At 39.8% G+C, this 121,896-nt stretch overlaps 1 protein-coding gene across 1 annotated transcript; it reads left to right on the top strand.

Annotated features, from left to right (window-relative positions):
• Nucleotides 1–16,722: 16,722 nt before the first annotated feature.
• On the top strand, nucleotides 16,723–50,946 carry EMC2 (ER membrane protein complex subunit 2). The gene is made up of 11 exons (XM_005150924.4): nucleotides 16,723–16,840; nucleotides 20,590–20,703; nucleotides 23,334–23,398; nucleotides 27,681–27,766; nucleotides 30,297–30,354; nucleotides 39,727–39,812; nucleotides 39,970–40,029; nucleotides 41,758–41,839; nucleotides 42,948–43,058; nucleotides 44,473–44,577; nucleotides 50,542–50,946. The coding sequence occupies exons 1-11, from the start codon at nucleotides 16,801–16,803 to the stop codon at nucleotides 50,626–50,628; spliced, it is 894 nt and encodes a 297-aa protein (XP_005150981.1). The 5' UTR covers nucleotides 16,723–16,800; the 3' UTR covers nucleotides 50,629–50,946.
• Nucleotides 50,947–121,896: the final 70,950 nt, after the last annotated feature.

Here is a 121,896-nt window from a genome sequence, read left to right as displayed (position 1 = left end):
TAAAATGTGTCTGAAATCTCTGCTTTTCATGGGCCAAAACCTATTCTTTACAAAAAAGACTGGTATAGCTATTTAAGGTTCTCAAACCTAGGAATTTAAAGCAGTTATGTGACTGAATTGTACCTGCAACAGCAGCTTCTTGGGCTGGGACCTACTGGTTGTGTCATGGGGTAGTTAATTCTAGGAACTGCACAGAGTAACTGAGATACTGAACTTCTGTAGTAAATCAGTGGTCTGTAAAGTTCAAAATGAAACAAGAAGTTTCACAAAAAATTCCGTCAAACTGTTCCCTACAAGTGAAACATGATAAAAGTGCACTGTGAATATGAGTGACTACAACTGAAGGAACTGTTGGAACAAGTCCAGAGGAGGGCCGCGAGGATGATCAGGGGACTGGAGCACCTCCCATATGAAGACAGGCTGAGAAAGTTGTGGCTGTTCAGCCTGGAGAAGAGAAGGCTGCATGGAGACCTCATGGCAGCTTTCCAGTGTCTGAAGGGGGCCTATAAGGATGCTGGAGAGGGACTATTCATTAGGGACTGTAGTGATAGGACAAAGAGTGATGGGTTCAAACTTAAATAGGGGAGATTCAGTTTGAACATAAGGAGGAAGTTCTTTACTGTGAGGGTGCTGAGGCAGTGGAATGGGTTGCCCAAAGAAGCTGTGAATGCTTCATCCCTGGCAGTGTTCAAGGCCAGGTTGAATGGGGCCTTGAGCGACATGGTCCAGTGGAAGGTGTCCCCTCCTCATGGTAGGGGGGGGTGGACTAGAGATCTTAAGGTCCTTTCCAACCCAAACTGCTCAACGAATCTCTGATAACAAGGTATTACCAGTTCCCCCCTCTACTGCAGTTTGGATTTTGTGGTATGTGTTTGTTCCCCTGGGTTCTGCACACATTGCTTGCACAGAATACACAGGCAGAACAATGAGGCCAACGTGATACTGTAACCACACTGCTTCCTGTGCAAACTGACCTTTAAAATGTTCCCTGTGTAGTCCAGCATCTGACTAACTGCATTTAGCTCCTGCAGGATTTTCCACCCTCTCCCTCAGGATAAGGCAACAATTTGGGGAAGAAATTTGTTCTGAACATAGCAACGAGGCATTTGCAGTCTTTTTTACACAATTGCTTTTTCAGTCTCAGCTTTATCAAATTCAGCAGATAAATAATATATGCCTTTCCATTTCCTATGTGAGATCATGAGTGAGGAGGTGCTTCTTGACAGATGTCCAGAGAGTATTTTCAGAAGTGATTTTTCAGTCAGATGTCACCATTAGAGCTGTCTAGTCAATTTAGCAGTGGCATCTCAGTTTTCGAGTTTTAGCCAAGTTTTCTCATAGGTGTCACTGAAGAAGGTCAGTTAGAACTTCCCAACAGGACAAAAGAGCATCTTTTTCTCTGCTTAAAGTTACTTCTACGCAATTATTTCTCTTTCAGAAAAACAAAAGGTAATCTCTCTCCACCATGGAAGTTAAAAAATCAAGATGCTTTGATAGTTTGAAGATGGGAATGTAAAATGAATTTAAGTATGGCACATATTCAAAGGTCTTTGCTTGGAATTATTACAGACATTTACGTACAACTCCCTGTGGCATCCATGGGACATCAGCATGCTTTTGGTTCTTCAAGGGATTCAGGGCAGGTCTTCTACAGGAACAAGAGGCATTTGTGTTACTGAATAAAGATGGAATATGTGAACAGTAAAAAGGCACTCAGAGAAATCAATGCATACTGAGTGTGATCTGGATAATAACAGTTTCAGTTATGTTTGCTAAGAACTCAGATAATTAGGGCCATGAAGATGAGCAGGGGACTGGAGCACCTCCTGTATAAAGACAGGCTGAGAAAGTTCTGGCTGTTCAGCCTGGAGAAGGGAAGGTCGCATGGAGATCTCATAGCAGCCTTCCAGTATCTGAAGGGGAGCTGCAAGGATGCTGGGGATGGACTCTTCATTAGGACTCTTCAGTAGCAACAAGATAAGGGGTAAAGGGTTCAAACTTAAGCAGAGGAAGTTTAGATTGGATATAAGGAAGAAGTTCCTTACTGTAAGGGTGGTGAGGCACTGGAATGGGTTGCCCAGGGAAGTTGTGAATGCTCCGTCCCTGACAATGTTCAAGGCCAGGTTGGACAGAGCCTTGGGGTGACAAGGTTTAGTGTGAGGTGTCCCTGCCCACTTTAGGGGTGTTGGAACTAGATGATCTTAAGGTCCTTTCCAACCCTAACTATTCTATGATTCTATGATTCTATTATCAAATGTATGTAAAAATACAAGCAATAAATCCACACAAATTACAAACTAAGAGTTGCAAACAGCTTTCATTCCATTTCTGTCACTGGAAGCTGCGATTTCTACGGAATTTAGACATTCTTTGCTTTTTACAGTTCTGAATATGTTAATTTTCTTGTTTACTAGTAGGAAGTTTCAATGCAGTAAAACACATTCTATCTAAAAATTTCCTACTTTAATATGGGCTGGACAATTTCATGTGACCTCCCTGCAAATGCCTAAATATGCCATTCTATCATTTTATTAGTAGATAAACTGTGCTTGGTGCATCAGAACGACAGCAGAACACAGTGTGACCTGTAGAAACCTAGGAAAATATTTGTGCTGGTAATATACCATGTTCTTGCTTCATATAAAAAATATGAATTCAGAATGTCTGAGAGGTAAAAAGAGTGCCCTGTATAGCTCTAAATTACTTAATATTAACACTTTGGGCAGTGTTAATATTTGCCTCTTGCTTCTGATTTACTAGAAAAACATACTGGAGTATACTGCAAACTTTTGCCATTTATAGAAATAGAAATTAACTTTATTGAGTAGGATCAAGTCCAGTAAATATGGGACCAAATAAAGCCCACACGTTATGTGTGGATGTCTTCAATACACTGGTGAACATCAACTATTTCATGATAGGATACTTACTAGTTTGTCATCAGATTGTAACACATTTTAACTAAACTCTCAGTAAATGCAAGCCTAAATAAATACTGAGTAAAATGAAAGATGATACTGAAGCTAAAGATAAATTCCATTAATCAGTAGAGACTTTTCATTCTGGTTTTCAGGAGTAAAATATTTTTCAAGCAACAGCCTGAACTACTCAGCCAAGAAGTGATCCAGTGACAACACTCGATGTACGGTGAGGTTCACAGTAGCTGCTTTTTTGACAACATTTGCACATATTTAGCTCAGACATAGTTTGCGGTTCATATAGTGGAATAAGTTCTTGTTCCTTTCTACTTAATAACCCTGGGGTTTCTAGCAGTGATACCTTTGAGAAGAATGTTGTGGTTGAAACTTTCAATTGCTGTACTAATGCATCTCTGGTACTCATTGTAGAACTACTGTGCAATTGAAGAGAAGATAGTAACAGCTATTATTTTTAGCAGACCTCTATTTGCCAAGCAAAGTGCTGATGACTAAATAATATGTTACACATGTACTGGTCCAGATTCTGCTTGTCTTTTGCAATCAAAGCTCTCCTTGATGCGCCTAGGAGAACTGAGAGTGCAAACATAGCCAATTCATTTCCCTAAACACTGAAGGACATATTTTTCTACTTTTCTACCCATTGAGTATGAACATAACCTGGAAATAATATTTGTAAGACCAGTCACAGAGTAAAAAACATTTACTGAAAGTGAAAAATTTTCCCTTATATATAAAATAATAGTTCAGGAAGAAAAATAATTTAAAACTATGAATACTCAAAACCTCCACAAAAAACAGTGACAATCCATATTATCACCTAAAAGTAAGGATGTCACAAATCCACTGCCACTCACTGGTCAGTATCTGAGCTCAGTAACTGATTACCATATCTTCGATATCCACCGTATCTGTCAATTTACATGTGCCAGTGGTCTTATTCATTCTTCTAAATGGAATCCAAGGACTACATCTAGGTTAAATCAAACAGTATTCCCAGAAGAAAATCAACAGCCTCCACTATTTAAATTGACAGAATAGTTCCTGGGATGGCTGTGTCCAAGGCTAACTATCAATCTCCCAGGTAATTCCGGGGTGCAACCGAGGAAGAGGCATAGTCCAGAGACCACTGCAGTTTGGATTCAGCCACCATATTTTGGAGGACAAGAGAGTTTAACAGTAGAGATGCAGACTGTTTGATACCAGTTATACCAGTTGCTTCAGTTTAACAGTAGAGATGCATGCTGTTTGATACCAGATACCAGCTGCTTCAGTATCAAAGCATGGTCCTGTGCACAGGGATTTACTTGTATAGGCATAGTCAGTGAGGACCATGTCAGAGCACAGCCTCTGTGACCTCACCCATCGTAAATGCAGTTCTTTCACCAAGAATTTCAGGATACAGAATATGACAGTCCAAATAGCATCACCCACAAGCATGAGGTTCTTTATATTACCGGAGCAGTACAAGAAGTTCCAATAACCCTCCTAATTTTCACTACAAGGGGTCTTTCACCAGAAAACCCTTGCACCCTACCATCTGGGTTTGAGTTAGGGTTCTGTGATTCATTCACTAGAGGCAACTCCATCATAGGAGTATCATGGAGATTTTTCTCTAACATCCAGATGGTTGTTGTTATAGTCAGGGATGATCTAGCCGTCAGCTCTCACTTCTGCTTCTCTGATGCCAGTTCTTTGAGACACGTTATAAGTGTAAATTACAACAAGAATGGACTGTTAAAATGTATATATTCACCATATTTTCCTTTTGCTTGTGAAATTAAGCTAAAGACATATACACAGTTTCTTTGGGTTTCCACAGTAAGCAATTTCAGCACATAAGCCATGTTCCTTCCTGGTCAAACTTTCCATCTGTGGCTTAGTTTCAGAAGCTGGAAGACAAGCAGTTGTTTTGCAAGGAAGGGCTGTTGACGTCAAAGCTGTGTTTGAGGCAGGTCTGGAGTGCAGCTTGAGATTATAACTTCCCTTATACTTTGGTCCTGTTGAGAAAAGTTGTAGTTAGATAAAAGACAGTTGATTATTTGATGTGGTTATAGATATGTTTGTGTTCCCTGATAAGTATGATTCATAGCCACTCACAATCATCTGGAGATAGTAAGATTTAAGACCTGGAGATAAGTGAGGTGGAAATTTGAAAAATGACCACATGCAATTCATTTTGGTGTCCTTCAACAATGTTAAGTCTTACAGATCCTACACCTGCATTTGACTTACCCATCTCAAAGGACACATCATGCATTTTTACATTCACTGCTGCCTTTTCCAAAAATTGCAGCTCCATGGAACAGCAAATGAGTAATAAAAAAGAAATGTAGAGGAAATATTTAATTAAAAAGATCCAAAGCTGAGACTACTTAAGTGTGATGTGAACCATAAAAAGGGCAGATACACCTCTGATTTCTGGCTGTGCACACATGGTAAGCAATGCAGAAGCTAATCAAGTCACAGTCAGGAAGCATACAGGATCTCCTCTGTGGTGCATAGGGGATTAATCATTAACTCTTGTGAATGGAAAACTGCAACTTTTAGATTTGCAGCTCTTAGATCTGCAACTTTTAGATTGGCCATTGTCAAATGTTTTATTTTCAAAGTGAAACATTTATTCTGAATCAAGGAAACTTAAAACTTAATTTGCCAATACCTGAGTCCTTTAACTAAGACAACATCAGGCAGACAATAAAAGGAAGGAAAGGTTGAGGGGGTTCTGGTTTTTGTGGTTGTTGTGGTGGGTTCTTTACTGCTAAGACAGAGAAGATAAAAGCTGCTAGAGAAGTAGAAGAGATCTGGAAAACTGTGGAGATAATGAAGACTATCTGCACACAACAGTTGTGGGTTGAAAGATACCACCGGTCATTCAACAGGAGTTTGTGCCATATCAGGTCATCTGATATGCCCTAAAGAAGAGAAGATCCAGAAATGTGTCTGGAGTCCACATTGAAGCTGAGGCACATCATGGAGAAGAGAAAAAGAAATACAAGATTTGCTGATACATATTGATGAGAAGACCTGAAAAACTGATCTGTAAGTGGTAACAGTAATCTGACAGATGACCAGGATGAAAACACAGAAGAAAAATGAGAATTATTAGCACATTTCCTGCATTGTACAATAAAAGGAGAATCAAAAGATAGAAAAGAAAGGAGATTCTGTATGAAGAAGGAGATAAGAAATATAATGGAGCTAGTCAATGGTCATAGCTTAAGTAGAAATCATGATTATATTTAGATCATCAGGAAGAACAAAAGGTTGAGTGATACTCAGAAAGGTGGGAGAGTAGAAAACATGAAACTTAAATCCATGCTAAGAAAAGGCAGGTCTGCCTTACAGAGGTGCCCTTGTTAAAGATTTATGGATGTATAATGGGAGAGAGCAGAAGGGTAGAACTGAAAGGTGAATGCAGTGTTAGTTTTGAACCTCGGAAGAGTAGACCAGGAGGCAAAAAGATTCTTGTGGGACCAGGAAAAGTCTGCAAACCATTCTTCACTTTGGGAATACCCTAGTGAGGTTCCTGTTAAAATAGATGTGAATTGATTTTATCATTTTAAAGAAAAATATTCACAGAAGTGGTGTAAATCAAAGAGCAAAAACTAGTCCTCAAAGGGCAAAAAATGAGGAACCACCACTGATCCATCAGAAGAATTTTTTAGAATGTGGATGTGTGGAGGAGGCAGATAGTCAGAGAGAAGCTAAGTGACTTCAATGAATTTTCCAGGACATTCAAGTCCAGATGATCTGGAGCACAATGACAGAATGTGAGAGATCTGGAAAATCTGTGGCTTCAAATGATCTCCTACCCATTACTCTACTATCAAAACACACAAATTAGAGGCCTTATGCCAGGCAGAAGATCATGATCTGAAAACTGGTCAAGATTAGCATCTGTTCTTGAAAAACCTCTGCATGTAGTAGCACGTATTTTTGATGCTGTTTTAAAAGATGTTAGTAATAAATACCGGAGTCTGGCTTTCAGAGAACAGGGCTTACAAACTGTGGTAAGGCCATAGATGGTACAAATATACTTAGTATTTGCCCTTTCACCAAAGAAGCTAGTAACTAACTGAACCATAAGAGGTTCTTTAAGATCGCTGAGGACCATGGTGCAAGTTTATGAGCACCAGCCTGGGAGGCACTGGCAAGATACACAACATCTGCGTTAGGAGACAATAAGACACACAGACCCTTGGACAAGCTGAGATCTTTATTCTCTCCCACTAATAACATTCTCAATAGGGTGCAGGTGCCTCCTGTTATTCTGAAGAATTCCATCTAGCTTCTCCTGCCAGGACTTAAGAAGCCAAATATACACAAAGTGTATCCACCCAGTGCATGCTATTACAGCCTGTAATAGTTGCAGAATGGTGATGGATTATTCACGGGGAAGGCTGGAGGCACGAAGGCATGGTTTTCAGAGTCACTTGAATGCCAATATTATAAATACTGTACATATGATGATGACCTGCTTTACCTTTTTGCAACATATGGGAAACTGGAGGCAATTTTTTTAAATGTTGGAAAAATATCTGGATCCTGATGAACTCATTAGCTGATCTGAAAATCTGGAAAGGGCTCCCAAAGGCAATGCAGTCCTAGTTCAAGAGACCAGGGATATCAGGAAAGTCACACTGGTACTTTAGTGTATAATAATGACAAATTTTTCAGGATGACTTTATGGTCAATGGCATTTTTATAGCACCTTTTGTTATTGAAATTCTTCAAATTTTTTTCCTGCTTTCTTTTTCTGCTTTCACAGAAAAGCATGAGAAGGACAAAAAGCAACACCTGTTTTATTACATGAAATGTAACACATACACTTCTTCTCTGCATATATACACCAAGTAAATACAGCCCATATGGCATTCTGAGTATGTATGTGTTCACATTCATGCCACACATAGTTATCCTTTCAAGAAATCACCTGCTAACTCACATGCTGTTCTGCAGACTGGAAGTGCTTCTACTGTTACAATACTGCACTGAAGAAGATGCTGATCTGTAGGGCAGATGTTATTGCTGGTAAATTCTAAGTCTGGTAGTGTATAAAATATTGATTTTTATGCTAAGTTAAGTATTGATTTAATTGGAGCTTTTTCTGCCTGCAATTTTGAGATCATGGAACACTGTTTCTGAGGACTGTACATATTACTTGGTTTTTCGTAATATTTCAGTAGTGTCTTGAGGCTTTCTGTTTCATTGCAATTGCATTTACAGCAATAAATTGTTCAACAAACACTGAATTTTATTAAACTGGCAAAATACGTGATAAAGAAAGCTAAACAAGCCTACAGTCAGCTGTGCCAAAAGCAAACAAGTGTTTTTTTTTTTAAATGCTAAAATAATGTGCAAATGAGGCTTGGCAAAACTAAAATGCAGAATAATTCCAAAACTGAAGTGTGTATAAAATTAAAGTTCAAGAAAAGAATAGTCACACTATCCAGCTGCAGTTCCACTACAGAAGGGATTCATCATTCCATGGGTAAGTAAATTCTCAGCCATTTTTTCCTGTCTTTGGCCACAGTGTATGGCTCCTTCAATATGGTTAACTTAAGTGAGTGACAAGATCCCTGGCTCCGAGCTGGAGCAGATGATCCCCCTTTTTTAAGCTCTTTTGGCGTTAATTTTCACCTATGTATACTCACTGGTTGAGAACCAGAAAACTGTTGTACCAGCACAACTGAGGGCATACTGTGTTTTCAGGGATAAGACAACACTGTACACGAGCCTCACTACCTAATATTACAGATGGCATAAGTATGGTCTACCTAGAAGAGTGAACAAATGTGGAAGAAGAGGAGTCAGGCTTGGTTCCACAGTTGCTGAGCTTCTTTAGCACCCATGGAATGGCCATCAGGGTTCATCCTTTGGCCATCTGATGGAGAAGGAACCATATTCATGTTGGTTGGCCCACAGCTCCCCCACAAAACTCCATGTATTTTCAGTGTGAAATAAAAATAGTTAATTCAGTGTTCTGTTTTAAATTAAGTATGTGTAGTTTCTCTTCCTTTCTGTGTGTATCCTGTCTTGAGTATTATATAGCTACAGTTTGCATTTCATGCTCTTATTATGCCTACAAGCTAGGTAATTCAGAGGTGAGCATGGGAAGACAAAGCAATTGCAGTCATATCAGAAGGTAAGTTGTTTTCTTCTTTTTTTCTTCATACAAATAGTATAGGAAGGCATAGAAACATGAAATCCACCCCTAATGCAATTGCTCCTATTTTGTCTGGTTTTAATACCCTTCAGTGACAAACACTCTGCAATCTGCCCAAGCAGTCTTTTACAGCACTTAATTATCTTCACAATTTTTTTCCTTGGTGTCCTATCATGATGGATAGCAATTTTCCTGTAAGCAGGACATGGTTATGGCTGATAAAAAGATCTCTTTCACTGTCAGGGCTTCATTGCTGTCTTTCAAGCTGATCATCTTGTTAGGAACATAAACTTTTCACAGGTTCCTGGCTGGCAAAGCATGATGGCACTTCACACCAGTGAAGAACTTTCTTCAAATACACTGGTGACTGCAAAACATATACATGAACAAACTGAGCATGATTATCTCCTTAATTCACTAACTAGATGTATAAAAACTGGCAAATGTCACTTCCATTACAGTGTAAGAGAAAGAAAACGCATAACTGGGCAAAGAAAAAAAGACTCGGGAGCTCTTGTGTTGAGAACCTTAACGACCCATTCCCTAGGAGAGGGAGACGTGCGAAAAGCAGTTTCCCATTTTCAGTGGCTGTAGTATGGCTCAAGCAAGGACAGGATATACTCCTCTGGGGAAAGTTTATCTAACTAAACACAGACATTGTCAATGAAGGCATCTGCCGCTGAGCCAGTCCTCCTGATTCCCTTTACAGTTAATGGAAAGAAAGAGTTGGTTTTAGGTTGTGACTTAGGTGATGCCTTGCACACCTACTTTTGGGTGGGATGCACCCCAGAAATAGGTAATCCTATTCCTATTTCCTCCACTGACTACAAATTGAACTTGAGATAGATAGCTTGTATATAGACATTTAGATTGTATTCAATTAAAGTGAAGTGAGATGAATCCTTCTGCTGCTGACTTTTAACATGAACAGTTTCCATGGTAGGAGTCCTATTATTTGCAGGCAAAATCACAGCCTTGTTTTGATTAACGTTTTTTTTTTTTCCCTGAAGCTGCTGTCCATTAACATTCACTCATGCAGATTGTAATGGCGTATTGTATATTCTTTTTAAGTCTTATGTAAGAAATCCAATGTGTAACAATGTCACGGTAATTAGAATCACAGTTTAGACTATTCTGAGGCATTTTTTGCTTGGCTTGTGCTTTTAAAATGTTATTTCTTTTCATTTGGCAGCCACGCTGCCAAGGATACAGCTAGGTGGAGGAGATATGTAAATCATCAATTGAAGTTTCTATGCCAGTGACACCCCAGGAAAGTTAGAATCTTCTTTAACTCTGTTTTTATCAATCCATGAGAAAACTTCAAGATCAAGAAAAGAGGGCACAAATAGAGACTGCCTGGTAGCTCAGGGTGCAGCTGAGGTTACACTACCAAAAGCATCTGCAGAGAAACTCCCCAGGCCACCTCATGAAGCAGGTTGAGAGCATGCATCTCTGCTTGCTGAGGAATACCTGCTATTGCAGTGTCCAGGTTCTACCGCTGCTCTTCTAGTCTGCTTCTGCCTCCAAAAAGAAGCCCCAGGCTGAAGAACTGGATGAAGCAATCAGTAGATTAGTGTTAGAGAACCAGCAAGTACCTCATTCAGGTTTTTATAGCAGGGTATTTCCTCAAGGCATTCTTGGCCCTGTAATGAATTTCTTTTGATTCCCAGTTGAGCTGTTCATATCTTTGTTGTGCTCCTGGCTTTGGTAGAATAAAAACACAGCTGAGGAGGCTGCTGCCAATACCAATGTGAGTTACTACTGCAATGGTGGTGCTCAATGTAGCTCCTCCAGACATACCTTGTCCTTTGGATATGGACTCTACTTTTCTAACCAGCCACCTGGGGTGTGAGAGCAGTTGGTTTGACTACTAAAAATCCACCTAGCTGGCAGTGTGGAAACTCATAAATGTTGGCCAAGCAACTTGGAATGGTTTGCAAGGAAAATGGGTGATTAAATGAGTGTGAGGTGTCCCTGCCCATGGCAGGGGGGTTGGAACTAGATGATCTTAAGGTCCTTTCCAACCCTAACTATTCTACGATTCTATGATAACAAGATAGACATTGCCCCTAAGCTTCTAAGAAGCAGGAGAAGGACTGGAATACCTAGAAAAATTAATGTGGAAGTTTGACACCTCACAAATTTCAACAGGACCTGGCAGCATAAGTTGTGAGCAACACATAAAACAAATGTGTGTGAGTATTGAACAGCAATATGGTTAGATCCAGGAAGAAGAGCTTTCAAATTGGACAACTGGATTGTGCATGATTATAGGTAACTGCTTTGTTTTGCTTTAGCAGCTTAGCTAAGTTACATTAGCTCCCTGTATTTTGATTTTCTCATCTCTAACACTGAGATGAGAAACAGGTATACACATTTCTTATTCTCCTCAGTATGAGGAGAAGCCTTGGTCACAGAATCATATTGAAAGTAATTTCTGCCTCTGCTGAAGTGAGAATGGATTAGCTAGCACCGACCACCTGTCACCATTATTTTGCCTTGGCAGGTATGATAACCAGCCCCTGTTTCCAACAGAGTTTACCTTTTATTTTAAGGGTAAGAACACCTTAAAAACACTGTATTCATGAATAAAACATACTGCCCTGCAAAGAAACCATTTCCCCTCCAAGTCCAGTGATTGTCCTGACAAATTCATCTCAGAAACATCGCAAAAAAAAATGAGACATAGCTGAACACAAAGACAGAACTTGGGAAAAGAAAGAAGTTAATAAATAAGGATTGGGAGAAAGCACAGGAGAATTCTTCGTGAGACAGACACATCGTTCAGAAATGAGAAGATTTTTAAATGGTCAGGATGTCAGGAGGGCATTAAAAAAACATTCTGAGAGCAGACTTCAGCCCAGGGCAAGCACGGCAATTCCCTTAACTTCAGTACAATTTATTTCAAGTCAGTCAAAAAGACCCCAAATGTATATGACACACTACTGCAGCTATGAGATGAGTAACTGGGCTGGGAGCTGGAGAGGTGAGTGCAGGCCTACAGGCATACAGCTGCCTGCAGTGTCCCCCACCACCCTTGCAGGAAAAGTCCCTGGGACCTGCTCAGCTGCAGAACCCCGGCCCCAAGCCCTCCCTCTGGCTCTTCCCCATCCCCTTCTCCTGCAGCCGATGGCTCAGGAGGATTGGCACACCCGCTGCCCTGGGAGAGGGGCTTCTCTCTGGTGCGGCTGCTTCTCGTCCTTGTTTCTTGTGTAAGAGAGAAGCGCTCATCCCAGCAGGCACGTGGGCAAGACATTTATTTCTCCTGGTCTGCCCTTAGAAGGTTATTGCTGCTTGCTTCAGCCCAGCACAAGACTGCCAGACCCTGCTTAAGGAGAGTGGTGCATTCATGCTACCCGGGGAGCAAGAACTGAAATTGGATGAAAACTGTGGCATTAGGTCAGACTGTAATTCACACACATCGCTCCCTCCCACGCCTGGCAGTGCTGCCGAGGAGGACTGGGGCATCAGGGCCTGACTGTGCTCATCTCCCTGCAGGTCTGGCCCCATTCTCAGCATCTACCCATAGGAAAAGAGGCCAGTGGGCATGTGGCTTGGCCCAGCCGGATGCTCCTCCTCAGCTCCCCACCTGCCCTGGCAAAGACTATCCCTCACTGCACATTTGTTCACTTTAGCTAGAGCAAATAATAGCTTTCAGCACAAAATTTAAGCCTCTGTGGCAGATTACTATTAGTGTATTCTTACGTTTAATTAATGCCCACAGGATCTACTTAAGACTCTATGGAAATTCTTATTTAAGCATGCAGAAAGCTGTTTTGGGGCAGCAGTATCAAGCTGGCATATATTCAGCTAGGAGATCCTAAAATTTAAGCACATACTACTTTATCATGTGAACTCAAAAGCTTGGATCTGTGGCATTTGTTCACTCCACAGCCATTTTAAAATTAGTCTCAGGAGGCTCTGTTTCTCAGGATACAGTTCAGACTATCAAGCCATAGAGGAAGTGCCATAAGACTTGCTAAAGGATTGTTAGCACTGTCAATTCATCAAGTTGATTTATATTTCTTTTTTTCCCCAGCTTTCCAAAAGTGTCCTCTCTTTGCCGTTTTCCATGGCAGACTGAATGATGTCATTCTGGCATATTCTCAATTTTCAAGTGTCAATAGCCAGGAAAATGTATAGCTTAAGGATAAAAAATCCTCCTGCTATGGTCCACCCTTGTTCTTTGGCAGTCAGAAACTAGGAATTAATTTTAAATTGACTTAATACTAATGAATTAGAAATTCAAAACATTATGGCTTTGCTATTTACATTCCTATACAAAACAGTTTGTGCTAGTCAAAATGATAAGGAAAAAACCTCCAAACTTTTCAAGATGACTTTAAAAGATTTTTACTTGGTGTTTCTTATTTGTGGTGATGCTGTGATAAAAGCATGTTAAAATGTTCTTCTCTATACATTACCTGTCACAGTAATTCCCTTAAAGTAAAATTATTAATTTATTTTCATAGCAATTTTTCTTTCGTGCTGGGAAACTTTAAACTTGATGTAAGAAAATACCTGAGATAAGTTCCAATGTTAGTAGATGAATGCCGAGAAGGACCAGGCCCAAAGGCAAGCTGCATTAAAACACAGATTCCTTAAGTTGCAGAATTCAAATTTTTTTGAATTTCCTGTATTTTTCATCCACTAATATATCTTCTGGGACTCACCTTTATCATTGCTACACAAGCTAATGGTATCTGTATATGCTACATATATAAAATGAAGTTTGTCCATACTCTTGCAAAGTGAGAAAGAGCATCTTTACATGTGAATGAATCATTTAGTTCACACAGAAAACAAATTATCTCTTTATTCATTCACAGCATACACGGATCCTTTAGGTGTACATTCTTTCTTGTGCCATGACTGACCTGGATTTTTTTCCTCCTAACTCCTACTTACTTGATGGATGCCACCACAGTTACATACTAAACTAATCCCCCAACATTACTGAACTACATTAGGTTCTATAACCTATTAGGTGATGAGCTCGAATGTCTCTATTTCCACTGTAGCTCATGCGCGGAACTTCCATGCCGTGCTATATTGGTAAGCTCTAAATCAAATTACTGTGTTCTTCTTTCTTGGTAGATGTCATTTCTCTGAACAGTAATTCTGACTGAATTACTATTGAAATGACTGATGGGTTTCATAATAAAAGAGAACTTTTTTTCTTTAATAGGAAACTGGGCAAAAAAGGGTATTTGTTTGTTTGGTTGGTTGTTTTTTTCTTTTTCATTTGGTAGTATGTAGAACTAGCTGTGCTACCTACAAAAAGCTCACGGTGAATTTTCTGCACTTTCAAATATCCCCCTCAAAATACCTTGCATTTACCATTATTATGTGAGATTTGGACCACTGCCATTCTGGTTGGTTCCTGCAGAAGTGGCACAAGAGCAGAACATGACAGATCCAAAAAAAGATATTTCATATAGCTATTCCTTTTTTAGAGCAATTTAAACTTTATTAACAAAACACTTCAAACTTTGATTTAAGTGATTTGAGCTCCCTGGCATTAGAAAACAGCTTTGAAAACCACTGTTTTAGCTTCCAAGAAGAAAAACCTTAATACCAAAAGCATTTCTGTTTCCAACTAAAACAGTATCTGGCATAATGGGATGTTGTAACAGTAATTCCCGTCTCTTGGTGAATGTGGATGGTTTTCTCCTCCACAGTAACAGCAGAGGAATGCAGTGGAAGGGTCAATTTTGAGCTTGGCAGAACACGGTGTATGTGATTTTAGGCAAGTCGTTCAAGACAACGCCCAAAAAAGGCAGCAGGCAACACATTGCATAACTTCAGGATCCAGTCTCCTCTTACAGCGCAGGTGGAGGGCTGCATGTCTTAGGAAGCGATCCAGCATAACCAGGGAGCTGTCGAAACCTAGCTAGGAGAGATCAGAGTTATCGCTGAGCGCAGTAACTGGAGCGGGCGCCTGTGAGGTACCGTCTCCTGCCTCCTGCCGAGACAGAGAGCTGTGGGCAGGTGCAGAGGCACAGAGCTCGATGTCCAGGGAAGGGAAAGTCCAGACCTCTCCCAAACACTTCAAACACACATTTCTCAAGTTTCCGTTCCTTGAGCATTAGGTGACAGCTGACAGGGTTTTTAAACAGGTCAAAATTGGGGATTTATATGCTTAAAAGTTCTGTCTGCATCCCACATTAGGCATTACAGCTAGCTCAGCAATTCAGCAGCACTGAACCCTGAAAGCTAATTTCTCATTTTACCTCAGCTATTTCACTGTTACCCTGTAATGCGCAGAGCAGGTGTGTGCTAAATTCTTTATGGATCTGGCCCATAACCATTCTGCATTCATCCCTTTACTTTTAAAAGAGTAATAGTTCCCTACTCACAGTAACATTGTAAGAGTAAATATGCTTTTGGTAGTGTTCAGATAACACAGACACTGGCATTGTAAAACTAGTTTTAAGTACAGCTGTGCTATACAAGGTCTAAAAAATTCAGTGGCTTAGAAGATCAAAGAACACTTTCAAGAGAAGAAAAATTAGGCACACAATCTTTCCAGACCACCACTTTAATTCCAGTTGAGGCCTTTTAGCTGAAGAACTCGACATGCAATTACACTCAAGTGTATTAAGAACTAGTAGTTTATTCTAGTAGGAAGAAGCAACACAGAAAATACAGAAACAGTTTTCTTGATACTATGACACATTTGTTGGTCGAGCTAAGGAATCAATTTTGAGTATGAAGTCTGAGGCATTTCCAGAAGAGATCTTGTGGGAGTTGAGTGTCAGACAATGAAGTTTCTGGTGATATTTTCTAAAAACAAGTTCCTTTAGCATACATGAAGTTAAAAACCACCATCATCTTCCTAACATCTTAAGCAGAGATGCCTGTATTTCTTAATGACTAGGCAGTATTGAAATCAGGAGCCTGCTTTACTAAGAAACCCTTCATCTCCCTGACTGGCTGTCAACAGAAGCCATGGTGCTGGAAAACACGCTACAGAGACACAGGTGGGCACAGCAGGCAGCAGGCCCCTGACCCTGCTCTGGGCTCTAGGACCATCAGTGCTTCTCTGGCTCACATCTGATTTGTGGGATGTGGTGGCCGCATACAGTGGAATGTGAAAAAGCTGAGGAATGGATGGTTCATCCTTGATGGTTCATCCCAATCTCCAGGATCCCGAGGGCCTGACATGCACTGGCAGCTACCAAGCTGAACACAAGCCAAATCAGGCACCTCCTCACACGCATGTATTCACATTGTGCCACGCAAAGTGGACGTGGAAAGTGTGTACGGGTTATAATACAGGATCAATCTGTAGGCCTCAGTGCCATCTCTGGTTTAGGCTCTGTGCACTTCAGCCCAGTCAGTCCTCTCTGGCCACGGGCAGGACCAGCGCAGGGTACCAAGGAAAAGGTGATCACAGGTCTCCTGGTGTGTGATCTTCGCTCCCAAAGCGAACACCGATTACATAAACCCCAAAGCCAAGCCGAGGAAAAGGCGAGCGTTTTGATTCCCCGTCCCGGCCAGCTCCGGTTCCTGAGGACTCGCGTGGAGCTGCAGGCTCCCGCCTGGGGCGGACGCGTGGGGCACAGGACCAGGCACTGGGACCCCGCGGCGGCCCCGGCAGCAGAGCGCGGGGCGGGGCCGCTTCCCCGCCGGCCCCGCCACCAATGAGGGCCAGGTCCGTCACGGCGGCGCGTCACGCGGGCGGCCGCCAAGATGGCGAAGGTGTCGGAGATGTACGACGTGACTTGGGAAGGTAACGACGCGCCCGCCGGGGCCGGGCCCGGCCCGACCGACAGACAGAACCCTGGGCCCAGGGTGAGGGTGGCCGAGCCCCCTCAGCCCCCCTGCTCTGCGGGGACGGGCAGGCCGCCGCCTGTTCCCGGCAGCCGGAGCCGGGCGGTGGCGGGGCCCGGGCGGGGCCGGCTGCTCCGGCACAAGCGGAGCTGGCGGCCGTGCTCAGCTCCGCGGTGAGCGCGGCTCCGCCGGTGGTGACGCGCACAGAGCCCGCAGAGCAGAGCCGCCAGCGCTCGCCCCCATTGCTGGGGGTCCATTTCCCTGCGTGATGGGGGTGTTTCTCCACACACACCGGTGCGGCGGGGCCCATCAGCCGCCTCCCGTCCGTGCTGACGGAGCCCCGTTTCTCCAGAGCCCGGCGGCGGGTTCTCTCGGCCCGGCTTCCGACCGCACAATACTGATGTAGCGCGTACAAGAACATAGGGCTTCTTGTTTGCTTGAGCGGTTTGTGTCAGTTCACCCCCTGAAGCACCCGAAAATCACCTGATGTTTTCCAGAAATTCCATGGTGTGCGTTTGTGGAGGAGCTCACAGGAGCTCTGAACTGACATAAAAGCTCTTGAAAATCCTGCTCCCCGGCTTTTTGTAGCATTCACTTGTTTAATCCTAATTATAGCAGTACATTCTGAGGTTTACCTGACATTTCCAGTGGTTCTTCTCTCATAAGCAGTACATGTTCAAATACGAGTTCATTCAGTACTCAAACCTATTACTGTCTCATATCCAGAACAAATTCATGCTTCTCCATAGTTTTGGCTGTAAATGGGGAAACTTCAGCTAGGTGGTCCCACATGTTACAAACATACTTTAGAGAAGATAATGCAGAGAGAAGCTATATGATCTTTGTTTTATAGATATTGTTTATATTTTTTTTCTGCCAGTCTGTGAAGAAATAAATGAGAAAATAATTCCCAGATTACAGATTATTGGTTAGTTTAGGTTTGTAGTATGTGGATAAGAGGAGGAACATTGTGTGGGATGTAGTTTAGCAGATGCCAGTAACTTGCCCATGAGAAATAGTGGCTGTACTGGCTTTCTTCTATCTTTTTTTGCAGGACCCTGAAGCAAGACAAAATGGAATTTCAGATACTCAGTTTTCAGGTCAAATTGCATTAATCTCAGAAAATATGTTTCTCGTGTTGAAGAAAATAAGTGTTTCTTGTTAGTATGTTTTGTGGTCAGTTTATAGGTAGTTTTGATCTGAAATCTGGTTGCATCACCATGATGTCATTAGAATAACATAGCATTTTGGGAAAAGTTTGTTTGCATGTTCTTGTATATCTCTTGTGAGGAGGTACACAGCGGTGGTGAAGCTCAACTTGGGTAGAGTGCAGGCAGGCCACTGTTTGGGCAGGGAAGTTGTGTGGAGTGTTCCTGGTGTTATTGTTGGGCTTTCTCAGACGTTGCCATAAAACAGCTTGTGTAAAGAACTTTTCAGTTTTTATTTTGCTTGAACATACATTTTTATAAAACCCAGAGGTTTAGTTTTTTGTTTGGTTTTAACCTGTTGTTTTCAGGTGTCAGAGATCAGAAAGATGAGATTTTTTCATGGATTTAGTGCATGCATTGTGGGTATGTTTCTATGTGTTTAGCCCTAGATTGTTTTGGCTGAGAGTATTGCAGAGTTGGTATCTTTAATTTCTAGTGTAAAGGCCGGGTATAGAGTGCTCAAATTTGCTGGTTTGGGACTTGGCTAATTCATACTGGAGGTGAACATCCTACTCTTAGAAATAACCTAGATATTCTATTTCCAAGAGTCTTGATGGACATCTGTGGCATTGCGCTATGTGCATAGTTTCTGCATATTGAAAGAGAAGTTTCTGGGGACCAGATGGGGAGTTTTGTCATATCAACTTCTCAGTTGGTATATGCCATTTTATGTCCAAATGTAGGAGTTGGGGTGTAGGGGAAGATCAGTGTCAGTACAAGGGGCTGTGTCTGCTTTAGAAGGATGCATTTGAAAAATTTTGTATTTTTTTCCTCAATTTTAAGAGATGCAAAATAAAGTGAAAATGAGTGGAGTCCTGCAACAGACCATGCAGAGACTCTTCTCAGGAGGAAGGCTTAAATTTCTTAAGTTCTGTGGATCATTAAATTAGTATTGCATTTTTTTTCTACCTTTTACTTAAAATGAGGTATCTCTAAAACCAGCGAGCCTCTTAATAAAGCCACATTAATGAGAACATTTATTTTTACCTTGTTTTTCTATCATCAGCTGATACACTGTTCTCTGTTTTGCATTTTTTTTCCATCACTGTAAATTCTATACTTGGTTGATGAATGTTAGATGTGCATTCTGTTAATACATGATTCAGATACTTTTCCATTTGGAATCATGCTGGAATGGAGGCATTGATAATTTCCAAGTAAATGAGTGGGTAGAAATCAGACAGCTTATTTATTTTTATGTATTCAGCTTGTCAGCTTTCGTGAATGTTTGTGTTCTCTCACATTCTTGCTGTCTAAGTTTGGATTTCCAGGGACCATCATGTGTCTAGAACCATTTTACTTTACCCATGCATATGAAATGTAACCCTGTGGTGGTTTTGGTTGAATTTCAAAATACGAAATGTAGCACAATAACAGTCTTATGAGCGATCTGAGATCACTTCAGGTAGATGGAAGAAAGTTTAGTGCTTAATTTTTAGCTGTCAGTTATGTTAACTATGTGTTTTGAAGTGCAAGAAAAACTGACAGTGTTTAGATTTATGGTTGTGTTTGGTTTTCCGGCTGTTTTTTTTTTAAAGTTTGTTAAAAAATACTGGTAATAGTTATTGTGACCTTCATATTAGTAAAGCCACTATCTAGTAATGAAACCTATTTTCCTTAAGTTTCTTCAAAATTTATTCTTGCATATGGAACATCTACATGTCTATAAATGCATATGTGTATATAAAATCACATTCTTAGCAATTTCCTCATCCAGAGGATAAATAAAACCTGGGGTAGGTTGTGCACTCTAGCTGACTTCATGAGTATGAGCTGGCTGTCTTGGATATCTGATCATAGTAAAATGTAAACTAGAAACACAAATCCTAATGCTAAAATAAACTGTCTTTTTTATCTGACCTAGATAAACAGTGGTAACTTTTATACCTTTGGGCACTTCCCTAATGTAGACGGCCTTCACTTCCATGTCTGCCTTTCTTGAGGCTCTTTTCCGTAGGAATGTATAGATTGTTTTTTAAGAGTGGAATCTCACAGCATTTTGCTTACACTGATAAATATGAGCAGTGATTGAATTATCATGGTTTTAATAATACTTCAACTGAAAATTTCTTCAGTAAATTTTATCCACCTGGAGCAGAAAAGCAATTCTAGTACTGTTTGTAAATGTAAGTGTGAAACTACTTGGGAGAAATCTTTTGTAGCCTGTATTTCCTAGAGCAGGGGGAATGTCCATTAACTTTTAATTTTACCTAGGTATATGGGCTTTTTACTGCATATATTAATAACCTGAGAGGCCACAAATTTGGAATTTGAATCGATAATATTAGAGCATGAGCACAGTTTGTGGGACATGGTTTCAGAAGTCTGGTATAGCTATCTGTTCTCTAGTAGTTTTCTAATATCAGTAGAAGTCGCATTCTTAAATCTAGTGCTCTCTCTACCTATTCTCCATATGCTTATTTTCTGGAAAAATTAAAATTCCATTAGTGTCTGGAAGTCTCAGTATTTTCTTTTTATTTATTTCTCCCTTTTGCTCCAGATATGCGTGATAAAATGAGGAAATGGAGGGAAGAAAACTACCGGAACAGTGAACAGATAGTGGATGTTGGAGAAGAGTTAATTAATGAATATGCATCTAAACTTGGAGATGACAGTAAGTAAACAGTCTTTATTTTCAAAACTTCCATTTTCTGATTTTGTTTTCTCTTTTTAATCTCTGTTTTGTACTTATGTGTTGCCTTTCTGTATCTGCTTATGTTGATGGAATATATATTACTTTCCAAGTATAATAGGCTGCCAGAATTCCTCAATTTTATTTCTTTCCCACATATGGGCTGCAGTGAAAATAGATGGAAAAACTCTTTACTATAGGCATAAAATAAGTGTAATAAAGTGCTGTCAAGATTGAATAGGTTTGCATATGAATCTTACATGGTTTTTATTTTAATGCTCATTCTTCTTTCTTTTTTTTCCCTTTTTATATTTCAGGCAATTTAATATAGATATTCTTTAATACATTTCTCTTGTTGTGCTTTAATTTTATTAACTGCTGTTATATAGTCACAAGGGGTTTAGCAGTCACAGCAGTGCATTCTATTTACTAATAGCAGTTACAGTATTCCATATGATTAACTTTATTCAGTTAGTTAACTTGATCACTTTGATTTCAAATCCCTAACTCCGTGTTCATGGATTAAAATCCACATAGTTATTTCAAGAAGACTGCCTCCCTCAGGTGAGGAATCTTTCAGTATTGATTTTGGGGTTCTGAAGGTAGAATTTGCTTTATATCAATGCTTTGCTTTGGTTCTGTCTGTCGTGCTTTAATTCCAATCTGCACAGCTCATTCACTCACTCCCCCCCTTGCTCCCCCGACTCCCGGAGAGTTAGGAAGGAGAATCCAAAGAATGTAGCCCCCATGGGTTGAGATAAACACAGTTTAATAGCTAAGGTATAACACAAATCACTACTACTACTACTACTACAAGTAATAATGATAAAGCAAATAACAAGTGAAGAGAATACAGCACCTCACCAGCCACCGACCCATAACTCACCCCACCCTGCCCGACCGAGCACTGACTGATACCTCCTGCATCCCCCCAGAGCTCCAGCCCTTCCAGGTGTCTCCCAGTTACATCCTGGGTATGAGGTGCTATGGTATGGAATACCTCTTTGGCTAGCCTAGGTCAGGTGTCCTGTCTCCCCTCCTCCCTGGCAGAGCATGAGGCTCAGAAAGTCCTTGGACAAACCAAACATTTGAGCAGTAACTCAAAACATGTGTGCTTTCAGCAGTGGTTCTCAGCCCGAAAGTAAAAACACAGCACAGCAGCAGCTACCAAGAAGGAGAAAAATGACTGCTGCTGCTGAACCCAGAACACTGTCTTGTACCCTCTCAGCTGCAATTCTGTTCTGGACTTCTTTCCATTCTAAGGGGCTTAGCCACTGCAAATGTTGTACTTTTTTTGGATATAAATACATGGATTGTCTACCCAAAGTATCGTGTTGAAGACACCTCTGCATGTAGCAGTGAGTCATGAAGTGCACTTGGAGGTCCAGTGCTTGAAGGAGATACTGCGGGGTCTTGCATTGTAGCTGTGAGGAGCATGCTTGGTTTTAGACTGGGTAGGCTTAATACATCCACCTACAAGAGAGCTGTTGTAGGTTCCTACTGCTTTAGAAGAACTTTGAGAGCTAACCTTGATTTTACTTTCTTCTTACCATGTTGCTTAGTAATTTATGAGAGTTGTATTTTAGTAAGGAATTGATGAGGAGTTTGATATTCCTCTCAGATCTTGCTGATGCCTTTTTGAAACACTGTTCTCAGTAGTTGAGTTGTCCTTCTTTTCAAGTGTCATGGATATATGTTATCCATATTTTGTCTGTATCTGTGTATGTATTTTTACATTAATAGACAAAATGGATACATTGCATAATAAAGATAGAATATGTATTTTACAAATAGTTCCAATGAAGAGGGTTGACAGGCAAATTAATGCCTGTTTTTTTTCTTTTATATACCTATCAAGAAATAGTATTTTCTTTAAAAAGTAGTGAAAATTCCCATCATAGAAACTACATTTTGAAAGGAGAGGACTCTTGTTATTGCTATTTCTATATTGTATTGTATTTTTATTTTAGATTTTTGGTTTGGAGGACATTTGTTTCTGTTTCATTTCTGTAACATATCGAGTGTACCTCATTAGATTTACATGAGTTCAAAGCGCTTGGTACTTCTAATTGCGTGTTTCCTTCTACCATAACCTTTCTTTCTGCAGTTTGTAAAGCCATGCTGTTAAGTTCTTTACGTTCAAGAACTTGGTAGGCCTAGAACAGAAATAATGTAATCTGTCATTGATTTAGAGATGTTATTCAACTCCAGGAAGAAGGCAACATTTGTGGGACTTCAGCAGTGAAACAGTTAAGGGAAATTTGTTTTCTTTGTAGCCCAAATGGCTGTTCTCCAGATCTGATCAGAGAGCAAGTCCTAATGGGGATGTGTTTAGAAGACTGCAGCTGTAATCTTAGGAAAAGTAGAGAATTAGAGCCTTTTTGCCTTTCAAGATGTCAAAAGGTACTTTGTTACTAAAAGCAATAAAATTGTTTCAATACCTTTTTAATTAATTCCAGCAGTTTCTTAAAATGTCTCTGTTTCAGTAGTGATCCACAGGAGTAAGAGGAAAATACACAGACATAATTCATTAATCTTATTTATATCATAGGTGTTTCCCATTATCTTAAAAAAAATCACTTATCTGCATGTAATGTCTCTTTTGTGTCCAGTTTGGATAATATATGAACAGGTGATGATTGCTGCCCTGGACTGCAGTCGAGATGATTTGGCATTGGTAAGTTTTCAAGTTGACTTTCTCTCTTGAAACCTTAAAGTTTTCCTCCTGAGTGTCTCGTGCAGCTAGTTCCTTGGACAGTTACAGGATATTCTGAACTCCATAGCTTGGAATTCTAGCATATCTATTGAGAAGTACATTGCTGGGAAGAAACTACCACCACCTACCTCTTCTCATGTGTAAATTTTGTTTAGACAGATCATGTCTCTTCCAATAGCCATGAAAATATTTACAGCTACTCCAATATGGGCTAATTGTCAAAAATAATATTGAAGTTTCCATGTTGTACAGAGAATGTTTGTTTGTTGGAAACCTCTCAAATAATATTGGGGTTTTTGGGTGTTTTGAAGTAAAATGTCCTGTCATGCATGTCATATTATGTGTCGTATTGGCTATCATCAAAGAAAGTCCTTGACATACAGGAGCAGGTCTTCAAGATGAGTGAGGAGCTGGACTGCATAATGTATAAGGAAAGGCTTGAGGGATCTGGGTTTGTTAGGTCTTGAGAAGGCTAAGAAGGGATTTTATTGCTATATTTGGATATGTACTAATGAGAAGGTATAAAGAAGGTGGACACATTTTAGTAGATTTGCAGCAAAGGATAAGTGCGAGAGACATAAGCTGCAACAATGGAAATTACAGTTAGATACTAAGAAAAAGCTTTTAGCTAGCGAACATTTTGTGACAAATGCCCTGTCGTCTCCTTTGGAGACGCTGAGAAGTGGACTGGGAGATGGCCCTGTGCTCAGTTGGAAGCTGACTCTGTTTTGAGTGGGGATTTGGAGCAGGTAACCTCCAAAGGTGTGTTACAGTCCAAATTATTCAGTGATTCTTGATTAAAAAATATTGTTAATGGATAGTAGGGCTTAGTTAATTTGTATGGAAATTTATTTGAATCATGCAAATAACAATTTAAATTAAATGAGTTTATTTAGAATGCTTAACACCTGTTCAGTAGATTAAAAAAAAAAAATCCCACCCGAACAAACAAAAACCTCAGCTAGATTTAACAGCAACTTAAAAAGGCAAAAGTGTGTTTTTCAGGAAAAATTTAATAATCTTTTCATCCCTCCTTCACAGAATGCTGGGAAAAAAAAAACCCATGACCTTGTCTTGTGCCTTGAAATCCAGCAAGCTTGAGCTTATTCTGAGTGAAAAGAAAGGTATTTTCAAGAGTCCAGGTCTTTCATAGGGATTGTTCTTCCAGTGCATTGCTCTCTGTCAGATGGCAAAATACCCCATAAAGTCTTCGAGCTTCATGTGGTGTCATTTGGGTGAAACTTAATGGTCTGTGATATACAAGGGGTCAGCCTAGAGGATGCAGTTGGGAGAAGGGCAGTTTGAAAGTAGGTAGACAAGTTTATCTCACATCCCACATATATATGGTAAAATGGAGTGCGCTGGAAACTACAGCACAACACTCTGAACTTGTCATGAACCCACTGAACTTTCCTTTCCTTTGTTCCTCAAAAGAAAATACTGTTGTATAGCTGCCTGTTAAAACAAATAGACTTACTGTTTAAATAAATTCTGTGTTCTGATTTATATCTAAACCAATTTTGGTCTTTATTTTCAGGGTCTTTTTAGGAAGACTTTCACAAAATTTTTGAGGGAGCCAATGTTGAAAGATGAGTTGTGGTTTTTTTACTAATGCTGGCAGGGATTTTACATTTCAGTTTTTGTGCCCTCTAAGGATTATTGCTTAGATGAGAGAATACAACATTTTATATGCAGCTCAGAAAGGAGGTTAAAAGCTTAGAGGGAAATTTAGTGTTTTATTTTATTTTATTTTTATTTAATTTGATTGATTTATAACAAAGAAGTAGTTAATTCAGACAAGTCAACATCATATGTGGCTTTTTGCTACAGCTGTAGCCTCAAAGTAGACAAACAGCTTTGGAACTTCTGTTTTTTAGCAGTGAGCTTTTGACAGCTGTGATGCATTTTGCTTAGGGGGATGGGTCTCATCTGCTCCGAATGAGGAATCTGAGATGGTTTTCAGAGTAATTTATCTGAATTTTTTTCTTTTCCTTTTCTTTTTTTTCTTGCTGTTGTCCTTTCTGTCCTGTGCAGAATGACTGTGCATCATGCATGCTCCTACTGCAGTCAGCCCATTCCATATGCCTGTTCTAGTGCAGTCACCTACTGTTAGCAGACACTTGCACTGCCAGTGTTTCACATACTGAAGTCCAGGTTTATATTTATCTGCCCTTGTCAGACCTTTAAAATTATAACCTGATGTGATTAAAAAAAAATCAGAAAGCATATTAGCTGCAAATTAAAGTTTCATATACAAATGAGATTTGCCATGGTAACTGCTGAGTTTTTGAGAGAATCTCCAAAGTAGATTATTGATACAGTGCAGAATAAATCCTTAATAACATAAATGGTTATAGGGATTACAAGATAAATTTGAAAAGGGGGCATTCAGTGCTGCTGAGTCCAAAATATTTTGAAGATCTACCTAGTGTGGCTTATTCATGCACTTTTGTTTTCAGAGGTGTTACAGTGAGTTGGTTTTGACTGTCTCACAGCTTTTTATGTCACTTTTTTGTGACTGGTGTCTTAATCTACAGGAATTTATTTTGGCCTTGTGGCTACTGTGTTTGATTGAATAATGATTGTGTAATTTGATCTAGTGTGAACAGTTCTGGTCTTTTAGTATTCCTGGGCTTGATTGCTACTTCATCAGCTTTTTTATATTGTCAGTGGTTATCTTCTAGATGTGAAAGTCCATCTGCAGATTCTGGAGCTTAGTAGCATTGCAAATGTTACAGTTTCTGACATTTAAAAGCTTTACTGCAGGAAAGCAGTAAAAGTCCCTGGTTTTATACTGAAAAATCGTCACTCAGATTCCCAGATCACTGGGCTACAGGGTGGATTTATTGTCTGCAAAAGTTCATTTTTAAATCTAGGAGGTTGTTTGGATTGTAAAGCTTGATTGAAACTACTTTTCTGGAGTTTGAGATAAGATTTCCCATCTCTTAAGAATGTTCACAGATCAGTTCAGCTATCTGTAATGTGCTGCTAAGTACATATAGTTTTTATGACAGTTTGTTGTCCAGTGCAGCAGCAGTTCACCTAGATGTCACTCAAATTGCCAGTAAACTGTTCCTTTACTAAATCTGAGCCTTGCTATGTGCTGCTGCATTGCTATAATCTTGTTTCATTGCAGATTAAAGTGATCATGATGAAAATAGTCTGTGCTTACTTGAAGCTATGCATTATTTCCTTAATTGCTGTTTCCCTTCTCTCTTCCTTCTCTATTTTTCTGGGACTGGGAGAGATGTGACTGTTTCTCTTTGCTGTGCACTAGCAGTCTGCTTCTGTACAGAAACAGAGAGGGAACCTACTAATTTTTACTGATTTTTTTTCTGTATTTTTCGTTTGATCTGCGGATTTGATAAAATGGAACAGATTATGTAGATGAGCCTCTGCTGGAACTTTAGGTTTGAAGAACAACTTTATAAACTGAGTTGTATAGCTAAGTGTTGGGAACAGGAGGTTTCTGTGTGTGAAGCTTTTAATGTGATTCAAACCACTGGTCTTTTAGGGAGCCTGTGGGCTGTCCTTCCCATTGTAGTGAGTCAGCTACAGTCTCTGCAATGCTATCTAGCCACATTCACAATATGGTTAGAGTTGATTTGCTCTGGGGAAATTGTGACTCAATCCTTTTTTCACTAGTCCAGAGAAATCTGCCTGTGATGAATTCTTTTTATCCAGCCCAGGTGTCTCACTGATTTCAGGAATTAGAAGCTATGCTGCTTCTGCCAGCAGGCTCAGCCCAAGCCAGTGACAAACATTTTCTTTGGATTTCAAAGTTTTATTTTAAAAATAAACACATAGCATAGTATTAGCATAGTTTGTTCCATTGCGAGATACCCATTTATTAAAGAAGTATCACATAAGCTCTTGCTATCTTTGTTTTGTTTTTCTACTGTCTTCTATTATGAGGGAACTAAGTAGACTTCAAGTTTAATAGTATCAGAACTGGTTTAGTACGTAAGTTGAATTTTCTAGACAAATAACTACGTCCAAGAAAGCGTGATGATCTAACAACCTGTATGGAAGATATTTCTTAGATTTAGTCTTCTAACAGAATTTCAGTTTCTGAGCTTCTTTTTTCATCAATACATTTTAGTGATTATTTCAAAAATTGCCGTTTGCTTTTACTCATGCCATTTCAGGTTGTTAAATTATCAGCCAAGGACTTTTCTTTTTTCATCCAGCTTCTGTGTAGATAATTGCATTCACAATAGTATCTTGGGTTTTATTTGTACAGTTTTGTCTTCAGGAGCTAAGGCGGCAGTTTCCTGGGAGCCACAGAGTTAAGCGATTAACTGGAATGCGATTTGAAGCTATGGAAAGGTAAAACCTGAATTGAAAAAAATGTGCTTTCTGTCTGGAAAGATGCTTGCTATTTCTTAAAAAGGCGTTCAGGCACTGTGGAAACATGGGAAATCCAGGCTGGGCAGTTTCTTTATAGAAAACAGTGGTGTGCATGATCATGTTATAATGTTTAGACATTTTTATTGCATTTTTGCATGTATTAGGCAGTGTTATTTTTTTCCCATCTTTCAGTCAGACTTCATAGAATGAAAAGGTATCTTACTCGACAGTATAAGTCATTGTACAGTACAACATTAGGCACTTTTTTGGCAGAGTCCAGGAGATACACATTTCATCTCACAGTGCTAGAGCAGCATATGAAAATCAGTGCCAGTGTTTTTTTGCCTTCATTGTTCTCCTGTGTTCCTAATCACTGCAGGATATAGCTCTTTTCCCTTGTTTTCTGAGTGTGGATAAAACCAGTAGAATTTTGTGAGGATTAAATCTATGGAGTTTGTTACAGAAACAGCTCAAAACCTATACCAAATAGGATGGCAAAACCTAAAAACTAAAGTTACCATTTAGAAATATCGTGTTATAACATACTAAGTTTAACAGGAATTATTAAAATAATGAACAGCTTAAAACTTCACAGCTTTCCAAGATTAATGACTTCAGGGTTTGAGGTTGACCTTTATTGTCTGTATTTCTCCTTGGATACATCTTTGGTATTAATACTCTGTTCTAAAGCAGTGTCAAGGCAACTAGATGTTCCACATTTCTCACTCACTTCCTATCAAATACACATTCATGAAGAATTTCCATTAACTGAGCTCTTTTTCTGTCTTCATTTGATATGAGGTGAAGACAGTAAGAGAATGGCAGCAGATTTTCTCCATTCCCCAAACCTATTCAGAATTGCAAAAGTTCAGAATTCTGTTCAGGCTTATGTGACTACATTGAAGATAATAAGTGGGAACAGATCTTTGTCGGAGATGACTGCTGCACAAACATTATGTGTTATTTCAGCAATGAAGTGCTATTGAGCCACAGTTTTCCAAAAGCACTCATAAAAATTCTTGACCAAATGTCTCTGTCATGTTAGATCCTTGAGACTGGAATATCAGGGGAGCAGAGGCATTAACGAAAGCTGAAGTTTCATCTTCATAGATTTTCTTCAGAAGTTAGAGAAGATGGAGGCTTCAGCTCTGCATTGTTTTGAACAGAAACCCATCTGCAGGTGCTCTCAGCCATGGCCTGGAGAAGCCTGGTTCTCTTCCCTTGGGTATAAATGATGCCTAGGGAGACTTAGGCTGGAGGGTATCACATTTTCAATTGAAGAATTAAACTTCTCATTAAATTCTAAGTGACTTCTAGGATCTAGAAGGATTGTGCTTTCCCCAGCAGAAACAGGAAATCGTGAAGAACATTCCTGTAGACTGAGATATCTCTGTAGATACTTGCTAATTAAAAGAATGCTTTTCTGTAAATTCGCCTGTAAAGCTGGGATTATGGCCATCCTGTTCAGTCTGGTAAAAAATATTTGATAAAGTAGCAGCTTACAGAGAGCGTGAATACAGAATTTTACAGCATGTCTGCTAAGTCTGTAGCAATCACCTTCTGCTTGTTTCTGCTTTTGTGCTTCCTTTCTCATTTGCTCTCATACCTTATGGTAACTGGACTGGACAGCTGAGCTATGCTAATGTTGGAAGTACTTAGGGATCAGTGAGAGTACGTAAATGGTGTTGAAGGTGAGAATGGGATGTGTAGTATCGAAATCAATCAGCAGTACCTCTGAAAAACTGCTTGTCAAACTATACATGAAGACACAAAATATGCCCTAGCTATGTGGTAATAGCACAACCGCTGTGTAGTCAAATGTGTTTTGAATTGAATTATTTGGATCATGTACATAGCTGGCTGAACACACAGATCTGTTTCCCAGGTCTAAAGCATTTACAGCAGGTGGAGTAACCTGTTTTGTACATACTTCAAATAGCAGAATTAATTAATAAAACCTATGTAGTGGTGGTGGAGAAGATTTTTTTACAAGATTTCTGGTATAGTCAAGGATTGGGCTCTTGTGTGGATCCTGCCAGTTTACCGTATGCAGCTGCTTATAGTTTATAAAATCATAATAGAAGAAATGCACATGAAGTTTTAAATTACAACAGTGAAGTAAAAAGTCATTATTTTGGACACTCATTCAAATTTTGGGGGTTCTGTTTCTTGGGAAGAGTGAAAAAGAGAATTGGGATGTGATAATTGGACCTATTGGGTAAAAGAAGAAGAGGGAAGAGGCAGGAGAGTAAAATACTGGGTGTAAGATACATAAGTTGCTGCTGAAACAACATTCCATGAAGCAATTACTATGTACTTTTTTTTTAGCTCAATAACATAAAATACTGCTGTTCATATTTATCACTCAGGAGAATTTTGTATGAGTATAGTTTGCTTAAATATGTTCATTATTAAAAGTTGCAGAAGTGTTGTTAAGTATTGCAAGGACAGTCAAAAAGTCAGGAGTTCTGCCTTAGCAGAAATAAATGTGAATGATTTCTTTGAACAGGTATGATGATGCTATCCAGTTATATGATAGAATTTTACAAGAAGATTCAACTAACACAGTAAGTTCAAAATAGTTTCTGAACTGCAGTGGTGTTTTGTTTGAAACTGATTACATTTTGTAGGTTTCTCTGTGGGAAAACGTAGGCCTGTATTACTGTGTTTGTTTCCTAGTATCTGTATTACCTTCATTAGAACGAATGAGATGTGTGTCATGATGAGAAGACGCTTAAATGCTTAAAAACTGAGTTTACAAGATAGGATTATAGCTAGAAAACTTCATGCAGTCTTAGTAGGGTTTAGATTGGGCCTTTCAGCTTTTACATTTTCACTAAATACTAAGTATTTAAAGGACTAACAGTCTGCTGTGTGTCTTCTGTCTTCCTAATGCTTAATCTAGCTCAAAGATTAAATATAAATACACTCAGGTAGCACTTGAATAGCTTTCGAATAGTTATTTTGATTGTCTGGGATGCTTTACTAGCTTTTGAATCAAAATGCTCTAAAACTTGCCAGTCAGATAACACAAAATCTGAGACAGGCTGTTCTTCTAAGCGGTTTTTGAACACTGGTTGTATAAACCACCTTAAGGTGTTAGATACCAAAAATTAAAGTCTAGGGAAACTTGTAGCAATATGTTTTCATGCATTTTTTGCCACAGGGATAAAACTAGAACTATGAAGAAGCTATGGAGTTTCAAAATCTTATATCACATGTTGCAGTCAGTTATTAATGTCTGTTGGCGGGTATATGCTTGACTCTGTTACTTGGTTTCAAGGAACTGGTTCTCTTTACTGGGTAAAGCTCAGTGTAAATGTAGTACTTGGGATATTGCATATGTTTTGGCAGTCTCATATAAACCTTCCTTGCTGTGTTTTGCACCTCTGCTTTTCTTCAATCAGCTTATTAGTGTGGTCTGCTATTCAGGAGGGGAAGACCCACAGAAACACACATAACACATTAAGTAGAATGAGCCAGAGCTGGATATAGCTGAAGTACTATCACTTAAACTAAAGTGAACCACCAGGAAACAAATTTAAAACAGACCAAAACAAACCCCACCACCAGCAAAAAACTACCCAAACCCAAACCAGAAAACTATTTTCAGGGTAACACATCTGAAATTGTTAATACCAAGTTGAGGACTTGGATGACAGTGGTAGATAAAACTGTCTTTTAGCAGTGATAGAACTCATATATTTTATGCAAGGGTAAAAAGAAAAAAATTAAATTCTTCACTCTTGTTGTTTGCTTTCCCCAGAGAGAACTACATAAACTGTGTTCTGTGTGACAAACGTAGGTGATTTGCAGTTGTCCTTTGAGAGTCTGTAGTTTTTGAGTAGACGTTTGAGCGCAAGGTACATAGTTGTCTGCAGTAAATGTTGGTGGATTTTATCAGTGTAGGCCCCAAAGAGTTTCAGAGACAGTAAGTCTTCAGAGTCATGTTTAAAAAGTAGGTGGAACCCATTTACAATGAAATCACAAGAATAGGTCACCTGGGTGCATGTTTTATGACTTTTTGCTGAAGCCAGTGGAAAATGGAGCACCATGTTACGGTGACTTCTGTGAGCTGCACATCTTTGAAGTATGCATTTTTGGCAGCTTTACTCTTCAGCTGTCTCAACATGGCTTTCGTCATCTGAGTGGTTTGTCGGATGGTTTTATAAAACAAAATTATATATTTAGGTAATATGCGTGCCTATTACTTAATTTGTGTTTACTCCTTAACAAAATCATAAAGATCCGTACAATGGTAATATTTAGAAGCATAAGATGTAAATATTAGAACAGCTGCATGATCTCTTGGATTTCTTAAGACCTGAGAAGTGGAGAGTGTTAAATGCAAAGTAAAGGCTTCTTGCTATGTAACTATAGAATAGGTTGGCTAAGCCTTGCATGTGAAGAATACAAGTTAAATAGAAAGTTTTGATAAATTGTCATGTGCAGATGTCATTGTGTCTTTTACCTGTTAAATTATTTCCATGTGCACATGTGGTTGCTGTAGGAAAATAAGTATTTCAAGATTTAAAAAAAAAAAACCTGTTGCTGAGTTTGTCTTGGCACTCACCTTACCGTATACCAATTTCTTCTGGTCTGCTGACGCATGGAGTTGCTTATGTACATTAAACGTTTTGGCAAGTGCTGTAAGTGAAACACAGACATTTCTTCACGCGAATCATGTAGAAATCATACTTTGCATTGACTGACAGATTCATATAGAATAATGAAGAAAGCTTTTCCAAAACATTATTTATTTCAGACACCTTGTAGACTTTTCCATTATGAAAAGTAAACTTTTAAGTCAGTTTGTATAATGGACATTTACACTTTTGGATGAGGTTTTGTTGCATGCAAAATGCTGAAATTAAGATAGCAATAATTATTTCATTTAATTTCTTAGAATAGAACTCAGAGTAATCTTTATGTTCAAAAGATGACCATGTCTCCATGGTTTATCTCATTCTGAACCTACCTGATGAAAGAGATGACTCATTTGACAGTGGAGCAACATTAATGTTGTCAATTTAGAGATTGTGTTTCATTTTTCAAAGCATGTAGGCGTTAAGAGTCTGTCCCTTTGCTGAAGAATTTAACATTAATGAATGAAATGTGACTGCTGTGAAAAGCACAACTGGTGTGCATTTCAGTAGGATAATAATGGGAACCATTTCCATTCTTGTCCATTTTGGTTGAAATGAAGGCTTATTAGAGCTGTAGTTGGCAGATTACTCAGTTATTAAAGCTGCATAACATCTTACATTGTAGGGCTTTTTTAATTGAAATTTAATGTGTCAGTTGAAAATGTTTATACTGATGCTGAATAGTGGCTGAGTTGTTTGTACATCTTCAGATAAAATGCTTAGACTGTTTCTCAGAACAAAATATGGGAGGCATTGGGTTTTTAGCAGGATTGGTATTAAGGACTTTTGCGTTGTGTTTTTTTTTTTTTTGCTGTTAATGTGTTTAATTGAGGAATCCTCATCCTGCTTTGCTTTGGAGGAAAGCCTTTTAATTAGATAGCTTATACTTTTGTCAGTCAGGCCCTTCTCAAAGTGTCCTGTCAAGGAGTGCAGAGAAGATTGATGATGAAAAGGGAAATTGAGTTAATGTGTTCAAGACTTAGGTTTGTGTCTGATCCATTCTACTGTCATCCTAATGCATATGCAATTTTTCCTGATTCTTCAGCTAACCATGAAGAAGATTGCAGAGCACATGGTCAGCACCAGGGGAAAGTGAGATATGACACAAAGTTCTGCCTTAATTCTAATCCACTGAAAATCTGATGTCTTTACTGGGATAATTCTTCTTCTGTTTTTCTTGCTGCTTTTTCAGCTAAGCTTTTAATACAAGAAGACATTGTATATGCTTGCTTAGTTTAGGGCATGTGGATAATCTCATTAACTTAATTGGTCTAATAGTATAATTGTGTGAACAGAGAATGAAGAATTAGACTTTTCAGAGCAAGATAGTGCTTTGGGTGAAGCTGTTCTTTCAGGCTCCATAAAATACTTCACTAACAACTCAGTTATGAAGTTACACTTTCCCATACTATTTTGAGATACTTTTTCTAGCAAAGCTGGACATTTTTCAGAAGAGGCACAGGAGGTGGCTGAAGACAGGTTGGAACAGTGATAATTCTGTAAAATTCCTGCAGTAGCTGTGCATTCATTTTGAATGTTCTTGCAGCTTTGTACATATATCTACAGGATGCTTTAAGCTGCAAAAAAGATTTCTTACCAAATGAAGTATCTACTGATGAGGAATTTTTTGGGGTGTTGCGTGTAAGTTTCATTAAATATGTTGCTAGCTCTGCCAGGAAAGACAACAAGCCGTATGCTTACATATGTATAGTGGTAGTTTTAAAGGGAGTCAAATAAGATAGTTTGGTGCTGTGTTTGATGCAGGATGGAGTTGATGGGAAGTGTGAAGAGCTGCAGCTGCTGCTTCAGATAGTCTCTAAGAAGGACCAATGGTTCAGCTGAGGATATACTACATGGATCCTAAGGAAATGTTTTCTTTTGAAATTAGAACTTCATTCATCTTTTATGGTTTTGTCTTTTTTTACTGCTTTTTGAGCTTGTATAAGTTTGGGGTTCATGTGACTGTGTCCTTCAGAAATAAGGTTTCAGAATTTATTCATGGAGTAGACAAATCTTATTTTTTGTAAAAAGTTACGTTCAGCCTTGCTACTTATGCTTTGACATTATCCCTAAAGGAGCAGCTTCAGTTCAGCAACTCTGCCTGCATAGATCCGTTTACAAGTTTTGGCCTGATCTGTCTTCCATGACTAATGTTGAAAGAACTCTTAAGTCTAATTTTTTATTGTGGTTGTAGTCAGATTATGTGGTATTTTTTGATGTTTGTAATTCCTTCCCTTTATCTTTGTTGTAGTTGTTTACAGTTTTGTTTTGATTATTTATACTGCAATTCGAAGGGAATTATTTTGATGTATCAAACCCTTAGATCAAAAATGCATTTTCTAAAATGTGAAGTCCTTGATATTTATAAATTTATAAAATTGAATAATTTCTTTTTTAAGATGCAAAATATTGTTTAACACTGCAGCAGTTACACAGGTATGAAATTTTGCCTTTCTTAGAGGTTTCAGCCCCTGAAAATTCTCCTACTAATACTGTGCAAGCATGAAATTTAGAGCAGTCTTAAGACTGGTTTGGTGTGTTTGACTAATCAAATGCAGAAATTGATAAATGTTCAACTTCTCACTTCACTCTGAGTCTACTTAATGCTAATTAAAAAGAATCATGACAAATGGAGGATTAGTTCTTGTGCCAGATTAGCGATTACTAGTCTTTGAAAGAAATACCTTAGAAAGGTTCTGTGTTTAAACAATATGTCACATACTAAAGTACCTTAGTCCATACGCTACTGATTGTGGTGTAAGTGGCATAAAGTGGCATATATCTTTCATTTAAGCATGCAGAATTTACAGAATCTAGTGTTTTGTTTTAAACTCTGGAAAACTGATAGGGGGAATTCCACGCCATAGGTTCTGCATGGTCAAATACTGCAGATCTTTTTGCACCAGTGAAAGTTTTATCTTTTGATTTAAGGTGGAAGGAGAAAGGAGCTTGAGTTCAATTTTGTATTAGGCTTATTCTTAAGAATCTCGGTGTGATGTAAAGAACCAAAATGTAACTCTTGAACATTATTTTTTATCTTTATTAGCAGAATTGTCACAGCTATCTTAGAATGTTTAATAGATTTCAAATAATCTCAAATCTTGTAGTTAAAATTAAGTTTCTTTTTAATATTTTCAGTGGACTTCAAATTAATGATTGAACAGATCGGTACTCTGCAATTTGCAGTTTTGTAGTATCTTGCAATAGGTCCCCTGAAAATGAATTTATATTTTGAAATGTGACATTTATATTAAAAAGGGCCTGAAACATAATAAGATGTGGAATTGTCTGGTTTTCTTGTATCAGCTGATACTAAGGCTGGTAATAAATTGAATATATGAGATAAATGCTAGGTAAAGTTTCTGTAGAATTGATGGGAGTCTGGCTTTCCTTTTAAAGTAACTGTTTTTTGTCTGCTGAAGTGGTTGTTAGTATTGGCAGTGGTTCTGCATGGTAAAACATTTTGTTTAATTCGATGGAAATAAAGCTTGATGCTATGTGTGTAAATGGTGGTTAGCTATGCTGCTGTCCTCAGTCCCAGCTCACTGAGGAGGAAGCTGATAAACACTGGGAGCTAGAGAGCAGCTCAAGAAAGATATAAATCAGAACAAGAATTAAGATGTTTACAGTGCTCAAAATGTCCTATGTCTTGATTTTGGTACAGACTTTTTCATACATGGTTTTGTTAAATTATTGACTACTGGATTCACTGGATTTCAGTTTTCATTTAAAAAAATACTGATAGTTTGTATAATCCAAAGATAAACTAGAAAGTCAGATAAAGGAGTGGTCTGTGAATACAGATAAAAGTAATAGTGGTTTGTTTTTCATGTCTTTATTTTTAGCTTGTCTTACTGCTCCTAGGTATCACAGATCTGAACACTTCAGATTGACTAAACACCTATGTGTATGTCTTTCAGCAATGTGTTCAGAATATGTGTTACAGTTTTATTTATGTGATGGAAAAATTAGCAATTGCTTTAAAAAACCCACTACGTCCTCACTGACTTCTTCACAGTAGTTTTAAAGACACTTTTGAAAACTACGCTACCGTACAGCATAGAGTGTCAGCACTGTTCTGAGTGGCTGAGCCTCTTTTTAGTGAACTGAGGGTTCTCTGTAAATAAACTTATCCCAACACTTTTGCAGGTTTATTTGAGGGTGATGGGAGTGCAGATTTCAAACCTTTTTTTTTCCTGGTGATAAGTAGGGTGGATAAAAAAGTTTTAGATGCTATTTTTCATCAAATAAGAACAAAAAAATGTAATTTTGCAGCAATTTTGTGGGATTTGGTGTAGTTTAGATGCAGATAAATTCTGTCAAATGTACATGTAATTCATTTAACATGAACAGGTTGGATGAAGCCTTGGGTGATATGGTTTAGTGTGAGGTGTCCCTGCCCATGGCAGGGTGGTTGGAACTAGATGATCTTGAGGTCCTTTCCAATCCTAACTATTCTATGATTCTATGATTCTATGTTAATTATGTCTAATCCTTTTATCCTCATTATTTGATTGCATAAGGTGACATGCTTATTGTAGACAAACATCAGTTAATGTTTGTGACTAGAACTAGTTGTAGCTTTTCATAAATAAATTTGTCTTGAGATTCCAGTGATTTATGTTACTTGGAAGTGCTGTGGGTAAGAAATAAAGCAGCCATACAGAAAATGTTTCAAGGCTCTTTTGGAGGCCTGACTTGCATGCAATTGAAGGTCTTGTATTAGAAACAAAAAAGGAGGGTGGCTTACATACACTTTGCCTGTTTGCTATTGCAAATTAAGATGTCAAGTACACTGATTGATTTTATATATAAAACAGATGATTTCCGTTCTCTAGCAGTTTGGTTTTAATCAGTGTCTAGATTGCTTTTTTTCTTTGAATTTTAAAAATAACAGCTGATTTTTTTTAATCCAAAGCTAAATTTTATAGTAGATAGTCTGTTACCTGTGAAAAACCTTCTGTCGTCATAAGCCATAATTGCATGATACACTCCTTTGACTGTGCAAGCTGTTATCCCCACTTCCCTTCTTCCATGTTTCAGCTCAGTGGGCAGGTCACTGAGCTGTGTATAATACCAGCTTTGGGTAGTGAGTTTGACACTGCCCTAGTGTCCCCACCATAAGCATGTGGACCTACTTTACAAAATACTTTGGGACCTCTTCTTAAAATGTGATGGAGAACAATGGTTTTGATTAGTTTTTTTTGTTTTGTATTTTTGTTTAGTAATAGTAGCAACATGATAAGCATGTGGAATTAGTCATATATTTTTTTAAAAAGTTTAATTATGCTGTTAATCTTTATTTTAAATCTCAAAAATAAAATAAACAGTGTGTGTTACTGTTATACTGATAAATGTGGTCAGCAGTTAAAATTTCTAGAGCCAGTTATGGCTTTTAGCCAAATATCTCCCAGTAAAAGTAGAATGATGAATGTAACTTCACAGGTTGCAGTTTGACAAAGAAGCAGTGGAAAATGAAATGACTGTGGGTGAACCCCCCAGCAGCCTGTGTCCTAATTTGTCTCCTGATTGTTCTGATGAATTTTCTCTGCCTACGCCTTGCATTTAAACAGAAGAATGAAATGCTTTTTCTGCTCTTGAGTAATTTTCACTGAATTTTAATGAAATATACAGTTCTGAGGAAAGTGGAGGGGATAATCTCAAAGGGAAGAATAAACTTAGTGTTACTAGTGTTTCTAGCTGTGTTGTTTTGGTAGCTTGAACTAGTTTATTTAAATGCTGTGTTTTTCTCTTCTGGAAGCAATTAATTTGTTCAAGTGATGATCAGAAGATAGGAAATTAATGAAGAGAATAATTATGTTCAAAATACTGTAAAAATACAGGTATGCTTTTGGGGTGTGTGTGACTGTGTTCTTAGAAAGGTACGTTATGAACAAATGAATTTCAGAGCTATGTTAAAGCCAAAGATTAAAATTGTTTAAGGTTTTGTTGAGGAGTTGTCAAGGCTTCCATAAGGTGATACCCAACTGTATAGAATCATAGAATAGGGCTGGAAAGGACCTTAAGGTCATCTCGTTCCAACCCCCCTGCCATGGCCAGGGACACCTCACACTAAACCATATCACCCAAGGCTTCATCCAACCTGGCCTTGAACACTGACAGGGATGGAGCATTCACAACCTCCCTGGGCAACCCATTCCAGTACCTCACCACCCTAACAGTAAAGAATTTCTTCCTTATATCCAGTCTAAACCTCTACTGTTTAAGTTTCAACCCGTTACTTTTTATAAGGTATGAAATGGCATGAGAGCAAGCAGGGGAATGAGCAGCAGGACCTCATTACTGGAAAAGTGTATTTTTTTTTCCCCCATTAATATTATCTCATGCAGAAATGACATCTGTGTGTGTGTGTACACCCAGACACATCACAGACACCAGACCGTCTGTCTTCTCATGGCTGACTACAGTGGTTGTGATCACGCAGGAGGGCATAACAGGGGTTATAGGCTGATGGTGTTGACTCTTTGAGGCCAACTTTGCTACACTGGAATTTGGTTTCACTTTCATTCTGCCATATTCCCAAACTGCAGTCATGTGTTGAAGTACAGAATCATAAACTGTTAAAATTCTGTGTATCTTTTCTCCTGTTGGTCTGTAGAGTTAAAAATTTAAATACATTTTACTTCTTATAGCTTGTTCTTACGTTGTTTATGTTGAAATACATTTTCCATCTACATACCAAAGTACTGCTCAGTTTTGCCATTGAAATAGCTATTTTCTATTGCCTTTACACTGCTGAAGAGCCTACTTTGTGCTCTGGGAGTGATGACTTGTTTATGAAATTGGTGTGTATTTAACACATTAATTAAAGATGGCATTCAGCACACCAACAAGAATCTTGAAAAATGGCTGAAAGCCATATTCGTACAGTGGCAATCAAGATGCATCTGTGGGATTCTCTAAGACTCAGTCCCCATCTCTCCTCTATAGTCATGGATCTTGTGAATGACAAGGTGGGGGTCTTTGGAATGGCTGAAGATTAACATCCCCTGCTGTTTTGTAATTATCAGAATCTGGACAGTCATTTATTTGAATGAAATAATGCATACAGTTTGTGCTTCCAGAGAAAAGCATACATAATGCGATTGTATGAAGAGGTTTTCAGTCTCTCAGTGGGATGTCGTAGGGTATGTTTATAAACTTCAACCTAGCAGTTTCTCTGCAGTGGAATTCCACTGGTATTGAGATAATAATTTGCACAGTCAAATTGCTTTCTTTACAAAAACCCAGGGAGTTATGAGACCCTAATCCTTTATTAATGTCAATCCATAGGCAGCAAGAAAGCGTAAGATTGCCATTCGAAAAGCCCAGGGGAAAAATCTTGAGGCCATCCGAGAGCTGAATGAATATCTGGAACAGTGAGTGTCTTACAAGAGTACGGATTGTGTTTTGCTATTCTAATAAATCTTTTTAATTAAAATGGAATTTGCATTTGATTTACGCTTTTGCTTCCACTTAGAGAATCCCTTGCACATTCTTTTTCTCCTTTTCTCCTCTCATGTCTTCTGTATACAGATTTGTTGGAGACCAAGAAGCTTGGCATGAACTTGCAGAACTTTACATCAATGAACATGAGTAAGTTGTTTGCTAAGTCCACATAAAACCTGTTAAATTGAAACCTTCTCTGTGTTAAGTCAAAGACCTCAATGATTTTTTTTTTCTGAAGGACTAGTGTTAGAAAGTATGCTGTCTTGTTTCCAATATAACAAGCATCAACAGGAAATAACTGCCAACCATATTTGAGTACCAAATGCTTTACGAAGGCATTTGATTTTAAAACAGAAACAGCTTATTTAATTACCTGTATGCTTCAGTTATGTGGGGTTTTTTTTAGATTTGGTGTTTTAAAAGAAGTGGTTTGTATTTAGCAGGGAACAGCACCTTTTTTTTCCCATATTTTTTCATCCAGGTGATTTTTTGACTAGTTATAGATCTTAAATTTTTTCCTTCCAAAATCAGTTGATCAATAACAGCTGATATTTTTCTGAATTTCTGTTAGCTTGCCTCTGTAAGAACTTTTAGTAACCTTTAAAAAACGCAAACAAAACATGGGTCCAGAGTTAGAGGCATCAGGTCGCCTGGGTACAAAACCCAATGCAATCAAGAATGCTGCATGTTGTAGTAACTTGCTTATTGGATATTTAATGTTTTTGTTAGCTTTTTCTTATTGCTATAGTGACAGGAGGAAATCCCAGTGTGAGAGGATTAGCTCAAAGCCTTAGTGCAAGTTTTCTAATATCACAGCATTAATTCTAACCTCCACCCAAAGGCGTATCTTTTTTCCCCCCTTCCTTTAGTTCTTCAGCCCAGCCTGAATTATATCACATTGTTTCCTCCTTCCTTTCCAGAGAGTAGTAAAAGAATCAAATTCTCAAGGGAGAAATTGTAATTCTCACTGTGACAGAAAAGTTTTTTTTCCATAACTTTTCCTTCCACCCCATTCTCAAAGAAAATAATTATTAAACTCTTTCACATGCTGACTTACAAAATAATCTAGAATTTAGGTATCCGGATGGCTTAATATTGTTTCATAATTGCAAAATTACTTTTAGTCCAATATTAAATATCTACCCACACTCTCTATAAACACTGCATCTCTGAAATTTGGAAACCTGTCATGTAAACTCTGTGCAACAACAGTGCTATCATGTATCTTTATAAGATGCAAATTCTGCAGGAAACTCTGTTAGTTGAAAGATTATGAAGCTAAGATTTCTGTAATTAAATGAACCTACATTTTGAGCTAGACTTTTTAATTCTCTCTGAAACCTTTCATTTAAAGAATAAGTAAGTTGCTGCCTGTTCAGACTAGTATAATGCTATCTTCATATGCAGATTTGAACAATTTGATTTTCAAACTGTTCTTAGTATGTTTTTTTTATCTCAGTTCTGTGGTCTGTAGCTTGGTTTGTCAGTCCTTAAACAGCTGAATTTTCCTGTAGAAAAAAGTTAACTCTTTTGTGTTCCTAGTTCAGTGTCTTTTAGTACGAAATGCCTGTTTCTATTCATCATTCTTCTTGATAAGAAATAGTACGTATTAATAGGAAATGAGTGTATTAAATGTTTTCCACAAGCTCTACCACATATACATAGATTATAACTTTTTGTGTAGTTTTCATCATAATTTAGAAATAATAACTTGAGTTTTCAAACATTGTTTAGAAAGAAAACATCTTCCTTAATTGTGAATCATGTGAAGTAATGGGGAAAAAAGTATGGCTTTTTTATTATGTTGTAAAGAAACTGAAAAAACAACCTGTATATTCTGTTTCATTTTGTCACTTTCGTTTTTATATTCTTCAGCTATGCAAAGGCAGCCTTCTGCTTAGAGGAGCTTATGATGACTAATCCGCACAACCACTTATATTGTCAGCAGTATGCTGAAGTAGGTATTTTCAGAAGAATTAATAATGTTTGGATGCATATTCTCTTTTTATGTTACTGAAGTGGTGAAAATTGAATAAAAATGCTTTATTTAATTTTTCCCCAAGAGATTTAAGAGAGTACACAGACAATGTTAACATCTCATAGAACTTAACATGTTAATAAAACTGGTTTCTTACTTGCTAAATAGAAAAGTAAGAGCAGGAATTACTGAAGATAAAAATTCATTTTAAATAAGCTATTCTTGTTGAAGTGTTTATGCACTTTTCAAATTAAGTGCATGAGAAGTTAAATTTTACCACTGCAGTGCTGCCTAGGAGGTTATGATATATTGCCTGTTACTGTGGAGCCAGATCTTGGAATACACATAGGAAATTTTGTGTGAAGGAGCACTGGGGAAGAGAGGGCCCTTAGCAGTTTTAGCTCAAGGTTTTTAGCCATTTGCACTCTTTTTTTTCAGATATTTATTATTTTTTTCCTAAATTGTACTGTTAAATGCTTAGTATGGATTTTATTTGTTTTGTTAATGTGGATAAAATTCGGTTAACTTTAAAACTTGAAAGGCTAAATAGCTTTCCAGTAGAAAGACTGTAATGCATGTCTTCCAGGATTTATCCCTCCTTTTGTTGATCTAATAGCAAGAAAAAATAATAGAAAGACAGTGGAGTAATCTGCTAAACTTTGTGTACTGTTTTGCAGTGAGTAGATAATGAAAGGCATTGTGGTGCCTTTTGTGTACTGGTGTAACGCACGCAAGTTAGTATGGATTTACAGTAGTAAGAATTTAGCTTTAGATTTAAAGTTCATGTTACTTTGCCAAAGAGGCTATAAGGTTGTAAGTATGTATAGGTGCAAAATAATAACTTTTCATGGTTGTAGCAATAAATTAATGCTGCCTTTTTTCCTCCTATAGTTAAATATTTAAGAACTTGTGTATTGAAAAGAGCTCAGATTTCTCCAAACCTAGTATTTGGCTTTGGTAGGACTCACCTGATTTGAAATATCATGTGAAACAAACCTGAAGTGAAGTTTCATAATATCTTTGCTTCAAGAGTGAATGCCTCAGGTACAGATGACGTGCAAGTTTCAGGAGCTTGTAATTTTTGCAGGTTAAATACACTCAAGGGGGGCTTGAAAACCTCGAGCTATCAAGAAAGTATTTCGCACAAGCACTGAAGCTTAACAACCGAAATATGAGAGCTTTGTTTGGACTTTACATGGTAAGCACAATTACGTATTTTCCGGGTTGTCATTTTTATGTTGCATGGTTTTATGCATGTATATTATCCTTTATCATTTTGGCTTGTTTGGGTGGGGTTTTTTCCTGTTGGTTTAACATATTATTAACACTGTTTTTAAATACTGACAGGACAGTCTTATGCCTGTAAGTACTCCTTACTTGAAGTGCTCTTAAGCTTTAAGTCTTGCCTGTGTTTTCAAAGAATTATAATTATTGGCACATGAAGGTAACTTAATGAATAAGGATTTAAAGCCATACTCCTCTCTACAGGATGGTGAGCTGCTGAAGAGTACCAGTACAGTGTGATGGCTGCTTTTTTTTTTATTATTTTTAAGCAGCTTTTTTAGTCTACCCTTTGGCTCCTTACTTCTTTGTAATGCTGTTTCCAGGCTTTAGGATCTGTTTTTGCTGTGGCTGCTGCTTTTGTCCTTGACAGACATGCTCAATGTTCATAGTCCCCCAAAGAATGTCCATAACCCTGGTAAATGCTCTACAAAGGCTTTTAGCTGTATATGCCAAGGAAACTGGTCAGTACTTCATCAAATTCAGGAAACCAGAGAGAACTATGCCCCATGTTAGGTCACTGACCTTGTACTATATCACAAATTTAATTCATGTGGGCATGGCTTCAGGGAATGCATTTCCAAATTTGTGGAGGCTGCTTCTCTGACAGTCTTGCTCCTTTCCTGTTTCTGCAGGTAGTTTCAGGGAAGTAGCTCTAAGGGAACATTCTTTGAGTTTGAACTGTATTATTCATGTAGCCATTTGCTTCCATGCTCCTTTTTGAAACCTTCCCCGGAGGTTCTTCATTGGTGCATAAGAGGAGGGTTCTTTTGATTCTTTGCATTCAAGTACTTTTGCACTCAGGTGTTGTGGGAAGGATTAGCAATGATTCCTTGAAGAATGGTTTTATTTGAAGTCTCTGAGATTAAGGACTCTTTTCTTATTTTCTCGGTTTTTTGGGGGTATAGTTTTTGTATAGTCTTACCTGCGTTTCTGATACGAAAAAATGTCATGGTTTTCATGGCAGTTTGAACACACAGGTGATGTATTTTGTAACATCTCTTTGTAACAAATGGGGAAAACAAGTTTATAACCCTCACTTCGGGAAAACAAATGGGATTAGCTGATCATGCCCAGGTTTGGTTCCTAACTTGATACACAACTGAACTGAACTGAAGTCTGGTTTAGCTTTATTTAGAACAAACAATTGTTTAAAAAGTTTAAACTAATTCTCATTTGGATGCTGTTTACCAGTAACTGGGGTTTTTTTAGTCTTTTTTTTTCCACTGTTGCTCTGTTTGGGGCTCTGAATGCAAAGGTGCTGAATGCTCTCAGTTAATTTCATGCACATCTATTTCATAGTTACGCTGGTTTTATTTTTGTATTCCTAGTCTGCCAGCCATATTGCCTCCAATCCAAAAGCAAGTGCAAAAATGAAAAAAGATAATATGAAATATGCCAGCTGGGCAGCCAACCAAATAAACAGAGCATACCAGGTTAGTACATCAGTGCTTTTGCTCTTATCGTGCCATGTAGTTCTTTTCTGCACTTTTATCAGCTGCTGCTCAAGAGGCTAGATATGATGTGTGTAAATTGGCATAATTTGCTTGGATTTTTTATGTTCTGCTTGTTTTTTGATGCCCTGGAAGCTTTAATGAATGTAAGATTGGTATACTACAGTTATTAATTAATATTATTTACTTATTAGGTTTAACCAGATTTCTACTAACATTAACTGAATGGACACTAGTGCAGTGCTGATCTCTAAGACACAGTCCTAAAGCTCAGTATTTTAATAAAACTTCGTGTGTCTTAATTCTTAGAGTGACTTGATCTGGTACTAGCAAGCAAATTAAAATTCTAGAATTCTATTTTCCTTCGGTTTATTCTGACCTTTCAAAATCATATTTGTGTTCCTAATAATGATCTTAATAATTGTGACTGAAGTTGGTTTTGCACAGTTTTATAGAAAAATGCTCATTGATTTATGAAAATGTAGACTTCCTGAACTCATAAGGAGGCTTTTCAGCTATTTGCAGAGTTATGCATAAATAGCTATTTTGCTTTTTCATTATAACTCTGTATATTTTTTTCTATAACTATGGATGAAAACAGGTTTTAGCTCATAGATTCTGCTGTCCATGCATCCCAGACATAGTATGCCTGACTCTTTTATAGCTGTTCTTTATGACCTGCCAGTCAAAGTTCATGTATAGGTAATCCTGAACATCAGCATCATGCTGTCATGTTTTCCCCATAACTTTTTCTGAGCAAAAATGTTGGTATTAAATGCAGAGACTTTATATACACTTAACACTCCTTTCTTTCTGTAATATTTCAGTATCAGAACCCAATATTTAATCTTGCTGCTACTGTCTCACAGTTAATACTACCAAGTGGCCTTTTGACCAGCTCCATCTATTATGGAATTAAATTAGATTTTCTTTTACGGCCAATGCAGTTAATTCTTAATACAGTATTTCAGTTTATTGCCAAGAGTGCAGCTTATTGTGGCTGACGTGGTTTTGATGTATTACAACTTTGAAACATTTTCCATTTCCTCTGGTTGACCCTGTAATTTCTGACTGTACTTTACAGTGAAGAATATTGTATCCCTGAGGACATAATTAAGCATTTTATACTTGTGTGCCTGAAGTTTATTTCTCTGCTTTTCTCTTTAAAATGACTCCCTGCTTTTCATTAATTTACCTGTTTGTGACAGTAAGGTGTCTATGAGTTATCGACTTTGTCTGATGTCCCATAAATAAGTGGGACTTCTTTTGGCTTCAGTATGTCTGACATTTCCTGTAATGGAAAACTCAAATTTGCCTCAAGTCAAAAACACAACAAAACAAACAAGCAAAAACCAAACCCTTGAAGAACAGAATAGACAATGGATTCACCGTTGATAGAACAACACAGGTTTTAAAAGATGTGTGAATTTTGAAGATAGTGAAAACTGTTATTCATGCTTTAGATCTCAATAAAATGAACTGTTAAGAGTGGTTCTGAACATGTATTGCAAGTGAATATTATGACCGAAGTTTCCGGTTCCAGTTCTACCACCAGTAGACATTTGCTAGCACTTCGGGGAAACAGCCCAAAGGATGCTTCAGGATGGAACCGTAGAGCCAGTGTTGACTGTGGAATGTGGCGTACCAAGATTAAGAACTAGAAACAGGCATCTCCTAAGTGTAATTAAAGTTTAACTATGGCAGTTTGTAGTTACATGACTTAACAGCCAGATAAGCTTGCCTCTTTTTATTTTTCTTTCTTTTTTTTTCACTCCACATGGCTTTCTGTTAACATCACAACATTTCTAACAAAACAGGACTTGTATTGGGGGGCAGAGGAGGTTTCTGGCTGTGGGGGGTTTTGAGGAGGTTGGTCTTGTTGGGTTTTTTTTACTACAAAGTGCAATTCCCCTGTTTCTGTGAAGCTCTTTTGAATCCTGCATTAAGCATTTTTGGTTGATGCTTCCCAGAACAGCTCACGTTAACACAACTAACATATATTTGAAATATATGTCATAGCTTCTTTGTGACTTCATACTTTCTTGATATGTTGCATACTTCAGCTGCTCTTCTTAGCTGCTTTGGACATAAAGTGATGGACACTGTATCTGACTAATCACAAGGGGAATTTTGCTATAGAGAAGATGTAAGTGCTCAAGCTAGGATTTGGTGTGCAAATGGTGTGAACACCCCTGTCTTCTTAGAAGTACCACAGGAAGCTCTAGTGAGTACAGCTGGATGAGGCTGCCCTAGCCCAGCCCTACTGAGCTTGTTACATGACAGCAGAAGGGTTTGGCCACTCCGGTGTGTATGTCAGATACCACATACAGCTGCTACAGCAAATAGTGTTTGGTGATGTAGCAGGAGGCAGTTTCCCTTATGAGTCCTTATTGATTTGTTGCTTCCTTAGCATGTTCAGCAGTTGAAAATTGTCATCTCTTGGACCTAAGGATGAAGCCTTGGTTGCTTATGCCAGTCAAAACACAGCATTCCTCCATTAGTGAAGGGTTGTCTAACCAGGTTTTAAGCAAGATACTTAATATTATCTCTGTAAATCCTCCCCACTTTCCTTCATTATCCAAAGCACTTTCTAAAGTGTAATAAAAGCCTTAAGAGCTTGTTGAGTTTGGCGTTGACTTGTTTTATTAGCTAGACGTTCTTACTGTTAAAATGCAGTTTTTCCAGTATTCATGTTCTAGAGAATAAGATGCCTTTAGAATCCTGACTTGAGTGCCTAGACAAATGATACGAATTTGTGACCTTAAAATATGAAGTGATTAATTCCAAAAGTTACAAGCAAGCAGTTGGCTTGCAGTGAGATCTTTCCTCATTTTCTTTTTCAGTCTGGATTTAAACTTGAATTACCAGCAGTTTGCTCAGTAATTTTGGAAAACTGCCTTTATTTTTCCAAATTCAGCACTGCCTATAGTTGCATTTTAATTTTATATGTGATTTGCTTAAAATATTTTCACTGGTCCCCTTCTTTCAGTTTATGTTTTCATTCAGGCAGTTTGCTTTGGCACTTGATTTTTTGCTTTTGCTGTGCATATCTGTATGAAATCAGAGGAACTTTTTACATTTACTGTAGATTAAAGAAAACAATCTTTGGGTATGAAAGAGAAAACCTTAACTGTTGCTAGTGTTGCTTAGACTGTGCAGCAGTTTGTTTACCAGGACACATGGGGCTAAAGGACAGTTGAATGAAATAATTTTCTTAAAAGTACTGATATTTGATGCTCCATCTGGTTAATATAGTTATTTGAATGTTAAATGTGTTGATTAGTACTTCTCATCTGTGCCTAATCTAGGAGAAATGTAAGCTTTTGCAGGAAGACAGAAAGGTTTTGTAGCAAGGGCTGCTTACAGAGCTGGAATTCCTGGCTGCTGGTACATGCGCTAAAAGAAAGGTCATTATTCTCTGGCCCACTTAAGTTTAATTGCCTGGGTAGGAAAAAAATATTAATCTTTCATTTCAGATGTTAGAGAAATACTTGTTGTTCAAAGAATTATTTTATTCTCATTATAAGCTCAGTTTTGCCTTATCACTGGGAAACCAGATTATTTTCTCTGTGTGGACCCTGTGAAGAAACGTGTTTCTGTTCTGACTGAAGGCATGAGTCACAGTTATTTTAACATCGAAACAAAATATGGCTACCTAGTGCTCTTCAATTAGGTAATTGGTTTAGCATGTCCTCTGGTAGAAGCGTTTCAGCAGAGGCAAGCGAGTTTGATTAATGCTCACGAAAATCTTTAATGTGATCCTACTCATAGTAATTTTCCAGATACATGCTTCTTGGGTACATTGCTAAATTCTTCTGTGTTAGCAATCCACATGTTATTTATGGTCGGAGAGAGGTGATTTTGTTACAAACCATTTGGGCAACAGAAAATTAAATCATGATTTTAAGAAACGGATTCCGGCTCAATCAGTCAAATTGCTGTGTAATGGCAGAATAGACAAAATAATTGTTCGTCAGGGCAAATTTGAAGTGATTACATTTCCAAGTATACTCCTGTTTGTTATGACGCAGAGTTTGGTTTTATTTGTTCAGCTTCAAGTACATGTCAGTATCATGAAGGCAACCACTCTTGAAATTAGCAAGTAACATTTTTTAAACTAATGTCTTCTGTCAGTTTTGCTTTAAGTGTCCATGAAGAGAGGTAAAATGAAATTCTTCTGATTTTGAAGCTTTCCTCTGCATGCTTTCTCTGTCTTGCCAGGCATGATTTTTGACCACAATATGTTCTGGCTTCTGTGCTTTGTATTGAAATTTCTGAATGCTTTGAATTGGAAACAGTTTTTCAGTGGAGGATTTTGAGCTCTGTTTTATCATTTCCTTGTTTTTCTGAAGAGTCCCCAGGTGTCTGCTTGGGACAGTTCTTGTTTAGAGCAAACAAAAAGAGTACTGAGTCAGGTCTAAGCAATAGTTACTTTCTCCTGCATGGGAGAGTGTTTAAGAATTTGATTTTCCTCTGACATTGATGGCTGCAGGTCACTCTGAAGACTGTACAACCTGAAGAATGGGTTTATACATACTGCTAGAGTCAAAACACAGCACATCAGTTCATCATCCAGAAATATGAAAATATAGTGGGTTTAGTATGTCTCTTAACTTTAAAGTGTTGTCACAAAACCAACATTTCATTCTCTTAGCGACTTAATTTGAAATAGCTTTTCATTTACTGTGCCAAAACTACTTTTGTAAGAACCCAGTACTGATTGAGAGTCCCAGTGTTAGATTGTAGCCTGGGGGTCAAAAGCAGGTTAACAGGTCCTGCAGCTTGTTGCTGGTGTGATATTACCTGGGTTTGATGACTTAATCTTTCTTAACAGGTCATGAAGAGTTTGCAAAATTAAGTTAATTACAAGAGAGAAGGGACACATTATAAATCAAGGACTAACTATGTGAGACACCAGTGGTATTTGAAATAAAAAACATTAAATTGAAAATTTATTGAGTGTTTAGATGTTAACATTTAGGTAGAGAATAGGCTGTTTTACTAGCAGTGAGTTATAGTTACTGCTTCTGTAATTTCTTTACTACCTCTCCTAACCCAAAACGCAAAAGTTTTTAATGCAGGTGTATTAAAAATCGTTGAGAGTTTCATTTGAGCAAATATCAACCTAGTCAATAAATCCTCTGTGTTAGATGTGGATGATGAGTGATGGGAATCATCAGTACTGTTAGAAAAACCCTTTTGAGGTCAATGAGGGGTGATCATTGTCTTCTACCCTTCTGCCTTTTTCTTTCCCAAACATGGCTGCATGTGTCTTAGGGTATATAAAGCCATTAATAGTATTTATTAAGCTGTACTTTGTTATCAAGACAGACTTTATTTCGAATGCTCTCTGAAATCGCTGCTGTAATAGGAGGTTACATTCAAATACAAGGTCATTCCTCACAGTTACTTTGAACCATAAAATATAATTACGTGATGACTGGATTATTTTATAGGAGATTTTGATAAGTAGCACTGTCTCGCTGTAACAAAAATAGAAAATAGATTGGCTTCAATAGCAGGCCTAAGTCTTACTACTATTAAATTATGAATGTTTAATATATAATATGTAATTTGGATCACATTAAAAAATCAAGGCTGAAGTAAAAATTATGTTAAAGTTTACTGGGCAAGCAAATCAGCAGGAAGATCTCACTTCAGATAAATGTTCAGTTTCAAAGTGGAATATTTATTAGTGCTGAATATTCAAATTTAGAACTAATGAGTGAAACTAAGGAGTTCTGTTGTATTTTCCAGTACATAGTAGAGGAAAGGTGATATAGCTTGTAAAAATTCTGAGGTTGAGTGAAACAATAAAGAAGCTGTGCTTTTAAGTTTGTAGTCAATAGAGTTAATTTTTGGTACTTAATGCTTGGAACTGTTATTTGCACAGGATCTATGCACAGAATTTCTGATATGTGACAAAAATCTTTTGTTGATGTTTAGTTTGCAGGTCGCAGTAAGAAGGAAACTAAATACTCTTTGAAGGCAGTAGAAGACATGTTGGAGACTCTGCAAATTACTCAGTCTTAGGTGGGCACAGAGATCAAGTATTAAGTTTTCCAGTTCCATGATCAGCCTGCAATGACCTAGGGGTTATGTTACTCTAATGCTGTTAAATGCTAATTTTGTATTGATTAACCTGCTATCTAAAATAATGTTTTATGGAGAGTAAAATATGTATTTATTGCTGCTATGAGAAATGTGATGAATGCCCACTGAAATGAGTAAATTATCCACTTAGACAACATAAAGAAATTACACATGCTGCACATCAGTCTTTTCAGATTTTTGTATCTATAGTAACTGCTTCTAAGTCACAATTTGTAGAAATAAACTTGTTAAATGATTTATAAAAATGATGGTGACCATTTATTGGACTTGCAAATGGAAATGATGAATTTATGTATGTAGATGAATGACAAATATTAGAAATGTGTGTCTTGTTTGCATATTTAAGAGTGAAAGCATGCTACAGATGTACATTTTCTGGCAAATGTTTACCATACAGCAGGGAGTGATTATAAATACATTTTATGAGAGAAAAAAAGTTGACGTTAATGTTTTTATTAATTATTTGATATCTAGTATTGAAGAAATGGAGAAGACTTATTTGTGTACTTTGCTTCTGAGGTGCTCTTTTACTGGCTTCAGGCCAAAGACATTCTCCTCTGTGGCTTTGTGGGCAAATGCTTCCATGTCCATATAGTTCTCCAATCAGTACATGCATGTGCACTTTTTTTATTCCTTCTGTGTGTCCTTTGTTGCACATATGTTCCACATCATGAATTTCAAACCATCTGAAGGCAGGGCTGCATGCTGGTCTGTACCAGTTTTTGTACCTACAGTATGGGTGCCCTTTCACTGTGGTGTAAGCTGTGGTATGTTAGCTTCTCCACAGTAGCCAAATGTTACTACACTGGGAGGATGAGAGAGCTTGTTCACCTGCCTTGTACTTGCTGGAGGATACAGTGTTTTTACACCATTAGCATGAAGCATCTAGAACACTGCAAATCTGCATTGTATTTGTCTTTAGGCATGAGGTTATTCACTCAGATAATTAGTCAAACACTAATTTATGTATTTTGCAGTTCTGATCACTCTGGAAGTTGTTCAGGTGTACACTATGGCAGTTCTGTTGCACAGTTATCGTTTCATTCATTACAACTTCAGTAAGATTGCATAACAGCAGCAACATCCCCTTCACAAACTGTAATAAAAGTATTGCAATGTCATTTTCATGATTGTCACCGCAATCCCAGCTCATTCTTATACTGACTACATTATGTAGACGGGTAGGTTAAAGGCTGTGTATTAAAATGGCCTTTTCATGATGTGGACTTGAGGTAATAAACCAAAGCTGAGCTCCTGTTTAAAAACAAAGCAGCAACAAAAACTTCCTTCGTAAGTTCAAAGCTTAAAAATTTGTGTAACTGAGCTGATTGTTGCATGAGACGGTGCCTTTAAGAAACATGTATGGTCTTATTCCCATTATCCGTGAAATAGGTTGGAGTATTATAGCATCGTGGGATGGGTGCTATGCCATGAGAATCGACTGTATATGGAGTCATAAATTAATTCAGTACTGTTGAAATATAACACAGCAAATTCTGCAGAGTATTATTAAATCACCCAGTTCTAACCTGGGGAAATAGTACAGATCCTTCTAAATACTAATTCACAGCCCAGCTCAGAACAGTATTTGCCGATAGATTATGTATGTTTCAGGTGGAAAAGCCAAAAAAGTATCCTGGGTGACCATAGATATTTCTGTTCAGATTTATAGTCTTTTACTGTATGAGTGTGCCACCTAGAGTTGTAAATGCTCATTAGTCTTTTTATTTTACCTACATCTCACATAATTTGGTTACATTATGAAATTAAGAATGGTGGGAAGCTGTACTGTAGACCAGAATTACTTAGTGGGGCATAACATTTTACCTCCAAGGTATTAAAAACCAGCAGTGCATTATTCCTGTGCAGCTGTGGCATCTATGCTGCTGGAAAGTGTCAGATATAATGCTTTATTGAGAGGCAACTTTTAACATAACAATGTCCAACTTGGGCACATAATATATCACTTTCTCTGTATGGAAGCTTGTTCTGTTTCTTGTTTTCAGTGATCTGATGACAAATTCGCTTCATTTGGCTGCTTAGAACATTCTTCTTTACTGCTTAGCATCTTTTTGAAATAACTATTCAGCGCTCTAATTTTTATCTTGTATTTTGGCATAATCTCCACATAGTATTAGCTTAAAAACTGACCTAGCAAGTATTTTGGACAAATTTGTATTTATTTCAAAGCTAAAATAAATTACTCCTATGAAAATACATGGGAAATCTTTGATAGAACTACTGAATCACGGCAATGGAAATTCAGGATATTTTTCATACTCAAATGAAAACCAAAATCCTATGTCTGCAGGAGAAGTAACTATATGAAATGTCCTGCACTCTCAGCAAGCAAAGGATATAGAGGATAAACTTTGATATAATGGAATCTTTATAAAAGCAATTTTCAGTTCTAGTAATTGATTTTGTAATACATCACTGACGCCGTCTTGCATTAAAAAGAGGTTTTCAAAGAGTGGGTTACGTAGTTGACAAATGAACTTGATTATGCTCTGTATTGTGCTCTGACAGTGACAAATGCTACACAAAAATAATAGTATCAAGCAAGCAGTGTCCTCTTTTCAAAATAAAAGGCTTTGTTTTCATATTTCAGTCAACAGCAAAAACTTGAGACCTTTGTAATGCCAAACTCTGTAGCAATGTGTCATTATTTTTTGCAGCCATAAGTTGATAATAGGCTTGACAGGGAGACCTTATTGTTATCTGTTGAAGTAAAGGTCATTGAAGAGCCACCAAACCCTCTGATTCTGCCTTTGTTCTCAAGTTGCTGGTGACTTCTTAAAAACCTTTTGTCCAAATGTTATAGAGTTCATATTCTTGTAGCTGCAAAAAGCACATCTTGTGTAGAATATGTCCCTAAATCTCTTTAGCTCAGTGCCCAGAATATCTTGCATTTGCTATTGGAAACTATATTAGTCAACGGAGGACTTCCTCTTGGCAGCACTGTATTTTTTATGGCATCCATGTTTGCTAGTCCCTGCATTTACAGTGGAACTTGTATTTCAGCCAGCTTTAGAAGGGAGGGGAAAAGGAAAGCAAATCAAACTTGACGTACTGGCACGAATTTGTTAGCTTCTTGTTACTTGCACCCTCATCTTCCAAGAACACCAACTGTAGCTGTAGTCAGGTTTGCAATAATAATTCTTCTCGTAACTCAAGAGCTTCCATATATTCAGCTCTAAAACCAACACTATTAAAATCTAAACCATACAGGTTCCAGCAGAGCAGTGCTATGCAGTGTGCATGTACCCCGTACGCAGGGAGAATACGGTTCTCCCACTCTTCCTCAAGTTGGTGTCAGAGTAGAGGAGCATTAGGGCAGTTCTGGAATATGATTTTGTCTAGAAAAGGAATGCTGCTTAATATGGCTTGATATAGGGTTTATTTCTTGCATTGCTTGGGGCATGAATAGGGTTTTAGAACTAGCTATGGTTTAACTATAGGTACTGGAGTCTACTTGGAGAATAAAGTGCTTGGAATTAGTTATTATTCTTACTCGGGATAACTGTGCAGCCTTATAGATCTGTATTCTCTTGATAGGCACTGTCTAGAAGTTGGATTCAACCCAGAGACTGGTTTCCAGAAATAATTGGTCATTAATGTACTGCCTCTTAAATCATCCAAATAAAAAAAACCCAAGAGCAACTCCCCAGACAAACAAAAAAACAACAAAACACCCCAAAAAAACAACCCCAGAAAAACCCAAGCAGCACCCTACAAACCAATCAAACGAAAAAGCAACCCTCCAGAACCCACCTCTCATAAAGGAAGTTGTATTTCAACTGCTGGATGTGAAATGGAAAGCATTTATCAGTGTACTTCATTGGTGAGTTTATTGTGTTCTATGATGAGGAAATCCCCTGTATAAAGTAGTGCAATCCTTAATGCTTGTCTGAATGGAAGAAAGGCTGCAGAGTAGCACAAAGGCCCATTCAACCCATATGCTATAGTGGGACTTTGTGTGCCAAGCTGCAAAGAAAACACTGTTCATCTGTGCTAAGGTCCCAGAGGTGAGCATCCGTGGTGGGCAGGCACAGTTGCAGCAGAAAAGGGCTGCATAAGAGGAGACCACCATGGCCTGGATCCTGCAGAGCAGGGACTTGGGTACATGCACCTAGAGACCCATTACAGATGTGAGTTCCCACCAGCTGTTGGTGGGGCTGCATGTTGGTGTGGATCTGCCTGCAGGAGTTTGCCCCTGCAAGGGTCTGTGCTTTGTATTTTGCTTTTCTCCCCTTGGCTTCTGCACAGCAGAAATCTCACAGGAGATCTGTGCCCGTGTAGTACCCTGGCAGTTCTGTTTTAGCTCAGCATGGAGGTGAGGATACAGATGGATCAGCTTGTTGGATTGATCCTGACCTGTAAAGGTTTCACACATTCTTAGTTTCAGTGCACTGAGTGCACACCTAAAGGTCAGCATAAGGTACTTTACCCTGGACTGAAAGGACGTCAGACAGCAGGCCTGTCCTGGGAAACATCTGCAGTCTGCGTAGCTCCTTTGTGGGCCTTGACAAAGAATGCAAGAGGGTGGATGTTACCCACACCAAATGATGTGCAAGTGTATAAATAAATCACTCGTCCTATCATGGTGGCTGCAGCTTAGTTCTCACAGTCACTAGGCCTTTTTTGCATGTGTGTGGAAAAGCATGGAGTGAATAGCTTCGGAAAAACACTTCCAGATGGGAGGCCCTTGAGCCAAGGTCAAAGGAATGGCTGGAGAGAGGAAGAGCCACCTTTCAGCTCACGTGAGTCAGCATAGGTCCAGTAGTTCTCTTCCCTGCAGAGGATGACAAAATATGCTCTGCTTTTGTATTGCATAAATAATGAGGCGTGGCTGTGTTTAAAACAAAATACGTGCAATTTGTAGTGCAAATAATGTTTTTCTCCTCATCCCTATGTGTTTTAACTGCTTTCAATGATACCATGTTGATGTTAAGGTGCCTCGTGCCATTTGATGATCGTATAGGCATCTGCCCCAGGGCTACCAGGGGATGAAGACATGTTTAGAGTGAGTTCACTTAGGAAATAGGCTTGGTGGACTTCCACTAGGGCAGATCACAACCTACCTGCACCGGCAATGGAAACACCACTTATCCCACAAATGGGCCTTACTTAAATAAGATTCACGTTATGATTAATGCAAATTTCCCCCAAATAATGGAGGATCTTTTCCTAAATTTACACAGTTTTTCTGTAGCAAGCTTTTAGGTTTTGGACATGATGTTTGGACATGAAACTTTAAACCAGGCAGATGTAATCCTCCTGGGAAGAGACAGCAAAAATCCACACTGAGGTGGTTTCAACAAGAGCAGCAAGTAAAATTAACCATTACCTCTGTTTATTTAGGTAATTGAGCTTGACACAGTGGTGTGTCTGACAAGTTGGTTTGTGTTTTTTATTCTATTAAATACAGCTACAACACCCGAAGCTGTCACTGCCGGTCTGAGGGTATTTGTTTCAGTTTAGAGTCTGGAAATGGTGTAATGCTGTGGATAGATCATAATGTGGGCAGAAGCATAAGAAAGTACCCAGTAGAACAGGATCTCTTTCCCTGGACAGCTGCTGCAGTTCATTCTGTTGTTAGAGTCAATGATGAAAACCATGAAAAATTATTAATAGGTCTATTAAAAGTAAGTAGCTGAGTAGCTGCTGCATCCTTGTAATTCTGTAATCAGTGGTGTTATTCCTTTACTCTGTTTTTGAACTGAAGGATTATTGTGGGTGCTGTTTGGGCGTTATTAGCAGGCTTTATTGTAAGCTGAGAATATGAAAGATTCAAAATGAGGTTGAAAATTCTGCAAAGCCTATAAATCCCTTGGTCTCGCTGACTGCAATTGAGATAAATTGTATAGAAAATGAGCACAGAATTTCTTTTAAATATATCAAAAACATTTAGTGACTTGTAACAATATTATAATTGTAGCCATGCCAAGCTTTTTCAGCCAAACTTCCCAGAAATGTGATGTCTGTATAAAGCCAAAAGCTCTAATAAGCTTTTAAATAAACTTTGATTTAGCTAAGTGTAGGCACCACCCAGACTGAGAAAGGAGCCTTTGCTCACACAGATAATTTACTCCTCTTGGGAAGCTCCCATATTCAGGTAATGTAGAGCCTGATTAGCTACGTGAAAGAAACAGCTACGCCTATTATCCAAGCAGTTTCAAGGAACATCAAGGCTTTTCCACTTACAAACCATCTTCTCAGTAAAGCAGAAATGTAGATTTGGTTGTTCGAGAGAAGCTTTGAGAGCAGTTGAATACGTGACACCATCACTTCAGGAGGGAATGGAATAAAAAAGCCTTGCAAGAGGTTTATGTCTGGTTTTCCATTGGCCCTTCTTTTTAATGTGAGGTTTGCTGAAGAAGAAGCCCTCTGTGAAGAAGGTTCATGAGGCTGGCTGGTGCCTGTGTGTCAGCTGCCTAGCTGCATAACAGAAGGTGGACTTTCAGGGATACGAGCCTGTTATGCTGGTGGGTGGCTGGAGTTCATGCAAGGAGCCGTGTCTTATGCAGGTTCCAGGTTGAGAGCACATGGGCCTCTTACCCAGTTCTACCATCTGTCCTCAGGACAAGGACAACCTTTCTGTGTCACTGCCCAGCTCTCATATGCAATCGTCTGAATGCCTGTGTAATATAAATAATGCTTTTATAAAATTCCAGTGATTTGCCATTCAGAGAGGATCAATGATCCTGCTTATTCCCTCCAGCTCTAGCCAGCATACATACAAATATTTTGTTTAAAATGAGCTCCTGGGCCCTATTCCTGGGTTACTATTTAAGCAACAAAATAAGAGATGGAATTCTCCAAGCCATCAGCTCCCATTTGACCTTGTTGGCACTTTTTTGATGCCAAATTTTTTTGAACATCAGGCCACATATTTAAGTGCTTAAACATGGATTTGATTCTTAGAATTCGGCACCAACTTCTTTACTTTTGTGTCCTTTACTTTTGACTCCTAAGTGGAAGCAGAATAGATAGTTGTCTAAATCACCCTGGCCATGTGTTTGTAAGCAATTGAAAAGTGCTTTTTCATATTGTGGCCATGTAAAATCATAGGAAGAAAGTGACTGTGGACTAATGCAGTAAGAGCAATGTTTTAAACAAAAAGAATGCAAGAAAGGCCGCAGAGGCTGGAAGTGTTAGAATTTAGTGAGGTGAAGGTCTGCTTGAATGAAGAAGATGTAACAAAGCCTGGGCTCTGCTGGGCTGTGGAGCCACGTAGTGTTTTCCTCATGCCCCATCCATTCTGTCACCTCCCACCAGCTACATCTTCCACAGTGGTTCTTTGGGGTAGGGTTTCTGTCCAAATGCTGTGGCCAACTGTGACACACATGAGAACTGAGGGATGACACCTGGCCACACCGGCATGGTGGTGGTTCTGTCCTGTTCTGCTTTTGGTGCTGGGTGAGAATGGCAGGTGTGTTCTTTGGCAGTGAACCAAAAATGCCAGAATTGACATAGGTATTGGCCATGTTGACTTGTTTCTGGTCACTTCAGGTAAGTGAAACAGAGATCAAGGTGTCAGGAGGATGTCTGTCTGCTGTCAGGTCTGCAGTGGTCTGAAGTAAGCTGTGGATTAGTATGTGTCTTTATTGTGGCACTTAGATGCCACCATGGCAGTGGACACCAAGGAAGCAGGAATACCATGGATGAAGATGACTGTTTAAATGGGAAGTGATATTCCTGAGGACTGGCCAGAATGCAAGAATTCTATTTTACAGTAAAATTGAGGTTTGATTTCTGGTTTTATTCCATATTAGAAAAAAAAAAAGAAACCTTTTCCCTGCTGAAAAAGCCATAGCCACAAGGCTGACTCCACACTGGATTACCAGTAACCTAATGACTGAGTCATTTCCCTGGGTTGTAGGACATGGATGTTTATGTTGTCTACCTGACTGACAGAGAGACTTTGAACTTGAGTTACTCGTATTCCCAGCAAGTGACCAAGTGTTGCTGAGTCAGTCTCTGGCCTAAGGATTCTTGGGAAAATGGGGGAATTCAACAGGAGATTGGCCAATTATCTTCAATAGGTTGGGTTTCTCTCTCATTAAAATTCACTAAAGCAAACCCAACCCTGAGAAGCCTCCAGTGAAACAAATGCTTTTCTGTGGAAAGCCTCTTGCATTTATGGGTCCTAATGACTACACGATTAATTGCAATCTTTCACAACCAGGACATGGGTTTACCTTTTATTTAATATACAGTAACTTGCATCTGTTTCAGCTAACAAACCTGGAACTTTACAGGGAAAAGAAAACATTAATCTGCTCTTGGCACTTGCTCCCTTTCTTTGCTTACTGATGGACTTTGTGTTGTGTGGATGTGGATGGTTTTGCTGAGCTTCAAAGCAGGCAGCTGCTCAGAATAGACAATTCTATGGAGCTTTGCCTGTGTCTGAAAAGGCAAAGGTGAGCTGTTTTATCCAAGCAGCCTGTCTGCCTTCTCTGTGCACAGCTCCCTTTTCCAACAGACTCCAGTGAGGAAAGGGCAGGGCTCACATGGGGGCTTGGGCAGCTTTGATCCCTATAGACTTTCCCAGTCTCCTTTCTAGCTCACTGTAAGAGCAGCACCAGACTGCTCATCCTGGCCATCTTCTTGTCCTCTCTGGAGGAAGAGACTCCTGGCCTGTGGCTGGGAGGAGGCATGAGGGGAAGCATCACATCTCTGTAAAGAGTGGAGGCAGGAGGGAGCAGTGATTGGTGAGAAGAAGCTCACGCACAGCTGCTTCTGTTCTGAAGAGCAAGTGAAGGAGGGAGCCCTGGGTGACAATCTGAGATGTCAGTACAGACTCTGCTGCCCATAGGGACCAAATTCAGCCCAGGCTCCTCAAGTGCAGATAAACCAGGTAAAGAAACATCTGGAGTCCTGTCTGTCTCTGCAGAGCTGGGTTCCCAGCTTTATCCACTGATGGGTGCCAAAGAAAGTCATTACACATGCAGACATTTGCAGGGGCACGCTGCAGCTCAGGAAATGGCCGTGGAAAAAAGGAGAAGCCAGGAAGTAGGTTGGCCTGGCAGAGGTTTCTGCTTAAGGAGGAACATAGACAAAAAAAAAAATTATTTTGGTGCTTCTTATAATTTTAGTTCTCTATTCTGTAAACAATATATGGAAAATTACTTCTGAGAAGCTAAAAAAGGAGATAAAGGTGAGAATGAGAAGTCCTTGCTTCTGTATGAGTCAGCCAGAGCTGGAGTTGGGCCAACCTAGTTAAGTCTTGCTTCTCTTTGCAGTTTGAAAGGAGAAGAAACCTTGCTTAGACACTTTACCTTTCTTTCATTAAGAACTTCATGTATCAGCGTACTACTGAAGTGATAACTGAGTTTGAATAAGGTGAATTATCTTTCAGGCATACAGATGCATCTTCACTTCTTTATAGTGAATTAACTTAGCACATTGCTTGGTTCACGGTACAAATGGTGTAACTTATGCTGTTAAGGAATCATAGAATCATAAAATGGTTTGGGTTGGAAGGGACCTTAAAGATCGTCTAGTTCTACCCCCCTGCCATTTCAGCTAAGACAGGTTTCACATCAATTTATTTTTCTTACCTGATCAAGGTGGGTTTTAGTTTTGTGTATGATTTCAGCAGTGTTGAGTAGGTTGCTTGCCTTGATATTCTGATCTTTCTCTAAAAGACACCTGTAAATGCTGATCTTTGTGTTACCAATAACATGTCTTATCTCCTGAGTCATCCAGTGTGGGGGGTTATTCCTCTTTTTATTCCCCTTAAGTAGTGTGAAGTGTCTCTGATAAAATCTGTATGCATCAAATAAGTAAGTTTATTGGAAATCATCTTTTATTAATAATTTCCCCCTCCCGTGGAATGGAAGGGGAGTTATTCAGTCTGTTAAAATGAGAGAAATCTTGCTAAAACATGAGCAATGGTATAGCTTTGTGACCAGCATGACACAGCCTGCCACTTCCTGAGTTCTGTTACTGACTTGGCTCTGCAATATGATGCAATTTGTTAATATAGAATTTTTCTGCTTCAGGTTTCTCGAATGTAAAATAGGATCAAGGGAATCTGTTGTGCCCCAAAAATCATTGCTCATCAGTGTCACCATGAATTAATACAGTGCTTATCAGTTTTACCCTGGTTAACTTCATAAATATTGTATTACTATTTGGTTGACCAGCCAGTTACATCTGTCTGGGGAAAGAAGCAATTCCTGTGTCATTTCTCTCAGGTAGAAAGAAATTTATGTCATGTGGGTCACCCCAGTCAGTGTTTCGGGTGACAGGAAAGTGTAGGGTAAATTTGGCAGAATTCATGTACGTTTTATACAGGCTCCAGATGTTTTAAGCATTCCACGCATTCATTTTGAAAATGGTGTTTTAATATTTGAGGTAGTTATTAATTTTTTTTCTCAAGCTGAACTTTAATACGAATAGTTGATGGATAAGGTAGTGTGCCTTTCTAACCTTAAACTGTCATTAATTATTCATGGTTTATTTTATATATGTCAAGTGCTTTTGATTCTTCATTGAGTTTGTAAGGGATAATCTGTCATCTAGGTTAACAGAAGAAATGTAATCAAAGTATGTTGTATGTGGAATTTTTATATGATCAACTGCAAAAGGATAGATCAGACAGTAAAGAAATTTGGAATAAAGTATAAAAAAGTGCCTGAAGGAAAAAAGGAGAGGTGGTTCTCAGTGTTAGAGGGGTCACAGCTAATCCTGAGGTGAATTATTCTGTATAGTGAGAGCTGGATTCAGCTCTGATTTAATTCAGCAGGAGGTTTTATTTTGATCTAAAATTGAACTTGGTGGTTTGAGTTTTAGGTCAATGATTGTATTTCACTAAAATACTAATTTGTATTTTATAAATTAATTTTAGATCATTTTTCTTTGTAGCCTTAGTTTTCTATATACTTAAAGTGCTATAATGCAAGTACCTTGCACTGAAACCAACAAATAACAACATAACAACTAGAGTGCTCAAAGTGCATGATAAAATACAAAACTGATCTGAAATTTTCTTATTTTTAAACTCTTTTTCCATCACAAGTCTGGAAAGAAAGAGACTGATTTTTTTTTAATTATCATTAGGCAGCTCTGGTATAATTTATGTTAAGAGGTTTTGGCCTGTTTATGTGTGCTGGAATTTGCCAAAATTAGTAATGCAATATTCCATCTTTAGCAAGCCTATAGAGCAATAAATAATGACACATGACTGTATGTGAGTGTTGTTAGTTTAATTTTTCTTGTGGTGTTCATGAAATGCAACGATCTTCCAACCCAAATTCTGCAGTATTAGGCAGCAAGTTGTACTCTGAACTAAACCAGATGCTGATCAGCTCTGTTCCTATTATCAACTTGGGGCAGAGACGGTAACCAGACCTTATTTGCAATGTTAACATTTGGAACAGATTAACAGCAGTTAGGCTGAAATGAGAAACCCCCACGTTACTGAAAAGGTTCAAAACATGTAATGCTGTAAAAATCAGGACGTCTGTAGTATGTTAGATAGGAATAAATAAGTTAACTGTAGGCCACACTTTCTCTTTTGCAGGATGTGTTGTTTCCAGTTTACGAGGGGCTCTTTGAAAGGACATGTTTATGAGGTATAGTCAGGTTTAAGTCCTGATAAACCATCTACCTGATGCGGTATAGTATATCCAGACTTGCTGGGCTTGCCCACTGTGGGAGAGCCCTCCCCACAGCCAAGCTGTAATGAAGATTTCTGTCTGGGGGACAAATCCCACATGCACTCATGAAGCTCAGTGACCCAGGATGCTTTGGAAAATCAGCTTTCTGCTACATTCAAAGGCAAATCTGATGAGGAACATCCCACAGAGGTGCCCAGCAAAGGGTGTGGAGCATGTGGTGGCCCATACACTGCACGCTGGGCTGGAGATGTTTGTTTGTGCCTGCTCATGGTGTAACAGAGGATTCAGTGGAAACTGGAAGGGTTCACCAGGAGTGCAGTGAAGGCCCAATGGTTTTTAGGCTAAAATTGGGCTAAACCTAATCACCGATTTGTGAAGGTTGTACAGGTATTGCTGCTAACCATAAACATCTACAGTGCATTATTTCTGGTGTTGTATTGCATTCCTCCTCCTATCCTGTATTTTTTTACTGGGAATATTGCTTTAGCAGAAATTGAATAGTAGGCTTCAGGTCAAAGGTCAGTCAGAGATGTTGCTGGGATCTCATTGTGCTGTGTGGTTTTTCCATGCGACACGTTTGAAAATACAATGTTCATGTTTTCAGAGAATAAAAGCTTTTTGAAAACTCGTATGCCAGGCTGCTACCGAAATGTAGTTATTAACCACTGTAGGTATGGATGTTGAGAGAGATGAAGCTAGAACATTACTTACCCTGGCAATCTGATCAAATTGTTCATATGGCAGCCAGGTCAGCTGAGGAATCACCCATCACAGCTGCACACACAGAGCTACAATGAGAAAAGACTCAGCAGCAAGGTGCCCATTCATGGGTAGAGGCAGTAGTGGTGGTGCTGAGTGCTTGCCACGGTAAGCTACAATGGGAAATTAAACCTAATCTGCTGTAATTACACTGAGTAAACTACTGCATGGATTTCAGTTCAGTTTATGTTGACTTGAAACAGGTCTTGGTTAAGCGCATGGTGCGGCTGGAGGTATGGACAGGAGCAGTAGCTGTGGTTTGGATGTGACTTGAGTTGTTACATGTGATTTTCTACAAGTGGAAGTTATAATCCTTCTTGTAGGGAGTGGAAAAAGCCACTTCTGTCTTTTGGGAAGGAGCAAATGTGTAATGGTGGGGACCTCCCCTGGCTGGGGGACAAGCCAGGAGGGACAGGTTTGGCCTTCTCCTTTGTAAACAGCGAGAGGAGCCAAGGTGTGGCCAGGTGGAGGAAGAACAGTGCTGAGATGAACAGCATGGTCAGGAAAATGGCTAGGAAAACACCAAGATGTGGAAAATCTACTCCATGCAAGCTGGTTAGATATACGATCTAAACCATCTCTAACCACAGATAGCAAATGGAAGGATCCTGGAAGCATGGGACAACACAGGACAAGCTGGTTTGTAATGCTGTGTTCACATGCCGCTGGGACACGCTAGTGCACACTTTGACTCACACTACTGAGAGCCCAGAGTTTTGCTCCTGATGTTCAGTCACAACAAAAAACATTGCCTCCTGTCTTGGGCTTGCTTGTGTCCTCCAGCGTGGTTGTGAGGCACACTCATGGCTGTGAGCAGGTTCAGGGATGCCTTGATTGTGTGCTATAGAGATATGCTGGTTTTCCCTCCAGTAGCCCGCAGCTGCATCTCATAGCTCCTGAATGAATCCGCTTATAGGTCACCCAGGGATGTGAGTTTATGTCATTTTTATGCCTTCTAAAATTTATTGTAGAAAGTATATTTGACTTTTTCTTCACCTTCTAGGTATTTGGGCCTTATGAGAACTGTTCAAGCTCTTCTTGAATTACAGGTCAGTGTGAAGCCACACCTGGCTGTGGTGTTACATAGAAGATGGTATGAATTTCAGGTTGTAGCTGGATGTCGTCCATGCTCCCTGTATTTCAAATCAGGAAGAATATTTTCAGATAGAGACAAAAAGCTGCAAGTCCTTTGCAAGTAATAGTATTTTCCATGTAAAAGTGAAAAAATAGTGAAATAATAAGCTGTTAGTATTTTAAAATGTGACTCTTTTAGATAGTGTACATGGGAGCTCAAAGGAGGGATGAATTTTCCCCCATCATCGCAGAGCAAGGTTGGAAGGAAGCAGCTTGCTTACAGCACTGGCACTTGCAGAAGCAAGCAGGTAGGCAGCTCTGCGGCTCAATGGGAGTATCTGTCTCTCTCTGCTTAAGGAAGATTTTGATGTTAAAGTGTCCAGCATAAATGCACAATGTAAGATTGTGAAGCAAAAGCATAATGTTAGCAAATCTGTGGCTCAGCATGCTACTACACACTGCTGTGTGGCTGTTGTGTTAGTTTCTTCCACACTGAAATGACTGCAACCATTTCATAAAGCATGAGCCTTACTTCAATCAAGAGAAGTGGAATGTAGAAGAGAAAACTTGCAGTGACACTGTTGCACAGAAAGTTTTTGTGCTCTCTCCTTCACCTTTAATACCCTTCAGCTCCCTGCATCTCTTAATCTCTTAGCCAGTGGATATAAGGAGGCACTGCTCACCTGAGATTGTTACCCAGTCTCATTGATAGTAAAACTTTCCTCATCCTTTACCCTGGGCACTGGAAATGTTTTGCTGGGCAGTACTATTTCTACCTCTGGCATTTTGATTTCTCCCTGCTTTACCTTTGCAATGAGCATTCCTACAGTAAAGAGTCCTGCAACTCTTTTTAAACCCTTTTTAATATAAACCACTGCTGTTAAAGGTCCATTTTCCTATTGTAAGAAATCTGTCATATTGGAATTAGTGACTGGGTTTTAAATACAGAGTTGATACGATATAAAATCTCAGTTGCAGTTTGCAATAGATTTAGTTTTAAAACGGGCAAAAATGTAATTGCAGGATAAAAATTGGCAATGTTCACAGCCTAGGAACTGTGTTTCAGACTTTGGAGGAAAAATGGTTTGGCTTATTTTTTCTCCACTTTCAGGAACACTGTTATTTGCTGACTTAATGGTTTCAGATGCTGTAAAATGAAAAATGTATTTCTGGAGTAAGTGTATTTTGCAGGTGCTTTGTCCTGGGGTGTCTCTCGGAGTTTTACAGTGTGACTCTTTGTGAAGGCAACAGGTCACAAACCTTCATAAAGTGGCTCCCAGACAGCCAGGAGTAAGCAGATGTGATTGCTGGTGTGTGCGCGTGTGTACTGCTGCTCTCACAGGGTGCCACCAGCCCAATCTTTTGCCTCACTGCATGGCTGCAGTGGATGACAGCATGTGGTGATTCCTTGAGAAAAAGACGGGTTGTATTGCTTGCAGAGAAGAAGAAAAAGGATTCAGTTCTGGTAGCCTCAAGGACTACTTGGCCAGTGCACATATGTAGCCCAGTCTTAACTGAAATGTTGACTGGACTTAATTACCACAACTGGAACTTAGCTGGGCACCCAAACCAGTGGTTAGTTGAGAGAGGTCTGCTTTCAGCAGGAACCCATGGGCCTGTCAGGTGATGAGTAAGAGAGAATGAGACATTCTTTTTGGTTTATATATGTACATATATGTTATATTTACATATCTAAATTCAGACTAGAGCAGCACAGCCAGGGGTGGCTTCACACTGACCTGTAATTCCACAAAAGCTTCCAGTAGCTGAAGGAGATCTACAAAAAATTTGAAGAGCAGCTTTTTATAGGAGCGTGTTGTAACAAGACAAGGGGGGAATGGCTTTAAGATGACAGAGGGGAAATTTGGATTAGATATAAGGAAAAAAAACTTCCCTGTGAGGGTGCTGAGGCACTGGCACAGGACACAGGATGCCCAGAGAAGCTGTGGCTGCCCCATCTCTGGCAGTGTTCAAGGCCAGGTTGGACAAGGCTTGGAGCAACCTGCTCTAGTGGAAGGTTTGCCTACCCCCTGTCAGGGGTTTGGAACTGGATGAGATTTAAGATCCCTTCCAACCCAAACCATTCTATGATATAGCTATATATTATTCTTATTGTATAAGTTGCTGTGTGGACACACATGTGGTATATGACTTTTCCCAGGAGCATTTCTATTTTAAGACAGCATGCAACAGGGACATGCAATGAGCATTTGGAGAGAGGAATGGAGATCAGGTTGACTATAATTAACACACAAGTGGGCACTGGCCATTGTTCCCAAGAGTGATTATAATCACTTGGGAACTCTAGCTATAGTTTTTAGAAAACGTGCGTATATACATTTTGGCACTGGAGTTGGCCAGAAACAGATGGTAATAAAGTCTAGCCTCTGCTGCCTCCCTTCCACCATTGACATCCTTCCTCACCATGCAGTATGTGCTCAAGGTAGGGGTCAGGAAAGCATCTCTTTTCCTCTGGCTTTTGCTCTTATCTATGGGAAGGTGATTTTATGGCTTCACAAAAGAAAGCACTGTCATGTCATTACACCAGTATGGAGAAAAATGCAGAGACAATGATGGCAGACATTGCTTGTACATTATCATTTACAGAAAAGTCTTCCTTTTCTGAAAATTTTGAGTAAAATATATAACTGTTTAAATTCAGCAATGACTAGATTGATATATATCAGCACTTCATACCATGTAAACAGTTACTGAAGTCATCTGTAGATTATCTGCGTTGGTGACATCCTGGGGCTGGACCAAGGTCTTAGAACTGTTTTGGTTTTGGATTTTTTTCAACTTGTTAAACCTGAAAAGGAGGCAGGAAAAATGCTAGTCAAAGATGAAGGTTTTACAAGTATTTCTCATTCACTTGATGTAAAATAAATTCTTTACAAGTGTAGTTGGAACGTCTTTGCACATACTCCAGATTGTACCTGGTTGCACCCAGCTTTGAGATGAGAACAGTGCCTTTCCAAATAACATACAGTTAACTTGCTGCCAGCTTTACGTATAGCCTTTAGTCAGAGATGTATGTCATTTCCATTTTACAGCTGTCCAGACACACTTTTAAAATCCTAAGCCCTATACACCAGATGTTACTTAGTCCGGTGTGGTCTACCTTGGATCTCTTCCAAACCTGCCTGCATATAATTTTCTAGTCCCAACAGCCCTGCAGTGCTAGAAGATAGAAAACTGACCATAACTATACCCTTTCATATTACTCAGAGCCTAGTTTTAATTATCTGAAATGCTACCAGATAAATAGTTCAATCAGAAGAGTTCCACCTTAATGTTAACTACTACCACATCCATTTTTTTCTAATTTGAGGCAAGTTTTGGGTTACTGGCTCTGAGGTCTGCAAAGTCCCAATCAGTGATTAATATAACTATCTAGAGAGGGTTTTTTTTCTTGAACTGTGAAAAATGGAATGTGTTTATGTGGCCTTACTGGGCAAGGCACTCCATGGATTCGTGTGATTTGGTTTTACGTACAGATGGGTGGGTTATGTGTGTGTGACTTGGACAAGATATTTTAAAATTTCATGCCTTTCATTTTAAATAGGGTCACCTCCATGAAATAATGTGATTTACAGAGCTGCTAAGCAACCAGTAGTGTCGATCGTACCATCTGAAGAAAGCACGTGTTTTCAATCAGCAACAATAAGCTTTCACTTATGGTCAAGTGAATGCTTAGGTGCTTACCTGAAATCCAAAGATGCTTTTAAATCAGTGCATTTCATGACTGTAAAGTCTTTTTCAGAGACCCAGTTCTGAATGTACACTGGCTCTGAAGAAGTATCTAGGTTTCTAGCCTTTCTTGAATAGCTCTGTGAGCCTGAGCTCTTACGCTGAAAGCACAAGGATTAGAAATACTCCAAAGTTATGTAAAGAGTCCCACTTTCTCTAAACAGGATTAAAAATGTGCCAATTATTATCTCATATTAAAACTGTATTGCAATATTAAAAATATTAGAAAAGCAATTTAATAGCTTGGGTATTTTGTAGTCATTGCTGGTTTTCTTATTATTTTTCTTTATTGGTATATGAGTTTTCTGCACTTATTGGCTGTAAACAATTTGTCTCTGAAGACTTCTTTTTCTGATTTGCATTACAAAACTGTTGTTTTAGTTCTGGAGCAGAAAAAGCATCCAGAGAAACCAACAAACTGGGGAAAATATTATTGAGCATTTGTAAGAAGTGATGACTGACGCTCAAAATGTGTAATTTTAAATTTTCATTAAAAAATTGATGGAAGCAGAAGGCACTCAGCTATGGATTCATTTTATCAGCACACAGAAGCCAGTTTAAGACCCATGTGAGAAATTAGAACAAACACACGAGTTTGCTTTTTGGGTATTAAGTATTTACCACATTCCTTTTATGAGTGAGCTATGGGTTGGCTGTTATTCCCATGGATGATGCATTACATTTCAAATATTGGTACTGCAGAGTAAATCTGAATCAGATAAAATTGTTTAATGGAGGAAATAGATTATTTCTTGCTCATTCTGTGAACAGCTATTTTTTTTAAGTTTTCTTTTTGTAATAGAAATACATCATAATAGGAAATGTTTCCAGCTAATGTGTTCTCTTTTACAGATTTCTTTTAACTTAAGTTACTTAGATCCCTTGCTTCACACATTTTTCCTTTATGATTTAGATCATCTTGTTTCAGCTTGTTTTCAACTTTCAATTTTGTGATCTCTTTCAAGAGTCAGAACTACAGAGCATTGCAGATTTTTGCCCCTTTTTGCTTTGCATTCTAAGAATACTTTAATTCTCCAAACTGTCTCCATGTTTGTGGCTATGGCTCCCTGCTCTGCTTTCTGACAGCTCCATTTGAGCTTCTGCTAGAACTGAAAGCTCTGGGGGAAATAAATCTAAGATGTCAGTGACTTAAAGCCCTGCGCTGTAAGTTTAAGATGTTTGCCTAATATCACATCACCGAAATGGAACAGATAAAGATGAAGTGTAAAGTATATGTATCGTGGCTTGCTGTTAAGGGCAGTAATTGGAGAATGCAGGCAGCAGATCTGGGAAGGTGATAAGGTAAGCAAAAGCTTCTTGGGAAAGGTAAACTGTCTGAAGAGCTGACAATGATATGCACTGACTGGAAGGAACCCAAAATTGTTTTAGCCTTTAAGCATCCAACAGACATTGGAGTAATTGAGTAATCATACACTATGGGTCCAGTATTCCTGTCACTGATACCCCATGCATCTCAGTTATTGGTGTAATTTAAATTTGATAGCCACATAATGGACCAAGTTCTCTTCTCTACTTTTCATAAGTTGTGCTATTGGATTCAATATGAAGAATGTTTGCTTAAGTGTGGTGAACAGGATTTGTGTCATGAGGTTTATTTTCTTTCTCTAAAGTGGTATCCTCTGCTACATGTACTGTACAGTGCCATAGAAGACAGAATACTTATTCTAAAGAAAAATGCCCCAAAGCAGCATAGATTAGTTTAAATTCTCAAAAAGGTGTAAACTTTTCAGTTTCTTCCAGTGTTTAGACAGTTTTCCTTAATGTTCATGCCAAAAATTGTCCCCAGGTCTCTCTCACTTTGGTGCCAGTGTTTTGAAAGCATGTCAGATTCTGCATCGTAAAAGATGACGCCTGCCCCTACACATTTCTCAGAATGACAGCTTCTACCTTTCAAGGGTTGTTTGGGTCAGAAATTTTCATTAAAAAATATTTGAGTACAAGCCACATACTTTGTCTGTTTGTTCAATCTTAATATTCAACAAAACATTTCAAGATTGCTAAGCAGCCAGATCAGCATAAGCCCACTGGAGCACGGAAATATCTTTCTGTTCTGGTTTTGTATGTAGCACCTCATACACTGAGGCTCAGGGTGCATAGGCTGTACTGCCGTGCAGATAATAAATACTAATAATAGGAGACTTTAAAGGTGTGACTTTTGCAATGAGCTTATAGCTTTGTGAAACAACCTGGCCCTAATTTTCCTGGTAAAACAAGGGTGGTGAGCTTGCTCATGTCTCCCCAGTTCTAGGGTGATTGGTAAGTATGTAGGAAGTGCTATGTAACAGGTAGAATCAATTTGGTCAGCTCCATAGCCTGCAGTGGGTGGACAGGTAGGCCCACAGCTTAGTGCAATTAGTAGTAAATATGTAGTGGGGGAGGCTTTTGGTAATGCTGTTTCTTGAGATTATGTGAGTTAGTTAAACTTGGGATTTGTTCAAGAAGTTTCCTTTGTAAACTCGCCCCACTACACATTTCCTTCCATTCCCTCTCCTTCCCCCAACACTAGGGATACTTTCAGTTTGGCACTAGTAAAGTAGCACTAGTTTGGTAAACTAAATTAGTCTTTATAACTTCTAGTAAACTAAACAAGACAAGGGCACTGATGTGCAGTCAGTCAACGGCATAAATAGTAGCACAATTTCTAGCATGGTTTGGGCTGTGGCAACCCATGTTTCTTCATGGAAAGATGTCCATGGAAAGGGCATCCCCAGCAGTCTGGGGAAAAGAACGGCCAAGGAACTGTTCCAAGAGCTAGTATGGATGAGAGTACCTTCTTGGAGGACAGAGGAGGAGGGTACAACCGCATGGACACAAGCTGTGCTCTGCAAAGCCAGAGAATAGTCTGGCATATTTTATGGAATAACAAGTAAGTGTGCGTCTGGTTAAGTGGGACAAAAAAGTTGTTACCTGGTTGTAACCCAGTTGCGTTCACTGGGACATCTTGTCTGCTTTATACTAGGGAGCAGCATACAGATTGCTTTATGCCAGGAATAAGCCCCATGAGAATGTTGGGGCTGTTCAGCCTGGAGAAGAAAAGGCTGCATGGAGACCTCATAGCAGCCTTCCAGTATCTGAAGGGGGCCTACAGGGATGCTGGGGAGGGACTATTCATTAGGGACTGTAGTGGCAGGATAAGGCGTAACGGGTTCAAACTTAAACAGGGGAAGTTTAAATTGGATGTAAGGAAGAAATTCTTTACTGTGAGGGTGGTGAGGTACTGGAATGGGTTGCCCAGGGAAGTTGTGAATGCTCCATCCCTGGGCAGTGTTCAAGGCCAGGTTGGACAGAGCCTTGGGCAACATGGTCTAGTGTGAGGTGTCCCTGCCCATGGCAGGGGGGTTGGCACTAGATGATCTTAAGGTCCTTACCAACCCTAAGTATTCTATGATTCTAAATCAGGCTCCCAGCTCCATCATCATTCCTGCAGGTAGCAGCAGCATGTGTCTGTCACTCCACTTAACTGACAAATCCCTGTCCCACATCTTTCAATATTTTCACACCTGGAAAGAGGAGTGAGGTCGCTGTGAGAAAAAAGAGTTGAAGTGTCTGCCCAGCATCTCTAAGACATGGCCTTTGCTATCTAACTGCACAGCTAACCTCACCCCATAGCTTTCATCACCTCACATTGTGATTTCTCTATGCATTTTTTCCAGTTTTGATAAATGAAGTTTTGCCTTTCCCTTCCACTGAGTGTATTCCTGCATGGGTCATCTTTCTGCCTTGCTCCTGTGACTGTGATACTTTCCTTGTAATCCTTGTAATCCTTCCCTGGTTCCCTCTTCATCATTTTGCAAATAAGCTCCTTTGTCTCAGTTCTTAAAACTTTTCAAAACATTATGTGCATCCTGCCCATCCCTCAGTATCAAAGACGGGCTTCAGCTTCCATTGCTCACACAGCAGATTTTCAAACAGACACTATCAAGTTCTATCCCTCACTGTTCTGCAGCCCAGGCAGGACCTCTGTCCATGTTCCCATTCCTGACAGCTACACATAGATCTTCATTTTACCTGCTGCTGATGGAAAACCAGAAAAATATGAAGTCTCACTGACCATTGATTATTCAGATTCTTTACCAGTCTTGTTAATCTATATCTAGCCATTGCCTTTTGTTTCAAATTTGATTGAAAAACTGAGGTTTGCAAACATGGTTAAGCTCGTCAGACCTATGAATTTTAATAGGACATATGGAGCTCAATGTTTTCTGTGAAGTGAGTTTAAGTTCTGAAGGGATCATGCATTATTTTAAATGTGACATGTCTAGGAATAAAACTCTTAGGTGTTACTGCAGTACAGAGTATTTTTTAAGAACAATAATACTTGGAAAAATGCCTATTCCTATTTCTTCCTGCAGGAAATATACCCTGTCTTCTGCTGCCTCACAGTGTTTGTCTGTTTTCGTATGTACTGCTACACTTTTATTGGTCTGAAACAGTAGCTCCTGACTACCATTTCTGATTTCAAAGCAGGTGTTGATTCCAGCAATTTCCTGAGATGGCTTTTTTTTTTTAAGTTAAAAGTCAAACCAGAATTGGGTTCAAGGATATGACTGAGAGGAAATAACACAAATTTGCCCCTGTTTAATTCTGAACACTTCTAGAAAAAAAACAACAAAAAACAAACCAAAACCAAACCAAAACTAACTAAAACAAACAAAAAACCCACAGTCCCTCCTTAAAACTTTATTTCAGAAAAATTTACCTAAATCCCCCCAGTGATTTTTGTTGCAAACAGCGCTCTTGCTGCCTTCTTCCTTCTCTTACAAACGCACAATTAACTTCTTCAAGGCAAATAATGAATCACAAATCATACAATATGTATGATTTTATTCTAAAAATGGATCCAGCTGCCTTAGAGATTTGTAAAGGTTGGAATAATATATGAGATCGTCTTTCCCAGTGCCCCATAAAGGTTAGACTTTTCCATTGAGAAATGTCAGCTAAGGTGATTATGTTGTAAGCAGTCTAAGCCTTGGGATTTCACAGCAGATCTCAAATGTATTTAGCAAGACTAATTAGCTCACTTTAAACAGGAATTTGCCAGTTTCTAAAAAAAGAGCACATTTATATTCTTTATAGTATTTCTATAGGACCAGTTCAAGGTAATTAAATGGAAAAACAATGTAATAAATTCCTGGAAACAATCCCCTATAAATATTGGCTTATCATTTGGCATTCTCCTCTCATTTCCACCGGATACCAGTGGGATTTGTATATCCGCTTCCTTTATGTTTCTAATTAAGAAACCACGTCAGATTTGTAGAAAACCTACACAATCTGTCACTTTGACTGCTGAGGAACGGGCATGCTTCCCTGACCCCTATCCCCATTAATCTGAATAGATCCAATTTCATTGATTTATATCGAATAGAATTTCATTGGTGGCTACTGCATAAATCTGCAGTGACTTTCATATTTTGTTTCACCTAAATGATGATTGGGTGGAATGTGTCTGTTTAAAAGTGACCTTGTTCCAGTTTTTGAACTTTGGTTTATAACAGGGGGCAAAAAGGATTTAGTAATTTTCATTCCCAGAGAGTCATAAAAGTCATCACTGAGTTTTGCAATGTATTTGGTCCATTTAAACTTTTTCCCCCCTAAAGTCTGACATTTCACCATGCTTAAAATGCAATTTATTCAGAAAGTGGCTTTAATAAACATTAGATGATGATTTGAGGTAGGATAATTTCTGGTTTTCAAAACAATGTGTCTTTGTAAAAAATGCCTTGTGCCAGCACCACACAACTGACACAGCCAAGTTGAAGTGCCTTAAAATTTTGAAGATATTTTGTTTGCTTCCTTGTAAATGTTGAGATGAACATTTTCTCTTCATTCACACTCACAAGAGGCTCAGAGGCCAGGAGGGTTGCAGGGCTGTAATGCTCCCTCTCTCGCTAGCAGTGCCCGGCATGTTGCACTCCCATCCCCACAAAGCACTCACATCCCTGGCTGGCACCTAGAAATGTAACTAAACAGTGTGGGCAGTGGCATGACAGTGTTTGAACCTGGTTCCTGGCCTGGGCTGATTTTTCCTTATAACTGTAGCGAGTGTTGCTGCATTGGGTCCCACCAGAGACAGAGCATAGAACCGAGCAGGAAGCAGCAGGGGTGATGTACCTCCCCTCTGCAGATCCTTGGCTAGCCCTGTGTTCTCTGACACACGTGTTTTGAAATGACACTTCACACCCCTTACTCACATTACACTCACTGGCTTAGGTGGAGCAGGCAGCCACCCACTACTTGCCTCAGCCCAGGGAGTATGTTTATCATCCACAGAGTGAATTAGGATTCCTCTTCCAGCTTCAGGACCAAAACCCCTGCTGCTTTATTCCAGCTCACCCTCTGACTGCAAAAGGAATTGTGGTGTCATCCTGCTTGGCTGCTGTGCAGACAACCCGGCTGAACCCCAAGCCCAGTTAAATCAAACTGCAGCTCAGTTTAACCTTAATAGCATTTGAATCTCCTCTTCATGAACTTGAATCCCAAAGTCAAAGCCAGCTTTCCATGAGGTATTTTTAATGAAGTCTTTCAAAACACCTCTTTTTGCTTCTAGAAGAGAATATTTAGGTCAATCTTTGGTACTCCTAAAGATCACTTTTTTTCTTGGTGATTTATTCAAATGAAGTTATTTTGGGGTTTTTTTTTGCGTTCTCAAATGCTTTCCTTCTTGTCGCAGTAGCTCTAATGCCCCTTCCAAAACACTGACAAGTGCAATTATTGTTAGTGCAGGGTGTGTTGCAGGAAGCACTTGTGTAGTGTGAGATTTCATTGCAAGAATCTGGAAAAGTTAAAACCTTCCTATTATTGTTTTAAAAGCATGTAGGAGACGGATCACCACTGGGTTCCCCAGGTTCCAGGAGCTGGCTTCCCTGCCAGAGGTTAGTTAACTAGTATTTAGGAGGCTATCACTCTCCTTAATTATGGATACTGCAAAATTCATCATATAGATTAATGTGTTATACGTAATTACCTTCTGTCCCATAGTTCTGCAACATAAACTACTCACTTTAATATGCCTAAAATGATAAAAATTTTTACTCCAAAGTTGCAAATTCCACTAAACTATTATGTCATTTTAACCCTTACCTTTCTTTAACACTGATTGTTTTCTTAGTGTCTATCTACATTGGTCATATGTCTTCTCAACATCTAGTGTTGCTTTGCAAACATACACATTACCAAATTTTGACCAGCAACAGATCCCAGGGTTGGCCAGATGGTTACATGAACATGCCTTGATGTTATAAACATAATTTGTATATGTGAATATTTATTTTAATCTTTGCATTCTTCCCCCTTTGGATTCAGACCAAAACGGGAGAGAAGCATTAATAATAAGATGTAGATGTTTCTTTGGATATGCTTTGTCTCCAAGCACCTGCAGAAAGACCCTGAGCATTAGGGTCTTTCTTTCATTAGCCCACCTAGGGAGATGCAGCAACAGCCGGGAATACGGCATAGAAGCTCTTGCACATGCTTGGAAGTGGTGTTTGAAGTTGCTCAGGAATGTGCCATATGCTCAATCTGCCTGACAGACACTTGGCTGCTGCCTGTGCCTGGTGCTAACGAGAACAAGGGTAAGGCAGAGAGAGGAGCAGATGCACAAACATGAGACAGACCCCACACACCATGGTTCACATGCTCTTGCTTGGCACCTCCTGCCATGGCTTCGTGTCACCTGGGAGCCATGGATGAGCCAGCGACTTTCCCACAGCTTAAGAGCCCTGACAGCCCTCCTGTATGAGTGGTGTGTGGCAGGCCTAGAAGCAGACATGGGGAGGGAATGTGTTCTCTTGCGGAGGCCATGGGGTGCAGGTGTGCTCTAAGCAGTTACCTGCTCCTTGGTCCCAGCCATGGGGACAAACTTTCAGGTGGAAGTTTGAAAACAGCTGAAGCCCTGTAAATGCTTTGATCCTGATGCTCTGCCACTTTGGGTACAGATGTAGCCTTGGTTAATACCCTGGGGATGGATGCTGATGGCTGTGAAGATTTACTCTTTATTTGCTGACAGAGCTCTGAAACATTCGGATGAGAATGGAGATTATTTTTATCAAGCTGAAAAGTCCAGGGCTGTGTAGTATGTTCGTACTCTTGAGATTGAGAAGTTATCTCTGACACTTTAGAAGAGATCTTATACGCAGGACAGTGCAAACGTTATGCTGGAGACACATTTAAACGCGTGCAGCAGTGATAAAATAGGGACGTCCGCATAAGGAATACAAAATGTATATGTTTGTTGTGTCTACTTAAAAGAGGCAAAAAGGCCTGCAGCTTACCTTGGCTCTGCTCAGTCATGGCCAGAGGGAGTGGGTTACAACAAGGGCAAGGAAACATCGTGAGGCTGCCAGTGGAAAATATCCTGCCACTGCTTTGCACACTGCAGACAATAGCAACAGTTAAGCTCAGCTGAGAAAGTTGGGGCTGTTCAGCCTGGAGAAGAAAAGGCCGCGTGGAGACCTCATAGCAGCCTTCCAGTATCTGAAGGGGGCCTACAGGGATGCTGGAGAGGGACTATTCATTAGGGACTGTAGTGGTAGGATAAGGAGTAACGAATTCAGACTTAAACAGGGGATGTTTAGATTGGATGTAAGGAAGAAATTCTTTACTGTTAGGGTGGTGAGGCACTGGAATGGGTTGCCCAGGGAGGTTGTGAATGCTCCATCCCTGGGCAGTGTTCAAGGCCAGGTTGGATGAAGCCTTGGGCAACATGGTCTAGTGTGTGGTGTCCCTGTCCATGGCAGGGGGATCGGAACTGGATGATTTTATGGTCCTTTCCAACCCTAACAATTCTATGATTTTATGTTTTCCAAACTCTATGTTCATTAAAAATAAGCCAGCAGGACACAATAAAATGTTTATTATTGTCATCCAAAGGAGTGTGACCAGCAGGTTGCGGGAGGTGATTTTCCCCTCTACTCTGCTCCTGTGCGACCCCATCTGAAGTACTGTGTGCAGCTCTGGAGGCCTCAGCATAGGAAAGATATAGACCTGTTGGATGGGGTCCAGAGAAGACCCACAACAATGATCAGAGGGATGGACCACCTCTGTTGTGAGGAAAGGCTGCAAGAGTTGGGGTAGCATGGAGGGGAGAAGACTCCAGGGAGATCTTATTGTGATCTTTCAGTTCTTAAAGGGAGCCTAAAAGAAAGATGGGGAGAGACTTTTTAGCAGGGCCTGTTGTCATAAGGTGAGGGAAAACAGTTTTAAACTAAAAGAAGGAGATTCAGACTGGATGTGAGGAAAAAACTCTTCAAACTGAAGGCGGTAAAACAGTGGCAGAGGTTGCCCCGTGAGGTGGTGGATACGCCTTCCCTGGAGACACTCTAGGCCAGACTGGATGGGGTTCTGGGCAACTTGATCTAGTTGAAGATGTCCCTGCTCATTGCAGGGGGTTGGACGGGATGACTTTTGAAGGTCCCTTCAAAAACTGCTCTATGATTCTGTGGTTCTGTGAAAGTTTTACTGCCATCCCACAAACTGATACCTGTGATGTTTCTGGTTGCCACATGGTAATCCACAACATGACAGCAAATGTTGCCAGCAGCGGTTCTTACCCTCACCGGGCTGTATCCCCAGGCAGACCAAGGCTGGCAGTGTGAGCAGCTGTCTCTGGGTGGCCTTGCCTGAGCTGGGGACTTGGGCCAGAGGACCTCCAGAGACCCCTTCCCACCTCAGCCTCTCTGCCTAGAGCAGCTGTGCAGTGTGTGGAGTGCAAGGTGTGGGTTATGTGCTGTGGGACACAAGCCCTGTGCCTGCTCTGAGGTGGGCATCTTGGATGGGTGGGAGAACAGGCACAACCAGGCCTTTGGGAACCACTTTTAACATTAATAACAACTCATTGCTTAGTTCTGCAATTCCCTGTGCCTGTAAATTACAGATAGCAACAATGCGTGAAGAATGAGCATTGCATGTGTTACTTTATCTTAAAATTAATAGACTCCGGGCAGATATCTGTGCAGCACTGCACAGAAGCTTGTTCATCATATGGGATAGATTAGGCCTGTGCCTTCTCCCCGAAACGAAGGGGTGAGGGGGGCTGTGGGTTAAGGCAGGATCTGGCAGCTGCTGCTGCTACAATGGGTTTTTCTCCTCCTCTGAAGTTTACCTGCTGCTCCTCTCCTTCTCCAGAGGAAATCTTTCTTATTGAAGGCTCAGCAGAAGGCTTCAATGCACCTCTAGTTGATGGTACTTTGGGGTAAACTTTTCACAGATTTTTTTGAGGGGAGCAACAAACTTTTTTGATTAAAAGTGTTTTGACTGCAGGTTTTTCAAGAAAGAATAATTGAGACATTTTAAGCTTTAATAGATCTAATTATGGATGTTGGGCTTCTGCCAAATAATTTGTTCTCAATTATCTCTAAACCCGGGGGATTCATGTAAAAACACTGAAGTAATGTCAGCAAGTGAAAGAAAGGATCAGAAAGAGACTTTGCACTGGATGCAACTGAGAGAATTAGGCCACTACAGCATGAAAAATATGTTAATGTGTTTTAATACAAGTTCATTCTCCTGCTATACCTGTCCTCCTGGCAGAGCACATGTGACGGGCCTGATGATCTGCATGGGTACATGCAGGTCCTGATTCATCCCTGGCTTATCTTGTGTTTGCACAAGGCTCCCGGAGGTCAGATCCCATGTACATTAGTAACACTCACATAACACAAGCTCTCCTATAGGCATTGTACTTAGCAATAAATTTTTGGAAGGGGTGATACTAACACCCATTTAAAAGTCAGTGAAGCTGTCTTATTTCGAAAGCTATGTTTGGAAAAACACAATGGTGTGAAAAGAACAGTTTTCCCTTGCCTGTGATTGATTATTTCATGTTACATTATTTGTGTAACTTCATTGATGTAGAGTTAATTGCAAAGTGCCATGTGTTCTTGGTCCCACTAGGAAATGCACCAAAAACGTTTTTGAAACCCCTCTGAATTATCATATCATGTAAATAAGACTAAAGGCTTTTCAAAATCCGTACTCAATACATGACGCAAGAGAGGCAAATCCAGTAGCTTCAGCTTGAAAATCATCTCAAGATGATTATTCTCTTGGGTAACACAACCATGCTACCAAAAATGTGAGAAATCTTGCTAAATGGATTTTAGCAAATTTGTGCAAATAACCTTCAACACTCACTGGGGCTGGTTTGGGATTGTAGTATGTTAGCCCCAAGGGATGACAAGTGTTTCACCCTTGTGTCTCATTTTGATTATATGTAGTCACTCGTTCTCCTTGTTTGTATTTATTGCTCAATTTCTTTTTGACTCCTGTGGAGAGCTCTTGAATATTTATATTTCATGTAACTTTTTTATCACTGTCAAATTTGGAGGCTTCATTTCCAATACTTGGTTAAACATCAGTTAAAATTTTGGTTTCCAGTTGTATTCCCCCATTTTATTTAGACATGTGCTTTCTGCTAATCTCATCAGTTAGGCTGGTCAAAATAATTGCTTTTACATTTTCTGTGACAGCCCTTCCCAAACACTATTAGAACATTTTTTACATTATTTCTCTAACAAAATTGGTAATGGATGAAAAGTGGAATGTAAAATCAGGCGATTAACACAAGTTAAATGGACTAGTTTGCAAACCAGTACAAAACTCTTTTCCTGTGACTTTCTGCAGAACTGAAGAATGCACCATCCTAGTATTACTTTGTTATTTTCTTAATTTGCTTTAAATATCCATCTTCACTTACCATGAAAGATGCTCCCCACTGTGGTGTAATCTCTGCTTTGAGCAAGAGTTTGGGTGAGGTGATTGTCACAGGTCCTTCCAGTGTTTGTTATGACTGAGCAGTAGTCAGTAGCTGTGAAATAAACAAGATTCATTATTTCTTTCTTTTAGTTAAATTGCTTTTATTTAATATTTATACTCAATTATATACTCAATACTCAATTAATGTGTATATACATACCTACTAAGAAGAGCATCCATCGCTACTTCCTGTTTTTCTTGACTGGTCCTCACTACACAAACCGAAGTGGGACATACTTTTAACTGCTGTACTCTGTTTAGCATCTTTTCCCATGTTTCTCAGTTCAGTTTCTGAACTCCTGTTGGAGCATAGGGACCAACATCTTCCCATCCTTGTTCCCACTTGTATGAATAAAGGCCAGGTACACATTTGCTACAGCATTCTATAGCATTTGGGATAGGAAGGCTACAGGTGACCTGCCTGTCACGGAAGCTGCCATTTGTGATTCACTTACTTAGGAATTGTGGGGTCTGTGGCCTTAAGACATCTTGGGAAAATGAAGTTCAAGAGGTCCTCATCACCACATCACCAACTGAACATCAGTCCTACAGTTGATTTTTCCGTTGTCTCTATGAGCAGTTGCAGAGGTTTCAGGGAGTCTGAGAGGTGCCTCAGCCTCACCTAGTCAATACCAGCCCAGGTTTGGAGGAGGGAGGTCAGTCACAGGATACACATATTTCTGCAGGTCAGCATTTGTCCTGCAGCCCATTCCAGCCTGCAGTGGAGAGACTGGGTGTCTGAGGAGCTCACATGGGATACCTGCATGCCTAGAATGGCATGCATTCTGGCAGCATGTCAGCCCCTTATCAGGGTAATACCAAAGCGTGTACCTGTGCCTCCCCTGCCCTGAATCTGCTAGAACAAAAGATGGCTGTGGTCTGGGAAGGAGATATGGTGTGTCTGGACCATCCTTGCACTGAGATCCCAAAGTGAGCTGTGCTCTGTTCAGCCCTCTGTGAAAAGCATGTGACTGAACTGTCCTGGAGCTCAGAAATGTTCATCTCGCCAAGGCCTGCCAAATTGAGAGTATGGAGGTGGTCTTAACCAGGTCCTGCAAGGTCAGGAAGACTGTTCACTTCTGCAAGGGTGCAACAGAGTAATCCAGAACTGATGAAAGGCTTTAGCAGGTATTTCATCTCATGAACCTGACAAGAGGAGGAGCAATAATGAGAAAGAGTTTGCAGTGTTACTCAGAATGCGTATTTGGGTGTCAGTGCGGAGGGTACGGTGCCCCAGCCAGATGGAGCAGCAGGGCAGATGACACCTCACAGCATGGATGCTTTGCAAGAAGCCAAAAGGACAGTAAAAGTCCCTGAGCCTTTGGACATGATGTTGGCATTATCTGGTGATCGTTGCAGAGATTAGAATGATGCCAAACTCCTAACAACCCATGTCATGTTAATGAAGTTCACAAAGTGAGAAATTACTTCTACCTTTTCTTTGGTAGTTTTGGCTCTGTGTCTTCTACACACAATATTGCAGCAGAGCCTGTCGTTACAGCATCCTTCAGCACAAATGCTGCCATGCCCTTCTGTTTGTCTTTTGGCAGCTGAAAGTGTTAGTAATGAAAATGAAAACCACATGCTGTTCAATAATTAAAAATAACAGCAGTTGGACTCAAGTATCTATACAAAAGAGGAACCTAATGCTTGCTTGAAAATCCTGTATGTTCTTCTAATGTTATTTACCTACTAAAGGTAGTCAATTTCTGCTGTCAGCCCATGTGGTTGACTACTGTTCACTCTTGACTTCTAACACACACTTGTAACTTTTCAAAAGAATTTTTTCTTAATGGGTTTCTTAAAAAAAAGGTCTCTTAAGAAATAGTGTACAGCAGTCCAAGCCCTCAGCTGATGCAAATTGCTCCAGGTCCATTGACTTCATCAGAGCTACAATGATTTACACCAGATGGCCCACCATGTTTGATATTATTACATTAAGTTATTAGCATAAGCATAATTTGCTTTGTACTTTTCTTTATCAGTAGTATTTGCTTTCTATCAGCTTCAGTGGACTTTTGCAGCCTTTAGTCAGGGGGAATAAAATCCATTCCATGTGAGTAATCATCTTCTGTAAAGGTTAAATATAAAATATCACCTACTAATATAAATCTTATTTGGGGAAGGTCTTTTAGTCTTAAGCTATGTTTTGAGCAGTTTTGTTATAGTGAAGAGTTATGACTGCGACTGGAGTGGTTTGGGGTGTTTTTGTGTAACAATATTGTATTTTTCTGTTTTACAAGGAAATGTGTCTAATTTGAAATGGGCACCTCTATAGTAAATGCAGGCTATGTAAAATCATACATGTCACCTACATTTCCTCTTGGCATGAGCCTCTTTTTTAGTTTATAGATATGAAATCATAACTAGGTTGTCTTAGACTATAGATAAGGAATTCTGTCTGGTACAGTAAAAGGAAATACAGTTAAAGTGCCTTCATAAATAGCCTGTAGTTTTCCAAAGATGGGGTTTTGGTTTGGCAATTTGACTTTGCATTTGTAAGACAAATGTAAGAGAACATCTGGTTTGTTTTATCATTAATTCTGGGAATGTCCATTAATAATGCATTTTTGGGAATTGTTTTTGTTATTCCTGGAGAGCACTGGAATGAACAGTCCTATGCTTGTTCGGCCGGGAGACACATTTCAGTTTAGAAGTTGTTTTGCAGACTTAATTATATTAGTTGCTATCTCCTTTTTATTGCCAGAAAGTGTGCACTATTAAAACAAATTGCTGAGAAAGCTGCCAGTGGCCATTATGGAAAACTAAACTTCTGTCTGGTTTAGAGAAGAGGCATTTTACCCTTTTTTTTGTTAAATTAAATTGAAAAATTTTATTTCCCCCCTTGTAATTCTGGCCTGTATTCATACAACCTTAGGAAAAACAAAGTATTAGTAGCACACACCTTTTTTATTCCCAGTTATCAGTCTAGTGATGAAACAGTTATGAGTGGATAAATTGTTCTTGCTGTTGGCAGGAAAATGAGACATTGAACACCTCAATGTCCTTCTAGAATGCCTAGTTCTAGTGTAGCCACAATCATATTCACAGAATAGTTTGGGTTGGAAAGGACCTTAAGATCATCTAGTTCCAACGCCCCTGCCATGGGCAGGGACACCTCACACTAAACCAAGGCTCTGTCCAGCCTGGCCTTGAACACTGCCAGGGATGGAGCATTCACAACCTCCCTGGGCAACCCATTCCAGCACCTCACCACCCTCACAGTAAAGAATTTCTTCCTTATATCCAATCTAAACTTCCCCTGTTTAAGTCTGAATTTGTTACCCCTTGTCCTGCCACTACAGTCCCTAATGAATAGTCCCTCCCCAGGATCCTTGTAGGCCCCCTTCAGATACTGGAAGGCTGCTATGAGGTCTCTATGCAGCCTTCTCTTCTCGAGGCTGAACAGCCCCAACTTTCTCAGCCTGTCTTCATATGGGAGGTGCTCCAGTCCCCTGATCATCCTCGTGGCCCTCCTCTGGACTTGTTCTAACAGTTCCATGTCCTTTTTATGTTGAGGACATCAGAACTGCACACAATACTCCAAGTGAGGTCCCACAAGAGCAGAGTAGAGAAATACCAGATCACGTAACTCCATAAATTGAAGCAAGTTTTTCCCAAGTTGGTTGGGCAAGCAGTGGTACGTGTTGGGCTGTGTTTAAATGCCCCCCGTATGGCAGCCTGGCATGGCTAAGCAAAATCTGGAGCCCCCATCAAATCACTAGGTAAAGGAGCTATAGGATTCAGAGCTGGAAAAAAACTGTATTATCTGGTGGTTAGGAGCAGATTCAGGAAACGTAGAGTCTATTCCCAGTTTTGGTCTGATGTCTGATCCATGCAAAGTGTCTCTACTTTATTTATAGCATTGCAATAATGAATCTAGTCTGAAACTAATTAAAATAACATGAGATAGTTTTCCATAACTTCCTGTGCCTCAGATCAGACCCACACACATACCTTGTGGATTTCTACCTCATGTCTGGTGTGGGGTAAACACTAAACCTCCACTAAACCCTGGTTTCATTTTGTTTATTTACCTGAGGAAGAGCCTCCCATAGACATCAGCTGAGCAGTGAGGAGCAGGCAGCAGTGGCACGGTGGTGATATTTGTGGCACCACAGGAAACAATACCACAACATGCAACTGAACTACCACTGGTCACACCTGGGCTCTCATGCCAGTGAGAAAGATCAGATCTAGACAGTTCAACCATCCATTTGTTAAAGAACCAGGGATTTTTTGTTTTTACACTTTTTTTTAACCCAGATTTGGATTGGCAGCCTTCCCTTCACTGCATTTTTCCTCAAAAAGAGGGAAAGTTTCTTCAGTTGCTTATACATTCTACCAGCCCGGCAATGTATACGGCATCACTTACTGCACTGATTTTATATTTTTCCAGGACCAAGTATAGCAGCCTCTGAAGAGATCAGCAGCTGGAGAACATTTTGGATATCCAGATTCTTAATGACCCCAGAGTAGTATTCCCAAACCTCTTGGCAGTTCCAAATTTCATGCCAAAAGTTGCAGGCATCTGTCTTACATTTTGAACATTTGTCATCAATATTCTTATTTAATTTAAACATCCGCTTAGGGGGGTCATGTATTCTCAGTGAATAAAATTAGCTGCATGTAACCAATCTGTGAATTTGAGTTTAATCATAGAGCTCCGGTCTGGTTACAGATGTCTTTGTCCAAGGACTGTAGTTTACTACTGAATGCCTTCCCCATTAGCTTTGGGGTTATCAAGCAAGGATTTATACCATGTAGTAACCTTTTTCCTTTCTAAATACCTAACTGAATGCTCTCACTGGGGGGATTAAATTCAAGCTCTCTGAAAGACCTACAGCTGGTTATCTCCTTTAGCAGTCACTTTGCAATCCACACTAAGGTGAGGTGCAGGGCATGGTCTCCCTGCCTCAGGAACATAGCAAAGATCAAATTGCCAACGAAAGTCACAATTCAGTTCCAGCTCCATATTTCTCCTGGGGGCAGGAACAAGGTTGCCACCATCTATTTTCTGGGTCAGTTTATTATCTGCTCCCTTCCTCTCAGCTGCACTGACTGAAGTTTTGGGGATGCTGAGTCAAAGCTCCACTAGCTTTCTCCTTTGTGTCTGCCTCTGCTGCTCCATTGCTTGTGCTGCCTGCTCACAGCCCTGTGCAGGTACAAGAAGGAGGTGGGCAGATGAGTCTGTGGAAAATTAATGCGTTGCCTTTCTCTTAAATATTATTGTTAGGATGTGGTAATTGGTCCCAAACTCCTCAAATGATTCTTTGTATCATAAACATCCTGCACAGATGTGATTCCCAGTTCTTCACATAGCAGAAGTTAATTAATTCATCACTGCAGTTCGTTTAAGCAGAATGATAGCTTTGATGTGACAGTAATGGCAGTGTGCTAGCAGTGCATAAGCTACAAACATTTCAATTAATATTCTTATTTGTAACATATCAACATTCCAAAGGAAAAGGCAGAAACAAGATCTGATATTCAGCCTTTGCTTTCCATCCCGGTGTAAATAATGTCTGTTTGTAAGCTGTTTAGCCCATAGCATATGTGAGCCATCATGAATGATGACCTGTTCTGCAGATGAAACTGTAGTCCATAAGCTAGACTCTCTCACTGTCATCATTACATCCAGCATCAATCCTTCTTAAGGAAGAAATCTGTCATAGAGCTCTCAGAGTTGAAGTGTTTGGTTGTGGTTCCCACATCTCCAGTAATGTCCAGGAATAAGTCCATTGAATTATGTGTAAAACCAGCTTATCTTGATATAGAATCAGTAAGGGGTGAGAATGAAATGAATCTGTCTCTGCTGTGATGATACAGACAGGTTTTCGTTCCTTGAAAGGCATTGAATTCCTGAGTGAATACTGAGTTTCCCTGTGGAGTGGCACGGTCTCATTCCTCCTCAAGTATTAAGAAAGATGGTGGCCCCAGAATGCTTTGAGCTGCACTGTGAAGGCCCAATATACCAAACTGAGTCCAAAGGACATGGTGAATGCTTGCTGTTTATTTTTCCTGAACCTTTGTGTTTAAAAACAATATAAAACTTTCAAACACCTTTGAAATACTGGAAAGATGTAAATATGTGAATCCTTGTCTTTAGGAATTGCGCTGGATGTAATTAATTAATTTGCCTGGAATTAATTAATCTGTCGCGATAAATTCATGCAGAAAGTAGAAATCAAGGATCATGAAAATTACTTTGCTAAGGGATACACGAGGACCTAAATGACTGATGCATGTGAGCTGTGGAACAAACTAATCCTCCTTCAGGTAATCCTGACATGTCTTCCAAGAGACATACTCTTCAGACATTCATTAACATCACCAGACCAGAAGTGTTATTACTCATTACAGTGGATTTAATTCAGTTCTGGCTTTTGCACTGTCTGTATTAAAAAGCTCTCAGGAGCTGAACCAAGGTTGCTCAGTGCAGCATGTAGGCATGTGGAGGCCAGAGGAACATTGTATTTATCTTCCTCAGCCATCAGGGCCTGACAGAAGAGCATAGACCTGTAATATGGGGAATAAGCCTCCACCAGCACTTAGCTGGCTGACAGGGGTGGCTTTCTCTTGTGCAATATACCACAGAAAGCTTTCTAAGATGAACTGGAGCTACATCAGAAGGTTGTTTCCCTCTGCAACTTCACAGCCACAGTACAGCCCTCAGTGTGCTTCAGACAAAGACCAACATTCATTAAAATCCCATTTGGGAGCTGCCTGAATTCACACCGCCAGCCGTACCTGGTAAGTGTCTGATGTTTTCTACCAGGTATGTGCTGTGCTAGGCTGCATGACACCTCTTACATCCCAAACTGGGTGTTTCCTTTCTCCTCCACGTTTCCCTGTTGCCCACTCAAGCACTACCTGAGAGCACCTACTTGTCTCCCACCCACAATGCTCTTTCCTCTTGTCCCATCCACTGCAGCACATGGCCGACCCATCTCCTGGGATGTGGGCCTCTGCATCTGCATCTGCTCACCTGGAGATAACCCAAAGTTTCCCATCTCACTTGGTTCTCTGGGGTACTCTTTTTCTCACCTTTTTTGCTCACCTGGTACTCTTTTTCTGTTTCCACTGTTCTAGGCTGTTCCACTTTCTATCAATTTACTATATAGTCATTAGAATGAAGCTTGGACCCTGGTGACTTTTATATTCCACTAGCAGTCTCCCTGCTGAGATTAAAGCCAGTCCTGCATTTTCCTCCTTTGCTTCTTCCACCTTCATCTGTCTGTGACTAATGCAAATAAAATCAGAAGACAGATTTCATTTTCTCTCCTGATTTCAGAATAAGAAAACCAGCAGCTCTACTGTTACATATAAAAGGCACAGAGCTCCTCTTCTTTTGTACTGTGGGAAGAAAGGAAATCTCTTGAGAATCACTCTTATTCATTCTATGGCTCCCAGGAAGAGATGGATGTCACATACTAATTTTTCTGAGGGCCGAGGATTATTCTATACCCTTCTCTGATGCTTTTTCTGCTATCTTGAGCATGCATTGGATCTGTGATTTGAAGCTTGATGCTGAGACACCTGAATTCTTACAGGTATGTAATCTGTTTGGACAAGGAACAGAGAGATCTAAACTCTCCTCCACATCACCCCACTTCAGCCCAGCATCCCTGAATCAGGCAGAAGCAAAGTGAGAGGTCTCCTAACACGGGAGCAGATGTGAGCACTGTTTTGCCGTGGCAGCCATCCCACCAGGGTTAATGGCTAGAGCACAGGGTAAGGGTCCCTAGTGGTAGACACTTCAGCTGGTGTCTAGAGGCTCAGTGAGGAGCAGTGAGGCTGCCTGCAGCAAAGCAAGGTCCCAGAGGCTCCTGAAAGAAAAGAGCTGTAAATAACGGTGAGGATGACAGAAGCTATAATGGCTCAGGAAACCTATCCCATCCTGCAAGAACACCAAGGAACTCTGCTTTAAAGCCTTTTATTTACTCCATATCATCCAGACATTCCAAGATTTCTCCTATTTACTGAATTTAATGTTTGGTTCATTATTTTGTTCTGTAATAAAAAAAATGCTTTAGGGATTGGAGGTCTTTTGGTATGCTGCCCTCACAAAAAGTCTGGAGCAGCCTCACTTCAAACTTCTTCCCAGTTCAAGTCCCATCACAGCATTCAGCAGGGAATTGAAGAGCTAGATATATTTCTCCTGTCTCCATGTTCAGCTCACTGTCTAGATTTATGTCAGCTCAGAGAAGCTAGGATAATTTAAAAGCTGGAAATTTTAAAAGCTGGAAAATAATGTAATCTGTTTCAAAAGAGCCCAGTGGACCTGGGGTTCAGTACATGTGGGGTTTGTGGTCTGGACAGGGTCTGTATCTGCTCTCTTTAATGTCATTCTCATAGTTGCTAGGACAATGCTGAACTTCCAGAGACTTTTCAGGCAATCTCAATAGTCTTCTCAGTCCTGCCAAATACTGGTCTCAGAATTAATATATTTAGTCTCTCAGCTGTTGACTTTTCTTTCAAAGCTGCTAGCCTAAAAATATATCCATTTTTGTTAGCTGTGACAGTGACTCAGACAAGCAAGCTCTAAGCATACTTTGGATGCCCCTGGCTAACGACGTTATTTGGTGCTGCATGGATTCTGTAATGCTTTTGAATGAAGTTACTTGTACTCTAATCTCTGCTGGAGACCCCATAGCCATAAGACTATAACATCATCTCCAAATCATAATAACATCCCTGAATCACATCCTTAGGCTCTCTGCTGAAGCGTGGAACAAAGACAGGTATCTATGAAGCTGACATCACTACCTTGAGCAGACTCTCTCCCTGCAAATGGAATACGCTCACGGCAAAGGATGTGTTCCAGATCACATACTTTGCCTTTCAGTGTGAAAAATAACCTCTCTCCTGCATGGGGCCTTCAAGTCTCCTCTGAAAAGCAGTGTCAGCAAGACATTCGGAAATCAGTCTGTGGCCACTTCCTTCTGTCAAAATACAGCAGCTCCTTTCGGTTCTGTTTCATGGCTCCTGGTCAGGTTTGGAGGGAGGCCTTGGGATTTGCTCTTCTACATCCTGGCAGAGGGAGCGTTTTCTCTTGTAGATGGAACAAGACAATGAAACAATCAGGGGGCAGCTGGCAGGGAGGCTACAGACATGGGCTGTCCTGGTCTGCAGGTCCTGGTGCACCCTGGCATGAGTGAGGGGGTCACTGCAGCTCAGCAGGACTGTGCAGTCACCTGTTAGCAAACATTTAGCACTGTGAAAACTGAAACATAAGATGTCAGTGCCTCCTGTGACATGTAGTATCTGAATTTCAGCTTGCTTCTCAGGTGTTTAGCCTAGGACTGAAGATGAATTTCCCCCTTCTCTGTGCGGTGCTACTCTCTTTAAGATTATTTGAAACTTGTCAAGTTGGATTTCTTGTTTTTTTCTTTTCTGAAACTGGTAACTGTAACTAATTCTTGAGTTTTCTGATCTGTAGGAACTTCATTGCCATGAATCATTGAGCCATGGAATGGTTTGAGTTGGAAGAGACCATAAAGCTCATCCAGTTCCAAGCCCTCTGCCATGGGCAGGAACACCTTCCACTAGACCAGATTGCTCCAAGCCTCATCCAACCTGTCCTTAAACACTGCCAGGGATGGGGCAGCCACAGCTTCTCTGGGCAACCTATGCCAGCACCTCATCACTCTCACAGGGAAGATTTTTTCCTCATATCTAATCTAAATTTCCCTTCTGCCAGTTCAAAGCCATTCCCTCCTTGTCTTGTCACAACATGCTCTTGTAAAAAGTCCCTCTCCAGATTTCTTTTATGCCCTCTTTAGGTTCTGGAAGGCTGCTACCAGGTCTCCGCAGAGCCATCTGCTCTCCAGGATGAAATACAAGTGTGACATTATGCCTGCAGTAATAGAGATGATTTACATGAATGCTGGCCTTTTTGGTTAACAATTGCAAAGGGCGAGGTGCAAAGGCCTGTATGCATTAAAGAATGATGTAATTTTCACACTGGGATCTCTTACAACACATGACACAATTTTCCATGGCACAGATTAAATTATTAGTAGATAAAATAATGCATTAAGTAAATGGAAACAGTTAATTGTGTGAGAAGACCAGGGAAAAGGTTGCAGCCAAGGGCTGTGTGATTTGTTTTGTCACTCCTCATATATCTAGTTAGCTACGAGCACTTCTTTTGCCTGTTTGAAGCTACTTGAGAGCAAACTTTGAGGAGAAGGTCCACAGATATATGAGCAAGGGGAGAGCACTTACAGTTACACAGACCATGTGTTATGCAGTGCTCCTTTAATTGGGAGCAGGCAGCAGGGAAATAAACTGCTTTGGAAGTTTTCTCTCTGCATAATGATGGAGAGAAGTTATTCCAAAAGGAGGTGTAGAATTGTCCAGCATTAGGAGAAAAGGATCATGATCAGCTGTGTGAGAGTTTCAGATAAGTTGAAGATGATGAGGCAAGAGGGTAAAGGGTAAGGTCAGAGATCTTATGGAGGCAGGTCATTACAGATAGCTCTGAGCATGGTGTTGGGCACAGCAAGGGCAGATGCTGCACTTAGAGCAGTTTACAACAAAACTGGAGAAAAGCTCCAGATGCTGGCTGCATAAGGGCCTGCCAGGGCTCCTTAGGAGGACAGGGTGATGAGGTGATAATGGCAGAATCAAACGAAGTCAAAGAGCTGTTCTTTAAGAGCATGAAGATTAGCTCTCACTTTATTTTGAGGGGAGAGCAGCAAGTGAAAATGACAGTGTCCATATTTTGTCTATTTTAAAGAAAGGCCACAGTGCTGAATCAAAATCTCCCCTGAGCTGCTGTTTCTTCCTCATGGTCCAGCTTCCTGCCTTGGGCTGCTTTAAGCTTGCCAAAGCCTCACATCTCCCAGTTACACTGGGCTTTTGCAGGGTGACTCACCAGAAACTGCTGCGGTGACTTCTGGTGTGTGTTTTCTTACAGTGTTAGAGCTCCTTGCAGATTAAAAGGCTTCCTGTTAAAGACCTAATCCTGATGTAACTCAGCCTCCTCTGAATGAAGCCGATTTTTTTTTATATTATCAGTATCATATCAATTAGGTTTCTTTTCTGAAGCAGATTGGTGGCTGAGCTAGGGAGATTGTCAGACCATCCACATATTTCCTTTCAGAGCAGATTCTTACTTACAGAGCAACAGGTGATGTGTCTTATCATCCATAGAAGTAGTGAGATGCTTTTATCTAGTCACATCAATCAATGATTAAGTTCTCAAGACTGTTCTCAAAAAAAAATTTAAAAATACACTATTATTCAGTTTTCTTTTCATTAGGAGGGTAAGCCTGTAAAAAGTGGAATTTTTAGTGGATAATTGGTGGAGGTTTAAGAAAGCATTCCAAGTGGATTTTATGATCAGGTGCTTCTTTATAGCCTTTATATTCACTGAGGGTAACAGATTCAGTCTGAAGGGGGATATGAAGGTCACTGTAATATTGAAACACTCTGGAATGAAGGCTTGACATAAAGGTTCAGCTGTAAAATGGTGCCTACAACCTACTGAAATTCCTTTAGGCCGCATTTACTAAGAACTGTGAATAAAACAGTGTACAACCACTGCTTGACAAGGCTAGAGGCTGCATCCTAGGGATGGGTTGCTGAAGGTAATGATGATTTTCCTTGGATATTTTCTACCTCCTTTGAGGTAATCATAAACATGTGACCTAATGGAAGCTGAGTAGTGCTCAGCTTTTGAGATCTGAAGTTTAGTTTACACTTCAGATAGAAGTTCATTAAAGATTGCCTGACAGCTATCTTGGGACTCTCTGGTGGAAATTGGTGTAGTTCTGCATGATTCAAAGGATCTGTCTTTCCTCCCTCCTCTTGTATGTAAGCAGCCTCTTAAACTAATGAGCAGAGATCTCAGGTTCATTACACAAAAAGGGGAAGAAGATGAACTCGTATAACATTCACATCTTGAGCCTTGGTTGTTTCGATATTTAGTTTTTCAGAAACAGAACTGCAGCACTTAGTACGAGCTAAGGGTAGGTCTGAGTGGGGTAGGCAGTTGTTTTCAGCACAGAAGGAGGAACATCATATTTAGCAATTTGTATTATGCACTCCTGGACCTAAATCTGTGCATCTGGAGAGATGGTCTACTGCATTAGCAGGGGGCTGGATAGTGAAATGGGAGGTGCCTTACTAAATGTAGGATGTGCTTGATAATTTCTGAGGTATAGGATGAGCCAGAGCCCAAAGGATATCTGCAGTGGGATTCACACCCTACACACAAAACTTCCTTTTCTGCACACCCCTCACGCTTGTGCCATTTGTGCTTTGTTGAGATCTCAGCACTGCATTCATCACTACTACCTGAGCAACCAGGATGAGAGCAGACACCTGTCCCCACCTGGCAAGGTGTCTTCTGCCTAGCGACAGCATCTTCCTTGACCACCACCCTGCAGGGGTGGTGGCAGTGCCTAGAGTGCTGTAGAAAAACCATAGGAACTTCAAAGGGCAGCAACACAATTGTCTGTGGTTTACTCAGACTATGCTTATGAAGTAAAGCTGGACAAAGATAGCTTATAAATGGTATTGTTTTTATTTAATCTGATATCTATGAGGTTTAACGGGTTAGAAATGTACTTACATGCCAACTTACTGATTATTTAAAACCAGAAACAAATAATCCTGCATACTACATTTAGCAATTAATAGCCTTTTAGTAGTCTTCAGGGCTGGTTTTCAGGAAATAATGTTGTACTATTAACATTCCTGTAAAACCATTAGTCCTAAATGCATGTAATTGATGGCAGTACTAATCTCTGTAAAATGAACTGAGGCTGATTTATAAGTCTGATAATAAAATAGTTCAGTAAGGGGCTTTGATCTAATAGCTGTGAAAACAGTACACACACCTTAAAGATTATCTTCACAGATATCCATCCACCTTTCAACTTTTACTAGCTTCAGAAAGGACAATTTGGAAGGGAAGTATCCCAGCTAAATACATCCTGATGGAGACAACCAGTGATCAGTTACACTTTATTCTCCATCCAGTAGAACACTGGTTCCATTTTCAGAGATACTTTATTCCTTGCTATTGACTGAGATTAAAGAAAATAAACACCTTGTCTGCTTTCTGAACTAATATATCTGGTCAAAGATTTCACCTTCCTTCCATGTTCTGAAGTGTAGCGAACTGACTCCTGTAGCATGATCTTTCTCCTGCAAAAGTATGTATACCTGCAGTACTATCCAGGGTAAATCCCTGGTTGTTTTGGTCTGTTGGATCCACACCCTGTGCCAAGTTTTTCTTTCCTTTTATTCCTTCCTAATATAAATAATTTTAAAACAAAAATCAAAACACTCAATATTCACTTAGCTTTTGCATAGTATTGAAACAGTTTATTTTCCTAACTAAATAAATACTTCCATGTAATTTTAAGCACACTTAATAAACTCACAAGATTGCATTTATAAAGCTAGCAAGAGATAGTAACGTTCCCATATATGGCTCAGAATTTACAGTGTTTGTCAAAGAATCTTTCCTCTGTTTTCTAGGACTAGGATGTGACAGTGCACCACAAGGTTTTATGGACTGATTGTCTTAATCCTTGGAGATGAAGATATTGTGCTTTGCATAATATTGAGTCATTTTCTTAGTTGTTCAGTATGTTGATTGTCCCATCTCCCTCTTCAGTCCCTATCTACCACAGCTTTTTCTTCCTCATTCAGGCAATGTGTAAGCAGTTTAGAGTGGAAAACGTTGAGAAGAGGTGCTTCTCCGCGTACCTCCAAGTCTTGCAAGTAGGATACCCACATGGAGAGTGGGAGACCTCATGTCAACACTCTGTGCTGAATGAGGCAGCAGGAGGACAGGAGCTTGGATCTCTCACAATCCATGTGTGTTATTAACTGCTGGGCTGGACAACACAAGCAGGGGAAAGGGAAAGCTGGCAGCACTGCTTTCTTCTTCTGTGCATTCAGTATCTGAAATGAGCATAGCTGATTTGGAAAAGTTGATGTCAACAGCTCCCCTTCCCTTCCCTATATATATGTAATTTAAATTTTAAAGCTACTCAATCCCAACAAAGCAGTGACTTTTGAAGAAAATTGCTTATTACAAACAAAATAATATACTAAATGTCATTATATATGAACAATCTTATTTAGATTGGTAACTTTGCTGACAACTTAAAAGTTAGTCCTACATTTATCCACCTGAGTGACTTAGTTCTTGAATAACTGGAATGGAATTATTTTGTTCCAATAACGCAACTGTAAAGGTATGCAGTGTGGTATGAGTCCTCAGAATTCATGTGGGTAACATGCGTATGTCACATTGCAGGTTGTATTTACTTGTAATTGTTTTCTTCTGTTCTGAATGCAAGTATTTCTAACAAGGATCCAGATCTCTTTCCCTGCGCAGTGAAACTGCCACTCACTCTACAGAAATACACTAAAACTGCCTCCAAAAAAACCCTTTTGGATTTGTCATCACTCTTTGAGTGATGGTACTGGGAAGAATACTTCATGGTTGAGGTGACTTCAGCCAGGAGGAGGGCTGAGTGAGCTCTGTGGCCACTCGTTAGCTGGACATGCACTTCGCACATGGCTCTGCACTCATTAGTGACATATCTGTGCATGGCTGGTTCACTCACCTGTGTGGAGCAGACCTGCTTGTCTATTCCATCAGTCAGAGAAGGGTTGTGGTGTTTGCACAGGCTGTGTGTGGTACCTGGCTCTCTGCAAGTCAAGCAGTGCCAGAGCTGATATTGGCTCCCACAGCCCCAGTACATAGGATCAAATCTGGCCTGATCTCTGCTGACACCAATTCACCCTCCCAGACCCTCTCACCAACTCTGTTGTATCTGACCATACAGAGTAAGTTAAACACTTGGGCTCGTGCACCCTCAATCATTTTAGAGTTCAGTTTAGAGGTGAGGGGCTGCCCTGTGGGGCACAAGGCAGTGCCAGGGGCTGGGAAGGATGCATCCTGAGATTGTGCCTACAGCGAAGCATGCAAATCCCCTCTATTTTTTTGTACTCCTTTTCCTGCTGTAGGGCCAAACTATTAATCTATTAATAAAGTGGCAAAAAGATAAATTAATTAAATTGGGAACAGCTTGGAGTCTTAAGTTGCCTAGAATGCAATAGTGCAAAAATATCCAAACCCATAAATATATGGTTAAACACTTGAAGATAAATAAAGAGCAAGAAGTTACCTCTCTAAAGAAAAGTTAAGTAAATTTTAACCTCCTATCAGTGACCTTGCCATATCCTATGTATTCTTAGTGACAGGGAAAAGCACATGAAGAATTTTAATTTTCTCATTAGTTACTTCAGTGAGGAAGGGCCACTGCTACAAGATTTACTTTTGCTTAAATCTGAGCGGTAAAATTCAACGTTTTCTGTTGGAACCATTTTATATACAACCTGTCCATTAGTCACCTAATACATTTTTTATCACTTCATAGTTCATTTTCTTCCTTTGACCTTTGAGGATTCCCAAGGAATTCTGAAACCCATTAGTATCTATGAACACTCACAGTAAATCCATAAATGATTGCTTAATGGTCATTGCTAATCAGAATTAAGCAATCTTGGCATAGCTAAAGCTTTTGTATGTTTTTTTTCTTTTTTTTTCCTTTTGTACACACATTTTTTCTTTATTTATTTGCAATGGTTATTCTAAGAATCAGATGATTAAATAAATGTGTATTTCTGAGAAAAAGCCAATAAAATACTGTATCAAGTGCTGAAGTCATAAATGCATTTAATGAGAGACTGCATTATAAATGATAGAGGGAGTGCTTATGAGCATCACAGGGAGCTTACGTAACTTTGAGAGGGATGGATGCGGGATCTCAAAGCCACAGATAATAGTAGTTAGAGAAAGGGATGGATGAACTTCAATAAGTTTGATTTCTCATAGATAAGCATCAGTGTTCGGGTGTTTATATGCAGCTTATCTAATCTGTATGGTTTAGAGCTGTTGGAAGCTTTATAAAACTTCACAAAGTCCCTGGTCCCCGGCCTCCAGGTAGGCTAGAAATGAAGTGAGACTATGCACACTTGCAGTATTTTGGCACTTCTGCTTTTATTGCGTGACGAAGCCCTGACATAGAGAGGTGAGAGCAAATTGAGAGTAGTGGACTAAACAAGCACCATCAGAGCTCCTCTGTGCTGGACACTATACAAACATAAAGGCACAGACAGCTTTGCCTGCTCAGTGTATCTACCATCTACAAAGGAAATGAGGGAGGGCTGCACCGCACACAGTGGAAAAGTGCTGATTTACAAATGTCCTGTAAACTCTGCTGCCCTATTTTAGTAATAAAAAAGTGCAAAATTTATTTATTGGACTTTTTTATTAACTTTTAAATATTAAATTCAAGCAGAAGGTGCAAATGATGCAATGCCCTGAGACAGAGTAAAAGATTTTGATGATTTCAACAGATGCTTCATTATCCCATCTCTGGATGACAGCAAGGTTATGTGTGTGAAACACATATGCTCAAATGTTTTAGACACTGAGCTGTTTCAGTACAACCTGTTTCTAATATAAAAACCTATTCTTGATACCTGCTTAACATGCTCATGAGGAGTAGCAAAGGCACAAACCAGTCCTAGAAACATTGCTGGACCCAGAATTGTTGATTGTTCCTTTAAAAATCCATCCCCTGGCATCAAGCGAACAAGGGAGACTCTCAGCTGTGTTTTAAACATGTAAATTTCCAGTTCTAATGACCGCAGAGGTACAAATGCCAAAATATAGAGAAATTAATTAAAAAAATCCCAGCTTGTATTATTTTTAAAAATCTGAGCCCTTCAAGCCAAATGCTTGTTTTCAAGGCTTGATTCATGATCTTGAATGCCTGACACTGGAAGCATTGGCCTAGTTATTCATGATTCACAGGGAAATTACAAAGCTGTAAATAGATTTTGCTTAGTTTTGATTTTTAAATAATTACATTTCCATTGTGAGCCAAAGAATCTCTACTTGTATTTAAGATTAACAGTATAGAAATGGGAACTGATAAACTGAGGTTATCTGCTCTTGGGTGTCTTGGAGGAAAGGCAACTGAATTAAACATAAGAACTGTTTGAGCCAGAAGCAGATATCACACTCTAAATATCTGAGGCTCATGATTTTTTGGCTGCCTCTTTCTGTGCCTTTGTCATACATAGTGTTCCAGTCTCACTTTGGGGAGGGCAGTAAGGGAACACCATGGCTGCCTGATGTGCATTTTGTCATGTTCCACCATCACTTACGGCCAGGTTCCTCATCAAAAACCCTGTGAGGTCCAGCAAGAGCCTTTCACTGACCTTCATGGTGTCAGAGAAGGCCCTATGTGCCTAGAATGTCCCATTTGCCACAGGGTGGGTTCTGCTCTGCTTAGCCCTTAAATGAAAAATTATTACTTTTCTCTCCTTTAAAGAATAACTTTAAAAACAAAAATTTCCATGTATTTTAATGCAACTTTAACATTTCAAAAGACACATACTGTTAGATGAGCACCTACATTTTCCTAAGCTAATCCATTATTAAGCTATGTATTGGTGAATTGCTTTCACCACTTACCATATCTGTTCTGTTTTTCCTCTTTGTTGATGTGATGAAAAATGTCTCTTGCTTTCTGTGTTATGTCATAGGTTTCCTTTCCTGGTTATCTCGCACTGCTGTGCTGTTGGGTACAATCTGCGGACATGAGCTGGCTGTGAGCTGAAGACAGTGCTGTCCTTTGCAAAGCAGTAATGTAGCACCAGAAAAAGTCCCTCATTTAAGGTCACAGTCTTCAAGGTGTGAACCAGCTCAGGAAATACAGCACCTCGAAGGCTTAGGCCCTTTGCAAGGAGCAGCAGGGGTAAATGTTTTATTAGGACTTTAGCTGACTGATTTTTTTTTTCAAGAGACCATAGCAGAAACAAACAGAATAATTGAGGAAATTACAATAATAAAACCTTTTCTGAAAAGTTATTTAACTACTGACAGCTGATGAAATGAGTCCAGAAACATGCATAAAGCTAGAAAGGAAGAAAAAGAAAAACATGTTCATGAACATTGAGCAACTTGGCCCAGACCAGTCTCCTTTTGGCTTTACTTCAGCAGGAAATTTTTTGGTAAATCATAAATTCCTTCCCAAAATATACAATGCACTAGTTTAAAAGCAATCAATCATCCATGAGAAATTGAGGACGAGTTTGTAGAGACAGCTGTCTCATTTTTAAGTAGCTTGTCAGAGATACAAGTGGGACTCCTGCCTGCAGAGTTGACATGGTGCCTACAGGCTGGGCTCCATGTTTGGGCTGGGCACTGCTGAAGGAGAAGTGCGACATGCTGGCATGGCACAGCCTGTTGCTGGTCCGTGCTGCCAGGTTAGTGCCAGGGAGCCCCTCACCCTGCTTCAGGGCACATGGTCTGGATGCAGAAACTCTGTTCCACAGCTCCTGTGGATCACAGAATCATTAGGGTTGGAAGGAACCTCTGTAGGTCATCTAGTCCAACCTCCCTGCCAAGGAAGTGCCATATAAAGCAGGTTACACAGGAATACATTCAGGTGGGACAGAGAGGGAGACTCTACAACCTCCCTGGGCAGTTTGTTCCAGTGCTCTGCCACCCTCAACATAAAGTTATTCTTCCTCATGCTGAGGTGAAACTTCTTGTGTTTTAGTTTGTGGCCGTTGCTCCTTGTCCTGTTGTTGGGCATCTCTGAAAAGAGTCTGGCACCATGCTCCTGGCACCCACCTTTGAGATATTTATATGCATTAAGTCTCAGTCTTTTCTAGAGCAAACAGGCCCAACTCCCACAGTCTCTCCTCATAAGAAAGATGCTCCAAAACCTGGATCATCCTTGTTGCCCTCCAGTGGATGTCCCTGTATTTCATATGTCTGAGGCAGGCAAAGAGCTTGCCAGCAAATGGGGGCCCAACTTTGCATGTAAGCCTTGTAATACAGACACACACATGGAAAATTTCAGTGAGATCAATGCAGTCACTTCCAGGCACAAAGCTGACAAACTCGGGGCTTTTAAGGCAGGGCTGGAAGGGGGAGCTGGTGTGGCTGAGGGATGGTAGAGGGGGGTGATGGTAACATCTTCAAAGGTTCTGGAAGAACACGTGCTTTGTGTAACCTGCATTCCCTAGTGCAGAGGCAGCTGCCAGTCCGTATCCTCCCTCAAACTGCAGATTTGGTCTCCATCTTTCCCACCCGCCCTGGTTTTTAAGAAATCTTTTTATATTCTGGGCTTTTCCCACATTGTTTTTCACATCTGATAATTGTGATAGACTAAGGGTGAATGCTTTGATCTTCACAAACAACAAACTTTGTTATAAATCTATTGACAAGAGTGGAACCAGAAAATAAAAAACTCCACATAACTTGGAATTGTGAGACAGCAGAAGTGAAGAAGTAATAAACATGGTACTTAAAAAAAAATAAAAAACTTTCTGTTTTAAAGAAGGGAACAATGTCTGAAGCATGAAGCCCACAAAGATCAAACAGAATTCTTATGTCAATATTATCGAAAAAGTAGACCTGTTTTCTTTTTTTTTTTTCCCCTGATATTAAGGTTTCTGAACCCCAGTCTAGAAGGTTTTGGAGTTAGTTTCCATTTTCACCAGTCTAACAAGATCAGAATCTTGTCTTGTTTAAAGAAATGATTTTTAACCATATTCCCCACTGGCTCAGCCTCCACCAGATACTGCTGTTGAAAGGCTGGTCCCTTTGTTTGTTTGCCAGAAATATGACTATGTGCATGAAGTCTTACTATTAGTGGACATGAGTCTGCTTGTCCTGTCAGGTCCTCAGCCAATACTGAACTTGGAAGTTTGTTCTGCTTCAGATCTGATGGAACCTTGCTGTTTCATCCAGACAGGCTATTTTCTCTACCTACAAACATAATCTTGCCCCAGCCCCATCAAGAGTTTTTTTTTATAATTCCTCAAATAGCCATTGAAGGAGATTTCTGTGGTTTTTCTCTGCTTGTTATAAATACAAATTTATTGTCTTTTGGATCTCTTGTTTCACCTTGTGGTCTCATGGGTCCAGAGCTGCCTGTTCAAGGTGCTTCCCCATCCCAGGTGGAAAGCTGTGCTGTGGCATCTGCAGCTTGTGATGCTTGCATTTGCAGACACAACTGTTAGGTATGGGACTGTACACAATATTTTCCCAGATAACTAGAGCTGAGCATGTTTGTTCTCGTGCCCAAGGACCTAAGCATTGATCTTTTAATTGCACCTAATAGCTCTACCTGCACATAATTTGAATTACTGGCCTTTTCCAGAGCAACTACATTAATCCTTTGGTGATAGTTTCCCACTTTTCTACATTAAGAATGTAACCCTTGTAAGGAACTTTATAATCATAGAATCATAGACTGGTTTGGGCTGGAACGGACCTTAAGATCATCTAGTTCCAACCCCCCTGACATGGTTTGGTGAAAAATGATGCACATGTTGCACTAACATGGAATTGCAGAACAATAGTTGCAATACATTCATGTGAAAGAATTATTACTAACAGTATCAATATCTTACTGACTGATTTTTGAGTAGTTGTTATCTGAAGCTGCAATTATACCTAATTATAACCTCTTCTGCAGTGATGGAAAGTCCTTGAGACTTTTCCCCTACAGGCAAATAAAGTTATACACATGAGAAGTCCCAAGACAAAGGCTTAGAAATATGAGTTTTCTGAGTAAGCTGGGTGAATGATGTCAGGACAAATGATCATAGCAATCCCATTTTGTTCAAGATTGACCCTGCTGTCATGGTAGTCCTATTTAGGTATCCTATTTTCACATTTTTTCCTGACATGAATGCTTTACACTATGCTGGCTGGCATTGGCTCTATTGGACACAGGGGAAGATTCTGGCAGCTACTCACAGAAGCCACCCTGGTAGCCCCTCTATGACCAAAACCTTGCTATGCAAACCCAATACATGAACTGTATCTGAGCTGGATTTCTAGTGTACACAGTACAGTTTTCACTCCTTTTTTCTCACACTGATGCAGAAATGTTAATTTTACCCTGAAGGCAGCTGTCACTCACTGATCTCTGCTTCCTGAGGGTCTGCGTCTTTGTGTTGGTGTCCTTGGTCTCACCTCCCCACTGAAGCTGAAATATGCATTTGTACTCCAGGAAGACAGTAGAAGGGGGGAAAAACTGCTGTGGAACAGCAGCCAGAGAGAGGAGTGAGGGGAACAGCTCTGTAGACACCAAGGTCAGTGAAGGAGGAGGGCAAGAAGTGCTCCAGGCACCAGAGCAGAGATTCCCCTGCAGCCCGTGGTGCAGCCCACTGTGAGGCAACTGTAACCTGCAGCCCATGGAGGTAGATGGTGAAGAAGATCTGCACCTGCAGCCCATGGAGGACTTCACATTGAGCAGGGAAAGATTGTGAGCAGTCCTCCCCTGAGGAGGAAGAAGCAACAAAAGTGACATGTGATGAACTGACCACAGCCCCCATTCCTTATCACTCTGTGCTGCTGGAGAGAGAAGGTAGAGCAATCTAGGGGTAACGTTCAGCCCAGGAAGAAAAGGGGAGTGGTGGAATGTGTTTGATTCTCACCACTCTGCTCTGATTTTGGTTGGCAATAAACTCAGTCGATTTCTCTGGGTTCAGTCTGCTTTGCTCATAATGGTAGTCAGTGAGTGATCTCCCTGTCCTTGTCTTGACCTATGAGCCCTTTTGTTATATTTTCTACCCCTGTCCAGTTGAGGAGGGCAGTGACAGAGGGGCTTTGGTGGGCACCTGGTATCCAGCCAGGCTCAACCCAGCACACCAATACAGATCCAGCATGCACTGTTTCAGCATCCACTCATTGGAAAGGGCATTGAAAAATTGGAAACAGTTTGAAGAACTGCAAAAAGGACACTGTTAAAACACAATAAATGAAAACTGGATTCTAAAAGAGCTGCATTTGTTTAATTTACTGAGAAATAAAGGTTAGGGGCAGTCAAATACATTTCCTTTTTTTGGTGAATAATCCTGCTGGTAGAAGCCGTTGATCGCTGATGGAGAAATTTAATAGACCCAGAGCCAGGAAGCTGAAGCAAGCAGACTGCAAGCAGACAGTAAATTCAAACTAACGGTGAAGATTTTAATCCTATAAAGAGAATATACAAATTCATAATAAATTGTTTCCAGCCAGAAGTATTTAAATGAGCCTCTTTTCCTTTTGTGACAGGACTGGTACTGCACACACAAACAAAATCCAGGTGTCTTCCACCATGCAATGAGTATTTCCAGCCATGTGGAGGATGTGTGTGCCGTGCAGCTGAAGGTTGCTCATGACATCTTACAGAGGACTTGCATCTGTTGTATCTCTAAAGGAATCAATATTTCCCCACTGATTAGCAGGCCAGAGGACTCTGCTCATGTACCTGACTCCACTGAGTATTATTTGAATGTGCTTCAACAGAAGAAGAGCCCCCACGTTTCTTAAAATAAGGCAGCAGATGGTGAAGTATGAGCTGCTCTGGGCCCTTAACTGCATTAAAGGGACCACAGCGAGGCTGGAAACAGGAATCAGATCATTGGGTAGAAAAATCTGGCAAGCTAGAGTGGGTCCATGTTGACCACCACTTCTTGAAGACAACATTTGACTACACAGAAAAATTGGTGTACATTTTTGTACGTGGAAGAATTAGATCATTATAATGTCCTAGCTGATTCAAACTGTCTTATATAATTTACAAAATGCAAAGTATATATGAAAAAGTTTAAAAGAAATGGAAAGGAATATGACTGAAAGAGATTTTTTTTTGTGACAAAGAAAGGTTAATTTATTGTGTTATTTCTCTAAATGGATTTAGACACAGAAAAATAACAATTTCTATACTAGATCACACCTTTGCATTTTATCCCATTTAATTTAATATTTAGTTTTAAGAACAGAGTGTTCATTAGCAGATATGCTGGAAAGCATACCATCTATGGGACAATATGCAAGGAATTTCCTAGCTCATATCAATAAGACCCTTGCACTGTGATGGCTGAGGTTTTGTTTTGAATTTAATCTAATGTAACTGCCAGACTGTTGTTTATCCGATATGGCTGTTGAGAAGATGCTGAGTCCCCTAGTCTGGGGCGTTTTCTAGTTTTATTTATTAGCCAAGGCACATTATCTTGAACTGATTATTTTGTGCTGCTGTCTGGTAAACTAAATTTGGATAGTTTATTATAATAATATGTATTTGATTGGTTTCTGGTTTTGTCTTCAGCATTGCCAAAGTAATTTTGTTTGGGATTATTTTTAGAACATATAAACTCAGAAAAGGAAAAATGTTGTTAATATTTCATTTATGTTCCCTCTTTGGCCTGATGGTGCCATTTTTAGTGAATTCCACTGTGGGAAGATGACGTATCTCTTCACAGCTTGAATCTTGCTCTTTGGTTTTGTTGAAAGTCCAGTGTGGAATGTGAAAGGACCTGGAATATTTGTGTCCCTTTGTGTTTATTACTTGGACTCTCTTCTTTCTCCTAATATGATTTTTTCGTATCTCCTGTGACTCATTTCTATGGTTGTGAATATATCTATATTTCTTTTTCTTGATACAATAATGGGTTTTATCCTCACCAATAAAGGTAGTGTCTAGTCCAAAATAGTCATCTAGGATCTCTCAGTAGGAAAACACAACCAGGGAGAATCTCACTGCATCGTAAGATAAGTGCTTGAAATAGCTCAGACAAGTCCCATCCTCAAGATCTGTCTGTGTTTTTGTTACAGAGGGAAGTGTCGTCTCCATTATGAGACTGCACACTGACATTTGAACAGCTAAAGTTAGGTGAGATGGATCCTACACACATGACCAAACCTGAATCACTATCATGGATCTGTATATCACCCGATCTTGTCAGTATCACCTTCCATACCATTCTCTAAAAAATCATATAGTCATATAATTCACTTTTTTTTTTTTTTTTACAGTGATTGAATAGATTCATAGAATGTTTGAGACTGGATGGGATGTCTGGAGATCATCTAGCACAACTTCCTACTCAAAGAGCCAGTTTAGGTGAGGTTGCTGAGAGCCTGGCTCAGTTGAATTTTAATTATCTCCATGGATGGATACTCCTCAGCCTCTCTAGACAGTCCTTCCAATGTTTGACCACTCTCATTATGAAAATTTTTTCCTTATAAATGTTTTGTATTTCCCTTGTTGTTATTTATGTCCCTTGTGTCTCATTCTTCTGCTGTGCACCACTGAGAAGTCTGGCTCTACTTCTCTATATCCTTTCATTAGATAGCTGTAAGCAGCAATAAGGTCTTGTCTTAGCCTTTTTAGACTGAAAAATCCCAGTTCCTTCAGCCTCTTCTTGTACGTCCCTCCTTGCTTTAGCCCCTTAATCACCTTCATTGCCCTCTACTGAATTTCCTCCAGTTTGTTGGCGTTGCCTGTACAGAGGAGTCCAGAGCAGGACACAGCACTTGAGATGAGCTTCCTTCTCTGGAACCAAAGGGAATAAACACTTCCCTCAACATTCTTGCTATGCTTTTGCTAATACAGCTCCATAGGAGTTTTGCTTTTCTGACTGCAAGAAGTTTGCCATAAGCAAAGCATTCCTACAGCTATGTGATATGAGCCTAGGTCCTTTTCAGGGTGGGTGCAGTTAACTGTAGAGCTTGTTTGATACAATTCCAGTTATGTCTTACAGTGTGAATCACTTGATGTGAATCACCATTAAATGCTAAGTGCTGTTGCTCAGTCACTGGAAGTGGGATCATTTCAGCCATCAAAAAGCTAGGTGTCGTGTCTGAGCTAAACATCTGCAGTTGCACTGTGGGCAATAGAGAGAGGGAGAAATCTGCAGAGAGTTATTCTTCTCACCTATTTTAGACCTTGTTTTATGAGGGAATGATGTCTTATTGGAGGGGTCTGGCTCTTCTCCTTGGTTACGGAGTACATCTGGGGAGTTGGCTTAAATTAGACTCCTAAGCATTTGGTAGATTTGCTCAGGTCAAATGAATCTTACGCTTACTGCAGGGTTTTTGCAGTCTTCTCTTGCATAGACTAGGCAAATTTTGTTTACAAGTAATCTGATGCCCAAATGTGCAGTTTTCACGCTGTTACTAATCTAAATGTTTTCTGCAAGTTTGACCTACAGAGTAATCAGGTGTGGTGAGATAGATGAGCCTACTTAAAATTTTACTTTACCAAGCAAAACAGATAAAACTCATCTAATTGCTCTAATAGCCTCATTCATCACATGACCTTGGTAATCTGATGTTTTCCACTCTATTTCACTCTTGTAATTCTTATAGGAGAGGAACACAGAACCAATGCCAAGTCTGAGCAAGAAGGGATCCCCCCAGAGAACAGCCAGAACTGGAAGGATGTTGGCTTTTGCTTCTAGTTTATTGAAATATCAGTAGCCATTTGGTCAACCAGTGCAGACGTCTGTTGTTAAGACTGATAGCTGCTCAGAGCTGCCTGTTATCAGACAAGGAAATGGTAGTTGTGGTAGTGTGACTTTGGCTATACATTAAAATACTTAATTTTAATGACCTTTTAGAAAGGGTTGTTCTACTTTCATGTTGTATCTATCTTTAACAATGGCATTTATAATGCTTTAATATTTGAAAGAAGAGTTGAATATTTGTTGCCAGAAGGAAGTATTCATTTTAAATTGACATGAACAACTTTCAAATTCAGAGCACTGGTTAAATCCTTTGTGGATGAAAAAGGAAAGTTATTCTACATGAGGTAGGCCTTTGCTACCCCTGGATGTCCTATACCCTTTGGGAGCTTCACACCATGAGCTGAAAATGGAAACATATCTCACTAACAAAACTGAACTTTGAAATGTAACATGAATACAGAAATTCCCCTTTCAGAGGGAATAGAGAAAAGCTGATACTTGAGCATCTCCTCACCTTTCTGCCTGTCATCAGTAATTTCTAAACCAATACCTGCATTTGTCTGTGTGGCACAGAAGGAGAATAATTTCGTTCTTTCCTCAAGCAGAAGACCAGATGGTACTATTGTAAAATTCATCATCAGCTTCAAAGGTTCATTTCTGTGCACCAACACTTTGTTCCCTCAGTTTCTTCTCATGCTCAGGCTGGTGAAAAACACACAGTGAGGCAATTAGGCTGTATTGTCTTTAACCTACAGATCATATCCAGGTTTGAACTCTACTGGGCTTCAACCTCAGCATCATTCAAAATCCACATCTGTTGTCAGATGTTTTCATTTGGTTAGTGACACATCTTTTTCAAAGGGCATTATGCTCACACTCTTTGATCCATAGAATTTGTGCTTGTTCTTGATCTGAGAGATCAGTATGGTTTAGCTGACACAAAAGGCTTTTCAGAGTGTAAGTGTGCAACAATACATAAAAATGCATCCTTTGCTATAATTTAATCCTACCTTGACATAGTTTGAATAATTTACTCAAAGACCAAATAGATTAACATAGTCTGTGGTAGAGTCCTTACTAGTCAAACCCTGCCAAAAAAAAATGTTCTTGCTAGCTAAAATCTTGGGGATGTAGAACACAATTTACGTTGGGGAGCACAAAATAAGACTAATCAGGTGTGCCACCTTTTTACCCCCAATGCACCATTTCAGCTGCTGATTTAAAATGTTTTCTTTTAAGAAGGCCCTTGATCAGTACTGCTATTATGAAGTTCTGAAGTGAGAAAACAAAGATGTTTGAGCTTGGTGGATGACGCGTGGTGAGAAGCACACATTCTGTATTTGGAGTGGCAAGGTTTTGGCTACCTTATGTTAAAATGAGAATCAATAAAGGGTAATTTAGGCCAGACACTTGACTTGGAGACAACAGGAAAGTCAGAGGGCAAACTCAAGCTGTTAATAGGAACTGAAATCTTATTCTCAATTTTATTTTAATGCCAGATCATTAAAATAAATAAAATTATTTAAAATGCATCAACTTTCAGTGTAGATGTATGTAAGAATAGCAAGGTTCCAACTAAAAGCAAGTGACCCATGACCTGAGCAGTGTTAAAACCAAATGAAACATCATGAAATGAAGAAGAAAAATCATGCAGTTCAGATGCCCCATGTCAAGAGGATGTGATGGTAAAAAGAGATCCAGAGAAGAGCAGCAAAGATGATCAAATGTGCAGAAGAGCTTTAACATCAGGAACAAATAGTCCAGTACTCTTCAGCTTGGAAAAGAAATAAATGAGGGTAAATAGGACATATGTTTATAAAGCAATGAATAATGAAAGTAGGAAATGTCTGTTGACTGTCTCATTAAACTAAATATCTCAGTGATAGTTGTGACTAAAGAGAAGATGATTTTTTTTCATCCCTTGCTAGTGAAGCTGTGGAGCAAACAGTTGTATGGTCAGTGGTGGATGCCAAAGGTTTATGTAGCTTCTAACCTGGGTTGCCAAATTTGTGGGAAAAGAAAAGGAAAGAAATCCCTTAAGGGCTATTGAATACATAGATCCCTCTTCTGGAAAGGAGGTTGCTGAGCTGCAGACTGCTGTAGGCTGGAAAGGGAGGCTGGGGAATCAGCACTATACGCTTGACCTGCCCTTGGACTCTTCTTTTGGCCTCTGTTGGCTGTTGACAGTGTTTGGCCACCAGATCCTGTTGTTTGACTCCTTGACTCCCAACAGCTGTTCTTCCACCACCTCACAGAGATCGGAAGCATTGTTAGACCTGTCACTGTGCCCACTTATAAATGTCTTCAGTTGGAGCACCTTAATTACGAGTGTTAATTTATAGAGCTCTTAAAGTGAGCGCAGTACCTGTGCACAGCAGGTCATTGCACTGATAGTGATATCCATGAAACTATATTGAAATAGATTTACAGGCACTTTGAAGACTGTCAGTTCCTTGCCCAGTACTTTGAGGATCTAAAAGTATTTGTTAATACTGGTTGTAATAGGCTTCTAGCCGTTAAAACTCGAATTTGTAGCTGAGTTAATGCAGAGTGTCATTTGTGACACCTGATTCAACAGGGTGTGTGATTACTAAGTCATGAAGCCAAAGTATTTTATTTGGCATTCCTTAGTTAACTGCAGATAGAACGATACCATTTGTCAGTCAAGAAGCAGAGTACCTATTCTTCCCCTACATCCTGCACCTCCAGTAATTCTCTTAGCAATGCTCATGAGCAATAAAAAAGTTTGGCAGTAGCAGCTGCTTTTCTAAAGGAATGAACTGCCAAAGGTGTGAATGACAAAGTGTCTCTGAGTTTCCTCTTACATTATTACTACCATCCATAAAGCAAAGATGTGAGAAAAAAAAACCTCCTAGTGTTCCAGTAATCCCAAACTGCATACATTTTTCTACTTCATTTGCCAGCAACTTTAAGTCTCAATATTTGCCTTGCTGACAATAGCAGACTTCAAATTGTGGGTGAAGATCTGGGAGGACTGAAAATCCAATCAACTTTAGAATTTCATCTTGGCAAACTGAGTTGAAATCAATCATCAAGATCCAGCAAAGGCCAGTATGCAGTGGTCTGAAGGAGAAGAAGTCGTGAAATAGATAAGAAGAGGTGAAGAGAGGGAAATTGGTTCAGTAGTAGTTTAATACAGAGATTGGGAATGAGGGGATTATTGCTGAAGATAAATTGAACAGGGGTCAATGAAGAGTGAGAAATTGTCATAATAAATTGTTCTTACTGGAGGAGTAATTGGAATGGCTCTGCTACCTTCAGCGGGAATTGGATCAGGCTCTGTAGACTGCTGCTGGAAAATTTAAGTTAGCTTTTGGCATTTACTTTTTATGGCAATAAAAGTGCTTTCAAAGGAAGATCCTAGAACTTCCACCATTGTGTATAACAATGCTCTATTGGAATTAGTTTCAGACTAATTGAATTAACACTGCTGAAAGGTAGGAATATCTGTAGGTGACTTCCCTTGAAAAAAACTTCAGTCCTACCTACAGTTGCTCTATTAAATCTCTGAACTTCTCTATTTTTCCTCAAATATTAAAGACCAAACATAGCAGTGAATTTTAATATGCAAAAAAAGATGCTTCACTTACAAATGGTGAAGCAAAAATGCTAAAATTGTTCTAACAAATGAATATTCAGTAGGTTCTGTTCTTGGACCTGCAATCCTGGGAAAAAAGTTGCCAATATGAGTACCTCCATTCAGGTGAGCAGTCGCTTGTCATGAGCCACATATCTGCTGGCAAGGTCATGCCCAATAGTTTTGACCTATGTCTGTAAATTTTGAAGTGTTGGTAAGTGCCTTCTCTGAGCAGTTACTCTAGAGGGAGATGGTATAGAAAGGAAATTACTTGAACAGATCTGATGGGTGCACCAGCAGGCATGTTAAGTTGGATGAATAGTTAAAGCAGGAGAATAATTTATAGACACTGAACATCAACATTTAGTTTTGTGTTTGGTTGCTGTTGGGTTTTGTGTTTTTTTCCACCCTCAGATATTAATATGATTGTAAAGCCAGGATCAGAGAAAGATAGACAGCAGGGCAATGTTTTATCAGACTACCATGTTTGAAATGGGTTCCAGTTGACAATCGAGTTTTGATTTTATCACTTTGGATGCCTAGTTGAACTACTGGAACACCTGTTATTTCAACAGAATCACATCCACCCAGCCATGCATTCCAAAAAAGCCTTGTTAACTCCTGTCTCTTTCAGTGGAAGCAGAAATAAATTCTGTGCCTGAAACTTTCCATATTGCATATTTCTTTTTGTTTTGATGAAACTGTGTCTACAAATGTCCTAAAAGAAACTACACTGTATCATGAAAAGGACTTATACATAGTGTAATGAGAGAATTTTAGTGGTGTAATTGCCAACAGGAACATAACTAATAAAAATGAAAGGTTACCTCGTATTTTCTGAACAAATAAGCCCCACAAAATTCCTCTGGTGATTCTCCACTACCTTTCTTCACCTTTAGACAATGAGCCTGCATGTTTACACAGTCTTACTCAAAAGAAGTGAGCAATGCAGGTTATATGAAAGATAATCAGGCAAAATAAATGCCAGTGTGGCAAACCCAGCCATTGATTCTGTGAGATGTCTGTGTCTTCTCAGAGGTATTGGACCGCATCAGCTTAGATACACCTAGTGAGGATAAAGATAGAAAACACATATAGAAAGCGTTTGGATTAGATTTATGGTGGTGTCTCAGTAAAAATGTGGTGGACTGCATATCTGAACGCCCTCTTCCAGCTGCCTCCTCTGCATGGTTCCAAACACAAAAGGAATTGAACATTATTGCACAACTGACTGAAGGAAATAGAGAAACTGAAAAACAGCTCTCAGCGACAGTCACTAACAATCGACAATTTGGTGTAGAAATAAGAACTCAAGAAATCAGATGCTTTGTAAGCCAATGGGCCTTTCAAAAGGGTACCCAGACTCCTGAGGCAGCAGGTAACCCAGCATCTTTTGGCATCCCAGATGATTCCGGGAGGTGGAAGTAGAGAGGTGTATGAATGTGAAAAGTGCGCTGATTTTTCTTAGCCTCAAAACATTTCTTTAGTTCTGAATTATGGTTCAGGTCAGTTTGTCAGTTACACGAGCCAGTTTGCTGATCCTTAGATATGAGACTCGAGGGAGATAAAGCCAGACTCCAAAACAATCATTCAAAAATCCCGTCAGAAGAAGGATGAATATGATACTTTTGGGGATGGTGTCCTGTTGAGGGAAGAAAAAGAATTCTAAATGGGAAATTACTCAGAATATCATAAAAAATGAGCAGTGAAAAAAGAAGGAAAGGAAAGGACAACTCTTTGCATTGTGGAAAAATACTTTCATCTTCAAAACTGTGATCTGTCTTTCCAGTCCATACTTTCCCCTGAATTTGAGGTGGGTCTGTCAGAGTGTGGGACTTATCAATGTCTGTGCTTCCTGCTTGTCACAAAGATCCTTGTTGCACTCATCAGTAACAGTACCACCAAAGATGTTTGTTAAAGGTTTGTTTCAGTAAATTCAAGAACATCATGGCTTTACTGAAAAAAGAAGCATATTTTGGTAGTAAAACAGGTAGGGTCACTGAAGATATCTGCAAGGCTGCATCAAATAAACCTACAGATTTTCTTTGTGACCTTAAAGCCTGAAGTTCAGGAGTTTAGGGGTTACAAATATGCATTATTTTTAATGTTTATTTTGGTCAAACAGTGGCTGGATGGGGATTAAAGTGACCATTCATGCATTTGGCTGGTCATTTGCATGTGTAGTTAGTGAAATTAAGAATTATTTTCAGCAATATGCCTGCATTGTGCATGAATATTTCTGCACTGAAAACATCTGAAAATTGGACCTATGACCTCTTTCCCAATGTTTCCATCAGGCAGTGTAGGGAAATTGTTCCGAGGGATATTGTGATGCTAAACGAGTTGTTTGGGAAAACACCCTAAAATCCTTGGAAGGATAGCACAGTGTAAGTGCAAAGTATTTCTGTATGTAGGCTGAGTCACATTCCCCTATCCTATGTGTACAGCTGAAATAGCTTAATTAGGAAAAGTCTGCAAAGTCTTCTGTGTGCTATATGGTATGATCATCACTGACGTAGGAGCACTGGTGCTTGGAGTCCTGTGGGCTGATCACTTTCTTATGAAAAAGCTCTCCAAAGTGAACCAATGATCAGGAGTAGAGGTGAACCCCATATTTACCAAGGTGCACATCTGTTGCAGATGCCTCCAGCCTCCCAATTATGTACATTATTTTTTTCACAGGGAAGAAGGATGTGAAATCTTAATGATTATGTAAGCATCTGATGTGGGACCGAGGACTAAAATGAGCAGCTGGATAACTGCTCCCTATCACTCCTGATGCATGCTATAACTGCAACAGCCATGGTATTATACAAGCTTCAGTTCCTTGGGCTTTATCCATTGACTGGCATAGGAAATCAGCTATGCTTTAGTGGGCTCCAGTGTGTCAGATTAATTATCCTTTTGAACTGAAGCTAAAAGCGAGGATGGGATTTTGAGCTATGAAGGCAAGAGGTGAGTTGGCAAGTTGACTTCTGTTATACTCTGCCTGAGATTTTCAGAGCTAGATGTGTGTATTTGGCTAACTAGATACATCCCTATCAGCCTAATTTTAAAAAATGCTCTATCACCACGTTCTATGGAAGTTAATATTTACTTAACCTACTTGTTGTTACCATGAACAAGCAGGGTCTTAAAGACCCTATAGGCTTCTTATCTACATAAAAGCACCGTAAACACATTTGACATGGTGTGCTTTAAAAAAAACCCAAACCAAACAACAACAAAACAAAACCCCACCCCTATCTAGAAGCCAGACCTTCTGCCCAGGACTCCGTTTGGCTGCAGTACAGCAATAGCAGTACAGCTCCTGACCTGCCAGCCCGATTCCATATTTCAAGCAGTCTAGTGAGTTGTGACAGACTGGCGTCAGTCTTCTATTCCTATCTTATGAAACAATTTCAATGGAATATTTTAATTAAGATCAGCTTTGTGCACTGGCATCAGAAAACTCATAACCTTCCCACAATCAAGTATCAGCTGGAGAAAGCAGTAAGCAGTTGACTACTGAGCTGTTGTTTAACTTCGAACCAAGGTGGGAAACTGCTCCAGTTTCTGCTGCTCTGCTCCCCAGGTTCAGCTTTGGCTCCTCTGTAAGAAAACAGCCACGCACAAAAGCCTCCCATGTATCTGTTCCACAAATACACCACTCCCTGGATTTGGATGGATTTTCTGACATTTAACAAGTAAATCCTTGATGGAGCAGGGAATTAAAATTAATTAAAACCAGGGCTGTTTAAGAATTCAGTGTCTACATTGATTTGTTATTGTTTTCCCGTGGATTTCAGTCACTGAGCACTATTTCCAGCTTGCCATGTTGGCAGCATTCAACGGGTCCATGCACAGGCTGTCTGAGGATGCAAACTGTGGCCACTTAATTTTTTAAGCTTATGGATCTCAGGGTAGTTAAAGTTCCTTTTAAATGGAGCAGTTATCCTGGTAGATGTAGTGGCCAATCACCACTTCTCCTGTTAATTTGCATATAATGAGTCTATTGTTTGTAACGGATTAGCATCCAGAGGCTCATGGCTCCTCAGGCTGCTCTTTGACAGATTACTTGGACCTGTCATGACTCTTTAAGGATCCCTGCTAAGAGGCAGAGTAAATTACCCTCTGCTGAGCTCTGTGCTGCTGTGGCTAGGCTGTGGTTCATTTAAATTGAGTTCAGCTATTACCACACCACTCTGCAGCATATGCTGCAGACAAAGAAATGTGGGGTTTCGTGCAGCTTGGGCAGTGGGGTTTGAAGGGTCCTTTGAGAGTGGTTGGCTTGACTCCATTTTGCACAGGGGGCAGATCCTATGGGGCTGGTCATGGTCATAGCCCTGGTGTTTCTGGTAGCCCTGAGTGTAGTCAGTGTCCTTGGCTGTCCTATTGGCTGGTCACTGCAGGGAGTGACTCCCACGAAGGAACAACTAAGCATCTTCCGCACAGCAAGGAGATCACTGAGGTGGGTGGTGGAAAGCTATCAAGTGGAGTAGGTGGGTACATTTTGCCTCCTTTCCTGGAGCAGCAATTGGAGGTATCAGATGAATAGCTTGTGATGGGTTCAGATAGACTAAGGAAGCAGCTCATTGCTCAGGGTGTAAAAGAGTTACAGAAGAGTTCCAGAGAAAAGAGGAGTTGCAACAGTACCCTAAGAACATGGTTCCTGAGAGCTCAAGAGGAAGCTGGATCCATTATTGAAGAAAAATAATACTGCATATATGAAGACAGTGACTCTTGCTCAGAAAGATCCTAAGCTATAAGATGCCGGAGGCTATGAGAGTGCCTGGGCGTGTAACACTAGATCCTTGTGGTGCTGCTATGCTCTTCCCCAGAAATCCAAGAAATCTCCATCTGTGACTGATGAAGGCAAGGAACTGGACTCTCCATCCACCTAGAATGATTATTCTCTATTTACTACAGATGTGTTCCTTGCTCCTACCCACTTTCAGGCTACAGGCTAACTTTATTGTTCACAAACCTCTTAGTTAATTCAGGTATGTGTATTTGGTTTCCACGCTGCAAATTAAGAGAAAGATTTACCAAGGTACATTGGACACTGCAGAACACCAGAGCTGCTGACATTTGAGTCATGTTGGCTGATGCTTGTGGATTCTCTTCTGTACTGACAGATCTACTCCTTAAAGCTGAAACTTTAAAAGGAATTTAATACCAGGCTTACCAGTTTTCAAACTAAAGAAAACATTGGCTTTCGGCTTCTCATAGAGAGGACATATATACAGTTTTAGTTATTTAAAAACACATAAAAGATGCCAGGAAACAAAGCTACATTAATCTGCAGTTAAGACTAAAAAATATAGTAATTTGAGGAGTAAAAAAATATTGCAGGAATGTTGCTGTTATCTCAGAACCAAGCCTTATGAATCCAGGATATGCAAAGTTAAGTTTATACAAAGTAAGTTTATACTTAAAAAAATAAATCTAAGTAAATGAAGATGTGGGAATACATATTTAAGACAACTCAATGATTGTAGCAGTCTTACTAAAGCAAACCTTTAACTCCAACATAAAGAATACTATGAAAGTGAAATGTGACTATAAAAGTCAGTTTGATCTAATTTATGACTACACACATTTCTGTCTGCAAGGAAGGCCAAGGTGCTAGAAAGTTATATAACCTTTTAGCTAGAGGTAGGATGGACTTGCTTTTGCCTTCTTAACCTGTGGACTGGACATCTGAGCTGTTAGTGGCACAGGCTGTTAAGCCCCCACTGAGAGTCCCAGGATCCTGTAGAGGATCACACAAGTACATGCTGGTTTAGCTTCACTGCTCCTGTGATCTAGCCTGGGGTTTAAAGCCAATTTTGGTATGTCTATTTCTATTACAGCAGTCACCTAACTCTGCATGGACTGATCCACCTGCTCTGCAGCTCTACCTCTGGGACACACGCACTTCTGAGGGGGCAGCAACAGGAGGCTGCTGTTGCAGAGCCAGGGTAGGTTTACTGGCACAAGGATATGTTTGAGCATTGTGACAGTACTATGAATGTTATCAATGAGGTACAGGGGGTTATAAACTTGTTTTTAATATAAATTCACTTCTGTAGTGAAGTGGGCGTTTTTTAATGCAGTTTCCAAGTGCTAAACTATTCTCTGCACTTGTTCACAGCCTGGCTCTCTCCCTGTGGAACAGGCTGATTTCAAAGTTGTGACATTCGTGACTGTGGATTTGAAATTGTCAAGGTTTCATGGTAAGAAACATTGCTAGAAGCATATTTTTAAAATTGAAAGCTTTCAAAACAGCCTAGATGGCTGAAGAGCCCTATTAGTCTTCTAAGGGCAAAATATGCTGTATTTATTAGGATTGTGATAGTATTATGTACACATTATTAGTGAGAGCTTAATCCAGATTTCCAGTACCTGAAGTAACAATTGTGAACCAGGGAGAACACTGTGAACATTTTGATGAAAATGTTTCCCTATATGGGAATGTTTTGATCCTGCTCATTTGCTGGCACTGCCTCTGCACATCCGACCTCTCTAGTCCTAGATATCAAGTCGCACTCGCAGAGCCATTACACCGATGAAGAGACAAGAGAGGCCTAGTGCCAATTGTTTAACCTGCCCTTCTCCCACACTCCTCCCATTGCTGGTTGTCCACCCATCTGCAAACATTTTATCCTATGCAGAGGATTTCTGAGTCTTTCAGCTTCAGGTACCTGATCCGCTCAGGCTGGAACCTCTCTTTCACAAATGAATAAATGCTGCTCCCTGCTGGAAATCTTCAGTATTTTACAGTCCGGCGATATTTTCCTTAGGAAAAGGTGACGAAAAGTGTAAACAGCTATTAAAAAATCAGACAAGTGCAGTACCCAGGGAGCAAACTCCGATTAGCATCACTGCAATGCTGCCAGATCTCATACTGCCCCTCCTGTTGTGCAAGGCTGACATGACCACAAGAGCTGGAGCAGCCTCCCTACCAAGGACTCAGCAGCACAAAAGAAGATTAAGAGAAACAGTACAGAGACCACATGGTAGCTGCTCTGGTACCTCAGGTGAAATTCAATACATCTTCAGGCCTACAGCGCAGAGCTGTTCCTGTTGGCTCACTGTGTAAAGAGCCACTTTATCTAGCAAACGAATGAGCTATTCACTGACTATCTTGTATCAAGCATGTAAGTGCAGACAAGCAGGCAAAGAGGAAGTGTTTCTTCTATGACTGATGAACATTACCAACAATTACAAGCTTGGACCATAAAGTTATGATATTTGAAGAATGTCCATTAATGTCTGAAGGTCATAGTATGGATTTCACAGGGAGAAGATGAGGCTGTAAGAAGCTCAAGATGAGCTGGCAGTGTGTGCTCACAGCCCAGAAAGCCAACCATACAATGGGCTGCATCAAAAGGAGCATAGGCAACAGGTCAAGGGAGATAATTCTGCCTCTCTACTCCACTCCTGTGAGAACCCATCTGCAGTACTGCATTCAGCTCTGAGGCCCTCAACATGAGAAGAACATGGACCTGCTTGTGTGAATCCAGAGAAGGCCACAAAGATGATCAGAGGGCTGGAGGCATGAAGGCATTCTCCTATGAAGGCAGGCTGAGAGATCTGGAGCTGTTCAGCCTGGAGAAGAGAAGGCTCTGGGGAAATCTTAGAGCAACCTTCCAGTACCTAAAGGGGGCTATAAGAAACCTGAAGGGGGGATTCTTACAAAGGCGTGTAGTGATAGAACAAAGGGGAATGGCTTTAAACTGAGAGAGGGGAGATTTAGACGAGCTATAAAGAAGACATTCTTCACCGTGAGGGTGGTGAGACTCCAGAGCAGGTTACCCAGAGAAGCTGTGGCTGCCCCATCCCTGGCAGTGTTCCAGACCAGGTTGGACAGGGCTTTGAGTGGCCTGGTCTAGTGGAAGGTGTCCCTTCCTGTGGCAGTGGTGTTAGAACCAGATGATCTTTAAGGTCTGTTCTGCTCAAATGCTCTATGATTCTGTGATCACGGAACTGATTTGCAAGAGGTGAGCTAGGCTGACAAGCTGTCATGCAAACACATTTTATTGTTAATTTAAACAGAAGACATATTCAAATGCTGTCCTGGGCAGATTATGTGAATTAAAGTGTTAATTTAACAATGTGCATAGTGTAGCTGCAGTCGGGAAAAGAAGTAGCAAATATCAGCCAAGGATAAAGAAATTTGAAGAGGTAACAGTTTTAAGGAATAAAAGGCACACCAGAGTACAACAACATAGAATCATAGAATACTTGCCTTCTTCTATCAGTAGATAATTCTGGACCAACTTCAGTCTAGCTTTCAAGTCCTTCAGCTTCCCTTCCATACCTCAGTTTGGTCTGACATCCATGTTTTTAGAGTTTTCATCCCTAGTAATGATTCCCTCAGTCTTTGCCCCTGCTCCTTCTTCGGTTGTGGTTTCTGAACTGTTGAGAAATCTTTTCTTGCACCCACTATGTACAATGATTTCTTTATAAATACTGTATTTACTGAGGCCTTATGCCAGTACTTGGTGACGCTGGTGGGATTAATTCCACTGACTTCAGAGGACTTTGGAACACACTTTCTCCGTGAATTACACTAGTTTCATTTCTTCACCCTTTTCTTAAGTGATGGAATATCAGCATGGAAGCCAATATGTTCCCAACTGCCTTGTCTTGTCAGTTCCCACAACAAAACCTGGAGAAGACATGTCACATTGAAGGGAATGCAGCCAAGGCAATATGGAAGAGGACTGAAGTTCTGTTTTTCTAGTTTTGTGGGAAGCAGATAGTAATTGTGGTAATTGTTGATATTTCAGGTCAGTGTTATAGTTCCCAAGCTGGGTCTCAGTCCCTGGTTCCTCTGAGATCAGATTGGAAAGGATGAATCAGAGGTGAGATCCAATGATGAATTAAGAGCTTTCCCAACAAAAACAGAATTAGAGGAACAAGCAAAACCAAATCCCCTTAGTTAATGTTCTTTCCTGAAGCCCAAGAAAAAGACAAGGAATTCGCATGAATACATCAGGTTCCCAACTGATCTGCAACTTCTAAGAGAAAATAGAATAGGTGAATTTGTGATATTGTACAATTAAACTATAAAATACTGGGCCTGAGCATGTTGCACTTCTTTCTCTCTTTTACCTTCTGTTTCTTTGCTCTCTCTGAAACTTAGCTTTACCCCTGTGTAACCACTCTTGTGGACATATCTTCTGTGTCCCCTTCAGGAGACTCCCATTATGTGCTGATGCTGTTTGTAGCAGCCTGTTCATACAGCCTGTGTCCCCAATCAGTCCTGGTCTGTCTAAGCACTTTCCCCCTGCTATGGCATGCATCTTCTCATTTACTGCGTAACTTCTGGTAACTTCTTTTCCAAGTGTGACCAGAGATCCTCCAGAAAGTGGTGTGAACCATATCCATGAATGTTTATGGATTATATTGGGCAGGCTTTACCTGCAACTTTAACACTAACTTCCCATTAGAGGGAGCAGTGTCTATGGAATACATGATATTTATGCATCCAGAAAGCAATTCTGTTATGTGTTTGATGTCTCTCTCTGCCTGTATTTGGGATCCTGTCTTTAGTGTAACACCCCTCAGTGAGGTATCTGAGCACTTTTATCTTCTTCATTCTTAATGTGCAGCAGATTCTCTTTTAGGTAAATGTTGTTGGTGGACATGTAGGAAATGATTACTGGATGACTGAAATAGAAATGAGGACAGAATACAAAGAAGGGGTGGCTATTTTCTGCTTTTAAAAAAAATAATTAAAATTTTCACAGAAGAATAATTACAGTTTTAATCAATTTTACAAATACAACACCAAGTAAAACATTAAAACCCCATTGTTAAATCTTGGTAGTGAAATAGACATGTTTGATAGACATTAATATGAAAGAAAATGTCAAAAATGTACAACAGCAGAAGTGGGGTCAAAATTGTGAGGGTTCTGAACTAATGTGCACAGCAGGGAGGAGAAAGAGCTCCTAAGCTCACAACCTTCAGACAGTATTAAATATTCAAGAATTGAAAGATTAGAGGTGGTGCTTTAGGATAGGGCCTTCTGGAGTGCTACAATAAGGTGTTCGTATTGAGGTAAGGTTGCTGCTTCTGTGTTTTGGAGGGTTTGAAACAATGGGATGACATGGCTGTGCTGAAAGCATATTAATGTTTTTGATATGATTTGGGTTCCACCACTGAACAGCTAGACTCCAACATTCAACATCCAAAGCTATTTAGAAGTGATCTATTATTAAGACTGCATTCTTCTGTTCCAAAGTAGAAGTTAAGCCTCTCAGTTGAGAGGGGAGATGATGCCCTTAGGGAGTGCAAGATGATGCTGATCACTTTTCAGACACTCCTTTCCCTGTGAGATGCAGCAGGTCCTGCAAGCTCAGAAGAGGATTTGTGAGCCATACATCTTGCAGCTACTTCCCATAAATGCTTTAGATCCTAGACCTAGGGAGCTATTTTGTGGAAAAGAAAGGGATCTAATGGCTGTTTGCAGCTACATAGTAGGGTGGTTAAATAGGAGGCAGACAAAGGCTGAGAGGTAGCTATCACAACTTGCAACATGGGAAATTCTCTTATACATAAAACGAAAAATACTCTTTATATGTGGTTCAGTGATCAAACACTGGAAACAGCTGGCCAGAGAGGATAGCAAATGTCCATCTTCAAAACTCAGCTGAACATGATCCTGAGCAACTCAATCGAACTTTGAAATCAGCCCTTCTTTCAGAAGATCTTGGCCAAAGTAACTTCAAGAGTTTACCTGATCTATCAGTTACAGGAAAAGGTGAGGAGGAAACAGATTGCATAAAACTGGATGATGAAGGAAGCAACAGAGACAAGGCTTGAGCTCTGAAATGTTCTTCATTGGCTTCTCAAGATAGAAGAAATTGGGAATTAAGTTCAGCATAAGGCATTCTACAGCAGTGCAAATACTTACTGACCACAGTAATCATGAATTATGATGAAGGCTGGCTTTGAACGTTGAGCTGTTTCCTATCACGAGAGCATTGGTGGCAGGACGGAAGAAAGACTTCAGGTTCCTGAAACGAAATATGGCTCAGAGGAGAATACAGTAGAACCTCAAGCTAACAATCATAAATTCTTGTGTGATTAATGTGCATATACAAGATACTGCCTGCATGTGCTGATGAAAGTAGTTGATGAAAGTAATTATTCTGAATTATTTTTTTGGGACAAGACTAACAACAGTAAGATGAAGATAAGGCTTGGATGACAGGAAAAACCAGGAAACCCTCTCTAACAGGAGTTTTGTGAGACAACTGAGAACATCACTAAAAATGGACTGGACTGAAGACATTCATCATACATTTCTGAGTGGGTGTAGGGCACTATCTAAGATGTTTGCTTTATTATTAGAGCAAAAAGTGAATTATAGAAACTCAAGAACAGCCTTCAGAAATGTGTGAACACATATGTGCATGGCTTAAATTATAAACTGCATTCTGTGAGTTAATGTAAGCCATAAGGAAAACTGAAAAGTTGGGAAAATTACACTGTTTGCATGTGGTATTCTCTTTTATAAGTTACTTTAGACTTTTTTCTTCTTATTTTTTTTTTCCTCTGGGATTGGTGTTTTCAGAGTACATAATTCAGTGATTTCCTTTTGTCACATTTCAAAACCACTATTTTAGTTCATTCTCAATTTTCAAAGTGCAAGACTACAGTTCATTATGTACCTGTCTTCTTCCTTACCTTATATAAAGGCAAAAGTAATGAATGAGATTTAATTTTGCATGTCTATTAACACTTTATTGGCATGTTTCTTTAGTCAATTCTGTTAGAGTGATTGTGCTGGGACTGGATTATAATTAATATGGGATATTAAAATAACCCCAGCAACCCAGTGTGAGTTAGGCATAGAACAAACAATTTAATAAGAGATTCTTTAACACTTTAATCCCTACTTAAATCCTTCCATTACACAGGTATTTTCTTTAATAAGAATCTGTGCTTGCTGTTTTTTCTTTTGGCAGTGTTTATCTCAGACCTCTCTGTGGCTCTTTGTCTACTTGCATCTTACAAACAGTATAACAGGGTTTATAAGGGCTTTGTCATGTAATTGGCCAGTTTGGTATCCTAAATAAGCAAAAGCAATTCCCTGGACATATAGATGTTGTATAGCATTAGATCCACTTGAGTGGAAAAGATGAATTCGATTATGTTTCTCCCTCCTGCCTGTGAAAAATAGTTCCCTTAAGTCTCTTATCTAATATGTGGCTTAAGTGCTGAGACTCCTGGTAATTGCCTTGCAGGACTGCTCCTCATCTAAGATACATCTGCATCTTGTGACTCTCTAGCAGTCTACTGAGGATTCTTTTGCACTGATTTCCATCCATAACTCCTAATTTGTCTCTCAGGCAGCTCTAAGAAGTACCTTTCAGCTTTTCATTTCTCCAAGGAAATTCGTAAGATGTACTCATGCATGAGGGTAGGAACCAGCCCACTGCTAAGAGAAAGGCATCTCAAAGGCCACTTTTAACATCTGTTTGTGATCCTGTGCAGAGAAATCAGTGTTATTTGGAAGCAGGTAAGGTGGGCTGTGCAGTGGGTGTCATGTTAGGTCTGGGTCCAGTGTAGATACACTTGCAGCATGGGAGAAAGGGGTTACAGAAGGACAACTCTCATAGATAATGCTCTGAGAGGCTCAGCAAAAGCCTCTGCCTCTCTATGTTTGCTTGGAAGAATCTAGCATAGGTTTAAACTCTGTGTTTGAAACTGGATCATCTGTTTATCAAGTAAAAGATGAATCCAAGGAGCTTCTGTTCATCCTTCCTGTATTTCACACTAGGCAAAGGGAGAAAACACCCAGTTTGAGTTTGGTATTTGCGAGTGAATGCTTGTGCAAAAGAGCGAAGGAAGTTGGAAGAGGTTCTCTGCTGCCTTTGGCTCTCATTTCTATTGCATTGCTTCAAGAGGTGCAAAAAATGCTAATCACTGATGTGAACTAAGAAGCAATAAGTAAGTCATGTTACATAAATAGCCGTGCTTAATAAAACGAGAGACATCTGTCAGTTCAAGCTCTGCACTTCCAAAAAGCTAAGAAATAACTAATATGGAACTGATGCAGAGGCAGTACAAAAGTCTCCTTTCTGTAGAAAAAAAGATGTCTGTATTAAAAGCACTTTTCCTGAGCTGACATTAGGCTAATTCCCTCCTGTCTATTCCTAATAGATTGAATGCCTGAAGTCAAATGCCACTTGACCTTGTAAAAATCTGACGACCCACTGTAAGAAAAACAAAGTTTAACAGAACAGAGTCTTTCTGATGTAAGTAAATAAGGTTCATTTACCTGTTCCCACTAACCTGATGTACTATGTTGCCACATTC

The sequence above is a fragment of the Melopsittacus undulatus genome, chromosome 1 (assembly GCF_012275295.1).
Source record: "Melopsittacus undulatus isolate bMelUnd1 chromosome 1, bMelUnd1.mat.Z, whole genome shotgun sequence".
Classification (NCBI taxonomy): Eukaryota; Metazoa; Chordata; class Aves; order Psittaciformes; family Psittaculidae; genus Melopsittacus; species Melopsittacus undulatus.
Note: the sequence above shows the minus strand (reverse complement) of the source record. Positions and strands in the feature narration are given on the sequence as shown.

Excerpts from the sequence above, each read along its gene's own strand:
- EMC2 (XM_005150924.4), top strand. The coding sequence starts at position 16,801 with ATGGCGAAGGTGTCGGAGATGTACGACGTGACTTGGGAAG. Across the intron at positions 39,813-39,969 it reads CTGAATGAATATCTGGAACA|ATTTGTTGGAGACCAAGAAG; the intron begins GTGAGTGTCTTA and ends TTCTGTATACAG. Across the intron at positions 43,059-44,472 it reads CTTTGTTTGGACTTTACATG|TCTGCCAGCCATATTGCCTC; the intron begins GTAAGCACAATT and ends TTGTATTCCTAG.